Here is a 144,179-nt window from a genome sequence, read left to right as displayed (position 1 = left end):
CTCCAGGATCATGACCTGAGCTGAAGGCAGTCGCTTAACCAACTGAGCCACCCAGGCGCCCCAGTGAATGAGGACTTTTAAAAGCTCCTTGGGTTTTCTGTTGCTTTCAGCTGGAAGCATTCTTACCTGATACACTCACTTCTCCAGGATATCAGGGAAGGCTTTACCAAGGAGCAACATCTGTGCTGGGTCTTCAAGGCTGAGTGCATCAGGTGGAGAAGCAGGATATGAGCAAGAGCAGGGGAGCACAAGAAGGTTTGGCTTCCCCTAGACTGTGGAATGGAGGGGTGGTGGCAAAGGCTATGGTTGAAGTGGAAAGGGACGAGATCCTTGTGGTCTTTCATACCATGTAAGAATTGGGATTTGATTTAGTGGCTGGTGGATGCAGGGTTTTAAGATTAGCTTTGATGTTCCGATCACTTTCTGGTCGTGTGGAGGATGTATTGGTGGAAGAAAGACCAGTTACTGGGACAGTCCAGGTGGGACGTGGTAAAGGCCTGAGTGGAAGCTATGGTGCAGGACTGAAGGAACTATGACTGGGGTGTTCCATTCTTTGCCGTGGCTTATGGTGTACATGGGAAAACCCTTGGGCCGGGCCCAAGACCACTTTTGCCATTGGCTGCATCCCTCTCCAATCCCCTTGGACCTTTGGTTCTCTGGACCTCATGTTCTCTGAGATCCCTTCCAGCCTGATGTTCAGTGTGTCTATTATGGTGGGGCAGGGAAGAAGTTGAGGTATGGCAGGGCCTGGCTCCCAAGTGCGGGGCCCAGGAGAGACACCCACTCTGGTTGAGCTGAGTCCTAGCTCCTCCCTTCAAGGGCAGTAACTCCATGCCTCTAAGATGTGACCTTGGAGGAGAGAAAGTAGGCCTTCAGGTCCCTACCTCCCTGAAGTGGAAGTCTCCCACATCCAGCCTGGATAGAGAGGGATAATTAAAAGGAAAGGAGGAAGGCTAGCTACTTTACCCATTGTGTCAGCCAGGGACTCATCTAATGCCAGTTTACTGAGCAGTTTAGGCAGGAGGGGCAGGAAAGACCTTTGCTGGAAAGTTCCTCATGGGAAATGACAAAGGGGGTGTATACCCATCCATCTTTTGTTTGTCCAACTCATACCTCCTGGGCCTCTTAGACATCGGGGATGCAGAGAGAGGTAAAATGTCCCCCAGACAATAGATGAAGCCAGATTTGTGCACCTGATAGCCATGGGGTGGGCTCTAGCTGGGGTATTTGCAGAGGTCAGAGGAACGCGGAGGTCTGAGCAGTAGACTCTGCCTCGGCAGTTGGAGAAGGCTTCACAGAGAAGGTGACACGTCAGGGATAGCCTTGAGGGATGAATAGGAGTCTACCAAATGGAAAAGGCTAGGAGGAAAAAGCACTGCAGACTAAGGTAAGAGCCAGAAAGAACAAGGTGTGTTCTGAGAATGGTTAGGAGCTCAGAGAGGGTGTATCTGGGATGTGCGGGTCAGTTCTATCCTTCTGCTAACATTCACTGAGAACCCACTGTGTGGAGGAAATGCATATGAGTAAGACACAGAGCCAGCAGCCTAGCAGGGGAAGCGGGTGTTTGGCAGATAACTGAAATATAGTGCCCTCAGTGCAGATAGAAGTCTTCACAAGGCACCTATGGGAACATGAGGCACACAGTGGACGGGAGGTATGTGGCCGGGAATGGATTTGGGGAGAAATGCTGCTTCCTTAGCTGTGTGACCTTGGGCAGAATATTTAAACTCTCTGTACTGCAATTTTCCCATTTTAAAGTCAGGACAATAAAAATACCTACCGCACAGGGCGTTTTAAAGATTAAAAGAGCTTATACACGTGAAGCCCTTTGCCCAATACCTGGAACACAGCAATCACTGCATAAGTTAGCTGTTGTTATTACTGCTGAAGGAGTGGGCATTAGACAGGAGAGGAAGGTGATCTGGGGCAGTGGCCACCCCAGGATTTCTAGAGAGGTAGGGCCTACTAGAGGTAGTAATGCCGTTGGGATGCACTAGGGGACTTCTTCTTAAAGCCACAGTTTCCCCATCTGTTGTCCTTTTGCTCTGTAATATTCGCAGTTGTCTAGCCTACTTTTTTCCCAGGGGAGAAAATGTCAATGGTCCATATCAAAGAATATGCAGATAGAGGGGTGTCTAAAGAACAGCCCTGCTCTTGGTTCTCAGACGGAGGTTCTGGTTCCCAGGCCTTGGCTCTGGGCCTGGAGGCCCTGGCCGGGTCCAGCCCCAAATAGCCAACCCCAGGGCTGGGTGCTGGGCGGAGAGCAAGGCCCCCCTGGCAATGCTCCCTGTTTCTCACCAGCTCAGTAGCTCTCACTCAGTGCTTCTTTGTCTGCTTAGCATCACTGCCCCCCTCCCCACCGCTGCCACCCCAGGCCTGGGGTGCCCCCCACCCAAACCCAAACCCCACTGCCAATGAACTAAACAGCTCTTTTCTTCTTTGCACTTGGTCTAAGTGTGACCTTCCTTCAGGAAGGAGGGAGGTGAGGTAGGGGAAGCAGGGGGGTAAAAGAATGAATTGGAGGGGAGGAGGGGGTAGTAGGATTGGAGGGGCACCCTGCTTCCCCCCGTCCCCCAGCGGTCAGGGAAAGGGGCTCTGTTTCTTGACGCCCCACCTCCTCACTTCCCACCACTGCCATCATCTCGGGAATGCGTTCCCAGCTTATGACCCCGCCCATGTTTGCTATCTTGGCCCACACGCTTCTATCTGTGGCAAGCAGAGGCCTCGCCACCCTGCCAGATGGAAACACCAAGGCTGGGGAATGTGTCTATCTCAGCAGACTAAGGAGCTCCCAGAGAGCAGGAGAGCCTCTGAGAGTGGCTTCCTCTGTTTTCAAAATACAAGCACATTCATTAAAAATTGAAAACTCATAATCTCACATTACACAAAGTTTGAAACTAGAGCATGAAGGAGATTGCCCCCAACCCCTCCACCTTAACACAAGATCTGTTTTTATTTTGTCGGATTTCCACGGCCTAGTAAAGTAGATGCTCAAACATCATTCAAATGTAGACTGGATTAATAAAAGGTAACACAGAGCACTTACTAGGTGCCAGGAATTGCTCGAAGTGCTTCACATTGATAGAGCCATTTAATCCTCACAGGGACATGAGGTGGGCGTGATCATGATCATCCCCCTCTCCATTTAGAAACGTGGTAACTGAAACACAGAGAGGTTCAGTGACCTCCCTAAGGTCACACAGCCGGTAAGTACAGGAGCTGGTTGTTGAACCCTGGCAGTCTGGTGCCAGGGTCTAACGGTGTTGCTCTGTTTTTTCTTATCATCGCCGTTACTGCATATGCAGGTTTATAAAAGCTTTTATTTTTTATTTTTATTCTTTTTTTTTTAAAGATTTTATTTATTTATTTGACAGAGAGAGACACAGCGAGAGTAGGAACATAAGCAGGGGGAGTGGGAGAGGGATAAGCAGGCTTCCTACTGAGCAGGGAGCCCTGAGCGAAGGCAGGCGCTTAACGACTGAGCCATCCAGGTGACCCTATAAAAGCTTTTATTACGGACAGTTTCAAACATAAAGTGGTAGAAAAAATAATATAAGGAATCTCATGTCCCCATCTCTCGGTGTCAATAATTATCTCATGGCCCATCTTGTTTCTTTTTTTTTTTTAAAGATTTTATTTATTTATTTGAGAGAGAGAATGAGAGAGAGAGAGCATGAGAGGAGGGAGGGTCAGAGGGAGAAGCAGACTCCCCGCTGAGCAGGGAGCCCGATGCGGGACTCGATCCCGGGACTCCAGGATCATGACCTGAGCCGAAGGCAGTTGCTTAACCAACTGAGCCACCCAGGCGCCCCCATCTTGTTTCTTGTATCCCCCCAAGTCCATAAGCCCAGATTATTTTGAAACAAATCCAGTCATCACTCATTTCCTCCACATATATTTTAGTATATATCTCCAAAAGAAAAGGAAGACTTTTTATTTAGAAAAATCACCACAAGGCCATATCATGCCTTAAAAATTATTATTCCTTAATATCATCAATATTAAGTATCAGTACTCAAACTTCCCTGATAACTTAATAAAATCTTTTTTTTTTTAAAGTTAGTTTGCTTGAATCAGGATCCAAATATGGCCTTTGGTTGATATATTGCTTAATTTGTTTTACTCTGTCTTTCCCTCTCCTTTTTCCCTTCTAACTTATTTGTTAAGGGATTGGATGTTTGTTCTAGTTTTTTTTCCCTAGATTTTGCTGACTGCATCCCCAGGGAACACTCATGCTATTTTTTCCCCCCTGATCTTTTCATATAACCTAGCAAACGTTTTTCCATACTGCCCCATGGTTTTCCAGATCCACTAACTGTGCCATAACCACACTATGCCATCCAGTGGAAATACTATTTTTCTTTTTTTTTTTTAAGATTTTATTTATTTATTTATTTGACACAGAGAGAGAGAGAGAGACAGAAAGAGAGAGCGCATAAGCAGGGGGAGCGGCAGAGGGAAAGGGAGAAGCAGGCTCCCTGCTGAGCAGGGAACCCAATGCAGGGCTCGATCCCAGGACCCTGGGATCATGACCTGAGCCAAAGGCAGACGCTTAACCGACTGAGCCACCCAGGCACCCCTCCATAGTATTTTTCTTGGGCATTTAGGTTGCTTTCTGTTTTCCACTCTTATAAAAAAACAACAACGCAGGAATGAACATGGGGTATACTTCCTTAGAATATGCTACCAGAAATGTAATCATGCCTCTAAGGTCCGAGTGACTTTTCAGCCTCTTGGCACATATTACCGGTTGTTTGTTCAAGGGGTTGTGCATTCCCCAGCACCACATAAGAGTGCTGTCACTCATTCTGAACAGTACTTAGGCCTATTCATGGCTGAAGGATGTTTGGTAAAGACAGGGTAATTACGAAGGCAGAGAGCTAAAGAAGGAGAAAGATGATGACAGGGACTCAGGCTAAATTAAGCAAAAAGGGATCTACAATTTACCACAGACCTAGAGTGAGTCAGAACTCTGTTCATTCCCACTGTGAAAAAAAAAAACAACAACTCGATAACAGGAGTTATTAATAGGGCATGGCATGTCGGGTAATCTTTCCGTTAGACTATGCATTAGTCAGGCCCTTATTTGAGACGTGGATCCAGTCTCGGTCTTTGAACTTCACAGAGATGTGAAGAAACTGGCAAAGATCCAGAGAGCTCGATCAACTTGAGGGACGATGGAAGAATTCCAGAGAAGAGTCAAAAGAATCAAGCAGGCTCACTTTGGAAAAAATAAGACATCTTTTTTGCCTCAATGCTGGGAGGTTTCTGTAGAAAGGCCAACACTCAGTTGTTTGCTTATGTCTTCAGAAGGCTGACTACAAAAAAGGGGCTCCCACGAAGCAGGAGAAACTTTTGTATAAGGTAGAACTTTTTCAGACTCTGGGGTGATTATTTAAGTCTTGGGTTGAGTGCTCTTTGGCCATTGGCCCTGGAAATATTTGAGAAGCTTCCTGTTCTGTTCTGAGTGGTTCAGATATCCACTTGCTTCCCACTAGGTGCCTCTGGGGGCCCCCCTCCAGCTTTGTGATGACTGTTTCCTGGCAGTCGCTTGGGGAAGGGCAGGTGAGGTCTCAGGGAAGTGCTCCCCAGTTTCCCTGGGCCAGCATTCTCCTTTCTGGCCCCTCACATCCAATTAGGGTGTGCTTACAGCCAGTCAGGCTGGCGTGTCATGACGTCATCTGACCCTGCTCTTCCAGCCCTGCGGTTCAGAGTGGACTTAGAAGCTGGGTGGGGGCAGTGAAAATGACTCAAACAAGGCCTTTTTGGTGACATGGAGAGTGGGACTGACCCAGGAGACCTCAGGGCCATTTAGTTCAACCTCCTACAGAATAGCTTCCTACAACGCAACAGGTGCTTTACCTACATTCTTTTGAATTTGCACAACCTTGGAGACAGGGTTTCATAGATGTGGAATTGGAGATTAAGACAAGTTATTTGCTTGGGGTCACACTGCTGGTGAAGGATTGCCTGTGTTATGCTGGCCTGGCAATAAAATCTGTGCCCTTGACTATGGGGCATGCAGCCGAGAAAATTGTGGCCCAGAGAGGTGGAGCCTCCCACCCAAAGCCACACAGGCTGACCTGGGACTAGAATTCAGGCTCCTAACGATTTATCATGGAGTCTTCCCAAGACACGTGGCCTCTTCTGAAGCCTAATGTGGGGTGGCTGAGGATGTGGGCTGGCAGCCTGGCTCAAGTTAACTGAAGGGTAGCCAGCCTCTGGACAAATGCTGTCCATAGGCTGCATTCTCTGCCCTCCAGACTCTGCTCCTAACCAACGTTGTGAGAAGCCAGCTTCCAGGAGGGCCTGCCGGGGCAAGGGACCCGGCTAGGCTGTTTCTCGTGGAGCCAATATATGGCCAGGGCAGAGCCAGCGAGGTGTATGAAAAAACTCTGACGTGGGGTCAGAATCTCCGGGTTTTGGCCCATGCTGGGACCCAAGCAGGGACCTATGGCAAGTCACTTAAAACTGAATTTCCTGATCTCAAAACCAGGCAAGAGTAAACCGCACTTGAAGCGCGCGGACGCAAAAGCAGGAATTGTTACACGCCAAAGCAGTACCATCTGATGTTAGTTTCGCTTGCTATTGAAACGTCTGGCCTTGCGGCTCCAGCGAGGCCAAGACTGCAGCAGGGGGGAGAAAACTACAACTCCCAGGAGGCACCGGGAGGGCCCGTTCGCGGGCAAAGGAAGAAACTACAACTCCCAGGAGGCACCTGGCGGGCCGGCGCCGGGCAGTGACGTTATGGGGGCTGGCGCGGGGCGCTGATTCGGCCGGAGCTGCCAGCGGGGTGGCTGCCGCCGCGGGTTGTTACAGCTGCTGGAGCAGCAGCGGCCCCGGCCCCCGGGCACCCCTCCTGGGCCCTAGACCGCCGGCCCTGTCCGGTGAGTCCGGGCTAGCGGCTTCGGGGTGGCCGAACCGGGAGCCTCCTCTTGGGGCTAGAGGCGGGGCGGGAAAGAAGGTGGGGTCTGCTGGGCAAGCGCCCCGGGCTGAAGGGGACCTGGGCAGGGTGAGCGGAGGTGGGAGGAGGTGCATCAGTCGAGGGGGTGCATCAGCCGAAGGGATGCCCACAGAGGAAAGTGGCGGGGGCGGGGGGAGACCGAGTCTAGGGTGTCGGGAGGAGTGCTCGGGCCGGGGGAGGGGACGGGGAGAGGCTTGGCTTCGGGGATAAAGGTTTGGCCGCCTCCAGGGCTGGGTGAACGCGTGGAGGTGGGGGTGGGGCTTCGGGCCGGGCCGGGCCGGGCCGGGCTGGGCTGGCCGGGCTCCGAGTGCGAGGTCCCAGGCTGGGGAGCGGAGCGGGAGGCCCCTCTTCGGCTTGAGGTTCCGCGCCGAAAATCCCAACAATAGCGTAGACTCCACCTCCTCGTTCCACTCTCTTCCCCAGCTAGTGGGGGTTCGCCCCGGTACTCGCCGTCTTTCCATTCCCACGGCCCTCGCGAGTCCGGGAGGCAGGGCCCGAGCTGAGAGGTGAGCGACTGTGGCCCTGCGGGTTGGGCGGTGGGCCCGATGAAAATGGCATTGTGGAATGCTGCCAGGGTCTCCCCGTTGGGCTTGGATGTTTTGTGCTCCTCCTCTAGAAGGCAAAAGGTTTGCTGCTTAAAGGGCTGCCCTTACTTGGGGGAAAGAATGGGAAGCGCTCACCTGGCAGATGTCCTGGGGCGCACTGTGGCCCAGGCTTAGGTGCCAGATTGACAGGTTGGGCAGGGATATTTGTGTGCAGAGCCAAGGGGGGGAAGGGAGGGAAGGAGTAGAAAAGAGCTACCAGCAAGAAAGTAGTTAGCAGAACGGAGTTGCTACAGGCTTTGGTTTGAGGCAGGTTATGAAAGCACATCAGGCACTGCCAGGGCAGCCCCCTGCCAGCTAGGGCAACAGAACTTTTCAGCCTCAGCGGCTGTAGACTCACTCTGCCTCTGCCAGGCTCTTCTCCCCATTTCTTCCCTCTGGGCGAGGGGCAATTGGGTTTTTTGTTTAGTTTTGTTTTACTAATGGAAGTGATATGTACCCTTAGTCACACAAACCTCTTAGGAGTGCTTTCTGGCTGCCAGTCGTTTTCTTAGTTTCTTGATTTCTTCTGTCTTTTGGGGGGTCTTCTGGGATTTCTGCTGTCAGGGCAACTAGTGTTCGGTCTTCAGGAAGATGCTTCCGAGGGTACCAGTTAGGTCCTAAGTCTAGGCCCCTCCTAGACTCATTGATCTTCATTGGATGCCCTGTCTCAGCAAGAAAGAAGTGTAGGATGATCTGGGATTCAGCAAAGCCCTTGGTACTGCTAGACAAAATACCAGGGACGGCTACAGGTCTCTGCACTCCTACACCTTTGTTTATCTAGGTTAGGGAGAAATGGGGAGGGACAGCAGTTTCTGGTCAGACTTGGGGAGCTCTGCCTCTCTCCTTAGTAGTAAGTCCTTCAGAGGCCTTACTTCTTAGCCAGCTCCCCACTGCCCCAGGCTTTTGCGTAGTAGTGTCCCAGGAGCCGTGTTAGGGCAACTGAAGCTCCAAGGCCCTGGGAAGGTAAATAACCGAGCCAGTCCTGGTTTTCTAGTTCCTTGGGTTTCTGTTAGGCCCAATTATCCGGCCTAATGGGCTGAGCTGATGGGCCCCAGGAGCATTACTTCTGGGATGCACCCTGGGCCATCTCACGCATGTTTGCATGTTGGGAAGGTGTGTTGTGGGTCACATTTCCCCTGAGGTCTCTTAGCCTAGAGCTCCCTGAGAAGAGGAAATTTGTTCTCATTATTCTGGAAGTAAGGAACCGATCCTTGAGAATCCTGGCTCCCACACAGGCTTGGCTGTGATCCTAGCCAGAGATAGATAGCAGCGGAATCTGAGGGGGGTTGTTGCAGCAGGGTGAGGGAAATGGCCTTCTGTGTACTTTCCGGATACCCCCATCTGGGACCCCTTTCTGCACCCCCAGGAAAGATAGGGTTGTTTCCATGGTGATGACCTAAGATCTTTATCAGGCAGGACCCGCCCTCACCTAGGGAGGTGAGCCAGTACAAAGGCAGTCTGTTCCCACCTCCTGCTGCTTCCAGGGCCCTTGGGGATCTGGGGACAGCCGAGCTCTAGACAAGGGGCTGCTCATTCCCCTCCTTTTGTGGATCCAGAAATGCAACTGGGTTGCATTGTTTCTGGGGCATCAAGGGCAGCCCTCCTGGTTCCTCCTGCTGCAGGACTTCTGCCACCGGAGGTGGGCAATGGAAAGCATGGTGCAGGTGCTGGGGAAAGAGGCTGAGGTGAGGCTGGGCCAGGCAGAGAGGAAAGGGGGCAGGAGACAGGCCGCAGGGGTGGTTTTTGTGTCCTTGGGAGGGGCGTGTTGATGTGGATTTCAGCGACTCGTGGGAGCTGTAGACGTTGGCCGCGTTCTCCATCCTTGCCCCTCCGATGGGGGGGGAAAAGGGCACTGGTGGTTTGGCAGCAGAGTGGGTGGCATCACAAGGGTTAGCCTGAGTGGCTGTCAAAAGGATAAAACATCTTGCCTGGGTTGTTTTGTGTCACCAAGAAAGAGGCCTCCAAGTCTGGGCAGAGGTTGTCCGTAGTCTGTTGTCTTCTCTTTTCTTCCCTCTCTCCCTCTTTCCACTCTGTCAGTTCTCCTGGATCAGGGTTGGGAGAAATCCAGGATTGGAGAATTAGGGGAGAGAGTAGAAGCAATGACCCCTATATATTGCATCTCCTGCTGCCTGTTCTCACGGGCCCCACCCCCTTTTGTTCATTCTAATGGTGCGGGGAGCTCAGAGTTAGGAGATGCCGCCTATCAGGCCCTCAGCAAGATAGTCCAGAGGGATTATGTTGTGTGATTCTGAGGGGACAGGCCTCTTCTCCCCGCCCCTGGACCTTGTGGGAAGAGGACCCTCATGGGAATGTTCTGGAAGATGAGATTGGGGAACAGGCGGTGGTTTCTTTGCTCTGGGCTGGATGCCTCTTGATGACCTCTCCACCCAGGCGGTCCCAGTGCATGGAGGGGCACCATCCGGCAGTGTGGGGCAGTGTGGGGCGGCCCGGTGGTGTTTATCCCAGTTGAGAGCGGTGGGAAATGAATGGAGTTAAGTCCGCACAGCCTTTCTTGGGCCTCCTTGCTTGAGAATCAAAGCCGAACTGCCCGGAGTTCTTGGGGAGAGCAGAGCCTCCCTCCCTGAGGGATTTGGGCGGCGTGAGGGGGCAGGGAAAGTGGTGTGACCTGTCTCACCTGTGCTGCTTGTTTGCAGAGCAGTGGCACGAGAGGGGCGGCAGGATGAATGTGGGCACGGCACACAGTGAGGTGAACCCCAACACGCGGGTGATGAACAGCCGCGGCATCTGGCTGTCCTACGTGCTGGCCATCGGGCTCCTCCATGTCGTGCTGCTCAGCATCCCCTTTGTCAGCGTCCCTGTTGTCTGGACCCTCACCAACCTCATCCACAACATGGTGAGGGTCTGCCTGCTGCCTTCCCAGGCCATGTGGGCTGCTCTTTGGTGGGGCTGAGGAGTCGGAGGAGCCCCCCCCAGACGTGGGCCAGATGTCAGGGTGACGTGCTGACAACATCTGTCACCGGAGCCCGGATGCATCGCTCATCTCTGCCTCCTCCCGACTTCTGGGTTCCAGCCGCGTGCACTCTGAGGATGACGACCTGCAGATTTGTGCACATCTCCAGCACGGGGTGGCTTGGGGACCTGGAGGGAGGGCCACTAGGAGCTGAACTAAGGGCTCCAGAGAGTCCCCAGGACCCAGGCGCCTAGCCTGGCACAGAAATGCCCCTCTCCCGAGGCCAGATCTCCAGCCATCTTCTACTCCAGCCCCTCTGCTCCCTCAGCCCCTGCTTGCTAGCTTGTACTCTGGCAGGCAAGCAGGGGCCATCCGCTCGTGCCCAGCTCTCTGGCACAGGGCAGCTCACATGGGGCCAGAGGGGCATTTCTGCAGCTAAGTTCTCCCCATGCCTTATCCTCATGCCAGGCCTGCCCTCTCACCCTGTGGGTCCCCTCTGTCTCCTGCCAGGCTCCCAGCTGCTCCATCCTGACCTCCAGCCCACAGCCCTCTGCCCCTCAGAGGGCAGCTCCACATAACCCGGAGCCCACTTTTTTGGGGTGGAGGAGCTGAGCTGGAGGGCCTTCTGCTTTTTGTGTCCTCTAACGAAGGCCCCTCCCTCCAGGGCATGTACATCTTCCTGCACACGGTGAAGGGGACACCCTTCGAGACTCCGGACCAGGGCAAGGCGAGGTTGCTAACCCACTGGGAGCAGATGGACTATGGGGTCCAGTTCACAGCGTCTCGGAAGTTCTTAACCATCACACCCATTGTGCTGTGAGTGCCTTCAGTAGAGAAGGACGCCAGCAGGCAGGCCGGGGCCTGGGGAACCCTGGGCCCTGCCAGGCTTAAACCTGCCCCGGCTCTGGCTTTTGGCATGGGCGGAGGAAGGGACTTTGGAGTATCCCCGGGTCCTCTGCTGGGCTCAGGCCTTGTGCCTCCCTGACCCTGTCTTTCACCAAATGGGCCTTTCTGCCTGCCGGTGATGTAAGCGCACAGACCTGGGGTCAAGCAAGGGGACTGGGCTGGGAGGGACCTCTTTAATGGGGTGATCTTGCCACCCTGCTTCTGTTCTGGGGGTCTTTCCCATAACTCCTCAGCTATCAGGGATCTGCCACTCCCCACCCAGGAGTGAGGGAGGAGGGGTCCTCCAAACAGAGTCTTATGCCTCTTCCCAACCTTCCCACCCAGGTACTTCCTCACCAGCTTCTATACCAAGTATGACCAGATCCATTTCATCCTCAACACTGTGTCCTTGATGAGTGTGCTCATCCCCAAGCTGCCCCAGCTCCACGGAGTCCGGATTTTTGGAATCAATAAGTACTGAGGGCACAGCCCCTTCCCCTGTCTGGTTGGCGGGGGGAGGAGTAGAAGACTGTGCTGTGATGCTGAAGACGGAAGGAGCCTCTGGATCCTGCTAGAGATGGGGGTCGAGCCTCTGGGCCCTAGTTCCCCCCCCTCACTTCCCCTGGTAGCCGACTTGAAGTAGCTTGTAGTGGGATTCGGGTGGGCCCCCCCCAGGTCTCTGACCCTTTCTGATTTTTTTGATCTTTTCCTTTTGCCTTTTGGATAGAGACTTCGTGGGGGCAGTCATGGAATGGGCTGGGCTGCCGGCTGAATGCAGACCTGTGAGGTTGGGACAAGAGAAATCCCCTGCTCACTTGCTCATCCTCAGACTGCTAAAGCACTTTAACCCCTGCAAGGGGAGCAGGGGGGACGGTACAGCTTCTGGATGGTTTCACTTTAATTCTTAAGTCTTTAGGGTGACACTCAGTGTGTGCTCATATATATGAAAGCAGGCGCATGACGGTGCCTCATCCCTCTGGGTGGAGAACTGTCCTTTGCAAGTCTCATGCTTTTGGCAGCTCCCCTACCACCCTCCCTGGGTACTGGATTGGAGTGGGGAGGGTGAGGAGAGGGATGGTGGGGCTGGGTGGGGATGGCCTGGTCCCAGAGGTGAGGGGGCTGCGTCCGCTCTCATCTTGGCCCTGGTGGAGGTGGGGAGGGCGGCTGGGGCAGGGGTGGGGATGGAGAACTGAGACATGCAAGAAGGGGCCACACAGCAGCAGAGATCGGTGTGAGGGAGGAGGATGGGGATAGAAGCCAGACCTAACCTCAGGCTTTGGGAAGTGGACAGGATGGGGCAGGCTCAGAGATTTCCCCACAGCCTGGTGGTAATAGGACAGGAGGCTGTGGGGGGTTTAGAGCTCCCGCGTTAGTGTGAGGGGTGGGGAGGGGTGGAAGAGGCCTGTGAGTCATCGGTAGCACTGGTCCAGTTTGACACTGCCTTGTGTGGTGGTGTGAGGGGCGGGGGGAAACTGGGACATGTGATGAGTGGTAGGGCCCTTCTGCATCCTCCGCCTCGTAACCTCCTCATGCAGACTGGAGCTGGTGCAGGGCCTCTTGTGTGGCGTGTACCTGTGGGGCTCTGGGGGCACCCCCAAACGGGGGGCATGGGCCACAGAATGGTCCCCGCCCAGGCAGGGTAGCGGAAGGAGCCAGGAGTGACCTGCGGGCGCTGTCTCCTCACCTGGGGGCGGGAGATGTGGGGCAGGGGCCTGAGTGTGGGCTGGAGAGGGGCTGCTTTCTCCCCTGCCTGATCCGACCAGGGTCTGTGTTACTTTTGAAAAGGTGTGGGTGCCCATGCCCCCCCCTCCCAGGGCCCTGAGGGAGGAGGGGAGGTCATTGGTCCCGTTTCCTGCCTCCTGGTTCCTCTGCTCCCCACCCCATGTATCATAGGGAACTTTCACCTCAAAATCTTTCTAAGCAATGTGTGAATAGGATTTTTACTCCCTTTGTACAGTATTCTGAGAAACGCGAATAAAGGACAATGTGTTTCTGTTTCCCCCGAGTCTGGCTGCTTCCTGGAGGGCCCCCGGGGAGGGGGCAGGAGATTGGGCCACAGCTCCTGCTGAGGCCAGTGTGCGAGCATCGGGACCCTCTGCCTAGATGGCGGCCGGGGCTCTGGGGCTGCGGCTCTTCCTGCTGCCGCCCTCCCGGGCAGAGCCAGTCGGAGGGGCTGGGAGGGAACTGGCGGAGGCAGCTGCAGGCCAGAGGGCAGGGTTCTGCTCTCTGACCTTCTTGCCGGTTCCTCTGTCTGAACTTACACCTCTGGTCTCCTGGGGCTGGCTGCGCCGGGTTGTCATGGCCAGGAAGGGGATCAGTGACTCGTGAATGAAGCCGGAGTCCCGAGGGGTGCCCAGTCCTTCCCTCAGGATGCCTTCCCCGTTCTCACTTCTCTTCCCTCAGTGCTCCCTCCCTGGGAGGACTGCATTTCCTCCTGGCCTTTCTGCCTTCAGGGGAACTGGTGCCTCCTCTCCCTCCCCCCGAGTGTGAGTGGGGGGGTTGGGGAGGGAGGAGGTAAGCCTCCAAGACTTGTTTAGGCTCTCAGGGCCAGGAAAGGAGGGAGCCCTTTAGTGAGGGAACTCCGATCTTTGGGCTTCTGGGCCTTTCATTGTACACTCTCTCTGCAGAACCAGGTGCTAGGTAGAAGGGAGGAGCCGCCCCGGGCAGTCTGGGCCCCTCTCTGGCTCTGGGCCAGCGTCAGTGTCCTTGGAGTGGGTGCCGGGAGGAGCGCGGGGTCTTTGCCCAAGTGCAGCGAGCGAGGCCCACGCAGCGCTGGGCGGAGCGATACGGCCCCCTGGGCCCAGTGCTGAGGGTGGGGGTGCCCTGGGAGCTTCCATGCACTTGCAGGAGTGCAGTCAGGGTGAGGGGCCAGCAACAATGACCTGCGGTCAAATCCTGCTCTGCCACTTAGTGGCCTCGTGGCCTCGCTTCTGTGAGCTTCAGTGTCTTCCTCTGCGCTGGAAGGATAATCCGAGTCGGGGCTGTTGGGAGGGTAAGCACAACACCGGGCACCTGGTAAGTACTTCATACGGGGTGGCCATGTTAGTATGATTCCTGTTGTTACTACGGCAATCGTCTCCTTAAACGTTGCTTCGGAGCGGGGCCCAGAAGACAGGCCGGGCTCACTCGGTGGTTGTCTCTGAGACTGGGGGGTGGGGGCCGGAGGCCTCTGCCTGGAGAAGGACATGGGCGCAGAGCACAGGCGGAGGCATCCCCGGGAGGGCTACGTGGGAGCACGGGAGGGAGGCCGAGTCCTCCCTGCTGGCCAGCCTGTTCCCCTCAGCTGTTGGCGGCTCTCGCCCTCGGTCTCCAGCCCTGCCCACCACAGCGTGGCATTTTGGTAGCTGGTTCCGGCTCGAGCGCCCTCCTCATATCCCTGGCACACCCACAGCCGTCGCCTGCTGGCGCTTGGATCACGCTTGAAGGCCCAGTATGCCTCTTTCTCCACTGTTCTCCGGCCCAAACGCACCTCGAATACGTACCAGGGGAATACATAGATATCCCTCTGTCCTGCGCCGAGTCCAAGAGGCAGGAAGAGTTTCTGACTGCGGGCCTTATCTGCCTCCAGCCCGGCCAGAACGTGGCTTATCTGAACGCCTGAGAGGTGGGGCCCCTAGCCCTACCCAGCTTTCCAGTTCTTTCAGTTCCCTTCCCAGGGCCTCCTGAGACACGGTGGCCGGCATCTGTGCAGGGATCTTACAGAGGGGATTCTCACGGCCGCCATTCCTGGTGAGCAGCTGAGGTGAGTGACCCCTGGGATGGGGCTGTGGGTCCTGGGCATTGCCTTTCTGGGCACCCAGAAGAATTCCCAGGCTGGGAGTGAGTTGAGAGCTGGCCACCATGATGGGTGAGTAGGTGCCTGGGCCAGCCAGAAGGAATTAGGGAAGGTGGCCAGAGGTAGGTAGGATGGGGAGGTGGAGCCCAGAAAGCCTGTGAGGGGAGTCCTGGCCCCAGGAGGAAAGCAGAGGCGCCTGAAGAAAGGGAAACAGACCTCAAGAGGAAGGAGTTGCAGAGGGAAGGAAGGGGAGAGAAAGAGAAGGATTTGGCAGGACACCTGGGTGGCTCAGTCAGTTAAGCATCTGACTCTTGATTTGGGCTCAGGTCATGATCTCGGGGTTGTGAGACTGAACCCTGCATCAGCCTCCACACTCACTGGGGAGTCTGCTTGAGATTCCCTCTCTCCCTCTGCCTCTCTCTCTCTCAAATAAATAAATAAATCTTAAAAAAAAAAAAAAAAAAGAAGGATTTGGAGGTAAGAGCACCTGAAGGGTCCAGTGTGGTGGGGACAAAGAGCTCCTGCTGAGTAGAAACAGGGAAGGACCAGCTGTATGTGTCCGGTTGCACTGGTAATGGGCCTTTGGAGGGTCCCGCGTGGGGAGCTAGAGAGGTACGGGGGCCAATTGTAGACCAGGAGTGGGTGAAGGGGAGAGTGGGTGGGGGAGATGCCCCAGGTGGGCTTTTGGGATTCATTTTATTTTACCCAGAGTAAAGGAACCCTTCAGAGGCTGACCAGTAACTGAAGAGACAGGACCTGGGCTACACAGGGCACCCACCCCCAAGCCACTCTTAAACTCCATCCTTTGTCTCTTGCTTCCTTCTGAGGCCGACTTACCACTATCTCATTGGGAAACGGTTGGTAAGAACACCCATCCCACTGACTTGCAGAATACAGCAAGGGAGGGAAGCCCAGGAGTCAGAGCCAAGGGAAGAAGTAATCATTGGGGTTGGCAATGTGAGGTATGGCACCCCTTCCTGGGTCCTCTGTTCATCAACACTGGTGGGGCTCTAGCTGGAAGATGGTGAGCCTGCCTTCCTACCCCTCAGGCCCCTCTGAGCAAAGGGGCAACTCGGCTGTGGGAGATGGCAGAAAATAGGTCTCGCTCTCCTTTCCATTTGGGGTAATCACTGCTTCATCTTTCCTCCAGAAGTGTTCTCTAAAGGACAGAGGAGAATCTAACATTTGTGATGGTCACCCTCCTTAGTGTGTAGTGACCACCTCACTGTCTAGAAACAGGGAAGGCAAATAATTCCAAGTCCTGATTGTTCTAGAACTTTGGGTCTTCATTGAGCCCAGGCTGCCAAAGGTAGATTTAAAAACCTGAACCAATATCCCCCTCCTCCAAAACTGATATTAGCTTCTTTTTCTCCAGTTGGTCCAGGCACAATGTGGAGCGTATTTGAGGAAATCACAGGAGTTGTGGTCCAAGAGATGGATGCTGGAGGGGATATGATTGCTGTCAGAAGCATCCTTGATGCTGACAGATTTCACTGCTGCTCTCTGGTGAGGGGGAGGAGAAATTTCTGGGGGCACCAGTACCACAGGACAGACCTCACCCTGGAGGACATACTGGAGAGAGGGAAGGGCAAAGGGCTGTTTGATAAGCTGGGTTCTGGGCCCCAAGGTCAGTATGAGGAGTAAGAGATGGCCATGCACATGTTTAAGAAATGCACAAAAGATGTTAACTAACTGGAATTAAATAAAAACTTGAAAAAATGCACAAAAGAAATGCACAAGGGGCGCCTGGGTGGCTTAGTCGTTAAGCGTCTGCCTTTGGCTCAGGTCATGATCCCGGGGTCCTGGGATCGAGCCCCGCATCGGGCTCCCTGCTTAGCAGGGAGTCTGCTTCTCTCTCTCCCACTCCCCCTGCTTGTATTCCCTCTCTCGCTGTCTCTCTATCAAATAAATTAATAAAATCTTAAAAAAAATATGCACAAAAAAATATGCATGGGGAGAAAGGAACTTTCCCCTGTTCCTTTAGTGGAAATTTATTTTTATTGGAAATTATTCCTAAATTGTCTTCCTTTCCCATGTTTTCCCCTTTGTAAATAATTCACTTTTAGGGCACCTGGGTGGCTCAGTTGGTTACGCAACTGCCTTCGGCTCAGGTCATGATCCTGGAGTCCCGGGATCGAGTCCCACATCGGACTCCCTGCTTAGCAGGGAGTCTGCTTCTCCCTCTGACCCTCCCCCGTTTTGTGCTCTCTCTCTCTCATTCTCTCTCTCAAATAAATAAATAAAATCTTAAAAAAAAAAAATTCACTTTTAAATTAGCTGAGGTCTTCTGGTGTGTTTATATGTTTATCATTTAGATGGATAAATAAACAGAGGCAGTTTGCTTAGTGGTTAAGAAGGGACACAGGCCTGGGCGCCTGGGTGGCTCAGTTGGTTAAGCGACTGCCTTTGGCTCAGGTCATGATCCTGGAGTCCTTGGATCGAGTCCCGCATCAGGCTCCCTGCTCAGCAGGGAGTCTGCTTCTCCCTCTGACCCTCCCCCCTCTCATGTGCTCCCTCTCATTCTCTCTCTCTCTCAAATAAATAAATAAAATCTTAAAAAAAAAAAAAAGAAGGGACACAGGCCTTAGAGCCGAGAGCACCTGGTTTCTAAGCCTGGCTCTGCCTTCTACCAGCTGGGTGACCCCTGGACAAGTTGCTTTCTCCCTCTAAGTCTGTTTCCTCATCTGTCAAATTGAGAAGACTTGCAAAAATCAAATGAGACAAATTAGGTAAATCATTTATCACAGTGGCTGTGCAGAAGGAGCATGCAGTCATAGTTCAGCCCCATCCTTCTGCTGCTGGTTGTTACCCCTCCTATTCCCCGGAGATCATGACTGAGTAGGTGACCAGGGCTCCCTAAGGACTTGCAGGATTTATAGAGGAGTCTGTTCCATTCCCCTGCCTCCCAACTCAGTTTTTTTGGATTTCAGAAGCCCCAGGGTAAGTGCTGTTGAACCCTCACTGGGAGACTTACTTCAGTGTCTCACACCTGAGGGTGAGGACTTTTCCGGCTCACACATCTCTGCTACAGCCCCTCTGGATCTCACCAAGAGATGGAAAAGAACCTGAAGAGCACCACTGCACAGTTTCAGAGCACCTGCCATTTGCCAGGTACTGCCGTTACGTCACCAAGAGCAGGGCCCAGATTACTTGGAGGCGGTGGGCCTTTCCACAAGTGGAGTTTCGTTAAGAAAGCGAGGGGCTTCAGGCAAACTTCAAGGTTATCATTTTTCAAAGACTCTGAGTTAATTCTCTGAGAAGCAAATTGCCAAGAGGCAATTTACTAAAAGCTGGTTCTCAAAAAAAAAAAAAACACAAAAAAAACCCAAAAACCAAAAACCAGTTTGCTAAATGACCAGTTCATTGAAAACAGAAAAAAAAAACTTTAAACTAGGATTCGGATGTTTTGCCATGACTCCCCATGGACAGGGGAAAGCGTTAAGTACGCAACAAAAATCAACTAAGTCAGTTAACTTCCTTTAAGGGAAAGTCTTGTCTGTTTGCATAAAAAATTCAGAGGCAGAGGTGAAACCAAACTTAAAAAAAAAAAAATCCTTACAAATGAAAGGTTATTTATTTTTTAACTATATGGTGCTGATGGTATGGTTAAAGTGTGCATAGGTTTGTGTTTTGTTTCGTGTTCCCGTTAACTAAAGTCCACATACTTCACTCTGGTTATCTTGGTTCTTACCTAATATCCTTTTTCTGTTCCAAGATCTCATCCACGATACCACATTACCTTTAGTTATCTTATCTCCTGAGGCTTCTCTTGGCTCTGACAATTCCTCAGGCTTTCCTTATTTTTGATGACCTTGACAGTTTTCGGGAGGACTGGTCAGGGATATTGCAGGATGCTTGTCTACTGGAATTTGCTTGATTTTTTTTTTAAGATTTTATTTATTCATTTGACAGAGAGACACAGCGAGAGAGGGAACGCAAGCAGGGGGAGTGGGAGAGGGAGAAGCAGGCTTCCTGCCGAGCAGGGAGGCTGATGCGGGCCTCGATCCCAGGACCCTGGGACCATGACCTGAGCTGAAGGCAGACGCTTAACGACTGAGCCACCCAGGCACCCCCTTTTTAAAGATTTTTATTTATTTATTTGACAGAGAGACCCAGCAAGAGAGGGAACACAAGCAGGGGGAGTGGGAGAGGGAGAAGCAGGCTTCCCGCCGAGCAGGGAGCCCGATGCGGGGCTCGATCCCAGGACCCTGGGACCATGACCTGAGCCGAAGGCAGACGCTTAACGACTGAGCCACCCAGGTGCCCTTGCTTGATGTTTTTTTCTCACGGCTAAACGGAGGCAATGGGTTTTGGGGAGGGAGACCATAGAGGTAAAGTGCCATTCGCACTGCGTCATAGCAAGGGGATGTGCTATCAACATGACTGATCACTGTTGGTGTTGACCTTGGTCACCTGGCTGACGTGGTGTTTATCTAAAGTCTCTCTCCTGTAAAGTTAGCCTTTCTCCCCCTTCTCCATACTATACTGTTTTTGTGCGTAATGGTTCATTTCTCTTTCCTCTTGGACAAGGTACATGCAGACTGGTACATTGCTCAAGAAACAAATGGGCCCGGATGTTAGAGTCACACACATAGGACTGATTTGAGGCACTGTTTCCAGTTCTGTCACGTTTCCACCAGTTCCAAAATGCATGTTTCTATGGAGATCCAGCCCTGCCCCCCACCCCCCAACCTAGCAGTAGAAGCTCTTCCTCCTCTGTACGTTCGCATCTGGGTGGTTTTAGAGAAAGCGCTAGGCCTGGTAAGCCAGGCCCTTATGGAAGGGCCTCATCCGTCTGGGCAGAGTCCGCACGGATGAGTGACTTTCCAGAATTGCTTGACTTCATACCTGCACAGGTTCGTACAAACGCCAGAGACTAGACTCTGCTTAGTTCCTATTGCCCAACTCCTAATTCTTTAGCTTTACTTTTCCTTGTCTCATTTCAGCCTCTTAAATAGTTAAATACGACTGGCTCACATTTATTGAGCATTTAGTATGTTTGCAAGGCATTTTGCTAGTAAGTGCTTAACTGCATTGTTTTATTTAATTTCCTCAAGTTCAGGAAGTAGGTACTATTAGTATTCTGCTTCTATGGATGAAGAAACAGATTCAAAGAGTGAGAGTGACTTATCCAAGGTCATTTGGTAAGAAGGTGGCAGAAGAGGTTCAAACTCGGGATTGTGTGACCCCGTGATGACTCCTGGTGACCACAGTGTTTCCTGGGAGCCGCAGCTGGAGGTGGCTCAGAAGGGAAGGGGATTGTGGAGGGGAGCCCAGGGTGGGGCTGCTCCAGGGAGGCTTTTCTGGAGAGAGATCTTTTGGGTCAGCCTCAGCATGACCTTTACCCTTCTCTTTCCAGAAAACTCCAAAGGCTGAGTTCCAAGTTCTGGACATGGTAGACTCAAAGGGAATGTTGACAGTGAAATTGCCCAAAGAAATAACAACTGTAGGGGCCTTCCACAGGTCCCACAAGCAGAGAGTCAAGATATTGGAGCCCCGGATACCCCAACAATATCTGGATTCTCTTGAGCACTGGGAGGCTGGAGTTGGGCAGCGTGGGGAGGAAGAAGGGGAGCGCCCATTTGGAGCACCGAGGGCATCTGAGGTGGAGGTGTCCTGGCCGGTGCAGACCCTCACACCCTACTCCCAACCCTCCCTGAGCCCGCTCCTCACTCAAGCCTGCCATCTTCTTCCCCCTTCAGGAAGCCTTCTCATTCTTCCTGCATCAGCCTCCAGGAAACCTTCAGACACCCCCAACTCACTCGCATCCTGCTAGCCTCCAGGGTGATTGATTCCTCCGACTTGGACCAAAACCTGCTGGTTTCAAGAGGCCACTCTCCTTTGTTCTCCTACTGAGTTGCCCAGATCTGTGCTTTGTGCAGGGCACTCCGCCTGTGGCAAGCCATGCCGCCTCCCTCGGTGGAGTACGAACAGCTTGCGACCGGGCGGGACTGGCTTTACTAACCGCTGTGTTTATCCCCAGCACGCAGTAGGTGCTCAGTAAGACAGCCGAAACGAAGTGCAATGAAATCAAAGCACCCTGCACAGTATGTTTCCTGCACAGAAAGTGCCACCACCCCAGCCCCGAGCGCCACAGAGGTTCTGATGGCCCTGGGCATGGTGCTTCCAAGGGACTTACAGGGACATCACCAGGCTTCCCCCTCAGCAGGGACTTTGTTGTTGGTGTGGGTGTTTTCTTTCCCTGCTGAAGTTGTCGGAAACTGTGGAGCAGCTCAAGGGAGGAGACTCAACCTTGCTCCAGGGCTAGCCCTCCTTGAGAGTGGTGAGACTCAACCTTGCTCAGGGCTAGCCCTCCTTGAGTGCGGTGATGCCTTTTGTTTTCCTTTTTTAGTTAAAAAGTGAAAGACTTACACTGAAATTTTACTGGTCCTTTGAACTACCCCTCCCTACCATAGTGTTGCTGGGGAGGGGTCTTTGGAGTTTTTCTAAGGGAGCTCAGTTTTTTTCTAGAATGCCTGTTGTTTCTAGAATGAGGCTCTGTGGTGTGTGTATAAAGAATTGGGGGGAGGTTATTAGGTAGAGGGAGTTTAGCAGAGGCAAGGATGTAGGTCTTCCTTGAGGGTCTTTTGGTTGCGAATTTGGATGACGTTCCATCAAGCTATTTTTATATCCTTATGGAATCAAAGATGTCTTCTGGAGCCCAAGGCTGTGGATAGTGTGGCCAGGTCCCAGGGACCAATGTGAGGAATTGGAGCCCCATCTCAGAGAAGTGGGTGTTATGACCTGCGAAAATGCATGTCTCAGTGCCATGGGAAGGGCCCATGCTTTGGACTCATACAGACTAGGGTTTGAATTCCAACTCTACACTTATTAGCTGTGTGACCCTGGACCATTCACTACCTGTCTCTAGGCCTCAATTTCCTCATGAGAAATGGGTGCAGTTCTGCCTACATCATAGAATTGAGGTGAGGGGGCAGCGAAACGATGTGGGGAGTATCTCATGGTGCTGGCACACTATAATCTTCCAGAGATGCTACTGAGTTCCCTTCCCACTTCCCACTTCCTTGCCCCATGGGTACAGTGAACTATGATGGGGTGCCATCTGCCTTGGTTTTCCAGCCTCAGAGACACTCCATCTCAAATAGGAACTAATTGAAGGAGAGGGAGAAATGTCACTGGTAGGTGGGGCTCCTGGGATCCTGAGCTCTAGTCCCCCCCTCTGCTCCCTCCAGGAAGCTGAGGAGAAGACTCCCCACTTTGTTGCAATCAATCTGGAGAATGAGAGCAGACCTGTATCTGGTGACAGAGATTCTGGAGATGGCAAGGAAGGAAACCCTGAAAAGTGAATGGCTGTGTACGTTGTGGAGCCGGGTGAACGCAAGGTTAGGACCCTGGGGGGCAGGGCCTGCGAGCAAACCAAGCCTTGACCCACCCATGGTAGGTCAGGGGATGCCAGCCCAGACCTCAGGCTCTTCAGCTCTTCTTCCAGACCTCCCTGAGCAATCTCAGCTGCTCCTTGGCCTTCTTAGGCCTTCTCTTCTTGCTCCAAGAAAGTGTGTGTGGCATTGCTAAGTCCCTCCACTGTTACTCTCATGTGATGCCCTGTTTTCATTTGCTTCTCAGCGTTTCTCACGGTTCATAATTACATGGGGATTTTTTGCTTATTGTCTGCCTCCTTTTCTGAGAGATAGGAAGGCAGGAGCCACAGTGCCTGGAATAAAAAGGTCCTCAATAAACATTTATTGAATCAACAGTGGAAACGACATGAGTTTTGGGGTCAGATGTGGGTTCATATTTCAGCTCTGCTACTGTGTACACTGTGAAAGTGGCTTACCTACTGATCTTTTTTTTTTTTAAGATTTTATTTGACAGAGTGAGAGAGAGCACGTGCCTGCGTGCATGAGCACATGAGCAGGGGGAGGGGCAGAGGGAAAGGGAGGAGCAGAGTCCCCACGGAGCAGGGGGCCCAACTACGGGGGAGCCCAGGACCCTGGGATCATGACCTGAGCCAAAGTCAGATGCTCATCCCATTGAGCCACCCAGGTGCCCCTACTGATCTGTTTTGAGTCTCAGTTCTCTCATCTGTAAAACAGGGATTGTTTGGGAGATCTAGCAAGATAACCACGCAAAGCACCTAGGGATTAATCAATATGAGCTCTTTTCTCCTAACACCAAAGGTGAGTGACCAACCTCCTAAAGGGGGTCCTGGGCCATCGAGTAAAGCAGCTCATCTTCCCCAGCCTGGGAAGAATGAGTAAGCAAGGCCTGGTGGGGGCAGGGGAGGTGGGGGGAGGTTCGGCTAGGCTCTGTGTCAGCCTGGAGGGGCCCTGGTGAGCTTGAAGGTAGGGGGAAGTTCCAGGGAAGGGGGAGGGCTCAGGGCTGGGTAGGAGGACTGAGGCTCTTTGCTCAGACACCCAGGATTTGCCCCACCATGACACAAATCCTTCCCTAGCTAGAGGTGTTAATGCCTATCTCTTTCTGAGTTTGTTTGTTTTTATTTTTTGTTTTGGTGAGGGGCAGAGTGTAAGGATTGGGGAGAGACATGAAAGAGGAACTTACAGAGACAGAGAAAGAATTTGTCTTTCTGAGAACTGGTTCTCTCTCTCTCTCTCTCTGGCACTAGTTTAGATAATTTGTTTCTTGCAACACAAAAGCCTTTCCGGAAGGTGAGTGGCTTCTAGGCCTTCTGTTCATCCTTCCAGAATGGGCAAGGATACTGTTTTTTAAAAGAGCATAACAAATGGCCCGGAATTATAGGGTTCTTAGGGTTGAGAATAGAATAGGGTGCACCCGGGGGTGGGAATCGTGGTGTGGGCAGGAAAAAAACTCTTGTTGGCTGGGTAAGTCGAGTTTTTTTTTAAAGATTTTTATTTATTTATTTGAGAGAGAGAGAGAGAAAGAACACGAACAGGGGGAGTAGCAGAGGGAGAGGGAGAAACAGACTCTGTACTGAGCACAGAGCCTGACGTGGAGCTCGATCCCAGGACCTTGAGATCATGACCTGAGCCAAAGGCAGCTGCTTAACCGACTGAGCCACCGAGGCGCCCCAAGGGTAAGTCGAACTCTTAATTGCTGTCTCTACAGGGAAGTCCTTGAGTTTAGAGGATTTCAGAAACATGAAGAAGAAGGAGCAGGACATGGTGAGAGGCCTGTAGGATCTGACTGAGAAGGAACAAAAAGATGTGCTAAGCTGCCTCAGAGGGCAGTTGCCACTCTCTGCTAAAGTGGGACTGGTGCTCATTTCCCCATTTCCTGGCCCTAGGTGTTTGAGGTTCTGATCTCTGGGTCTAGACTCATCTAGAGATGGAGGGTCTAGCGGGTCTTCTCATAAGTAGCCTTTTCAATGCTGCTGGGTTCTTGGTAAAGGCACATACAGAATCCATTCTGGATATCCTGGATGCTTTGATTAGTGAGGAGGGATGTGGCTGTATGCTGGTGTGGAGGAATTGCGGAGCAGAGGGTCTGTGGGGATTCAAATCCTAGGAGGAAGGGGGCATACATTGTCTTTTACATTTTGTGCATGATAGACCTTCACATTTTAGAACGTGGCCATTTTCCCTAGGCCAGGGATTAGGGGATGCCTCCTCTACCTCCTGGCACAGTCTGGCCTCCTGCAGGCTAAGAGGGAAGCAGGCGCCATAGCAAGAGCCCATTTGGAATAATTCATCTATCACTGCCAGGGGCCCTCTGGAACCTCCTTCTGATGCTTGTCCCAGGTCTGATGAGACACTGAAGCCCCGACCCACTGTGTGCTTCTCCTCTCTGCCAGCCACCCTCTTCACCCTCTTTTTTTGCCTCCAGAGCGTCTGAGGAGCAGCACCTTGTGGCTGAGGCCCTAGAGAAGGGGACCCTGCCCCTGTTGAAGGACCAGGTAAGACAGCCTGGGCTGAGGGCCAGGGTCAGAGTAGAAGTGAATGGCCGTGCTCTCAAGGGACTCAGAAGTCCCAGGGTACAGTTCTTCCTACTTCATAGCTCTCTGTCAGCTCGCATCCATTCAGCTGGCCTGTGGCAATTCCCTGGAACACTTGGTTTCCAAGACAACTTGGGGTGGGCTTTTTAGACTCTGTTGCTAGCCTATGGGCGGGGGTGGGGGTGGGGTGGGGGGAGCTGTTAGTCCCAGGATGGCAGTGCCAACACTGATTAGCAGTGCCTGTCACTATGTTGAGAGAGTATAAGGCTTTCCAGGATCTGCAGGAAAAAGTGCCATAATGGATTACTACATCTGCCACCACCTAGGATTAAGAAGTGTGGCCAAGTATTTGCCATTTCTGGTATGTTTCCTTGTTCCTAGCTTTACAGTCTGGTGTGTTTCTTTCCAGGTAGATCTGTCCTGGAGCAGAACTGGAGTGAGCAGCCCCATGATATGGGCTGGGACCCCAACGCACGACTTCTCTGTGCCCTCTATGTTGCTCTCTCCCTCCTGCTGCAGCTGGGTGAGAAGCCGACCTCGGTGCCTTCCTAACTGTATGTTAGCCCTTGAACCATTCTCCCCACAAGCCTCTGGGTGCTCCCCTCTCAGGCCATCCCTGACCCCCAGCGCCCCGCCCCCCATCACCAAAACAGTGTCTTTATAACAAACAGCCAACTGTTTTTCAATACATCACTTCCCCTACATGATAATGTCCAAAAATCAGCCTGGATTGTATGCATGGGCTTCTGACTAAAAGTGGCAGATTGGTCATATTAATTTTCTCTCCCTCTTGAAACCTCACTAAATAAAGTAAAACAATAGAAAAGATGTAAACCCACAATGATAAAGAGAACGGGGCAGCAGATAAGAGATTCTAACACATCTTTGGAAACTAGAAGGTAATTAAAGGCATTCAAGCCGGGAGGTGTGGGCCTGAGGGGAGCGGGGAGTGTGGGAGGAGACTGCTGTTCTCTCATCATGAATGTTTTCTCTTTAATATTTTTTAAGACAAGGTAATTAAAAGTAAAAGAAATATATGCTTGTTGTAAAGTATTTCAAATATTTCTCAAATTCAAAGGTGATCTCCCCTTCTTCCTCTAATATAACCACTGTTAACAATTTGGGGCTACGTTAACAGTCTTCCTGTGAAGCAGTGTCTAAAATGGTAATCTAAACATGAAGCTAGGATGATACAACAAATTTGATTTCTGTCTTTGGTACTCGAGTTGTTTTTTCTTTTAGATTGGTAAAAATATTATATGCAACAGGAATTCTCATAAGTGCTGTTGGGAGTGAACTGCTTTAGAAAATTGTTTGACAGTATCTACTAAATCTAAACACATGCCTATGAGCCAGCCACTCCACTTCCTAGGCACATACCCAAGAGAAAGGAGTGCATGTCTCCACCAAAAGACACGCATATACAAAAACATGAGCATAAGAGCCCCAAGCTGAACACTACTCAAATGTCCAATAACTTTAGGATGGATACATATATTGTGGCATATTTATGCAAGAAAAGAGAACCAATTACTGCTACACATAACAATATGGATGACTTTCACAGACACAGTGATAAGCAGATAAATCCAGACACAAAAGAACATATTTATGTTTGAGTCCTCTGAGAGGCAGGTGCCAAAATAGAATTGGATGTGCAAAAGTCTTAGTAAGGGAAGAGCCTGTGAAGAATAAAGGGCGAGGGAGCAGGAATGGCAAGGCTTCAATGCAGGTCTAAAACCTATGAAAGGAGAGAAGGAGGGAAGGATTGAGTAGGAAGAGTCTCAGACTGTAGGGCACTTCTGAGAGTCTCTTTGCTCAGACCTGAGCAGAGGTGGTCTACTGGAGGAGTCCCCATCAGGCAGGATTGGCCAGGCTCTAATATCCACCCCCATGCTCAGCCTTTGGCTAGAAGCAGCCCAGGAAAGCTTGATCTCAGGAGGGAGATCTACAAGGCAGCAGGTAGAGGCTCTTAGTCAACTGTGCTTCCTGCAGCAGGTTCTCTTAAAGAAAATCCTCCATGACCACCACAATACTGTATGATTCCATTATATGAGGCTCAAGAGCAGGGAAAACTAAGTAATGGTGGTAGAACTCAAAATAGTGGTTATCTTAGTGTTTGAATAGTCTTAACTGAGAAGAGGCATAAGGGAATCTTCTGGGGTTCTGGAAATATATAAAGACTGATTGTGCTAACATTTAAATCAGTATACTTCACTATATTATATATCAATAAAAAAAAAGTTAAAGAAAGTACATAGTGTATAATTCCATGTAAATGAAGTGAAAACCAAGCAAAACTAAATGATAGTGGTAGAAGTCAGAATAGCGGTGGCAGTACTGGCTGGAAGGGCCAGCAGGGAATCTTCTGGGGAATTGGAAATACTTTGTAACTTGATCGGGATAGTGGTTATGTGGATGTTTACATGTATACAAATTTAATAAGCCATACATTTAAGATCTGGGCACTTTAAGTTTGTTTTTAACTTCATGTTACTGTAAGGTTTTTTTTTAACCTCAGTAAAAATTTTAATTTAAAAACATTGCATACAGGGCGCCTGGGTGGCTCAGTTGGTTAAGCGACTGCCTTCGGCTCAGGTCACGATCCTGGAGTCCCGGGATCGAGTCCCGCATCGGGCTCCCTGCTCGGCAGGGAGTCTGCTTCTCCCTCTGACCCTCCTCCCTCTCATGCTCTCTGTCTCTCATTCTCTCTGACTCAAATAAATAAATAAAATCTTAAAAAAAAAAAAAATAAATAAAAATAAAAACATTGCATACATATGAAAACATACTTGAACAAAACAGAAGAATATAAAAAATTAAACAAAAATTTTCTCTCAAGGGGTGCCTGGGTGGCTCAGTCGTTAAGCGTCTGCCTTCGGCTCAGGTCATAATCCCAAGGTCCTGGGATCGAGCCCCGCATCGGGCTCCCTGCTGTGCGGGAAGCCTGCTTCTCCCTCTCCCACTCCCCCTGCTTGTGTTCCCTCTCTCGCTGTGTCTCTCTGTCAAATAAATAAATAAATATTTAAAAAAAAATGTTTCCTCTCAAATCCCTTTACCCTATAACATAGTCCCACTTTCTTTAGATAGTCACTAAACTTTAGTTGTTATTATTTATTTATTTTTAAAGATTTTATTTATTTATTTGACAGAGAGAGACACAGCGAGAGAGGGAACACAAGCAGGGGGAGTGGGAGAGGGAGAAGCAGGCCTCCTGCCGAGCAGGGAGCCTGATGCGGGGCTCAATCCCAGGACCCTGGGATCATGACCTGAGCCGAAGGCAGACGTGTAACGACTGAGCCACCCAGGTGCCCCAGTTCTTGTTGTTATTTAGTTTTAGTTCTTGTTATTATTACAACTAAAAATGATATTCTTATATTTGTTCTTGAGTTATTAATTTTAGATAGTATTTATTAATGTCCCAGTACTAAGGAAGCATATTGTGAAGAACAGACATTGAACAAGAAGTACAAACTAGGAAGAATGTTATTTAAAAAATACAGGGTACTTATGAAAGTGTTTAGTGAAAGATAACAGGGTGGTCCCCTCTTACCTCTGACATTGTCCCCTTCCCTCTTCCTTAAATTCGGATTCCAGCCACACCAAACTATTGGCCTTTTATTTGAACATCTACTTGTACAATGACATGCTTCCCTGCTTATTTATGTATTTATTTATTTATTTATATTGGGGGGGGGATTTTAAGTTATTTATTTATTTATTTAAGTAATCTCTATACCCAATGTGGGGCTTAAACTCATGACCCCGAGATCAAGAGTTGCATGCTCTTCCGACTTAGCCAGCCAGGCGTCCCAACCTTTCCCCACCTTATCCGTCCTTTAGCTACAGTTCAAATATCTCTTCTTCAGTAGTCATCCCAGTTACCCAAAGAATTGGGTTACTTCTTCTGTATGGCCCTTAACACATTAAATACATCTCTACTATGGCACTCATCATATTGTACTGAAATTATTAGTACATATGTCTGTTTCACTGATGTGAAAGTTACTGGAGAACAGGGTTGAAATCTAACTTTTCTTTGCTAGGGCTCTGTAAACAACTGTTTTCTTCAGAAGTACCTTGGAGTTGGTGGAAGATTTGGGAGACAGATCCAGAATTTCATGAGGCTGGCTCAACTTCAGAACTACCAATTGCCACTAGGAAATTTTGTTCTGTCCTCTCAGAGTCTCAACAAGGGACTACTTGTCTAAGGGAGATTACACTGACTCAGAAACTTGAGGTTCTTATTTAATCTACGGATTTCCCTTATCTCACATTCCTGATTCCAATGTGAAATTCAATACATTAACTGCATATGTCTGTAAGGAATTTCCTGTTTCAGCAGCTGAAACTGTGATAGAGATGGCTTTGAAATGGGGGCAGTTGAGATAGTCATTATTTGAGCTTGGAGAGATGTGGGAGATTCCACTTACTCATTCTTCAGAACTCTTAGCTCAAGCAATACCCACTTCTGATAGTTTCTATATCTCTCCAGGCTGAGTTAGGGACTTCTAAACACACTGTGCTTACCCTTTTGGGGAAGGAAACACTTTTGGAGAAATGCTAGTTAAGCTAGCTGGAGGTAGATACGATCCTATGGAGTTGGATGTCTTGGATAAAGGGGAAAACTACTTTGTAGGAAACAGATCAAGGAATTTATTGATTTTGCTCCTAAGATGGAGGAGAGGGACAGTGAAAGGAGAAAGAATGGAGGGAGAGAAGCACAAGCAAGATAGATAGAGGCTGAAACTATGTGAGGTAGTAAAAACTTCTAGATATGAGATAAGTGAAGAACATTCAAGAATGGTGATACCAAACTTGTTTCTGGAGAACAGGGTTTAAATCCAGTAAACTAGATTATTTGCTCTAGCTCTCCCATAGAAAACAGTTTAAAATGCTGGTTAAGATAATTTATTTTTTTAAAGTTTTATTTATTTAAGTAATCTCTACACCCACCATGGGGTTCAAACTCATGACCCTAAGATCAGAGTTGCATGCTCTTCTGCCTGAGCCAGCCAGGTGCCCCTGGATAAGATCATTTAAAACCATTCATAAAAATCATCAAATTGCTGACAAGAAGCTCAAGCCAAAATATAAGGAAAAGGGAGACCCAGGGAGATAAGTGAAGTATCAGAACACTAATGCAATTTTGCCCCACATGAAGGAGACTGAGATTTGCAAATCCAGGCAAGCTGGGGCTTCAGTTTGGCCAGCTTTGTGGATTGATGAATCCAGAAGTCAAGGCCAAGGACCCACTCAGGTGGGGAATCTCATTAAAGGAGATCTTTCCCATATTAAACTGGAATCTCAAAATGCTACATCACTGAGGTAAAAGTGAATCATCAGGAAACCCATACTCTTGCCTCACCTGCAGGGGATAAAGAGAAGACTCTTGGTACTGAGTGAAGAAGAGGTTAAAAAAAGAAAGAAAGAAAAAATTTCTGAAATATTATGGCCATAGACCTGTGTTTTCAGAGAACTCAGCCTGGATTTGCATCATCTGGGTATTTCAGAGAATCTCAAATTGCAAACTTAGTTTGCGAGGGTCCAGGATTGGTTGTCCCTAGATGTCAGTCAGAATTAAACACAAGTCTTTTCTGGAAGAAGTCATCGTCATTTCCACAAATAACTTTTTAAAGAAAATGAGTGGTAAAAAATATCAAAGCATATAAAGAAATGACAAGAATAAGCAGAAACAACAAACAGCAGAAAGAGGATATCATTATTGGAATTATTAGACTAGATTATAAATATATGCTCATTACATTTAAAGAAATTTGAAAATGAGCTTGGTAATACCAATGGCAATAAGAAACTATTAAAAAGTCACCTATCAGGGCACCTGGGTGGCTCAGTTGGTTAAGCGACTGCCTTCGGCTCAGGTCATGATCCTGGAGTCCCGGGATCGAGTCCCGCATCGGGCTCCCTGCTTGGCAGGGAGTCTGCTTCTCCCTCTGACCCTCTTCCCTCTCATGCTCTCTGTCTCTCTTTCTCTCAAATAAATAAATAAATAGGGGCGCCTGGGTGGCTCAGTCGGTTAAGCGGCTGCCTTCGGCTCAGGTCATGATCCTAGGGTCCCCGGGATCGAGCCCCGCATCGGGCTCCCTGTTCGGCGGGGAGCCTGCCTCTCCCTCTCCCTCTGCCTGCCTCTCTGCCTACCTGTTCTCTCTATCTCTCTGTCAAATAAATAAATAAAAATCTAAAAAAAAAATAAATAAATAAATAAATAAATAAATAAATAAAATCTTTAAAAAAAAAAGTCACCTATCATATTTGAAAAGATATATATCTTATAGAAATGAGAAATTTGATCCTACATTAAAAACATAATACGTAAAGAATATATTGGATGTAACTGAGGAGAGAGTGAAATTGAAATCAGAAAATAATACTCAAAATATAGAGAGACAAAAGATGGAAAATATGGAGTGAGGTCAAGAGACATGGAGGATAGCATGATAGGTATTAAATATGTTTATGGGGCGCCTGGGTGGCTCAGTCAGTTAAGCGTCTGCCTTCGGCTCAGGTCATGATCCCAGGGTCCTGGGATTGAGCCCCGCATCGGGCTCCCTGCTCAGCGGAAAACCTGCTTCTCCCTCTCCCACTCCCCCTGCTTGTGTTCCCTCTCTCGCTGTCTCTCTCTCTGTCAAATAAATAAATAAAATCTTAAAAAAATATATGTTTAATTAGAATTCCAGAAGAAGAGGAAAATGAGATTAAGGCAAAGACAATATTTGAAGAGATAATGATTAAGAATTTTGCAGAGCTAATCAAAGATACCAAGCCACAGATTCAAGAAGCTCAATGAATAACAGCAGGATCCATAAAAAGAAATCCACATCTAGACTAATCATAGTAAAATTGCAGAACAGCAGCAAAGATAAAATGTTAAAAACAGCCAGAGAAAAAGATTGCTTACCTTCAAAGGAGTTATAGTTTAACTAAAACGGACTTTAATGGAATTCATTTGATGATGAAATTTTATCTGTGTTGAAATAACTGCCAACCTGAAATTTTATACTTAGCAAAAACTATCTTTTTAGAATGAAGGTAAATAGGGGCGCCTGGGTGGCTCAGTCAGTTAGCGTCTGCCTTCAGCTTGGGTTATGATCCCAGGGTCCTGGGATCGAGCCCTGTGTGGGGCTCCCTGCTCTGCAGGAAGCCTGCTTCTCCCTCTCCCTCTCCCCCTGCTTGTGTTCCCTCTCTCGCTGTGTCTCTCTCTGTCAAATAAATAAATAAAATCTTAAAAAAAAAAAAGAATGAAGGTAAATAAAATTATTTTTAGATAAACAAATTGGGAGAGTTTTCCAACAGTAAGTTCTCACTAAATTCTTGCAAAAGGAAAGAGACCCCAAATGAAAGGTCTGAGAAGTAATTAAGGAGTAAATGAAGGGGCGCCTGGGTGGCTCAGTCGTTAAGCGTCTGCCTTCGGCTCAGGTCATGATCCCAGGGTCCTGGGATCGAGCCCCGCATCGGGCTCCCTGCTCAGCGGGAAGTCTGCTTCTCCCTCTCCCTCTCCCCCTGCTTGTGTTCCCTCTCTTGCTGTGTCTCTCTGTGTCAAATAAATAAATAAAAATCTTAAAAAAAAAAAAAGAAGTAAATGAAGTAATGGAGAAGTAATGAAGAATAATTACAAAAAACCTGGTAAATATATGGTTAAATCCAAATGAACAGTAATTGTGGGGCACGTGGCTGGCTTAGTCAGTGGACCGTGTGACTCTTGATCTCAGGGTCATGAGTTCAAGCCCCATGTGGGGTGTAGAGATTACTTAAAAATAAATGAACAGTCATTGTATATAAAAATAATTTAAAAATATTAATAGTATCTTGTGGGGTTAAATAATAATAACATAATATAATACTATAATGAATTTATTAAAAGTTTCTATTAAAATGATATATTTTATCTGGGAAGAAAGAAAAGATATTGCTTAATTTTGGACTTTGATCATTTAGTATGCATGCTATAACTTTTAAGATAACCATTAACAAAACAGAAACAAACCAGTGGAGGGAAAAAACCTACCAACAAAAATACAAGAAATGAATGAAAGAGAAACCTAGAACAGGTGAAACAAATAAAAAACCCAAAAGAAAATATGGAATGAAATCCAATGTATTAGAAACTACATTACATGTACACGGGCTAAATGAACCAGTAAAAATGCCAATATTGTCAGAATGGATAAATCTTATCTATTTGCTGTTTATGAAACATCTAAAACATAAGGATACAAAACATTAAAAACAAAAGGATAGAAATATATTGGATATGTAAATACTAACCAAAGGGAAATAGGTGTGGCTATATTAATATTAGGCAAAATAAATTTTTTTTTTAAGATTTTATTTATTTATTTGACAGAGAGACACAGTGAAAGAGGGAACACAAGCAGAGGGAGTGGGAGAGGGAGAAGCAGGCTTCCTGAGGAGCAGGGAGCCTGATGCAGGGCTCGATCCCAGGACTGTGGGATCACGACCTGAGCCGAAGGCAGACGCTTAACAACTGAGCCCCTAGGCAAAATAAATTTAAGGCATAAAGTATTATTAGTGGCAAAGAAGGTCACTTCATGATTATAAAAGTTTCAATTTACTAGCAAGATATAACAATTCTGAATTGCTATAAACAATTGCTATTAGCCTTAAAATATAGAAGGCAAACATTGACAGATCAGAAAACAAAACAGTCGGGGCGCCTGGGTGGCTCAGTCGTTACACGTCTGCCTTTGGCTCAGGTTATGATCCCAGGGTCCTGGGATCGAGCCCCACGTCAGGCTCCCTACTCAGTGGGAAGCCTGCTTCTCCCTCTCCTACTCCCCCTGCTTGTGTTCCTGCTTGCTCTCTCTTTCTCTTTCAAATAAATAAATAAACAAATAATCTTTAAAAAAAAAACCCAGTCGGGGTGCCTGGGTGGCTCAGTTGGTTAAGTGACTGCCTTCGGCTCAGGTCATGATCCTGGAGTCCCGGGATCGAGTCCCGCATCGGGCTCCCTGCTCGGCGGGGAGTCTGCTTCTCCCTCTGACCCTCCTCCCTCTCATGCTCTCTGTCTCATTCTCTCTGTCTCAAATAAATAAATAAAATCTTAAAAAAAAAAAAAAAACCCAGTCAAATACACAATCACTCCTTAGTAACTGATAAAATAAGCAGCTAAAAATATCAGTAAGCATATAGATGTTTTGAACAACATGGTTAGCAAACTCAACCTAATGGACATATTTAGAAAGCTGTACTAAACGACGACTGTAGAATATATGCCTGGAATGTTTATAAACATTGTCCATATGTTGAGCCATAAAATAAGTTTCAACATATTTCAAAAAAATGAAATCATATATGGCATCTTCTCTGACCGCAATAAAAACCACATGGAAATCAATAACAAAACATTACTAAATATCACCATATCTTAGGAAAGTAAGGCACACATTTATAAATAACTCATGAGTCAAGGGAGAAATCCTAATGAAAATTAGAATTTTGGGGATATTTAACAACAAGAAAAATATACATATCAAACTTGTGTGATTTAACTATTTTTTAGAGGTAAAAATATGTATCACCTTAATTATTCATGTTAGAAGACCAAAGGAAAAATAAATCAGAGTTAATTATGTCAAGAAGCTAGAAAAAGCCAGCAAAATAAATCCAAACAAATGGAAGGAAAGAAAAAGATCACAAGTTTATAAAATAGGAAACAAATAATAAAGAGTTTCAAGGGCGCCTGGGTGGCTCAGTTGGTAAAGCGACTGCCTTCGGCTCAGGTCATGATCCTGGAGTCCTGGGATCGAGTCCCACATCAGGCTCCCTGCTCAGCGGGGAGTCTGCTTCTCCCTCTGACCCTCCCCTCCTCATGCTCTCTCTCTCTCATTCTCTCTCTCTCTCTAATAAATAAATAAAATCTTAAAAAAAAAGTTTCAGTAAAGACAGTTAACAGATCTTTGAAATGATTAATAAAATGGACATAACTCTGACTAGAGTGATAAAAGGAAAAAAAAGTAGGCACATACATAAAGTGGACAGTCCTATAGACGCTGCAGGCATTAAAAAGATAAGTGAATTAAAAAAAAAAAGATAAGTGAATATTAAGAACAATGTTATACCAATAAATTTGAGATTTTAGATAAAATGGGCACTATACTAGGAAACTATAATTTGCTAAAAGTAAACCAAGAAAAAACAGAAAATATGAAAAATCCTATAACCACAAAGGACATTATATCAACAGTAAAATATCTTCCCACAAAGAAAATTCTAACCCAATGGTTTCTTCAGTAAATTCAATTAAGCATTCAAGAATAAATGGTTCCAATCTATACAAACTCTCCCAGGGAGCAGAAAAAGAGGGAATACTTCCCAACCCATTTATAATGCTAGTAAAATCTAACAAGAACAAAAGAAACTAAAATGCAGGCCGGTTTTACCCACGAACTTATATGCAAAAATAAGAAATTAGCAAACCAAATCAAACAAAAAAAGATAATACGTTAGGACAAGGTTAGATTTATCTAGGATTTCAAGGCTGCTTTAACGTTGAAAAATCAATTTATGTAATTCACCACATTAACAGTTTAAGAAAGAAGGATAACATGATAATCTCAATAGATACAGAAAATGCACTTGATAAAATTCAATTTCCATTCATGATAAAAATTCCTAGAAAACTAGGAATAGAAGAGAATTTCCTTAACCTGATAAACATATTACAAAATATCTGTAAACATCATATTTAATGGTAAAATAAGCTGTCTTTCTGAGATGAGAAACAAGAAAAGGATGCCTGCTCTCACTGTGTATCTATATTGACATTGTATAGAAGGTCTAGCAAGTACAGTAAGTAAAAAAAAAAAAAAACCCACCAATATATAGGGATTAAAAAAAAGAAAATAACATTACTTGAAAGTGATCTAATATGTATATAGAGAGTCCAAAAGAATCTACAAATTATTAAAGTGAAAAATGATTTAGCAATTTGTTAAAATCAGTATACACAAAGCAATCATATTCTTATATATATCAGCAACAAAAAAATGAAATTTGGAAAAATACTCATTGTAATAGCACCCAAAATATGAAATACCTAGGAATCTATCTAACAAAAGGTCTTTTTTTTTTATTTTTTTTTTATTTTTTAAAGATTTTATTTACTTATTTGAGAGAGAGAGAACGAGAGACAGAGAGCACGAGAGGGAAGGGGATCAGAGGGAGAAGCAGACCCCCCGCTGAGCAGGGAGCCCGATGCGGGACTCGATCCCGGGACTCCAGGATCATGACCTGAGCTGAAGGCAGTCGCTTAACCAACTGAGGCACCCAGGCGCCCTAACAAAAGGTCTTAAAGAGTTCTTTTTTTTTTTTTTTAAAGATTTTATTTATTCATAAGAGACAGAGAGAGAGGCAGAGGGAGAAGCAGGCTCCCCGCTGAGCAGGGAGCCCGATGCGGGACTCGATCCCAGGACCCTGGGATCATGACCTGAGCCGAAGGCAGACGCTTAACCATCTGAGCCACCCAGGCACCCCTGGAGTTCTAACACATTAAATTTTAAAATCTTATTGAGAGGGGCACCTGGGTGGCTCAGTTGGTTAAGCGTCTACCTTCGGCTCAGGTCCGGATCTCAGGGTCCTGGAATTGAGCCCCAGGTGGGGCTCCCTGCTCTGTGGGGAGCCTGCTTCTCCCTCTCCCTTTGCTGCTCCCCCTGCTTGTGCTCTCTCCCTCTCTCTGTCTCTCAAATAAATACATAAATAAAATCTTTAAAAAAAATCTTATTGAAAGACCTGAGAAGACTTAGAGATAGTGTGTTGAAGGATTACAAGACACAATACTGTGAAAATGTCAACTCTTCCCAAATTAATTTATGGATACAATGTAATCCCAACAAAACTTCAACAGTTCTGTGTGAGTGTATAACTTAAGCTGGTTCTAAAATTTAATACAGAAGTGGAAAGGGACAAAAAGAGCTATGATACTCTTGAAGAATGAGGTGGAAAAACTTGCTCTACCAGATATCAAGATGGATTATAAAAGCTATAATTTTAGTGTAGCATTAGAGCAGGGATAGAAAAACAGAAGAGACTGCTCAGACATAGATTCTCCTGCATAAATGAACATTTCGTATATGAGAGAAGTATTGCAGATTAGTGGGGAAAGGCTAGACTTTTCAATAAATGGTACCAGGACAATTGGGTAACCACATGGATAAAAAATGAAATTTGAGGGGCACCTGGGTGGCTCAGATGGTTAAGCGTCTGCCTTCAGCTCAGGTCATGATCCCAGGGTCCTGGGATCAAGCCCCGCATCGGGCTCCCTGCTCAGCAGGGAGCCTGCTTCTCCCTCTCCCTCTGCCTCTCTCCCTGCTCATGCTCTCTCTCTCTCTCTCTATCTCTGTGTCTCAAATGAATAAATAAAATCTTTAAAAAAAAAATGAAATTTGATCCCTACCACACAGCATATATAAAAATTAATTCCAGGTGGATTTTAGATCTAAATGTGAAAGGTAAAACTACACTTATATTAACATTAAAAACCTGTGTTCACCAAAAGGTATCATCAAGAGGTGAAAAGATAAACCACAGAGAGGGAGAAGATATTTAAAACATATGTAACTCATAAAGCAAGAGTATCCAGTATCCAGTATAGGGAGCTTGTAAAAATTAAAAAAGACAACAGAAAAATAGACAAAAGTCTTTTACAGAACTTTTTAAAAGAGAAAAATCCTAAAGATAGATAAATAAATAAATAAATAAATAAGAAAATCCTAATGGATATGTTTGGTACTATCTACAATTTCAGGCATCCACTGGGGGTCTTGGAATGTATCCCTCACAGATGAGGGGGGATTATTGTATATCTATATAATGGAATACTATATAGCAATGGATACAAATGAACTAATGCTGTATGAGATTAATCTTGAGAAAAAATCAAGGCATAAGAAAATATATTTGATTCTCTCCACATGTTAAAAAACAGAGAGGATCCAAAGTGATAGCATAGTATCTGTTTATCTAAACTCCACCTCGCATTTCTAGCAGTCTTCATAAACAACACTGACACTCTGGAACTACACTTTGGCACCAGGCATATTTCTGCAACCTCAGGGGCTTTTAGACCTACACAATTCATTATTGTGCCATAGCTGTCTGTAGCTTCCTAACAGCTACAATTTGTTCTTTCTTGGCTACTGAATTTTCAGTTCTGAGGAATGGGTTACTGGTGAAATAATAAGCCTGCTATGGTAAGAAAATAATTTAGGAGCAATGTCCACAATAGTCAAACTGTGGAAAGAGCCAAGATGTCCATCGACAGATGAATGGATAAAGAAGATGTGGTGTATATATATACAATGGAATATTATGCAGCCATCAAAAGGAATGAGATCTTGCCATTTGCAACGACGTGGATGGAACTGGAGGGTATTATGTTGAGTGAAATAAGTCAAACAGAGAAAGACATGTATCATATGATCTCACTGATATGAGGAATTCTTAATTGTAGGAAACAAACTGAGGGTTGCTGGAGTGGGGGGTGGGGTGACTGGGTGATAGACACTGGGGAGGGTATGTGCTCTGGTAAGCGCTGTGAATTGTGCAAGACTGTTGAATCTCAGATCTGTACCTCTGAAACAAATAATGCAATATATGTTAAGAAAAAAAAAAGAAGAAGAAGGTAGCGGGAGGGGAAGAATGAAGCGGGGGAAATCGGAGGGGTAGACGAACCATGAGAGATGATGGACTCTGAAAAACAAACAGGGTTCTAGAGGGGAGGGGGGTGGGAGGATGGGTTAGCCTGGTGGTGGGTATTGAGGAGGGCACATTCTGCATGGAGCACTGGGTGTTATGCACAAACAATGAATCATGGAACACTTCATCTAAAACTAATGATGTAATGTATGGGGATTAACATAAGAATAAAAAAAAAAGAAAAGAATTTAGGAATCCACCCTTTGGTGGTAAAAGAAAAGAAAGAAAATAATTATTATGAATCATCCTTTTTGGAGCAGGGATATGATCAGGGAGAGGTGCATGGGAAAGGGATGGGTTTCTAGGATGCTAGATGTATTTTTTCACTTGGGTGCTAGGTAGTTCAGATGTTTATTTGATAATTATTTGTTAAGCTATGCTTTTGTGTGTAATGCATATTTCTGTATGCACATTACAATTCACAATAAAAGTGGTGGAAAAAAGAAAGAATGGTGATGTTTACTGTTCTACTTGAAGCTTTCTGTGTGTGTTGTGGCAGTGTAAACCCTTCCTCCATCTGCCTTCTGAAATCTTCCCTAAAGTCTACCACTGAAATAGTCAAGGGACAGAGGGTCCTAAGCTACCATCTAGGTTACAATAGCACTTAATCAAACAGTACTGTACTAATCTGTCTCAGACACGAGTCTGTGCCCTCCCTGGTGACAGAGACAGAGACTATTGAGCGTGGTAGTGAATGAAAGATTATTGACTGATGTATACACATTATGGAGAAAGCCATGGATTCCTAGCTGTATAGACTTGTTTCTTTATCTATCACAGGTCCCACAATCTAATACAGAACTTTGAAATTGTTGGTGTTTATGGTTTACTAAGTTTTCTTATAAATTATATGACTACATAAAGTTACACTGTAAGGTTGAAACTGGGATTAGTTTCCCCACAGCTGAGATGAGAAAATGGTCTTTGCCAAAGATGTACTAGAAACTGAGGGAGTCAGGACTAGAATCAGAAAGCCAGGGTCTTTCCACTGTAGGATGCAGATTCTTCCTCACTTGTTTTCTGTCATTCAGGACAGACATGCCTTGGAAGATGCTTTAAAGACCATTGAATATTAGACTCAAACAGAGCTTGGTCAGAAGGAAAGAAGAGAGAGGCACATGCACACATCTCTACCCTCGATTTAGTCATCCTCTGCATTTTAATGTGTTTGACTTTCTTCTATGTGACCTACTTTTCAGAAAACTTCCACAGAAATGAGGGAGGGTCCAGGAGCTTTTTCAGCCAAAAGCTGTGTGATCTATGTCTGCAAGAAACAGACTTCAAGCTCCTTTGGACTGAGGTGTACTTCCTCTACCCTCTAAGTTGTTATGCAACATCTTCTAATCAGTGGTTGGTGGTTAAAACCACTTTTTCTCCTTTTTGCTTCCTGTTTCCTTATCTCTTTTGTTTTCCAAACACCTTCATTGTTCTCTATTTGTTTCTGGATTTGGACACCAGATATCAATGTGTTACCCTGGGAGGATCCAAAGTGATAGCAGGGTATCTGTTTATCCAAACTCCACCTCACATTTCTAGCAGTCTTCATAAACAACACTGACACTCTGGAACTACACTTTGGCACCAGGCATATTTCTGCAACCTCAGGGGCTTTTAGACCTACACAATTCATTATTGTGCCATAGCTGTCTGAGGTTATATTACTTCCTAACAGCTACAATTTGTTCTTTCTTGGCTACTGAATTTTCAGTTCTGAGGAATGGGTTACTGGTGAAATAAGCCTGCTACAGTAAGAAAACAATTCATTCTCAGCCACTGACACCTGCACAAAGCTGGCAATCTTGTGTTTTTATCCATGATTGTAACTTAAAAATTCTTTTTCTTGAGATCAGGTCTTGTTTCTGCCTGTAAAACTATTTCTACGCATAGAGCTAAAGGTAACCATACTAATCTGTCAGTTTATCTACATTCTTCCTTCCGAGGGACTAAAGAAGCTTACAAAACCGAAGGAGGAAGGCAAGAAGGGCCCTGAGAAACATTTATCACATGCATGGACTGTGGGGTAAGGAAAGCTTGCCAAGGATGAACACAGTTAAGATGCAAATATGGCAACAATCTAAAGTGTAAAAGGACACTGGAGGATGAAAAACAAAATGTAAAAGGAGAAAATAGTTTCCTGGCTCAGGAAAAAAGAAATTCACAAACTCAAGAGCAGTGCCTACATTCTGTGGGATTATCTAAAAGAGCTGGGGAAGGGGCACCTGGGTGGCTCAGTCATTGAGCATCTGCCTTCGGCTCGGGTCATGATCCCGGGGTCCTGGGATCGAGCCCCACATCGGGCTCCTGGCTCAGCGGGGAGCCTGCTTCTCCCTCTCCCTCTGCCTCTCTCCCTGCTCATGCTCTCTCTCTCTGTATCTGTGTCTCAAATAAAATCTTAAAAAAAAATCTTTAAAAAAATTTTTTTAAATGTGAATAATGAATATGTAGCTACTATGACAAACATGAGGACTATTGAACAACTACATCAAAAACATTTAGAATAGTACCTGGCACACAGTGCTATGTAGTGCTATGTATGTGCTATGTATGTGTCAGCTCTTCTTTGAGAGCACATGCAGCTTTTCCCCCTTCAGTTCCCTGGGCACCTATCTCTCTAGGATGGTTCTGGTGGTAGTTCTACCTTCAAGAAGGAGACATTCAATTCTTTTTTTTTTTTCTTTTAAAGATGTATTTATTTCTTTGAGAGAGAGAGCACAAGGGGGGGGGGGGGGGGGGGGGGGCAGAGGGAGAGAGAATCTCAAGCAGACTCCCCGCTGAGGGTGCAGTCTAACACAGGTCTCGATGTCATGACCCTGAGATCATGACTTGAGCCAAAATTAAGAGTCAGAGGACGCTTAACTGACTGAGCCATCCAGGCGCCCCGAGACATTTAATTCTTAAGGGGACAGAAGTTTCCCTTTAGAATTCAATCATTAAAATGTTCACATTCTGTTTCTCTCTTTTATAAAATTCTGTTTCAAAATGAGACAGACTATTATAAATAAAAAAGAATAATGCATTAGTCTATCTCAGGGCAACATTATATTCATTAACCTGTGTGACTAATTCTTTTTACACTGACAGAGTAAAACTGTCCAAACAACAGAGATTCATCCTTACTGGAAAAGACACAAATTCTGGGTGTGGATTTGCCTTCTGTGCTCAGAATGCTTCTTCTGCCAGCACCAGTGGACTCACAGGGTGCCTTATCTACCATCATGACATACCACACGGCATTGTGTCTGATCAAGTAATTTACTTCAAAGCAAAGGAAGTGAAGCAATGGGCTCATAACCATGGATTTAAATGGTCTTACCACATACCCCATCACCCAGAAGCAACTGGTGTAACTTAAAGGTAAAATGGCTTACCAAAATCTTAGTTACAGTGTCAGTTGAGAGATAATACCCTGAAACAAAGGGGTTCTGTATATGCTTTGAATCAGAGACCAATATATATAGTGCTATCTCCTTCATAGACAGAATAGTCCAGAAATCAGAGGTGCAAGTAGGAGAGGACCCTCTCGAAATTATACCTAGCAATCCACTTGCAGAATTTTTTTACTTTCTATCCTGGCAACTTTAAGCTCTACCAGTTTGGAGATCATTGTCCTCAAGTGGGGGAATGCTTCTACCCGGAAACACAACAATGGTTCTTTCCTGAATTGGAAGATGAGACTGCCGCCTGGACATTTAAGCTCCATATGCAATGGAATCCAACAGGCCAGAAAAAAGGGAGGCGGTGTGTTAACTTACTGACTGGAACAATGATCCTGATTACCAAGGGAGAACTGAGTTGCTACAAGATGGCAGCAAGAAGGACTGTTTCTGGAACCCAGTAGATTTTCTGAGATGTTTCTTAGTTCTTCCTTGCCCAATAATAAAGGCTAATGGAAAACTACATAGCAACAACAATAATAAAAAAGGGCAGAACATGATGACCCATACCCTTTGGGAATGAAGGTTTTGGTCATTCCACCAGATAAAGAACCTGGAGCAACTGAAGTTCTCTGGCTGAGGCCAAGAAAAAGACGGCATGAGTAGTTGAAGAAGGAAGTCACAGATACCATTTACAACCTCATGACCAATTACAGAAACAAAGTGCTTTGCATATTCTCTCTTTGATTGTTATATTTATGGTTATTTTAATTCACTACCCTTTTTTCTTCTGATTTTTAGTTCATATTCAAGTTGTTGGAAGTGAATTTTACAATTTAGTCCTTAGGAAACAGAATGGGACTGTGAATGAATCTGAGGAATAATTAATATAGTCAGCAATAGAAACAATGACTATTGGAACTATGTGTTGCTATACACTTTTAGGAAATGGTGAATACTTGTATGATGGATAGCTGTATCTTCTTAGGTAGAAATATAAAAGTTCTTTGTCAATGTACAAATGTTCAAAGGTATGTAGAAAGGTGTATATGGAAGCTGAATAGTCAAAGGGTCGTACTGTGTCAGTTATTAATTTGTTGCCTCTCAGCTCCAAATATATTTTTATCTGTTTTGTGAAAATGGATCTGGGTCTTGTAAATGTTTTCCTTTACCAGCTGGCACAGCATTAAATTTATCAGAGACGATGCTGAAGAGACACTAGAGGAGGAAAAGAATTTTCTTTCTGGCTCTAGATTGTTGCCTTGGCAGGCTCCTGAGACATTTCCAGTGTTCATATCCCACAGTACACAGTGGCCAGCAGCTTTGGCAAAAACCTCTCCTCCTTGTGTGGTTTTGTAGTTGAGTGAGAAATTACCCCATGAAAAACTTTCCTTGGCACCCTAAAAGGTGGATCTCTGGAAAGTTAGAGTGATAAAAACTCTCAGCAAACTAGGAATAGAGTAGAACTCCCTCAACTTCATAAAGAACATCTATTAAAAAAACTATAGCTAAAGAGTGGATTCCAGCATCAGTGACTTCTGCCATTCAGCGACCCATGGTTGTGCCCTCTTCAATAAGGCCTGGATGTCTCCTCTGGGAGATGGTGGCTCCTTCCTGGACACACTATCTCAGTCCTAGTGGCAGTAGCTGCTCTTTACATCTGCTATTCCTATATTCTTTAGGGTTCTCTTCATAACCTACTAGCCAATTCCTTGCTATTCTAATCCTGTTACAGTTAATACTTCTTTGTATTAAGCTTTTCCTGCTCAAATTACTTTGTGTTTTCTGTCTCCTAAGAGGATCCTGACTGACTCACTTACCTACAATGTTAATATTAATACTAAATAACCCTATTATTAAAACCAGATAATGATATTACAAGAAAGAAAAACTGCAGACCAATATGTCTCATGAATATAAAAGCAAGAATCCTCAACAGACGATTAGCAAATCAAATCCAACAGTGTATAAAAATAATTATACACCATGACCAAAAGGGATTTATTCTAAATGTGCTAGGATTATTCCACATTTGAAAATCAATTAATGCAATCCATCTCATCAACAGGTTAAAGAAGAAAAATCATATGATCACATCAATAAATGCAGAAAAAGCATTTGGCAAAATCCAATACCCGTTCATGATAAAAACTCTCAGCAAACTAGGAATAGAGTAGAACTCCCTCAACTTCATAAAGAACATCTATTAAAAAAACTATAGCTCACATCATACTTACTGGTGAGAAACTGGATGCTTTCTCTCTAAGATCCAGAACAAGATAAGGATGTCCTCTCTTACCACTTCTATTCAATATCATACTGGAAGTTCCAGTTAATGTAGTAAGACAAGACAAGAAAGTGAAAAATATACAGACTGGGAAGGAAGAAACAATACTGTCTTTGTTTGTAGATAACATGATTGTTTATGTAGAAAATCCCAAAGAATCAGGGCACCTGGGTATGGCAGTCTGTTGAGTGTCTGACTCTTGGTTTCCACTGCAGGCGGTTTCCACTCTAGCTGTAATCTTGGGGTCATGGGATGGAGCCCAGAATCAGGCTCCATGCTCAGGGCAGAGTCTGCTTAGGATTCTCTCTCCCTCTCCCTCTGCCCTTCCCCCATGCACACATGTATGCACATGCCCATGCACGCCTTTTCTCTCTCTCTCACAAATAAATAAATCTTTTTTAAAAAAAAGAAAATCCCAAAGAAATCAACAAAAAAACATCTTGGAATTAATAAGCAATTACAGTAAGATCACAGGATATGAGGTTAATATACAAAAGCCAATTGCCTTCCTAAATACCAGCAATGAACATCTGGAATTTGAAATTTAAAAAATACAATGTAATTTATATTTGCATCAAAAACTTTAAATATTTAGATATAAATCTAAGAAAATATGTACAGGATCTATGCAAGGAGAACTACAAAACTCTGATTAAATAAATCAAAGAAAATCTAAATAAACAGAGAGCTATTCCATGTTCCTGGATAGGAAGACTTGATATATTTAAGATGTCAATTTTCCCCAATGCAACCTATAAATTTAATGCAATTCCAACCAAACTCCCAGCAAGTTATTTGGTGGTTATCAACAAACTGATTCTAAAGTTTATATGGAAAGCCAAAGATCCAGAATAACACAATACTAAAGAAGAACAAAGTCAGAGGACTGATACTAACCAAATTTAAGATTTACTATACAGCAGGGCGCCTGGGTGGCTCAGTTGGTTAAGCGACAGCCTTTGGCTCAGGTCATGATCCTGGAGTCCCGGGATCGAGTCCCGCATCGGGCTCCCTGCTCAGCAGGGAGTCTGCTTCTCCCTCTGACCCTCCCCCTCTCATGCTCTCTCTCTCTCTCTCTCTCATTCTCGCTCTCAAATAAATAAATAAAATCTTTAAAAAAAAAAAAAGATTTACTATACAGCAATCAAGACACCATGGTATTAATGAAAGGATAGACAAATTGATAAATGGAGCAGAATAGAGAACCCAGACATAGACTCACACAAATATAGTCAACTGATCATTGACAAAGGGGCAAAGGCAATTCAATGGAGGAAAGACAGTCTTTTCAACAAATGATGTTGGAACTGTACATCCATATGTAAAAAAAATGAATCTAGACACACAACTTATACTCCACAAAAAACTAATTAATGTTAGACTTAAATGTAAAACATGAAACTATATAACTTCTAGAATATAACAGGAGAAAATCTAGATGACTGTGGGTTTGGTGAAGAGGTATGACGCCAAATGCATGATCCGTGAAAAAAAAAAAACTGGTAAGTTGGACTTTACTAAAATTAGAAACTTCTGCTTGATGAAAGACACTGTTAAAAGAGTGAAGAGAAAGAATGGGAGAAAATATTTGTAAAACATGTATCTGAGAAGGAATTTGTAGCTAAAATATACAAAGAACTCTTAGAATTCAGCAATAGGAGAATAAACAATCCAATAAAAAAATGAACAAAGATCTGGACACCTAACCAAAGAAGATATACAAATAAACATATGGAAGATGCTCTGCATCAGATGTCATTAGAGAATTTCAAATTAAAACAACAATGAAATTCTACTATATACCTATTAGAATGGCAAAATCCAAAAAACTGAAAATACCAAACGCTGGTAAGGATGAGAAGCAACAAGAACATATTCATTGGGCGCCTGGGTGGCTCAGTTGGTTAAGCGACTGCCTTCGGCTCAGGTCATGATCCTGGAGTCCCGGGATCCAGTCCCGCATCGGGCTCCCTGCTCGGCGGGGAGTCTGCTTCTCCCTCTGACCCTCCCCCCTCTCATGTACTTGCTCTCTCTCATTCTCTCTCTCTCAAATAAATAAATAAAATCTTAAAAAAAAAAAAAAGAACATATTCATTGCTGGTGAGAACGCAAAATGGTAAACCAATTTGGGAATTTCTTACAAAACTGAACATAATCTTACCATACAATCCAACAATCATGCTCCTAGATATTTATGCAATTGAGTTGAAAACTTAAGTCCACACAAAAACCTGCACACAAATGTTTACAGCAGCTTTATTCATAATCACCAAAAACTGGAAGCAACCAAGATGTCCTTCATACATCCATACAATGGGATATTATTCAGCAATAAAAAATGATCAAGTCACAAAAAGACATGGAGGAACCTTAAATGTATATTGCTAAGTGAAAGAAGCCAGCCTGAAAAGTCTACGTACTGTATAATTCCAAGTACATGATATTTTGGCAAAGGCAAAACCAGAGAGACATTAAAAAAATCAGTGGTGTCAAGGGTTCTGGAGCAAGAGGGAGAGATGAATAAGTAAAGCACAAGGGATTTTTAGGGTGGTGCCACTATTCTGTATGAAACTGTAATGGTAAACACAAGGCATTATGCATTTGTCAAAACCCATACAACTGTATAACACAAAGAATTAACCTTAATGTAAACTATGAACTATAGTTAATAATAGTATCAACTTTGGTTCATTACTTGTAACAAATGTATCACACTGATGCAATAGGTTAATAGGGGAAATTGGGGAGGGGTGAGGGTATACGAAACTCTATGTAATATCTGCTCAATTATTCTATAAATCTAACACTACACTTTTTTTTTTTAAGATTTTATTTATTTATTTGAGAGAGAGAGAATGAGAGAGAGAGCACATGAGAGGGGGAAGGGTCAGAGGGAGAAGCAGACTCCCCGCCGAGCAGGGAGCCTGATGCGGGACTCGATCCAGGGACTCCGGGATCATGACCTGAGCCGAAGGCAGTCGCTCAACCAACTGAGCCACCCAGGCGCCCTAACACTACACTTTTAAAACTAATTATTTAAAACACAAACTAAAAGCAAAGGGACCAAAAGAAACAACTTTTTTGGTTCTAATTACAAAGGTAATATATATGCCTTATATCATATCAGAGTGATTTCAAACAAATTAATATACGGAAAGTATAAAGTTTTTATTATATTATACTTTGCTACTCTTCTTGACCTTAATATAGGCTTAGGTACAGAACAACAGATTCAGTTTGTAAACAGCAAAACATATTTCATTGAAAATCATCCACTAATACATTTTCCTTTGTCCACTGGAGATACTAGATTCCTTCTTAGAAATGCCATGTCAACTATCATTTAAGGTTTCTAAAATGTATGTTTTCCAATGTTTTGGTCTTATTGGTCTTATTTAATGGATCTCTGATGCTCCGGGATGTGAACAAACTATCTTATGTTCCCCACCTCCACAAGCAAGTAACAATACTTTCACCTCTAGTCTTCATAATATGATTTTTGTTTGAAGTTTATGTGCAAGATTTAGCTCCATAAATACGGACGGAAATGCAGCTCTGACAAGTAACATCAACATCAGGACTAAAAGTCCCAGGACTACAAACCACTGCAAAGGAAAAATATGGAGTAGATTACTATCATGTCAGTGAGAAGTATTTTATACCAGTAATATAAATCTTGCCTTCAGTATCACACTGTTTCTATACCCTGTTATACTGAGTAATGTTCAGCCAATTAAGTTGTGGAAGACTATTTATGAGTTTGAAACATTGTAATTTGATGATCTTAAAGGTAGGAGAAAGTTAGAATCCTATTTTTTCCTTTAATATCAGCATTTTACAGTATCTTCTTCAGTGCCCCATTTATGAGTTCCTATTTCTAGGAAAAAGCAATTCTGTTGTCTAGATAGGACCATTCTGTTGTTTTCCTTTGTAGCATAGCAGCTTAACTCAGAATACTATAGAAATGTTTTATAAAACAGAAGAGTGCATTAGGAAGAATTAATACACATGAGGATGATTATATTTAGAAATTTGGGCTTTGAATTTTTACTTCCCTTTAACTAAATATAACTTATTGTGAAAGAATCACTATATTCAATTATCCTAAGGGAATTATTAATCTATTCTTCTGACTATATAACCTAAATATTTAGATATTTATATTTTATAATTACCGCAACAGCTAGCGCAATTACTGTGTAGACCTTCATTTTTTCCAAAGCCTGGACGACAGCTATCCATACGTATTACTTGAAAACTGTGGTCCACAAAATGCATAGCTGGTATAGTTTTATTAAAGTCATGGTAGTAAATATATGCTTGGCTCCGGAAAAATTCTTCTATCCGATTTCTTGCCTAAGATTTTAAAATACCAGAAAGAAGTACAATAACTAAATTGTGAACCAAATTTATCCTCCTATAGCAGAGGCAATGAAATATAGTATAAGCATGTCATGCTTTATCCAACAGATGAATTCCTGAAAAGTTGTGTGTTAATACTAAAATTAGTCTAGCCTTGACCTTATCAATTATTGTCAATTCATATGTACAATAGTTAAGAAAAATTAAATTGAGGTTTAAATTATTTGCAGCATGTCTATTTCATGTATGGATAACTGAGAGTTCATTATTTCTAATTCCAAAGAGCCAAGCAAAATGGAAACTAAAACTGTTCTCTAATCAGCATTACAAACCAATGATGTAAATTTTATTTTTTGAACACAGAGTTTAATAATAACTAATATTAACTGAGTGCTTTCCATAAGCCATGCACAATATTAAGGGTATGGGCTCAGGAACTAGATCAGGAGAGTAAAGGGAGTTTTTAGACTATGACCTTAGCCTCTGAGAATGGCAGAGGGGAAAGCAACAATTATGACCAGCAGAGATACAATTTTGGAAGAACTACTGGTTTAACCTAGGATTACATGATTGTGGGGCTGTTCTTCAAGCCGCTACTTAGTTACCATCTGGGAAACAAAAACCAGGGACCCATCCTTCCATCATAGAAAAAATACATACTATTAACCTGGGGAGCTATATATTATTCTAGATGTATTATTCCAAAACATCTTGATATAGCCGACTCTCACCATCTCTGCTTAAAAAACTGAAACCAAATATCAATAATACTTTACATTTTTTAAAATAGTAATTTAAATCTACTTGCTTAGAATGTCTATTATTAATATTCACAACACAGAGAAATCGATTTTTGAAGAAACATTTAAATTAATAAGATGAAGTATTTACAAAAATTTTTACATAGCTTATATTAACTATTCAAATACTTTCCCCTATACTGAAATTCTCACCTGGAGGATATTATGATTAGTGATATCTTCACAGTCAGCAGAATCATTGCATGCACCTTTCCACCCTGGTGCAAAAGGATTAACTGGAGAGGAAAAAAATGGTATCTTCACAAAAGGATTCTAAAAAGTTCCAACCATTCCAATAAAGCTTTGAATGCTGAATTCAGTATGTATGCATGCATGTGTTTAATCTATCTAATCCTAGTAATAGAGTAAAGTGCACAATTTGAATAATTTATACATTATGATTTCACTCCATCTGGGGGCTAATCAAAGTAACTACAATGAATGGAAATCAATTTGGTTTGGTTCCTCTCTTTTAATAGGTTCTTTTCAAAAACACAATTTAAGTTTTTGGGAATTTATAAATTAAATATTAGCTGGATAGTATTTATAAAATGATACTGACTTCTAAAAGATAAGCAACAATACTGGGGTGCTTGGTTGGCTCAGTCGGCAGAGCATGCAACTCTTGACATCAAGGTTGTGAATTCAAGCCCCACATTGAGCGTGGAGCCTACTTAAAAAAATAAGTAAAAAAATAAAAGATAAGCAACAATATATCATTGTTTAAAGTAAATAATTAATATATTAATTTTTAAAACCTTAACCAGGCTAGCACCAACAATATACTTTAGTGCTTAACAAATATTTAAGGCTTACTATTTTGTAAGATATCTCACATTAAAGAAATGTTAATTTTTTTTTCTTTACCTTGAAAGGCTATAAATAGCTCATGCATGAGGCCATGTTTGGGAATTTTAACAAAATGGCATTTATATGATGGTTCTACGACATGGCATGATAAATCAGAGATTAAATTATCCAAGATTTTCTTCAGCACTCTAAAAAGCAGGTCATTGTATCTTCCTTCACAAGACGTTGTGGTAAAACGTACAGCCATCTGATATGAATAATCAGGTTCCCGATAGGCTTTAAAAAATGATGAGAATAAAAACAATTGTGCTTACCATTGTGTTACTAAACAATTTGCAAATAACATGTAATATTAAATCTCATTAATCTTGCAAATCAGCATAGAAATTTATCTAATCAAATGTTTTATCAGTTTGTCCTCAAAAAATATACAAAACTAATAACTTTAATGAAAAATGGTTGTTTTCATCTGATATATTATCTACTCAGTACAAGAGAAGAAATGGCTGGATATATAGATAAGTTAAAAGTATAAAAAAAAATAAGATGGGGGAATGTCTTAATTTGCAGAAAGTGTCATTGCTGCCAGCACTAGTCCAGTGAAAAGGTTCACCAATTTGCTTTTATAGAATTAAACATCAGTTCTAAATGACCTGGCAAAATTGTGGTAAAGTAGATTGTACAGATGGTGGAAGTGGGAGGCTGAAAGAGGATTATTTAGGACACACTATCTAGATATCAATTTAAGAGTTTGCACGGTCAAATACGCCAAAATACTCCATAAGTCATAATGATTATATATAACAGACTCATTTTCACTAAATGAAGAGACCATACATTTAATTCTTAACCAAACTAAATGTATAAGTTAAAATGTGCCCATATTCTTACCAAAGATCATAAAGTCATATCTCTGCTTTACATATCTCTGCTTTACTATAATATATATATTATATATATATATTTTAAAGATCTTATTCATTTATTTGCCAGAGAGAGCACAAGCTGGGGGAGCAGCAGGCAGAGGGAGAAGCAGACTCCCCGCTGAGCAGGGAGCCCAATGCGGGGCTCAATCCCAGAACCCTGGAATCATGACCTGAGGCAAAGGCAGATGCTTAACCAACTGAGCCACCCAGGCGTCCCCAAAATATATTTTAAAAGTGTACTTATCTTATGTGGTTTTCCATAGAGTAATGACAGAATTAAGATTTTTTTTAATTCTTGAAGTTAAATAGTCCATTAATTTTTTAAGTTTTGTATTTATTTATAACCCCAAGTCTACTAAATAATGTTTGAATTGTTATATGTTAAATATGTTATATGTTAAATAACCAAGTATTTACTATTTCTGTTTAGGAAATAATCAAATAAATATAACTAAAACAGGAAAGCTGATGATGGAAGATTTTCTGGAGGCTTTTTCTGGACTTTACACATGTACTCTTTCTTATAAGACTGTCAGAGCGGAAACTCAAGAAGAAACGATAGTAAAGCAGAGATATGACTTTATGATCTTTGGTAAGAATATGGGCACATTTTAACTTATACATTTAGTTTGGATATATATTATATATATATTTTTTGGTTTTCTTTAACTCATTTCTTGGCCTCTAATTTCAATTGGTTTATGCTGATAATCTAGTAAATGAGATTACACTGCTCTGCAGTACTACACAATTTCCTCACATAAGACAGAAATTAATAATGCTAATATTCCAATACACTCTTCTAACAACATGAAAAATTACACATTAGATACTTCATCTCCAATACAGATGCTACAAAGATAAATTTTGTTTTTGCTTTGTTTTGTTTTTTAAAGATTTTATTTATTTGACAGAGAGAGACACAGCGAGAGAGGGAACACAAGCAGGGGGAGTGGGAGAGGGAGAAGCAGGCTTCCCGCTGAGCAGGGAGCCCGATGTGGGGCTCGATCCCAGGACCCTGGGACCATGACCTGAGCTGAAGGCAGACGTTTAATGACTAAGCCACCCAGGCGCCCCTGTTTTTTTTTTTAAGATTTTATTTATTTATTTGACAGAGAGAGGGAGAGAGCACAAGCAGGGGGAGAGGGAGAGGGAGAAGCAAGCTCCCTGACTCAGGACCCTGGGATCATGACCTGAGCAGAAGGCAGACACTTAACTGACTGAGCCACCCAGGTGCCCCAAATCTTAGGTTTTATAAAAACTTTTGAACTAATATCGCTCTGGGAAGGATACAAAAATTACTGCTTCAGTTTTTTTCATAAATAGAAAATAAGGCACAGACCTAGATATAACACTATTTGCTGTATCTAAGTATGGAGCAGGTGAAACCACAGTTAAAATTAAATTTCAATTTGTTCATCCCAATAAGTGACAGTGCTTTTCTTTAAAAAAAAAAAAGTCCCTATCATTTAAGAAGATAACTAAGATCAAATAAATTACCTGTTAATGGCTTTTCATTAGGCCCAATCCATAAGTAGGTGGGGTCCACTGTTTCTTTTTTAGCACGTTTAAAATCCATACAGGCAAGGATTGGGCTACTGTGATGTAATTTTACATATATTTTCACTGACAAAATAAAATAATATAAAGCAAAATTAAATTAAGAAATACACTTCCTTCTTTTGTCCCAAAGACACACTGAGTAGTTCTTTTTGGATTTCAGTATTTTAAAAATCAGCATATCATTGTAACACTTAGAATGCTAATATAAATTTCTTCTTATAAGTTTTTAAAACTCTAGACTGATAGTTTTTTCTGTGACATTATAGTTTTGTTTATAAAAATGTACGTTATATATTTAGTTCATTTTAATGTACAGATTCAGAACTCACTTGAATCTCAATTCTTTGAAGGGTTAAGGGAATTGATTTAAAGATCAGAAAAGGATTTGAAATTGGTTGCAAAACTATTCTCAAGATAATCATTGTCATCCCTAAGAGGAACTTGATATTTAACTATAAATGTCCTCTTTTGGGAACAATAATTAAGCTTATGCGGGGGCATACTAGAAAGATTTTCTGCAGTTACCTATTCTGTGTTTCGGATCTGGTAGAGGCAGCAATACTCTACTTAGAACCAACGCAGTCCCACAAGATATTAATTTTAAAGTCTACTGAATGCCAGGCCCTAAACCTACAAAGAAGACACTGTCCCACAATTTGGGGAGTGGGAAAAAGGGGAAGGGCTCCAACATGGAGAGATCCCAAACATGACAAATGCTGTGAACTGGCCCCAAATTATCTAAAGCTAGCCGCGTGACCATCTTTCCTTGGGCAGTGTGGGAAAGTGTCAGCACAGTGATAAACGACTTTTGAGCTGAGCCTTAAAGGATGTGTAGGAGCTCTGAACAGAGGGACCTGCAGCCCTGGAAATCACTCTGAGTGGGCCTCGCACATTGAAAAGCAGCAGAGACACCTGGAAGTGAGGTGGCATCAGAGAAAGATCTGGACTGAATCCTAGCTCTTTATGAGCTGTGGCTTTAGGCCAGGTGATACACTAAGGCGTCGCTGTAAGGATGAAATGACGCGAGTGCCAAGCACCAGGTGGACGTTCAGTGAACTCTCTCTCCCTTTCCCTTCGCTGGAAGAACATTAAGCGGGGCCACTGCACACCCGGCTCTTCTGATAAGACTCTGCGGGCGAAGAGGTCCTTAGTACCTGGGTGTCCGGGCTTGCCATAAATGAGGCCTTTCCCGGTACGTTCAGAAGAACGCTGCCATCCAACTGTGGAAGAAAGAAACCATTAACTTTTTAGGTAGAAGAGGAGCGGGGGCTCAGAGTGGGGCAGGGCTAGGCGAAGAGGAGAGGGCAGGACTGGGAAGGGGGGCGAGGCGGGTGGGCGGGGGAGGGGCAGGCGGCAGGAGCCCCACCTCCAGTGAGGTGCCAGAGCACCGCGGAGAGTAGGACCCACGCTCGCATCACGGCTCAGGGACTAGCGTCGCGGGAGGCATCGAGGGGCCGGCTCCTTCCTACCTCAGCCCAGGCCCAGCGCCTCCCCATCTCTCCTCCACAGAGCGGAGCAAACCGCCGGGGTCACCCCCCTACCGGTCCGTCGCTACAGCTGGAGCGGACGCACAGGAGAGCGCGTGCGCGCTCTGGGGCCTCGCGCGCGGGGGCGGGGCGGGCGCGTGCTGGGCCAGAGCACAGGAGGCGAGCGCCCCGCCCCCTCGCGCGCACGCGCCCGCCCTCGTGCGAGGGCCTCGCGCCTGGCGCCATTTTCCCGCCCTCTCTGTGACTTAGTTCTCTGAGTAGACCCCCTCCCTACCCCCGAGAGAAGGAGAGAATAATGTTAAAGAAGCCAAGCCTTCGCGTTTCGGTTTTTTCCTTTTCTGGAGGCTGAAGAGATTCACGAGAGGAATACTGTGGATCCCAAATAGGACGATGGGGTAAGGCGACTAAGGATGCAATTACATTAGGACCGGAGGGAGGGAGACGCGTGTGAGAATTTCCTCCTTACAGGAAGCAAAGAGCCTGTGGGAATATCGGTGCCTTGCTTCTCATGAATTCTGCCTGAAGTTGTGTGCAGGATCTTTTCCAAACTCTTCCACCCAATTTTTACCTAACTGCATTTTATACCCCCCAAACGAAGAAGCTGAAGATCAACCACTCGTGTGCCAACAAGGCTTCTCCAGCCCTTCCCACGCTAGAGGAACATTTAACCTTTAATTTCCACATCAAGTATCAGACGGCGGCGTTGGGAGGCCCCCATTCAAATTTATCTAGGGTCCTGAAGTAACCTTGCTTTTGAAAATGGGCCCAATAGAAAGGCAAGATCCCCCAAGTCTTCTTTTCCTATGGGGACGGATGACAGATGAGTAAAGATCACAGAGCTCAGAAAGAGAACATGCCCGCGTCTTTCATGGTTCCTTCTTGGCGACCAGCTTGGTGGCCTGTTTGTTGTCTATTTCTTAGCAGCGGGACATCCTCGGGGTTGGTTTTGAGTAGGCTGGTGGGTAAAGAGACCAAGGTTCAGACAGGGTGCAGAATGATTATTTTAGGTGAGATCAAGAGTTTTCAGTTTTATTTCCTTTGAGCCAAGTCAGTACTAGGACTATCTCAGATGGTCCAGGAGCAACCTTTGTCAGTGATTTCATTTTTAGTCACTGTTAATTATACCTACATAGCTTAAGCCATAAGATGTGATTCGGTGAGTCAGATCCACCCATGTCAGTTACTGTGTCTAGATTCATGGTTTAGTCTCAACTGTTCCCTTCCTTCTTGAGGTGGTGATAATGAAGACAAATTTAGGCATTATCTTTAATTCCCTAGCGGTTTGATACTCCAGTTTTAGTCAAAGTACAATATAAACCCACAGTGTTTTATTAGTTTCCCAGTTATTAGAAGTAATCGATCCTTATAAATCCTGTGTGATAAACTTTGAATACTGTGAGAAGAGACTTAACCAAATGAGTAGTAGTTGTTTGTTGAAAGTAACCCTCCATTCTTTTAAAATAAACTTTTAATTTTAGAACAGCTTTAGATCTACAGAAAATTTGTGAGTATAGTACAGAGTTCTTGTGTACTCCCACCTAGTTTTTCCCACTAATGACGTCTTACATTAGTATAGTACATTTCTCACAATTAATGAACCAGTGTTGATACATTACTATTAAGTAAGGCATATACTTTATTTAGATTTCTTAGTTTTTACTTAATGTCCTTTTTCTGCTCCAGAATCCCATCCAGACTCCCACACTACATTAAGTCATCATGTCTCCTTAGGTTCTTCTTGGCTGTGACTTTCTCAGACATTTCTTGTTTTGATTATCTTCACAGTTAATGACAATTTTGATTACATTACCTGACCTTAACTGGTTAGGTACTTTGCAGAATGCCTCTCTATTGGAATTTGTCTGATGTTTTCTCATTATTCTACTAAGGTTATAGATTTTTGGGTAGAAGACTATAGAGATAAAGTGCCATTCCCATAACATCATATTAAGGGTACATACTATCAACACGTTTTATCACTGTTGATGTTACCTTGATCACCTAGCTAAGGTAGTGTTTGTCAGATTTCTCTACTTGAAAATTACTCTTTTCCCTCCCTTACATACTGTACTCTTTGGAAGGAAGTCACTATGTGAAGCCCGCACTAAGGAGTGGGGATTATGCTCCACCTCCTTGAGGGTGGAGTAGCTACATAATTTATTTCATCCACCTACTTTTTATCTGTTCTCCTAAGTACCATTCTCTGGAGTTTGAAATACTCCATTTTGAACTAATTATTTACAGAGTAGTAACACGTTCCACTGCTAAGTATAATAACAGTGTTTACATCCTTTTAACAACCAAATAACTATTCATCCTTAAACCATCCCTGTGAAATTTTACAGTTCCTCTTCTGCTACTTTTGATGTGCTATTTTTGCTTTTAGAAACTAACAAACAACAAATTTCCCCTTTCAATACTATAATTAGACCTGGTGTTTAGAGTATTTCTCCAAAATTGATATTATCCTGTAGAACTCCAACCCATACAATCTACAGAGATACTACCATGGTGTCATGATCTTAAAACAAAGCCAATGCAAGTTATTTACTCATTAAAAAATATCACCCACCACACATAAATGTGTATGTATATAGATACATACACATATGTTGGCCTTCTATACCAAGGCATATTTAAAATAAACTAAAATTCATAAATTACAACATGGACACTTTAACTTGTAAGTGTGGGTTTCTTCTGATATGGTTTGCTGAAGCACAACCCCCCAAACTTAAGTCTGAATTATATTTTTATACAGTAACAATACAATTTTCTAACAAGGGTGGAAGTGACCTTTTTGAGCATCATTCACATGTTGTCCAATTCAACACAATGGATATCTTTATAAGGATTCACCAGAACAATGTCCCTTAGACTTCAATGTAAAGAAAAATTCTGCTTTTGAAAACTTGTTATACGGGCACTTCCCCTTTCCTTTTCCTATAGTCAAATTTGTGCTTTACCTCTATAAAGCAGGAAGATGTTAGGGAAAGATGTTGGCTGGTATGTTTCTGTGCAGTAACATCTTTGAATTAATTTTACTATCTTATCACACCCTCCCCTTAGCTCTATTTTCTTTACTTACTTTTCTGATATATGTATGTATATGTATTTTTGTAAGCTGTCTCAGATCCTACTTGGAAGAAGGCAGAGTAGTAGAAAATAAACACATAAATAAAGTGCACAGTATTTTGTGAGTGGTGGCAAGCAGTTCCCAGAAGGGAAAACAAAAGTGAGAGAATTTTTGCTTCCCGAAATGAAAAAGTTGAGTTGATAAAAGTGCCCAAATCCTTTTGAACTGTCTTAGAATTTTCTGAAAACTTGGACCAAAAATTATCATGTGAAAAGAAAAACAGAGAAGAAAAACATAATACTTCGAATGGAGTGAGTTCTCTTTGACGGTATTCATGGCTATCATCCCCGAGTCTAGACCAAAAGTTCCAGATCTTTTAAATTTAAGACAAACCTCTTTGAACTTAAACTTCTAAGAAAACAATCCAGATCGTCCCTCCCCCCCATATATTACTCTCCCATCCATTATCCTTCTCCGAATGGACACTTTGGGACAATTTACTGATGCGCCATTTCCATCCTATCTGGTTCTCGGGTTTGACATTCAAAAGGGGGCTGGAGGTGCGGAACCTCGGGAGCTCCGCGGCGAGCGTGCTTTAAAGCCGCCGCCAGCCAGCGCCGCTGTAACCCCGCGCACCGGCGGGTCGCCGGCTCCTGCCCCCTTCAGTCTGCGCCGACGCGGCGGCCGGATCCCGGGGACTCCCCGCGCCGGGAATCTCCCGCCAGCTGCGCACTGCGTCCCGGCGACGGCAGGAGCACGTGGAGCGGCCGGGTAGCCAGAGCGCAACTCCAGCCCAGCCCGGCGGCGAGATGGAAGGTGAGCCTCCAGCCCGCTTCTTTTCTAAGGGGTCCTTGAAAAGCTCGACCGGTGCACGCAGCAGAGAGAGTTCCTTCTGAATCTCGGTTTTGCTTCTATTGATTTCTTTTGTCAAAAGTAAATATGAGGCATTTCAGAAGGCAAAGCGTGTCGGTTCTCAAACATCTCTCATACTGCTTCCCCCCCCCCCAGCCCCCACCTAACTTTGGAAAGTGATAACTTCTTCTCAATTTTATGTCTTAGGGGTTGTCAGACATGAGGGGTCAACTCTAAGTCTGCAGAGGAAGAGTACTTATGGGGCGTCCCTGAAATGGCAGCAAACCTGGGTTGGAATCACTGAGCCTTTTGGATGCTTTTTTCGTCCATGGCCTCAGTGTCCATTGGAATTCTGCTAATCTGAGTGACTTCTTTAGAATGAAACGTGACAGTTTTTTTTTTTTTCTTTTTCTTATAAGAGCAAATGCTATCATATGGGAAAGGTAAATTTTTAAGTGGTTGGCACTGGTGGTTCCCTTGGAACTCTATCTTCTAATGATCCTTCTTTACCCAAAGCAAAAATCAGGCTCAATTAAAAAATTTCATTTGAATTAATTTTGAAAGTCGTGAAACTCCTCGCTTCTCAAAAAATTTCCAGTATATACTTACTTGGGATAACTAAAATTTCACACTACTATTGTAAACTTATTAGTGGTCTTTTCAACAAGTGTTTTTAAAACCTTGAAAATGGCAGATGCTTTTCAAGTTGGGGAAGGTGGTGATATTTCGAAGATCAGAATTTGTGAGAAACATATTCTTTCTCTTAATAAATGAGATACTGACACCTAATAAAAATGTTAATTTGATAAATATTATGAATAGCATGGATTTTTTCATAATAATCGAAGGATCTTCTGTTGCCAATGAACCTTGATCTTTGGCAACTCTAAGTCTAGAGTATATGAATTTATTTAAATTTGATTAAATACTTTGGGACAGAAGATACAGGTGGTAGAGCTTCCCCCCCCCCCACAATCTAATTGAATGCAATATTGTGGTCCTGAATCCTCAGTTTGTACATGGCTATGCCTACAATTTTTCTAACTGCCGTGGCCCATATAAATTTTTTTTTTCTCGTAGAATGCCAAACAAGTCAATGAACAGTATGTGTTTAGTATGGATATGGAAACCTAAATGGCCATTATGAATAATGCTTCAGGTGTTTTCTCTTATGAAAAACTATGCTGTTAAATTTTAAATTATTGGGGTTTTAAAACTAGCTCTAAAAATTGACATTGTGAATATTTAAAAATGGTTTATGAAGTGTAATTGTTAACAGGTAAAGGTCTGGTTGGCCAAGAACAGGAAAAAAATTAGGTCACTGTACATTATGAAAAAATAATTTTAAAAATTCTCATGCTTTAATTATTACAGATGAGTTGCTGAATTTATTTTTGTGAAGTTTAAATCAATATCCAACACTATTTTTTCTCAATCATTTCAGTTCTCCAGACTAACATACAGAATAGTGTAAATCCGTGGAAACTAGAGTGTTTCCCTGTAATGTTAATACTCCTGAATTCATTTAATGTGAAATAAAGAAATTATTAGCTAAATAGCATAATTTGGGATAGTAATGCCCCTAACAAGGACTTTTAGATAAGCCTGAATAAAAACTGTCTAAATAAGAAAGGAATGAAAACTTGTATAGAATTTGAGTTAGAACGTACAAACTATAAATGGAAAGAGATGGAATATAGAATATAGGCAGTGATCAGTTGTGAGTTTAGATGTCTAGATTAAATTCATAGGTCTATAGAGATGGATGGTATATAGTATGCTTAATGTAAAAACTTCAACACTTAAATTAAAAAAATACAATTTAAAAAAGATTAATGATGTGAATTTGGCTATTCTAACATCAGGTCCTTGAGGACGGAGTAGTTGATGTAGTAAAATATCTAGTTCATTATAGCCACCTGAGATTGACTAACTGGCCCATGTGTTTGATATTTAAAATATTTTTAAAATTATCTTGACATTTTGGCCTTAATAATATAGAGATTTGAACTACTGTGTATACCTCTCATTTCTTGGCAGTATGAGAAAGCAGAATACTTTATGGAATACCTTTATTTTCTGCCTAATTGTGGTCAAATGAACATACTACAGTTTATTGTGAAATGTGAGCATTTCACATTCTATGTGACATTCTATGTGTGAAGTTGTAGGATGAAATAAGCTTTTGAAATTGAAATTTTGTCATGTAAAGATGAAGAGTTAATATATATAAATCAGGAGCTATAACTTTTTTCTTTTCTCACAATCTGTAATCCTAAATATTTTCTATCCAAGGACTCTTGATGTTGCTACATTTTATTTGTGTTGTAATAACAATAGTTCTTCTATCTGTTACGGTTAGGAAATGAGGTGGTTCACAAATACGAATTTCATAGGTATTGACGTGTTTCTCTTATTTAATATAGAACCTTTCTATTTAAACAGTATTGGATAGAGATCTTCCTAAGTGTATTTATTACACAACCCCCTGTCTTATAAGCAAGGTACACAAGAGATCATTTTATCTTGTGACCCTGGGTTACTATTCTAACCATCAGGTGATGTATTATTATTCTATAATATATTCTCATAGGGGTTTTGAACTGTGCAGAGTTGAATGCCTCCACACTAGATATTCCAGGGTTATTTGTCTCCTTCTTGATGTCAGCTTCTGCTTCTTACCACATGGCTTTTGTGGAAGCCATTTTTCATTTCTAAGTCCCTTTCTATGCTCTGGATGGTTGAGTTTTACAGAGATATAGTCTCCAAATGGTGGAGTTTACTAGCCCTCCATAATGAGCATATGAAGGATGAAATGGTAAAGTTCAAAGGAACAAAAGCTACAGAAAGGCCACAGGATCTTGATAGAACATAATTTTAGAAAATTCCTGTTTGTGCTTCCTATGATCCAATACGGGATTTCACACTTCCACGTCTTCACTGAAGTCTTCAGCCCATTCTTTACTTGGTTATGCCTACTTATCCTTCAAGAGTCTGCTCAGGCATCATCACCCTGAAGGCTCTGCAGATGCCCTCCTTTTGATGACCTTCTCTGATGCCTTCTGGTGGTCACCCTACTGGTCCCTCACCTTCCTCCACCTAAGCTAAGTGACTTTCCTTTCTGTGCATACTTCTGCCAATTGTATTGAAATTATTTATTGATTTAAATATTTATTCCCCGCACTGGTCTTTAAGCTTCTAGAGGGCAGAGAATATGTCTTATTTTTGTGTGCTCAGTACCAGGAATAGTTCTTGGTTCATAAAAGACCTTCAGAGTTTGTTGCCTTCAATTAAGAAAATAATGCTGAAGGGATGCCTGGGTGGCTCAGTCAGTTGGGCATCTGCCTTTGGCTCGGGTCGTGATCCCGGAGTCCTGGGATCAAGTCCCGCATTGGGCTCCTTGCTTGGCAGAGAGTCTGCTTCTCCCTCTGCTTCTGCTGCTCCCCCTGCTTGTGCTCTCTCTCTCTCTCTGACAAATAAATAAATAAAATCTTTTTAAAAAAATAGTGCTGAAAAGCAATTTTTGTTATGTTTATTATGACTTTTTATTTAATTTTCATGAGTAGGAGATTGGTGCTAGCAATTCTTTGATAGGACTCAGAAAATTTTAAAAGTACTTAATTAAACAGTATAACAGAAAAAGAAAGCCAAGAAAACAAAAATGTTACTGGGTATTTTTGGCTAAACTATCCCTAAAGTCAAATCTTATCTATTAACTTTATATTGGTAGATTTCAGGATCACATGTTAGTCCATTAAAATATGGATCAAATATGAGCAGAAATTTGCTTTCTCAATCAGTAATAGATGATACCATAAAATTAGCATACAACTTTCCAGTGATACTTTTATAATACATTATTGTAAACTTGTCAGTATATTAACTGTATATATTCACTTATTTAGGACTAAAAGATTATTCATAGATCTTTTATCAGACATCCAGTGTTAATTGGCTCCTGACTCAAGCTGTAGTTCTAGACTATGTATGAGAAGAACTGAGAGATTAATACAGAAACCTGCCTGTAGTAGGTGCTCAGTAAATGACTTTTTGTGCTAAGGATTCATTTATTATTTTGAAAAGAGATCCTAAACATCACAAGGACATAGAGATCACTCTGTTATCTAGCCTTTTAAAAATACAATTTTTTAGGGGCGCCTGGGTGGCTCAGTTGGTTAAGCGACTGCCTTCGGCTCAGGTCATGATCCTGGAGTCCCTGGATCGAGTCCCGCATCGGGCTCCCTGCTCGGCAGGGAGTCTGCTTCTCCCTCTGACCCTCCCCCCTCTCATGTGCTTGCTCTCTCTCATTCTCTCTCTCTCAAATAAATAAATAAAATCTTAAAAAAAAAAAATAAAATAAAATAAAAAAATAAAAATACAATTTTTTAAAAACCATAAGGATGACTCTAAGGTCTTTTCAATCACTAAAAAAAAGATGAAATAATGAAACAATAATTGTATTTATATTATATGTAGATTATTTTTTATATGATCTATATATAATTATGTTATTATTACTATATAATTATCAAAATACTTTAATCCCATGATTTTGAATGAGATTATTTTTCAGCATTAATTGAAATCTGCTTTCTGCATCCAAAACTAAAGTTCTTAAGGTCCAAAGTGGTGTAGAGTAAATCAAAATAAAATGAAGTTGATACCGTATTATAGTTCCACTTAGGAGAGGTAAAAAAAAGTAGGTGTTTAATAATGGATATGAAACAGAATAAAATCTATTTATGGAACAATACTCTTTACTCACTGTCAAAAATTCAAAATCAGTTTACCTCCTAACTTTTTATATCAATAGAATTGGCAACATATCACAAATTGTATTTATTAATGTATGTTCTTAGAGCTGAAATTTTTGGCACATCAAATTATTTGTAGGTTTATACAGGAAACTTTTTTAAAATAAAAGAAACTGAAAATATTTCAATAGCATCACTGATGAAACAATATAAAGCTATATTTTCTACTTGTAACTCTTCATTATCTAAAGATTACTTAACTAGATTTATTGCTTATTTTGGTTGTTAATATACGTGTAGCTCCTTCTAGACTGTCAGGTCCCAAAGTGTAGGCATCTTTTTATCATCAGCCCATTCCTCAGCACATAGTACGGCTACAGTCATATTAATTGAATTAATTAATGAATGAGTTGCCTGTGTGTTTGGTCATTTGATTATTTGTTCAGCTTTTAGGGTAAAGAGAGTAAGGAAAATAGTGACATTGAAACTAGTTAATTTTGCTGGCTAGTTTGTCAAAGGTGTTAGTAAAGGTTTGGTAGAAGAGTTTGGAATGTTTGCTAAATCCAGCAATATGAATACTACCATATTTTTCTAATCCAATATTGGCTCTGCTCTGGGCAAAGTAATATAGTGCCTTCTAACTTTTGGATTTGTTTAAAATTTTTGCTACATTCTTTATTTCAGTGAAGCACTGCACTTTCCACAATAAACCATTTCTTTATAACAAATGTTTTGATTCTTAAAGTTGACAACATATTTCACTTAATTTGAGTTCTCTATCACAGCACCATCAGTTCACTTGCAAAGTGGTATCTATTTGAAAGACTATTAACTTATCAGAATATTTGGCACATCAGAATAGTTTCCTATAATAATAGTCATATAGAGTCTGTGGATATGAAAAAAATATCATGCTCACAAACCTATAAATACTTTATAGATATGGAGTTACATCATAGTTGATACATAAAAGCTCCGGCCTGAAAACTGAAAGTTACTAATTTTTATATTTAACAATTAATCATTTTTGCTATCATCTGCCTTCATCTCTGTAATTAGGAAATCACTCACTAATACTCATTAATAGTTGATATTATGCTTGCATACGATGTAGACAGTACCACAGATGTGCATCAGAGGCTAACTTGATTTAAATTTCATTTGACTTTCATGAATATCATTTACCAAATTTTAATGCATTGAAGATTATCATTTTGTAAATTTATACTCTGACCTCAAAATAAAACTTTTTTTTACCAACTCTGTGAAATTCTTTGAAATATTAACATTTTGTAAATGTGACGAGGAAGATTGTGGTTCTGCACTCGTATTTTTTTTTCCTGTGCATAATTGCTCATGTAAAATTATTTAAGTAAGAACATCATTAACTCTCCTATTCCCTCTATTTAACTAAGTGCCCATAAAGGCTCAGGCTAACGTGTTTGGAACATTCTTTTACCACAGTGTAGTAACTAACTGCTCAATAATAAGAATATGAGCATGGTACATCATGATTATATATTATAATTTTTTTTAAAGATTTTATTTATTTATTTGACAGAGACACAGTGAGAGAGGGAACACAAGCAGGGGGAGTGGGAGAGGGGGAAGCAAGCCTCCTGCCAAGCAGGGAGCCCGATGTGGGGCTCGATCCCAGGACCCTGGGATCATGACCTGAGCCCAAGGCAGACGCTTAACGACTGAGCCACCCAGGCACCCTTATATATTATAAATTTTTAAAATACTTATTGTAAGGTTGGGTTACTTCTTGCTGATTTTTATGTTCAGAATTAAATAATGTAAAGATTTGTTAGATATTTTTAGTGATTCAACTTTGAAACAAAGATTACTTACCATCTTTCAAATTTCAGGGAATAGTTTAAAAACTATTCTGAAATAATAAGGTGAAACACTTGCAAGTGGTAACAGTTTTTATATATATGCATCTTCATTTCTTTTCATATGGACAAAACACAGAAATAATGTATTTATTTGAAGCTGATAAAAAGCTGCAAGTTTCATCTATATCTATAGATTTTTAGTTTTTGTTTATTAAAACAGCTTTATTGTTCTCATTGTTTGACCTTTCAGTAATTATTATATATTGGAACTTACTATATTGTATACTACTGAGATACCTCTTTATCTGTTTTATGTGTGGTAATCTATGTAAGATTTCATTTGAAAAATGAAGTGCCTCTTCAAAAAAAAGTTTAAAAACTACTGGGATAGAAACAGACACTTTTTAACTAAGTAGTCTCTGGGTGCCACTGTTTAAGACTCAGCAAGTTCTGTAGGAATTATGACTGTTAGAAATTAAACCCCTGTCCCTTTGGCTCTACAACTTCCTTTGCTAAGACTAAGCTTCCTAACTTTATTTTGGTATCATAGATGTTATGCTGTACCATTCAAACCTTGAGAAATAGCTGGCCCTACAAGAAATAGTTGTCTAAAGCAGTTGTGTGCCAGTGGATTCAGGTGAGAGAGATTATTTATAACTGGTGTAAGCCACTGATACCCTACCTCTCTTGGTTTGAGAATCATTTCAGTCAGACAAAAGACTTTATGGACCATCCTGATCAACAGACTTCTGCTTGCCACCATAAAAACAAAATCCCCCAGAATTAATGGATAAAAGAATTAGGATGAGTCACCATTTTAACATTTTTCATGCATTCTAGAAATAAGATTATGAGCTTGTTTGGTAAACAATACTGCAGTATAAGATAGGTCATTGGCATTTATGACTGTAACCTGCTTTTTTGACTCTGAGTGGCCTGAAGGAATACAAGAATACATGGAAATTTGTAAATGTAATGGCTTTTGTAAAGATTTAAATAGGATAATGTATATAGAAGTCCTACCTCAAATTTGAATTAGTAAGGACTGAGAAACCAGAGTACACAAGTATATAGCTTCTATGTTAGCCTAGCCAATAGCATCCGTGCACATCTTAAAGAAATCTGGAGTTTCTCAGAGGACTCCACAGTTTTCCATTGCAAACATCGATGACCTAATGTGGCCCTATTTGTCCCAAACCTAAGCAAACCTAGGGAATTTTTACAGGTAACCTAACTTAGGGATGGAGACATACTCGGTATAATGGGACAAATAAGGATTTAAAAAGTTGATAGTAAGAATTAATGTAATGCTTATAGATCTTGTGGCTAGTGACACTGATATTACATGATGACTCCTTGAGGTATTCCATGGTCTGCCTCACAATTCAACAAGAATTTGGATGAGATACACAAAAAAAGACAAAAATTTGTTTTTATCAACAGAATACCCTTTTATAAAAAAATCTTATGTGGGACAGATGCAAGTGTGATGTTCCAGTTGGGAGGAGGGTGAGAGTAACAGACTACTGCTCGGCTTACCTAGCTGTTGGCCCTTTCCTTCTCCTGACACAGAGTGGTACCTATGGCAGCCCTCTGGAACCCTGGAGTTCCATAGAACACATTTTCAAAACTATGGATTCAGACTGTTACATGTTTTTTTTCTACTGGTAACCCTGTATATAGACTTACTTCCTTCAATCCATTTTGAGGATTGCTGCCAGAATGATCTTCCTAAAATATCAAGTTACTCCCCTACTGAAAAACCATTTTAAGAGTTTCTTAGTAGGGGGCGCCCGGGTGGCTCAGTCATTAAGCATCTGCCTTCAGCTCAGGTCATAATCTCAGGGTCCTGGGATCGAGCCCCGTGTCGGGCTCCCTGCTCAGTGGGAGGACTGCTTCTCCCTCTCCCACTCCCCCTGCTTGTGTTCCCTCTCTCTCTGTGTCTATCTGTCAAATAAATAAATTTTTTTAAAAATCTTAAAAAAAAAAAAAAGTTTCTTAGTAGGGCATTTAAGAAAATCCACAATGTAGCTTCAATATACCTTGCCAGTGGTGTCCTCTGGCCTTTAATGTTATTCTGGACTGCTTAGTGTTCCCTGAACATGCATTACTTCTCCTAACTCCCCATTTTTCTAATGCTGTTCAAACCCAACAAGTCCAAAAATGAACTCATCTCTCCAACTCAAACCAACTTCTCCTGACTTCCCAACACTGTTAATAGCACCACAATCCCATTGAAATCCTTATTCATTCATTATGTTCTGTCGCAAATGCCATCCCTTTTAGGAAGCCATCCTTCATTCCAGGTTGGAGTTTTTCCCTTTTTCTGACACTCAGTAACATTTTATATCTAATGACTGCCAGAACCTAACTTCATTTTATGGAAAAATATTAAGTATTTTTGCATGGTTTCAATACAGTCTAAATTGTCTAAGAATGCAATTACTATATAAGTGAAGAGAAGATGATTCTTTGTTATGTTCAGAGCCAAGTCTCTTTTGCCATTATTGATTCAATCTGTATCCTTCTGTATTTTTAGGTCTTGCATTCATGGTGATTCTACAAATATGTCTGACTACCTTATTATGTTTTCTAAAATAATTGTGCTGGTATACTTACCTATTGATATACAGATTATTATCATTTTTCACCTTTGTATGACAGTTGTGGCTTTATTAAAAGCTTACAGGGGGCCTAGGTGACACAGTCGGATGAGCCTCCGACTCTTGGCTTCAGCTCAGGTGATCATCTCAGGATCCAGGAATCAAGCCCCTCATGGGATTTGCACTCAGGGCAGAATCTGCTTGGGATTCTCTCTCCTTCTCCCTCTGCCCTTCCCACTCATGCTTTCTCCCCCTGCAAATAAATAAATAAATCTTTAAAAAAAGAAAAAATCTTACATGTATGGGTAGGTTATATTTAATTCATGATAATAAAAGAAGTATTATAAAATATTTTTTTAAAAAGGGGCACTTCTTTCCAGATCATTGGCTGTGTGGATCAGGGTGGCCTGAGCTGGGGGTCCTGTGCTGAGATGCTTCAAAGCCTTGTTAAAAATGTTGGGGTCCCCATGAAACCTTACTATACCTAAGTTTACCAGGGGATTTGGGTAGGAATGGGCTTGATGGGCTTCATCATTTATAAGATCAGGAGTGCTGATAAAAGAAGTAAAGCTTTAAAAGCTTCAAGTCTTGCACATGCTCATGGTCATCGTTAACCAGCTTTACTTGGAATACACATCAGATGGCATATCATTCTAGCTATAAATCTCAGAAGCTCTGTTAGATGGGAATATGGAATATCGCTGTACACTTGCAGATGTGTTTTTTCCTTTGTGGTGTGAATAAATATAACCATGAGGTGCAAAAAATAAAATAAAAAATAAAAGGGGGACACTTGGCCTTGGTAAGGTTGAAGACTGCTCTGAGTTTACTATACTGCAAGAGAATAGCCACAGCCTAAATAAGATATATGTATGAAAATCACCTTGCATAGTACTAGACACAAAGTTGAGGTCCAGCAAATTTTTATTTTAGTTCATAAATCATTTACAAGGATCCTTTAGACCCTTGCTAATTTAAATATAGTCTGTGGACCAGCAGCATCAGCAACATCTAGCAATTGTTACAAATGCAGAATTTTAGGCCAGACGTGCTGAATTAGAATCTGCATTTTAACAAGGTTCCTAGGGAATTCTTGTGCACATTAAAGTCTTACAAGCATTGCCCACAGTTTGAAAAGTATCAATGCAGCTTATCATCAGTCTCATGGCATACGTTGGATTAGTAGTGGTGGATCATCTTTATATATGTGTTTAGAATATGATTTTTATTTAAATGCTGATTTTAAAAGATAGTTGAATAACAAAAAGTTTTATAACATTCATTTTTGACTTGTTTTGTAATACATTTATAACACAACCTAATCCAAAAATCAGAAATCTTCATTCATTATTCATATAAAAAATATTTATTGAATGCCTATTATGTACACAAAATATTGGCAATACAATGGCAAACAAGATAGACAATGCTTTTGCTGCCATTGAATTTATAGTTGGATAAGAAAGACAATAAATAAGTAACAAATGAAATAATTAAAATTATGTAAGTGTTATGAAGGAAATAAAAAGAGTGCTAATATGGAGATTAATGGTCAGGGACATGGTTGGTGAACCTCTCCTCTTAAATACGGGGTTTGGTTAGAGATAGAAATTTGGTCATCTTCAGCACATAGATGATATTTAATGCCATGAGAATGGATGGGATCAGCTAAAGAGAGAATGTATCGTAAGAAGGGGGCTCAGGATTGAGTCCTGAGAAACATCTAATTTATGTGTGTCAGGTGGAGAAGGAAGAGCCAGCAAAAGAGAAAGAGCAGCCAGCAAGATAGAAGGAAAACCAGCGGAGTGTGGTATAATGGAATTCAAGAGAAGGGAGTGTTTCATGAAGGAGTAGGTGGTCAGCTATGTTGAATGTTGCTGAAAAATCAAGTAAAGTGAGGGAAAAAATTGCAAGTTGGTTTTAGCAACATAAAACTTACTAGTGACCTTAACAAAAGTGGTTTCTGTGGAGTGGTGGGGATGGATACCAAATTAAAGTGGTTAAAGGAGGGGTGGGAATAGAGGAAGTAAAAATGTGGATACAGACCATTTTCCCCAAAAGTTTAGCTAGGAAAGAAGAGAAATAAGTGGGGTTGTTGCTGGAGAGAAATGTGGATCAAGAGATTTCATTTGTTTTGTTTTCCAAAGACGAATGACACTTAAACTATCTGTAGTCTTAGTTTATTAAAAAAAAAAAAAAAAAGTGTGCCTGGGTGGCTCAGTCGTTAAGCATCTGCCTTCGGCTCAGGTCATGATCTGGGGATTCTGGGATCGAGTCCCACATTGGGGGACCTGAGCTGAAGACAGATGCTTAATGACTGAGCTACCCAGGCGCCCCATTATATGCATGTCTTTTGATGGACATATACATTCATTTCTCTTGGATATAGATCTAGGGCTAGCATTTCTGGACCACAGGTTAGGTGTATATTTAGCTTTGATACATACTGCCAGATAGTTTCCAAAGTGGTTGGACCAGTTTACCATCCTGCTAGCAATATTGGAGAGTTCCAATTGTTCCACACCTTGCCAACACTTGTTACTGTCAGTCAATCTTTTTAATTTTAGCCATTCTCGTGGGTGTGTAGTGGTATTTCATTGTGGTTTGGATTTGCATTTTCCTCATGAATAATGATTTTGAACACCTTTTCATATGTTTATTGGCCATTTGGATTTATCCTCTTTCCTGAAGTTCTGTGAGTCTTCTGTACGTTTTTTTAAGTTGGGTTGTTTGTAGTTTTTCTTACTGATTTTGCAGGCATTTAAAAAATATTTTAAAAACATGTACTTTGTCAGATGTGTATTGCAATTTTTTTCTCCCAGTCTGTAACTTGCTTGTTTTCTTAATCTATTTGACAAGTAGAATTCTTAACTGTAATTAAGACAAATATATCAAATTTTTTTTCTTTTGGAATTGAGTGCCTCTTATGTCCTGTTTAAGAAATCTTTGCCTACTTGAAGACCATAAAAATATTCTCCTCTAGAAATTTGATTGTTTTAACTTTCACATTTAGGTTTATTACCCACTTCAAAATAATGATTGTTTTTGACCCCAGTTATTTTATAACAGAAACTAGATATTTTGCAGTTATAAAATGAAAGTCTTACTTGAAATATGTTGGATTCAATCATTTTAGCACATTTTTTTTAAGTAGCAATGACATGAAATGCCCATTCTTCCTTTTTTCTCTACATGCTTGTTTGGTGGCATGTGATATCCATGGTAAAATAAAAATGTATTTATTTTTCTACAATTTTAGAGTAATTGACCTTTCAAAGAAAATAACACTAGATGTTGCATTTGTTATTTTAGACCTGTGTCCAACAATCTATAATTTCCTCATTAGACATTTAATCTAGGGGAAAATAGGGTATTTTATTTAAAAAGAATAAGGTAGGAAAGACTGGAATGGTGATGTGGGCTCTATTTGATCTTGTGTCCCTAAAGAAGTAATCTTGCTATTTCTTGACTTTTACTTTAGCCCAAGGTAGAAAGGAAGGAAGTATTTCATGGTTAGAGGAATTACTCTCATGTCATATCTTCCTTTCTCCTCAGTCATAGTCAACTGAAGGGTTTGAAATAACTGATCTACTTCTAAAATTTATAATCTATATAGGAGAGCAACTTTAAAACATTGTTTAAATTCTTTGAAACAAAGGTGCAATTCAAGACATGAATCCTGCTTCTCTTCTTAATGTGACTCTGACATTGTACCTTTAGACAATTATGTGACTTTGTATTTTTTGTCTTTCTTTGTGTCTTGAATTTTGTGTGTATAATCGGGAGAATAATAAATGCCCCTGCACCTGTTTATCTTGCAGAAATACTGTGAGATAATATGAAATTTCATTTGCAGTACTGGACTAAGTGCTTGATGTCACATTTTTGGAGAGCCACAAGCAAACAAAACCAAGTTCATAAGAAAGCTCTCACGCCATTATTATGGACTGAGTGGTAGCATCTGAATGATAACTTATCCTGTATGTTTCCAGAGAGCTAAACTAGGACCTGAAATGGACATTTCAGGAAATTTGAGTTCAGCTATATTTAAGGAGGAACTTTTTTAACCATTAGAGTTTTTCTGAAACGGAAAGGAATAACATTCTGTATTACTGGAAGTGTCTTTTTTTTTTTTTTTAAAGATTTTATTTATTTGAGACAGAATGAGAGAGAGCACATGAGAGGGGGGAGGGTCAGAGGGAGAAGCAGGCTCCCTGCCGAGCAGGGAGCCCGATGCGGGACTCGATCCAGGGACTCCAGGATCATGACCTGAGCCGAAGGCAGTCGCTTAACCAACTGAGCCACCCAGGCACCCTACTGGAAGTGTCTAAGCAGAGGCTGTGCCACCCAAATACGGGATATTGGAGGAAATTCAGGGGAAGGAGAGGTAAGATAGCCAGTCCAATTCTGATATTCTAATTTCATTGGTTATAGAGGTCATTTTTCATTATACGTTATACTATTATACTATACATTATATTATTCTTGTGGTGGTAAGATTCCAGGAATGATTTTAAGTGGTACTATTAAGAGAACTGGTGAAAGACCTTTCAGAAATAGTGTCTCATACCCCTGTTGCGTTGCCACATTTACAGTACTGACTGTTATTGTTGCAAATGAACACATTTTTGTAGTCAGTGACTCAATTTCCAGAGGTTTTAGTAAGAAAGTAAAAAAAGTGAACATTTTATGTAAGAGAAAATATGTTTTAAAAAAGAGGCATGGGGATAGGGGAGTCAATTTACCGTTATGAAGATAAAAAGGAGTGTCAACACTGAGAGACAGCTTTCTGGCAGCTGTCAGGCACCAGTGTTGTTGGCAGCTAGCAAACTCAGCACAGGATTTTTTCTAAGGTTTAACATTTGGCTCTTCTTTAGCACCTACACTTTCTACCGGGAAAACAGACCAGTGAATAGAAACCTGATTTCTGAAACTAAGAACAGAATTTTATTAGCTGGTATTCTTAATTGAATGATAATGATACTATAGTATTAAAATAAAGGCAAGTTTACAACCATTTGAGTTAAAAATATGATTATAAATTTTGTTGCTAATGTAAATATTTGGTTTTGTTCATAGATAATTTATATTAGAGCTAAGGGTAAAAACCTTCACCCGCGAACTTTGATGAATTCTCAATTAACCAGACTGCTGCCATTTCCAAGTTTAAATTTTATTTGTAATCTACCCCCTTTCATTTAGCAGTGCATAAAATGCTGAAATCTCTGAGAATAATCTCGGTATCTTAACAAAAAATTCTAATGAGTGAAATTGTTTTAAAAGGCATCTTTGTCAATGAAAAGAGAATCTGAAGGAATAAAAATAAATTTGAAATTGTCATCTCTCAGTAAACCTACGATGAAGGCTGGTTTTCAATACTGGTAGAAAACAATTTGGAATTGCTAAGAAAGCTTTGAAATTCTAGAGTCCTTGAAAAGCTACAGAAGAAATAACCTTTAATTTTTCCAGTCCAATACATTTGTCAGCTATCTCAGTAATAGAATAATTATACCTTTTATAAGATTTGTTATTTAAGACATAAGATGTCAGTGGAAAACACATAATTTAATTAAAACATATCAGGAGATTAGTTATTTAGTTGTGGGAAGGGCAAGAGGGCAAATGATAGGAAAAGAGTGTTTGCTAGGGTTTTCTGCTAGATTATAATTTTGGCTTTTAAATGAGATAAGAAAAATAGTTTTATTTAATGATAGCAAAAAATCCTAATGGTAATATGATGCTAAGTATATATTTGTACACATATATATAAGTATATTTTTAAAAATACTGTATCTGGGGGCTTGGCATCAGGTGGTGCTTTGCTTTTGTTTTGTTTTGTTTTTACCCTCCAAAAAGTCACATTAATGTTTCAAACAGTATGAAAGGTGCTGTCTCAGTGCTTTATATCTTTGATTACTGCATTACTGGAAACCACAACTTTTTCCTGAAATTCCAATTACAGGAATTTTGGAAATATTGGTAGAAGATGGTCATAGTTTTTTCCTGGTATAGTATCTTTAAATTTTGCTTGATATTTAATTTTTATATGTGGTTTGATTTACTTTTTTCCTGATCCAGAGTTTTAATGTTTGTTTTAAAGAAATAGCTTTGCAGTGGTATCCCAAGCAATAGCAGGATATTCTAAAATCTAGAGCAGTGCCATTCAGTAGAACTTTCTGTGATGATCGAAATGTTCTTATCTGTGCTGTCCAATATAGTAACCAGTAGCCACATGTTCTGTTAAGTACTTGAAATGTGGCAGGTGTGACTGAGAAACTAAATTTTTTATTTTAATTAATTTACATTTAAAGTTAAATCACCACACGTGGCTGGGTGGCTACTGTATTGGACAATATAGAATTAGTGTTAATAACAGATCTAGAGTAGGGCTTCTGTAAAGGACCAGATAGTGACTGTTTTAGGCTTTTTGAGTCATATAGTCTCTGACAAAACTGTTTGACTCTGCCATTGGAGTACAGAAGCAGCTATAGACAGCACATAAATGAAGCAGTTTGCCTCTGTTCCAACAAAACTATATTTTTGTACACTGAAATTTGAATTTCATAATTTTCAAGTGGCACGAAACAGTATTCTAATTTTTTTTATCCATTTAAAAATGTAAAAACCAGCAGAGGGAGAGGAGGAAAAAACATAAAAATCCATTCTTATTGCACATGCCATACAGAAACAGGTGGTAAGTTGTAGTTTGCAGAACCTTAATCTGGAGTGTCCATAAAGATCGATGATAGAGATATAAAAATTCATGTGATCATTCAATAAATATTTATTGAGTGTCCATCGTGAGTAAGTACTATTTTGGGACCTGAAGATATCGCAAAATAGCAATAAAAAATACAGACAAGGGGTGCCTGGGTGGCTCAGTCAGTTAAGTGTCCAACTCCTGGTTTCAGCTCAGGTAATTTTCTCAGGGTTGTGAGATTGAGCCCCACTTTGGTCTCTGTGCTGGGCATGGAGCCTGCTTGGGATTCTCTCTCTCCCTCTCCTTCTGCCCTTCCCCTCCCAAATATATGTGTATATATGCCAAGTAGTGACAATGAAGAGATTTTATGAAGACAAATACAGGAGGGTAAGAGAAAAGAACATGACAATGGAGGATGACATTTAATTTTTTAAATTTTTTGTTAAGTTTTTAATTTTAATTCCCCTAGAGTTAACATACAGTGTTATATTAGTTTCAGGTGTACAATATAGTGATTCAATAATTCTATACATTACTCATTGCTCATCATGATAAGAGTACTCTTTAATCCCCATCACCTGTTTCACCTGCCCCCCCCCGCCCCAATAGAGGATGATGTTTTATATAGAGTAGTTAGGTAAAGCTTGTTTGGTAAGGTGACTTTTGAGCACACACCTGAATGAAGAGAGGAAGTAGGGCCCCATGGTGATCTGGGGAAAGAGCATTCTGGTCAAAAGGAAAGGTAAATGCAAAGATCTTGAGGCGAGAGTATGATTTACCTATTCAAGTAACAGAAGAGATGTAGAAAATAGAGGAGATTTATACTTAAACAAGATTAATCCACTTTGGAATTCTTCCATCATTAGCACCAGTTATGTGTAAACATCAGTACAGGAAACTATATTTATTCCAAAAGCAATATAGGGACCCTTCATTCTTAACTTTTTAGAACATTCTTTTGGAAAATATTTTAAGCTATGTTGATGGCCAACATATTAAAAAGACCCAGTAGACCCCATCAAATGGAACATTTCTGAGGGTTTTTTTTGACTGGAGTTAAAGAAATTACAAAATGATCCATTAAAAACTGAAAAGTTTTTGCTGTACTTAGAAATTTTTTTTTAAGATTTTATTTATTTATCTGAGAGAGAGAGAATGAGAGAGAGAACATGAGAGGAGAGAGGGTGAGAGGCAAAAGCAGATTCCCTGCTGAGCAGGGAGCCCGATGCGGGACTCAATCCTGGAACTCCAGGATCATGACCTGAGCCGAAGGCAGTTGCTTAACCAACTGAGCCACCCAGGTGCCTCATGTACTTAGAAATATTTAACAGGTTTCTCGTCTTCAGTTGGAAATTCCTTCACTATCCACTACCAAGTTTTATGTTTTTATGAGGACCTTTAAGTTTAGGTGGAAAAAATGTACTTCAATCTCTTTTGTCCTTGTGTTTTATTAAATATTTTTTTAGTACCTAAGGAGAACATCCATATAGCCTGATTATAGATGGTTTTAATGTCTCCTGTAAGTTCTGAATACTAAGGTAGTCAGAATCTCCTTTTTCTCTTAGAAACTGTACTAAGTTGTTTCTGGTGTTATTTACAGCACACAAAGGCTGCTTGAAAAAATATTGAGAGCTATTTAAATGTCATTGTCAGAGAATTTAAAAGGTTCAGGGGGCTGGGACCTTTTTTCCTTTAGGTCACCAAATCAAAAGCCATCTTGCTCTGTAGTAACTAAAAGATATTTTCACATGAAGGTTGTTTATGTGAAACCTTTGAGCTAGTTTTCTTTCTTTTTTTTCCTGTTAAGAATCCCTTTAGTGTGCAGTTAAAAGTTTCACATTTGGTTTTTTTTTTTTTAGCTTCTTTCAAACACTATCAAACTTACAGAAAAGTTGTAATACAGTACAAAAACTATTTTTTCAGAAATTTGAGACTAAGTTGCTGACATGATGCCCTATCACCCTTGAAAACTGTAATGTACTAAAGTGTACTTCGCCTACGTAATGTAAAACAACATCCAAATCAGCAAATAAACACTGATGATACATTACTACCATTTAATCTGCAGACCCCATTCATATTTCTCCAGTTGTTTCTACAGTGTTATTTACTGCAGGAGGAGTCAGCTCAGAATCACTCATTGTATTTAGTTGTCAAGTCTCTTCACTCTCCTTCAGTCTGGAACAATTTCTTAGTTCCTCAGTCTTTCATGATCTTGACAATTTGGGAGATTACAAAGCCAGTTATTGTGTCAAGTATCCCTCAATTAGAGTTCATTTTCTCATGGTTAGATTCATGTTATGTGTATTTGGCGGCAATATCACAGAAGTGATGCTGTATTCTTTTTATTATCAGATGGCACATAATTTTCATTTGTCCCATTATTGATGATGATCACTATGTTTAGTTACAGTGGTGTCTACCAAGTTCTTCACTATGTAGTTGCTCTTTTCATCTTTGTAATAATAAATAATTTGGGAGAAGCACTTTGAAACTATAAAACTGTTCCATTCATCATCTGACTTTCAGTTTACTTACTTATTAATGTCAATATGGACTCATGAATTTCCCTGTCTCAGATTTGGCCAGTGGAAACCCCTTCAAGATGATTTCTATATCCTTTAACATATCCTCTTCATTTTGTTAGCACCTCCTTGCTTTGTGATGCAACAAAATGTTCCAGACCCATCTTATACTTTTCCCTGCCCCAACCCTGGAATCAGCCATTTCTCCAAGGAGCCTGGTTCCCTTAAGTGGAGAATGATATTTAGAAGTTACTATCTGGATGTCAGAAGTTGTAGTGTCACTGCTCCCGGGTGCTCTTAGTGGACAGGGCTAGGGACTATATGTATGTATATCCATACATACACATATACACACATTTACATCTGTATTTTATATCTGTTATATAGAGTAGAAGTCACGGGTTCATGCCAGTACCTTCATTTCCAATATACTACCACAGGGTTTTTGTTTTGGTTTTGGTTTGGTTTTTTTGTATTTGTAGCTCCCTTCTCTGACAGAGAAAAATCTGGCTCTTATCCTTGTTATATTTACTTATTTGATCAAGCCTCTTTATATAATCAATCATCCATTGCCACTATCATCCCTTCCTCAGCACAGATACTTTTCTTGCCTCATTTGGGTTCTGACATCCTGTACAAAAGCTACTGTGCTATGTGGACATTCTTTTCAACTGCTCAGGCTCTGACACCTCCATGCAAGGCTGTCCCTAATATGTAGATGCCCTCTTCACTCCACTCAAGTTCTGATACTTTACACTGGAGCACCCCTGTGTATGGAAGCTCTCCCCACTGTCCCCATGTGGGTGCCTTGCTTACCCCACTTAGACTCTGAAAACCCACACCAGACCACCTCTATGCATAGATGTCCTATTCACCATGCTGAGGCTCTGTCTCATGCTAAGCTGTCCCTTATCTTGGATACCCTCTTTATTTCTCTTGGACTCCAGCCTTCCAAGTCAGGCAATTCTCCTGCCTGAATGCTCTCTAGCCTACTCAGGCTCTGATTTCCCATTTGTCTGCCTTCCATATAGAATCCCTACTTAACCTCATTCAGACTGCCCACCCCATATGTCATACTCTTCAGGCTAGTTGGTCTCCAGCAGGCTTCCTTGGGCTCCCTCCCTTCCTTGCATTGATATTGCTCTCCCCCATCTTAGGTTTTGACAACCCATACCAGGCTGCTCCTTTGTTTATTTAAAAAATATGTGTATTTTCCCTGCCTATATGCTTTGCTGCTGTCATCTAATGGATAATATGTTAAAATTTTAAAATTAAAATAGAATGTAAGTACAGTGACTATATTTTTCAAAACAAAAATTGAAATATGACCAGATAGGGGTACCTTGGGTGGCTCAGTCATTGGGCATCTGCCTTCGGCTCAGGTCATTGCCCTGGGGTCCTGGGATTGGGCCCCGCATCAGGCTCCCTGCTCGGCGGAGGACCTGCTTCTCCCTCTCCCACTCCCCCTGCTTGTGTTCCCTCTCTCACTGTGTCTCTCTCTGTCAAATAAATAAATAAAAACTTTTAAAAAAATAAAATAAAATATGACCAGATAATAGTATTGAATATTTGAAATTAGTACTGTCCTGAACAGCTTTGGGTATATGATCATCATTAAAAGAAAGAACAAAGAAGATTTTCTAGCAAGGGAGGAGTACCTCCTATTGAACCAGTCTTCCAACAGATAACAATGATAGAATCTGGATAAAATATGAAAAAATCTATTACATGAAGGCATTGGAAAATGTCAGAACCAACCTGTTTTTATGTTTGTTTTGACTCAAGGGTAGGCACCAATTTTAGCCTACACTAGCTTAAAAAGCCATAGCAACTGCAGCAGGCTGGGAAGTAAGGAGGGAAATCTTGGCATGAAAAAGGCAGAGAGGGCTTTTTTATCTATAAATTCTCTGGCTGCTCCAGATCTCTAGCTGATCATTGAAACACATATATATGGGGTTACACTCTGAGCAGCCCATCTGAGGCTAAAATATTGAACAGAGATTTATGCCTCTGCAAGAGATCAGCTTGTCCCAGTTTCCCGGGGACTATGAAAGTTCTCTGATCTGGAAAAATCCTCAATCCCAGGCATGCTGGGACATTTGGTTACTCTAGTTGCTGCTCACTACAGTGAGACAGAATTCGAGTTTGAGTCTAGGCAAGTTAACTGCATGCTTTGAAATGTAAAATAAAGAAAAACTCCTATGCTCTTCAGAGGAACATAACAAAATCCAGAAATTCTGTAGCATATCATTTATAATGTCCAGGGTACAATCCAAAATCATTAAGTCATATGAAGAAGCAGGAAAATGTGACCCATACTCAAGATAAAAGGAAGTCAATGGTTAACTGACCCTAAGATGACATAGATATTGGAACTGGAATAAAAGATCTTAAACAGGGGCACCTGGGTGGCTCAGTTGGTTAAGCGACTGCCTTCGGCTCAGGTCATGATCCTGGAGTCCCGGGATCGAGTCCCGCATCGGGCTCCCTGCTCGGCAGGGAGTCTGCTTCTCCCTCTGACCCTCCTCCCTCTCATGCTCTCTGTATCTCATTCTCTCTGTCTCAAATAAATAAATAAAATCTTAAAAAAAAAAAGATCTTAAACAGTTATGTTAATTATACTCAAAGATGTAAAGGAAAGTATGCTTGTAATGAATTAACAAATAGGAAATCTTGGCAAGGAAACTATGACAAAAACAAAATGGAAATTCTAGAACTAAAAATTGTAATATCTGAAATAGAAAACTCACTAGACAAACTTAACAACAAATTAAGATGACAGAAGAAAGATTAAATGCACTTGAAGGTATATCAGTGAAAGTATTCAATCCGAACAACACAGAGGAAAAAAAAAACCGTTGGGGTGGGGGGAGAACAGAGCCTTAGGGAGTTGTGGGAAAATATTACAATGTCTAACATACATGCAGTTGAAGTCCTAGAAGGGAAGGAGCAAGAGGATGGAGGAGAAAAAGTATTTGAAGAAATAATGGCTGAAAATTTCTCAAGTTTAGTGAAAAACATAATTTTACAAAAGTTCAGTGATTCCAAGTGAGGTAAATTCAAATAAAATCACACCTAGGTGTATCATAGTCAAGCTGCTGAAAACCAAAAGTAAAGAGAAAATCTAGAAAGCATTCAGAGAAAAAGAATACATTATATATAGGAAAACAATAATACAAATACCACTGACTTTTCATCAGAAACAGTAGAGCCTAGGAGGTAGTAGAATGCCATGAAGTGCTGGAAGAAAACTGTCAACCCAGAATTCTGTATCAAGTAAAAATATCCTTTAAAATTGAAGGCAAAATTAAATAAAAATCTTTAAAAAAAAAAAAAAGCAGGAGGGATGCCTGGGTGGCTCAGTCAGTTGAGCATCCAACTCTTCATATTGGCTCAGGTCATGATCTCATGGGCCTGAGATCAAGCCCCACATCGGGCTCCACACTCAGTGTGGAGTCTGCTTGTCCCTCTCCCTCCCCCTTTGTCCCTCCCTCCACTTGTTCACCTGCTGTCTCTCTCTCTGTGTCTGAAATAAATAAATATCTTTAAAATTGAAGGCAAGGGGTGCCTGGGTGGCTCAGTCGTTAAGCGTCTGCCTTCGGCTCAGGTCATGATCCCAGGGTCCTGGGATCAAGCCCCGCATCGGGCTCCCTGCTCGCCGGGAAGCCTGCTTCTCCCTCTCCCACTCCCCCTGCTTGTGTTCCCTCTCTCGCTGTCTCTCTCTGTCAAATAAATAAATAAAATCTTTAAAAAAATAAAATAAATAAAATAAAATAAAATTGAAGGCAAAAAAAAAATTTACAAATAAATGAAAACTAAGAAAAATTGTCACTCACATAATTCCACTACTAGAAATGCTAAAGAAGCTCTTTTGACTGAAGAAACATGATACCAGATGGGAACTCAAGTCATCAGGAAAAAATGAAAATACTAGAAATGTTAAGTACAAAGTACTAATTTTTTCCTCTTAATCTCTTTAAAATACTGTGTAAAATATTACTGTGTAGATAATTCCTTTTATTCCCCTTCAGGTACTTTTTAGGGAGGATAGAGGGAGGAAAGAACAGTCCTGCTCTGAAGAGGAAATCTGCTAAAGCTTCCAAAATGGTATCCTTATTAAATTTAGAATGCTCCAAATCTGAAAAAAATTTACTCTAAGTAGCTAATATTTATAATCCTTTTCTTTTCAGATATAAAACCAAATGTGGAACTGAAAAGCACTCAGGAACAGTCTGTGCCCACAGGTAACATCAGGTCTTTCTAGAAATATACCTTTACTGAAATTACCAAAGGAAGAAGAATATTCTGATCACAGTAAAAATGCTATAGAAATGTATTGGAAAAAATGTGGTTGTCTCTTTCTGATACAAAAATAACTCATCCATTTAGATTACATAAATTCTTTGGCATCATCAGGCCAAATCACACCCCATCTAATGTTGATCGCTATTTTTTTCCTTAAATTTTTTTTTTAACTGACTGTTTTAAATACAGTTTTTGTTGAACGGTATAGTAGCTTATGTTTTATCAACTTGTGCTTTTCACTATAGATAGTGGTCAGCAAACTTTATTGTGTAAAGAGCAAGGTAGTACATTTTTAGACTTTGTGGGCTATATATGGTCTCTGTTGCTATTCCTTTTTAAACAACCTTTTAAAAATGTAAAAACCATTCCTACTTCCTGGGCCCATACAAAAATAAGCCATGGCTAGATTTGGCTCTCAGGCCATTGTCTGCTGACTCCTGCTCTACAATAAACTATGAACATTTAAAATCTATTTCTTAAAAATAACTTCTGTTTTTTCTGGATTGATTAACTCACTTTGGATCAAAATTTATGCTATATTACAAAATTTATCACTTAAATACCTTTTTGTTATTGTCAATTATAACCTAATATTTTAATTGAATCTGTACCTCATGTTGGTTGTTCAGGTGTGCACTTTATCTTAGTCATTTTGAGCTTGAGAAAAGTGAGCTACTATTTAGAACAATGTCTAGTTCATAGAGTATATGTTACAATATGCAGAAATGAGAAACTTAACGTGTTTATAAATCAAAACATGAGTCCATGATAACCATATTTTTAGCACCTCTTCATCATGGATTTTATGAAATATGTTTCCATTTTACTACTGCATTCCAGCAAAAGTCCTGCTCCATGTGTTCAGTCATGGGTGCAGCTGAAAGGAATGTCACTGCAGAGTTTCTAGTCACTTCTCCTACTTCACCTAGCTTAAATGCCACAGGATTCAGTATCTTTGACTATTTGTTGTATGTAGTAGCTACTCAGTAAATGTTTTATTGAATATTAGGAAGGACATTAGGAGTTTGATAGAAAGTGAATATGTTTTTAGTTTATTTCTTTTGTTAACATCTTTTTAAGCTACCATGCTTGAACATGAAATAATGCCAGCTACATTATTCCTTTTCTTTTAATGTCTAATATTATCAGTATTTATATAATATACAAAAGTATATTTCTTTTTTTTTTTTTAAAGATTTTATTTATTTATTTGACAGAGAGTGAGACAGCAAGAGAGGGAACACAAGCAGGGGGAGTGGGAGAGGGAGAAGCAGGCTTTCCGCAGAGCAGGGAGCCCGATACGGGGCTTGATCCCAGGACCCTGGGATCACGACCCAAGCTGAAGGCAGACGCTTAACGACTGAGCCACCCAGGCGCCCCCAAAAGTATATTTCTGTTAAACTTGATTTTTAACAACTTTGCTGTTTGTTTAAGCATGCTTTTATTATGTCTGCTCCCTTTCACTTATGAACTCCTGTAATACTTTGTATTTCCCTTACTCTCTTGTCTGAGTCTACATTATAGTTATGATCTTGTCTTATCTACATCTACAGATTATAAGCTCCTTAAAGACAGGAATTATGACTTACTCATATCTGTAGCCTTGTCAGCATTTAGTTGTTCAAAGAAATAAAGGAACTCAAGGGCCAATATGTCTTCCACAGAATCACATTTATAATGTGAACAGAAAAGGAAAATAAGATTTGATATACAGTTGCTTATGGGTTTTCTCTCAGGAAAACATGTTTCCCAAATTGGGTTATGCCAGGGTTGTTGAGCTCAGTATTTCTCATCACTACATAATGCTTCTTGTTCATAAATAGCAATAACATCCTACTGAATATTGTGAGACATACCAAAGGAGAGAGAATTTCTGTCAGGAAAGAATGTGAATGCATTTTAACTCAGGTGCACCCTGGCATATTTCTGAACCTCAAGAGTCTTCACATATATTCCACTGGGGGTATATATGAAAGGGATACTGTCTGTCATTAAGAGATTATGCTGAAATGGGAGTCTACTTAATAAAAATTATTACATTTTTATATGTAAAAATTTTTATATTATAAAAATCCTTTAAAGTTGGCCTGCATAGTTAAAATTCTTTTATCTCCTAGAAGGTCCAGTGATTTTGAATGACTACGATTTAACCAAACCACATGAAACAGAAAATGTGGACAGTGCAGAAGGCCCAACCAATGAAGATGAAGATCTAGGAGGTGAGTCATTGTGTATAGACTAAAAATCGTTATAGATATGGTTGAAGCTTAATATGGAGAAGAAATCAGGATCTCTCCAAGGAAAACTTGGATTTGTGGGTTGAGTTGGGAGTAATTAAGTTTTCTTCATTTTACAAATATTAATATTTAGGGGCTCCTGGGTGGCTCAGTCAGTTAAGCATCTGCCTTCAGCTCAGGTCATGATTGCAGAGTCCTGGGTTGGAGCCCCGCATCGGGCTCCCTACTCAGCAGGGAGTCTGTTTCTCCCTCTCCCGCTCCCCCTGCTTGTGCTCTCTCACCCACTCTCTCTCTCTCAAATAAATAAAATCTTTTAAAAAAACATTAATAATTTGCTGAAGGATATCTGCAAACTTTGAGAATTTAAGGTGCTTATTCAGTGTTCAAGTTATACCAACTTCATTTTTAAAATGTTTATTTGACTCTTTTCCATTATCAAAATAATAAGTGTTCATTATGGAAAGTTTGGGGTATTTCCCAACACCAATAACCAATTCTCCAGTTCTTCAGACAGTAACTGGGCATCCAACAATTCAATTCAATTCTCATACTAACTCCTGGAGTTAGCACAGAACCCACAGGTTAAGGACTCAGTCCCATGAGGCTGCCCTCACTTTAGACACCAGTTGAAACTACCAGGTCTCCACATTACCTGCACTTCTGTCCAGCTTGGCTACCATGCAGGGTTTTTCACAACCACTCCCCTCAGTTTTAATAAGGTGCTAGAATGACTCACAGAATCTAGGAAAGAACTTCACTTACTGTTACTAGTTTATTATAAAGGATACAACTCAAGAACAGTCAAATGGAAGAGATGCATAGGGCAAGGTATGGAGTGGGAGGGGCTGGAGCTTCCATGCCCTCTCATGCACACCATCCTCCCATCATCTTGATGTGTTCACCAACCCAGAAACTCTCTGAAACTCATTGTTCAAGAATTTTTATAGAGCTCAGTCTTCAGGTGCACACCTCACCCCCCCATCATTTTGTCTTTCTGGTGACCATCCCATCCTGAGGTTATCTAGGGGTCTTACCCTAAGTCACCTCATTAGCATAAACTCAGGTGTGATTGAAAGGAGATTGTTATAATTAACAAAAGATACTTCTATCACTCAGGAAATCCCAAGGGCTTTGGGAACTCTTGTGCCAGGAACCTGGGACAAAGACCAAATATATTTTTGTGTTTTACCATAAGCTACCCACTGCTCTTTGACCACAAATCTCTTATAGCAAAAGGATCATAAAAGTCAAGATACTGATAGGGTGCCTGGGTGGCTCAGTCGGTTAAGCGTCTGACTCTTGATTTCTGCTCAGGTCATTATATCAGGGTTATGATCTCAAGGTCATGAGATTGAGCCCCTGTTGAGCCCTGTGTCTGGCTCCGCGTTCAGTGCAGTCTGCTTGAGATTCTCTCTCTCCCTCTTCCTTGGCCCCTCCTCCCGCTTGTGGGCTTTAGATAGATAGATAGATAGATAGATAGATAGATAGATAAGATAGATAGATAGATAAAATCTTTAAAAAAGAAATAAAGTCAAGATATTGGCACATTACTACATTACATTGGCACATCAGTCATTAATAATTATTCCAGTCCATCATGATATCATATGAAAATGTCTCCCAGGGTGAGGCCACTCAGATTTGCAGACTTCCATTTGATTCTGTCAGGTTCCAAAAACAGGAGTGGTCTCAGCAATATATGGCTTCACCTTTTCAGCATCTGGTATAATTGAGCTGAGAGACAATATTTATTATTCTCTTGCTCTGAGCCTCTCTTCAGATTTTAATATAATACTGGATTTCCTTCATTATATAACCCATTGATTCATTTCTTTACCCTCAGCTACTATTCCTTCTTCTCTTCATTTCTACCTGAACCTTTCCACTTTTGGAAGGAAAATTAGGTTTAACAGCTGTGCTGGTCTAGATTGCAGGCAGCAGTCCTAGTCTAGCAAGTGCCTCCCCCTCAATCCACTCCTATCCCTATAGGGTGGAGTTACTTAGCAGGCTCTTTTTACCACTAGCAGTAGAGCTGCATTCACTGTTAATCTCAGTTTGGGCAAATGGAGTGAAGGCACAACCTGCCCTATCAGGCCTTTAGGAATTCTGACATAAAGGTTTAAAACTATAGTTATGGTTTCTGGCCTAGGAGTCGTTCTGTTTCCGGCACTTGTTGCAGCCCTAGTCCCATGACTACTGCATCAAGTAGGAAAGAGAAAGTTGAGGTGATAAAAAAAAAAGTCGAAGGAAAGAAAAAAAAAGTATGGTCATCAAACCAGTGTCCTCTCCCCTTGGGAAGAATTATAGTCATACCAATACTTTCCCCCCATGGAAAAAATTGCATAGTCACACTAGTGTCCTCCCCCAACCCTCTTCCCCAGATTCACCAGAAAAACAGGAATCTATCAATGGGGACACTCCCTTAGCCCTGCTCATGTTGAGTGTGAGCACACATTCTTAAAGACATGTACACCAGCCCTTCATGCCTACAAATTCCCCTGTTTTAAGCAACCAATGTTTCAGTTACCTATTCCAATTCTCTATTAAACTATTCTGAGGACAATATCTCTCTGTGCATCATTTGACATTATAGGCTGTAAAGTGTATTTCTTGTCCGGAAGAAATGTGATTTGGTGATCCAAATTGGTGCAATATCTTCCGATCCATTTTTTTTTTTTTTTTTAGTACTCCGACCATTTGCATCTACCACCAGGTAAGCAATGCATAGTTCAGAGTCAATGTCTATTCTGTCAAAACCCGTTTGTAGCCCTCCCACCCCAGCTACTGGCATTGGTTAAGTATAATTTACTTGACAGCTATGTGGGGGGGGCCTTTCCTCCTAGGAATCTTCCCCATAGCCATAGGCAACCTCTGTCTCTCTTGTTGGCAGATAGAACAGTTCTTGTTGGCCTCAGAGAGTGCAAAAGGAATTTTGAGCCCCAGAGAGTGCAAAAGGAATATGTCCAGATTCAGCCCTCTGTATTGCTGTGGTCCCCAAATGTCTATTCCTTTCATGGACCCAGGTAGCCACTTCAAATAAGTACACTGTGATATCAGCTTGGTTCCACTGACCTTCCAAAGCTGGAAGGGGATTCTTCTGATGGGCATTGACATGTCCTACTTTAATGTATGCCTCAAATTTCTATAGTGATTTCTGTATGGTCATGCTTTCAATGGGCATCCCTTTAAAAGACCAGTTTTCCTTCTGCCTATCCCTATGGCCAGGCCACTGGCCATCACACATGACTCAGGTAAAACCCAAAATGTAGATAGAGGCTTTTGTCATTGTTCCATTCTTCCATCATTGCTAGGAATACAGCATGGAATTCATCCACTGAGGTGATTTGTTTTTACATCTTCAATCAGAGGGGCCCCCTGTTCTGTGTTTTCTTAGATTCTCTATTTGTCTCTTTGGCATTCATTCATCACAGGACCAATTTTATTAACTGTATTGTCTTATTTTCTGTATTTTGGATGCTTTGATATTTGGGGCCCTTACAGACCTGGGAAAAGACTGCTTTTCCCTGGGATAGCCAATTCTTATAGATAGCAGAGGGGTTAGCCAGGGTCATGCTTTTCGTATACAAACCAACAAGTCCAGAGCCTGTACCTCCCAGCTATCTCCTTACCTAATTCTTATATACCAAGCTAATATTTCCCCTGCCCAAAATCATCCCACAGCCAAGTATATCAGATAACTAGAGACCATTCTATGTCCCAAAGTCTGCCAGGATTATTCAAAGCAGCCAGTCCTAAACTGTTTACTCTGACTGCTTTGCCTTTTCTCAGAAACTCCAGTAAAAACTCTGGCCAAGGATTTCCTTCACTGCTCTTTTCTGCCTCCTGACCTACACTGGTGCTTTCCCCTGTGGCCCTCTGTGGCATGTGGCAATACCCATCTATGGGTCCTGTGAATACGAAATAAACTTCTTCCTTCCAATCTTTGTTCTCATCTCCTCCTGTGGCTTTAATAACTTCACCATACCATATTCAATATGCATATTCTTAGAACACCCCCTTAAACCACAGCATTTATCATGACCTGGGTAACAGGCATATTTAATGAATGACTATCTCTGTTACCATAAAGCCAGTCCCATATGGCTTACATACAAAGTATATCAGGTGTTTCATCTGGATGTTCCATTGGCATTTATAGAGGGAGTCGGATAGTCCTCTTCTCAGAGTAAACAGATTCTAACAGTGGCTTTTATCTAGTCCACCAGGCTACTGTGTGTCTGGATCACAGACAGCCATCTGATTATTCCATAGCGTGCTGTGGGTTGGGTATCAACCCAAACATGCTCTTCTTCTCTATAGAATTCAAAACTAAATACACTTGCCCTAAATTAGTCACTCTTACTGTCCATTTTAGTAATGGTTCTTCAGGAAGCTGATGATACTGATTCACAAAATGAGACAGCCCCTTCACACTATATCCCCTGGTTTCAGCAGTTTCTTGGTTTTGCCCTTCAACTATGTGAACTATCTTTTTGGTGACCAGAGGTCTTAGATGTACTCTCTATCATTCCCTCAAAATTTTACCTTTTGGGGCAGCTTTGAGCTTAATATCTGAAGCTTAAAGTGACCAAAGTCTGAGCTTGGTCCAACATCAAGGTTTGAGCTAACACTCTCTTTTCATTTCATGTTAGTTAGTTCAGATAACAGTAACCAATTTCACTTTTTCCTGTTAGTTGGCATTTCCTTATGCATCCAGTGAACCAGCTCCATAGGAGGTGGATCCATCTCTGAAAACCCTTGGTAATTTTACCTCTAGTCGCTGATCAACACAGCTGCTTTTCCATAACATGGGTGACCATGTGGCCAGGAATCAGAGGAATCAATTCCTTGCTCTTTCTTCTTTTCTCTTCCCAAACCACATGTTTCCATGAGCCCAGATTGTTCTAGCAAATCCCACTCCTGACACCAATTCTGGGATTTATTTTCTAACACCAACAACAATTTCTCCAGACACCCACTGGGCAAACAAAAATTCAATTCAATTCTCATACTAACTCCTGGAGTTAGCACAGAGCCCACAGGTTAAGGGCTCAGTCCCACAAGACTGCCCTCACTTTATTTTGTTTTTTAAATTTTATTTATTTGAGAGAGAGAGAGAAAGCACAAGCGGGAAGGGGAGGGTAGAGGGAGAGGGTCAAACAGTCTCCCCACTGAGCAGGGAGCCCAACGCAGGCTCGATCCCCAGACCCCGGGATCATGACCTGAGCCAAAGGCAGATGCTCAACCAAGCCACCCAGGCACCCCAGACTGCCCTCATTTTAGACACCAGTTGAAGCTACCAGGTCTCCACATTACCAGCACTTCGGTCCTGCTTGGCTACATATGCAGGGTTTTACACGACCACCCCCTTCAGGTTTGATAAGTTGCTAGAATGACTCACAGAATCTAAGAAAGCATTTTACTTACTATTACTAGTTTAATATAAAGGATACAACTCCATGGAAGCTCCATGCCCTCTCTGGGCACACCACTCTCCCATAATCTTGATGTGTTCACCAGTCCAGAAACTCTCTGAATCTCATTGTTCAAGAGTTTTCTTTTTTTTTTAAAGATTTTATTTATTTATTTGAGAGAGAGAATGAGATAGAGAGCATGAGAGGGGGGAGGGTCAGAGAGAGAGGCAGACTCCCTGCTGAGCAGGGAGCCCGACGTGGGACTCGATCCTGGGACTCCAGGATCATGACCTGAGCCGAAGGCAGTCGCTTAACCAACTGAGCCACCCAGGCGCCCGTTCAAGAGTTTTCATAGAGCTCAATCTCCAGTCCCCATTCCCTTTACCAGAGGTTGGTGGTTGGGGCTGAAATCCTTAACCCTTAATCACTTGGTCTTCCTGGTGACCATCCCATCCTGAGGTTATCTAGGGGCCCCACGCTAAGTTCATTAGCATAAACTCAGGTGCGATTGAATAGAGCTAGTTATGAATAACAAAAGACACTCCTGGGCGCCTGAGTGGCTCAGTCATTAAGCGTCTGCCTTCGGCTCAGTTCATGATCCCAGGGTCCTGGGATTGAGCCCCCACATTGGGCTCCCTGCTCAGCAGGAGGCCTGCCTCTTCCTCTCCCACTCCGCCTGCTTGTGTTCCCTCTCTCGCTGTGTCTCTCTGTCAAATAAATAAATAAAATCTTAAAAAAAAAAAAAAAGACACTCTTATCCCTCAGGAAATTCCAAGGGTTTTAGGAACTGTCAGGAACAGGGGACAAAGACTAAGTATGTTTTTATATTTTACCATCTTTTGGAAAGTTCATAGAAAGAAAAACAAAGACTCACCTCTCTCCCTACCACCTGAAGATAGCCTGTGTCAGCACTATGGAATACTTTTAGGCTTTTTTGTGAATTATGAGCACTATATTTATATTAACATTGCACACATTTTATGCTAATATTTATGTTGATAAATCTGATCACTGTTACTTTATGAATGTCATGCAGATCTCATCTTAGATGTCATTTCTTCAGAGAGATTTTCCCTGACAACCCAGTCACTATTTTAACGCATTCCCTATTTTAATTCTCTGCATCGCATTTACCATGGATAATTTTGGAGTTTTATTTATTTCTTTATTGTCTTTCTCTCTCTACCTGTTATGAGCCAGGATCTTGGGCTGTCTTTTTTACTGCTAGGTATTTGCAGCACCTAGAACAGTACTTAGCCCATAGTAGGGTATACAATAAGATTTGTTAAATAAGGGACTAAATGAAAGCATTAGGCTGATTATATGGGGGCATCTATGTGTTTCTAAAAGGAAGAAAATAATAAAAAAAAGATAATCACTTCTCAAGATCTTCTTCTTTTGTCTTAGATTCTTAAGGGACCAAGAAATAGAGTTCTATGTCTAAACCTTCTGAGATTCAAATCACAGCTTCAACTAACATTCCAGCTCTGCCTAGCTATACATTCATTTGTACTAGTTCTTAACCACAGAGACAAAAAATGTTGCCTGGCACAGGATGTGGTCATTTGTGCTGAGGAAAGGCATACAGTGTTCTACCAGCTTCATGCAACTCTTGAAGATGGTATCCATGGAGTCACACTCAGAATGAGGCGAATGATAACTGTGCCTTTGGCTTGCATTTTTCTGAGTTAGGGTTTCTGAGTTTTGATAGGTGATGCGATTAAGTTTATGTTTGGACCTTTGGTCTGGAAGTTTATAATTATGTTAGAATTCACTCTGGATTGAGAAGTAGCCTATGAGTTTTATGTTTTCAGGTGGTCAGAATAAAACACAACAGATTAAATACTTGATCATTCCAATGTTAGTATACCTGTTGCTGAAGTGAGCACCAGATTAAATCCTTGAATATATTGGGACGCCTGGGTGGCTCAGTCGGTTGAGCGTCTGCCTTTGGCCTGGGTCATGATCCCAGGGTGCTGGGATCAAGTCCTGCATTGGGTTCCCTGCTCAGTGGGGAATCTGCTTCACCCTCTCCTTCTGCCTCTGCCCCGCAACCCCCGCAGCTTGTGCACTCTCTCTTTCTCAAATCAATAAGTAAAATCTTTAAAAATAAATAAATACTCAAATATAAACAAAACAAAACAAAAAAACCCCAAACAATTCCATTCAACAACAGTAATTTAAAACAAATATTATAAAAACCCATAAGGTACAGCACTTCCATAGGAATCCATACAGTAGATTCCAGGCCTCTGCATTTTGATCCTGTTCCAGGAGTGCATCCAAGGAGAAAAAGGAGAGAGATTCAGTCTCTGTGGTCCACTCACTTTGGATCATCTTTGACTGTTACAGCTTCCAGTGTCATTTCTATCTCCTTACCTCCAATTCCATGTCAGTGGATGAATGGGGTATCAGTGTATTTTTCTCAGTTGTTAGGGATCTAGGAGTGTCATAACATTTCTTGGTAGAGACTAGAAGATATAATCAGTCATTCAAAATAATTTGGGAAAGATAAAAGAAATGGCTCTTTCCTCTAAGCTGATTTAAAAAGAAATGAGGGACACCTGTGTGGCTCAGTTGGTTAAGCATCTGACTCTTGATTTCCACTCAGGTCATGATCTCAGGGTTGTGAGATCAGGCCCTGAGTTCGGCTCCAAAGCCGTGCTCAGTGGGGAGTCTGCCTGAGATTCTTTCCCTCTCCCTCTTCCCCTCCCCCCACTTACACTCTCTCTCTCTCTCTCTCTCTCAAATAAATAAATCTTTACAAAAAATAAAAAGAAATGAACAGGCTCACTTCAGCATTAAAAGATTAACCCTTTATTTCATGATTAAGCTCCAAACTGATTACTGTACTGTTAATGTTGACACTTAATTGGGGTCATTTACCTTTGGAAAAGGTTAACAGGGCTCTACTTTTTAAAAACATAAAATATGATCAATGGATACAAATTATACATGCTAAATTGTAAAATAATAGAATTGAAAAGTAGCATTGCCTGAAAGAAGATATGTCTGTTGCATAATAAGGTACTTCTGTCATATTCAGCGTAGGGAAACATTAAGACTAATTAGGATTATACTTTTAAAGATAATTAGAATTAGGGTGCCTGGGTGGCTCAGTTGGTTAAGTGTCTGCCTTTGGCTCGGGTCATGATTTCCAGATCTTGGGATCGGGCCCCTCATCAGGCTTCCTACTTAGCAGGGAGTCTGCTTCTCTCTCTCTCTGTCTCTCTCCCTCTCCCTCCCTCCCTCTGCGCCTCCCCACTGCTCATTCTTTCTCTCAAATAAATAAAAATCTTTTTAAAAAGATAATAAGAATTATACTTTTAAAGGAAATTTAGCTAGAATGTAAAAATGATTATAAACAACTTTAAAAGCATGCTTTAGAGGATCTTATTCTATTTAAGTTTAATGGAAGCATTTTTTTTTTTTAAAGTTCTCTGAAAAGTTTTAGAAACTAAGGTCTGTCCTGGAATGTTTTAAATTCAGAATAATTGTAATCATGTCTGATTTATATGTTAAAGAAAGTGAAATGTCATATGTATCTTAGAAAATTATTTATAGAAGATTGGAAATGCTCGCTTTATGTTTCTCTTATGGAATGAAAAACTAAATTTTTTAGGGGGAAAAAGTGTTTACCCAACTAGAATTATTGTGTGAGAAACAAAAAATATTTGGAAAAAAAAAATTTTAAAAGATACTAACATTTAACATAAATTCACTTGTTTCCTACCCTCCAGATATTTTGTTCATTTTTTTAGAGTTTTTGTTGTTGTTTTAAGTAATCTCCAGGCCCAATGTTGGGCTCGAACTCACAACCCAGAGATAATTTTTTTTTTTAACTATATATTCCTATGAGCCTAGTGCAGGAGTTGGAAATTTTTTTCTGTAAAGGGCCGGAGAGTAAATATCTTGGGCTTTGTGACCAAATGATCTCTGTTGCAACATCTCAAGTCTGCTATTGTAGGGTAAAGCAGCATAGAAGATATATAAATGAATGTACATGGTCATATACCAGTAACTTTATGTACAAAAACAGGCAGTGAGTCAGATTTGGCCTCTAGATCATAGTTTGCTGACTCCTGGCCTGATGTATACATTTATTGTGTGATGAGTTAAGAATGTTTTTGCTCCTTGAAAGAACAGTGATCATGTAAATATTTCAAAAGGACATCAATGGGGAGTCTAACACTATTATTTTTTAAATAGAAAAATATATATCATTAACAGCTTTGTTTATCTCACACATAAGTCATATAGTTCTGTACATAAATTAATTGGTCACAAATAAAATGATACATGGATTAAATGTTGATTTAGTTGGTTCCTCCTTTCTTCTTGAAAATTTAAATCTAATAGACTAAGGAACTGGAGATATTTACATCAATTCAAGTTTATTTCCTCCATGAGGCCTCCTTGTACTATCCCAGCTCCCTCAAGTGTAGTCTTAGGGCTGAGTTTTTGGAGTGTGTTTAATTAGTACTTGTTTAAGCACCTAATTATACTATGTTTGGAATTGTTTGTGCATGACAAACTTTCACCCCATTACATTATAAGCTTTTTGAAAAAAAGAGCCCTAGTAGCCTACATTTATATCTTTGTAAAAATACCTACCTATAAAGTGATATAATCCAAGTGGATTGAAAAACACAAGAAATGAAGAAGTTCAGAGTTCTTTTTCAAGCCTGGTCATTGATTCCTATGAACTATTATTATTTCTCTTCTCAGTGGTGACCAACTGTAACCCTTGTCAGACTAATCTTGAACAGTAGGAAATAACCAGGGACCTCCAAGACTTATTTTTGTTTAGCATTTGATGAGTGCAGGGATACCATAGGCACTTCACTGAATACAAAGGACATTGGGACCTTCCTGTTGGACCTAAAATGTCATTGAGATACCATAAGGTCAAAAGCAGAAGTTAAAGAAATATTTATGACATATTGTAAGAAAGAATATCCCTATTGCTTGTTTGGGCCCCATGTTCCCCAAGGAACACAATAAAATAAAAGCCTCTAGACACCAGGGCTAGAGGTCAGAAGTCTCAAATCAGGGTGTCAGCATGACCATCCTCCCTCTAAGGGCTCTTGGAGGATCCTCCCTTGCTTCTGTCTAGCTTCTACTGGCTTCCAGCCACCCTTGGTGTTCTTGGCTTGTGGCAGTGTGACTCCAGCCTCTGCTTCCTTCACACGGCCTTTACCCCATGTATATATCTCTGTATGTCTTCTCCTTTTCTTATACAGACAGCAGTCATTGGATTAAGGGCCCACCCTAATCCAGTGTGATCTCATTTTAACTAATAATATCTACAAAAGTCATTCTGAAGTTCCTGGCAAACATGAATTTTGGGGAGACACTTCAACAGACTATACTCTTTCCCTCTCTAATCTTTACAACTATCAAATATGCCTGAAATAAAATAGATGAAATGGATTGCTTTTTAATTATTTATACAGTGGTGATTGATTATTCAGTATTTAATTACGTCTGTAAGAGTTAGGATTGTGCCTGATTCCATGAGAAAAGTTGAATTTGATTATTTTTTGATAAGCCTTAAATTTTTTCTATTGTGATACCTTAGATCAAAGATAAAAATTTTAATTAGAAAGTCGGCCGAAAAAAAAATTCTTCCCACCTCAGGAGGTACAGCTCCTGTCTTCAGTAGCTTTCCATGTCAGAGTCTCAGTCTATTAAGAGGTATACAACATTTTTGTGCTCATGAGAAATACAAACTGCTTTGATGCTTCTGAAAGGGGGGGAAAAAACCCAAGCCACATTTGTGGTTTATGGATGCTAATTACTGCTACATTTAGATGTGTGAAGGAGGGGTCTATGGCTGGAGCGAGCTGGGAGAGACCAAGTCAGCCTCGCCTAGGCGCTCACTGAGGTTCCAGTGGTACTGCTCAGCACACGCAAATATATGCTTCAAAAGGAAGTGCCGTGTTTTATCAAAATATTACATCTCTCAAGCCCAGATCAAGACCTGTCGCTCATGGGATGCAGGGGTTATCTTACAAAATCAGCAGTGCTTTGCTGCAGAAGTTCACTCACAGGGGATTTCTGTAAATGCTCACAATGGGCAGAGGCTTTACCGTTTCTACTGTGTCAAACGGGTACATTCTGTTGGTGACAGAATACCTCTCCTTGAATCTTTTTAACAAAAAACATTTCTGGATTTTTTTTTTTTTTTTTTTTTACAAAGCTGTGTAGCACAGTGAACTACAAGGAACTTAATAGGAAAATATTTGGCATCTGCGAAAGAGGAATGGACAGCTGACAGAAAAATGGATCTGCTCACTGTCCTTAGTGGGTCCTCGAAGACTCTTTCCCCCTGTTTTTTTAACTGTGGAGCAATAGTGCTTGCACCTCCTTGGAGTAGAAACAAGAATGAGTGTGAAATAAAATGTAAATTCCAGTCCAGTTGGTTAGCTGTGTGCATGAAACACCCATGTGTGCCTGCTAATTCTCAAAGCATCTGATTTTGCCTAGCAAGTTCAGCTGCTCAAACTAAGTTTGGCACCAGGCATGGCGACCTGGGCCATCGTGTACCCTGGTGCAGTTTGGTAACCACATGAAAGCACCCTGCTGAGGAATAAGTGAGGAATCCCAGTGGTGTGCCAAAGTCAGCTCATAATCGCTTATTAAACTTTCAGGAATTTTGTCAGCCAGCTGATTCCATGCTGGTGGCTTGAATTGGGCCATGGTATTTATATCACTGACATCAGCAAATGTTACAAATAAGCCCTTCCCCCACTCTGAGTTGGTTTTTTAAGCACTTACCAGCACACCACTGGACTGAGGACTGAATGAAATCCTGTTCTGGCTCACTAGGTCATCATTTTTCATAATTTGTCAGAAGGGCCCTTTTTCTTTTTCTTTCTTTTGTAATTTGCATGAAGGAATATAGTGTTGGAGATGAGAAGAGTACATGAGACCTTTCCACAACATGGTAGGTAGGATCCACAAATTTTATCTTTAAAATATGAGCATCACATTATTGTAAAGTAAATGAAATAATAGGAGTTTTTTGGTAGATACTGTTACTAAAAAGCACAAAGCAACAACAGTTGAGATACAATTGACCACACATTAAGCTTAAAATATCCCAAGTAATCATGAGTCAGTTACTTCCTTCTGAATCCCATAACATAAGAATTTTAACTTGCTCCTGTAAGTGAAGGGAGGAGTGGACAGCTGGAGGCCATCGCCAATCCTGTTATATCCAATTTTATACATACTGCATTGTGGCAGGGTCTTACTGTACTTTACTGTCTCCCAAAGAGTTGACAACATGGCAAGGGCAGAGTCTTTTTCAGTGTTATTCTTCTTTTATGCCAGAATTTGGGGTATATAGTCAATACTCAGTATTTATCCATTTTTCTTTCTGCCTTTCCATCCAGCCATCCATTTATCCATTCATCCCCTGCATTGTTCCAAGTGCTCACTAAATAACTGTCAGTTAAGTAAAGTAAGGAAGAGCATGTGAATACATTTTGGCAATGGGTCTCTCTTAGCTGTCAAACTGGGATATAGGAAGACTTTGCAAGGATTACACAGGTGTGGATAATTTTAAGAGAATCAATTTCCAGGGTTTCAACTTCAGTATGTTCTCTTTCCTAAATCTGATATGCCCTATAAGACTGCTATAGTTAAGGTTCTTCTTCTGTCTCCCCTTTCACAGGGGTCCTTCTCCACTTTATAAAAGAAAGACACATCACTCACCCATCCCAAATCTTACTCTTTGCCCTAAGGTGTAAATACTTCCAAGATGCCATGCATCCCCCTCCATCCATCTCATTAAAAGATACATTCCCTGGGGCACCTGGGTGGCTCAGTCATTAAGCGTCTACCTTCAGCTCAGGTCATTATCCCAGGGTCCTGGGATGGAGCCCTGCATCAGGCTCCCTGCTCAGCAGGAAGTCTGCTTCTCCCTCTCCCATTCTCCCTGCTTGTGTTCCTTCTCTTGCTTTGTCTCTCTCTGTCAGATAAATAAATAAAATCTTTAAAAAAAAGATACATTCCCAACAAATTTTACTTTTTATATTTAATAATTATTGATCAAGATTTATAACATACCTATATGGTTTTAATCAATTGTATGCTAATAATTATAATAATTCAGTCCGGAAGAAATTTTTTTACCCCTAGCACTTCATGGTAACAGAAATATTTTTATTTATACATATATATATATTGTCGTTACTGTAGAGACATATGATAGGATGAGCAATAAAAATTCAAGCATAAAAGAACAGTACATACGGGGGCCCCTGGGTGGTCCAGTCAGTTAAGCATCCAACTCTTGATTTCGGCTCAGGTCATGGTCTCAGGGTTTTGAGATGTAGTCCCATGTAGGGATCAGTGTTCTGTGGGGAGTCTGCTTGAGATTCTCTCCCTCTCCCTCCCCACAATTGCATTCACACATGTGCGTGTGTGCGTGCGCGCTCGCGCGCTCTCTCTCTCTCTCTCTCTCTCATAAATAAATAAATCTTTAAAGAACAGTACCTAAGGATGAAGTGCTATGGGGAAAGTGAAATGGAAATAGAAGTTCAAGGAGAAAATTTCTGATTTTTTTTTAAAAGCTTATTTATGTATTTTTAAATTTATAATGGAGTAAATCAAATCACTAATATTTATATTCCATTGGATACATTTGGAAGGGTGCACTAACAGTTTAAATCATTATTATTTACAATAAACAAAATGTGTATTTGTTAAGAAAATATTTAAATTATGATGAAAAATTGTAGATGTCAACTTAATTTCCACTTAATGTCTGCTGTGTATAGGGGAGAAACATAACTTTTCAAAATTCTTTTTTAGGGTACTTGAGCAAATAATTTGAAAGCCAACTCCTATCATATAAAGTGTAGACAGTGTAGCACAGAGGAGCCTTCAATTTAAGCCTCAGGCTATTTAAACGCCTAATACAAAGATTCTCAACCTGAAATCACAAGGTTTGGGAAACCTCTCAAAACTATGTGAAACTTGTTTATGGGCATGTGTGCATTTTTTCTGGGCCAAGGGTACAGTTCTCACAGAAGTCTATAACTTGAAAGATTAAAAAGCTCTGACAGGGATGCCTGGGTGGCTCAGTCGGTTAAGCATCTGCCTTCAGCTCAGGTCATGATCCCAGGGTCCTGGGATCAAGTCCCACATCAGGCTCCTTGCTCAGCGGGGAGCTTGCTTCTCCCTGTGCCTGCCACTCCCCCTGCTTGTGCTTGCTCTCTCTGACAAATAAGTAAATAAAATCTTTAAAATAATAAATAAATAAATAAATGAAAAGCTCTGACCAAAGTATATAAGGTCTTATGGCTTCTTGACTTTGCTGTTTTTAATAGTTACATATGTAATGGTCTGTAGAATGGCTTCCAACATGAACAATTTTGGGTCAGCTCTGTATGTATGTAAAATAACATATACTAATTATAAAAAAATCATGAAATAGGCATAATCCTCCTTTCTTCACTGACCTGAAACCTATCGTAAGGCAATCTTAATTTTATTTCTGACTGATTCAAAGGCCTTTTTCTTAATTTTGATGAAGAAATTTACAGATTCTTTGTCCATAGAAAAATGGCAGATGGAAATTTTGAAAATAGCTTTTAAAGAACAGATAGAAATCATTTACCCCTGACAATTCTATTATTTGGCATCTAATTTAGCACCTAAAGCTCAGCAGTCTAGTAATAGGTTGATGTAATATTCAGGCTTAGAATTAGGAAGATTACATTTGGAGGTGACTGACAGCACAGTAGTTTGAAACCTTTGGATTTTAAAGTGTCACACACAACAGATGAGTGAAGATGTCAGAGCCAAGCCTAAAGGAGGAGCCTGGTAATCCAGCCCTTGGTGTATAACCTTCAAACACCAATAAACAAGATTATCTGGATTTAACATGTGACCTTTCTCATTCTGACTGGTTAGGTCCAGATGTTTTCTCATTCAGCTGTCTGGTTGAAATCTGCTTTTTAACTGACTGCAATTGGATCTAGATTTGAGGTTGTAGAAGTGACAGTCTTGAAAACTCTATTCTGCAGGGGGTGATGCTGTCTAAACAGTAACATATGGAGACCGATGGTTTAATAATTAAAAATAATTTGTGACCTTACCCTTAATAGATTTGTTAATTATGTCAACTGAATAAGTAAAAATGGGATCGCGGTAGATATTTCACTATATTAGTCAGTCTGGTGGCATTAAAAACATTGACAAGATTTGTTAGAACCAGGCTTTCTTGCACCTGCGTCTACAGAAGCAGAAATCCCAGTTATGCCCTTGTTACCCTTAAGGAAGTTCATAGCAGCCCTAGAGAAAATAGGAAAGGCTCTTTGTTAGCTTCTCTTAAGTCAGTCTAAGCTTATGGCCATACTTCTCATTCATCAAAATTTGGACACAGTTTACTATACCTTTAGTACCTCTCTTCAGCTTGGAGCCCAGGACAATTTCTGGCATTTTGTTATGAACTGTTCCTTATAATCATCTTGATTTTCTGGGTCCAGTCCTTCAGGTTGTACTAGTTCTGTCTCTGAGACTATATAAAAAGGATACTTATTTTCTTCTTTTCTCATGGGAGAACTAAACTCGTATCACTGAGTAAACCCTCACAGAGCTTCCCCGTGTGATTTTATACTACTGCTGACTTGTAGGTCAGGAATAGTGTTCATTAATTAATTAATAATCATAGCCTAGTAAGGCACACTAAATTATAACAGGATAGAAAGTGATACATGAGAACATAAAAAGACATAAAACACAAAATATGACAAAGAAATAATATAATTAGAAAATGTGAATCTTTACAGATTTTAGCACAACTTAGGAAAATAGCAAAATCAGTAGTTACTTAGGTATTCTCTGAAGTTGATAATAAAACAATATCAGCCTGAATTTGAAAATGAAATAACTAAGTGTGAGAAATGTCCTGTGAGGCCAACTGTTACAGCAGATTTAGTATTCTTCCCTACTGCCAAGTAACAGATGAACCTTGTGTTTTTTAACACAACACTTATTAATTTCTGTGAAAAGGACATGACATTAGTTACACAGGAACAAAAGGAGTTAAAGCTACTCTCATGAGGATTTGTCATATTGGATTAATCGTAGGTCAAAAGCTACACTTGTCACAATGCTTTTTTTTTTTTAAGATTTTATTTATTTATTTGACAGAGAGACACAGCGAGAGAGGGAACACAAGTGGGGGAATGGGAGAGGGAGAAGCAGGCTTCCCACGGAGCAGGGAGCCTGATGTGGGGCTCGATCCCAGGACCCTGGGATCATGACCTGAGCCGAAGGCAGACGCTTAACGACTAAGCCACCCAGGCACCCCAACAATGTTTCTTGTAATAGTTGGTAAATGAGTAGCTAAACTCCACACTCGTAAGACAGAGTCAGTATCAGTGTAGCTAAATATCAGTTGTTGGGTTTGTTTTTTTAATCCTTATAGAGTTTTTTTTTTCCCTAACAGCTTTAATTCACATACCTTAAGTCAATGATTTTTTGTAAATTTACAGAATTGTGCAACTAGCACCATGTTTTGGAACATTTCTATCATCCTAAAAAAATCCCTGGTACCTGTTTGCAGTGAATCCCCATTCTCACTCCCAGCCCCAGGCAACCACTAATTTGATTTCTGTCTCTATATATTTACCATTTCTGGACATCTTATATAAAAGGAATAATATAATATGTAGTCTTTTGCTTCTGGCTTCTTTCACTTAGCATAACATATTTCTTTTTTTAACTTTGTCCATATTGTTGCATGTTTCAGTACTTTGTTTCTCTTTATTTCTGAATAATATTCTCCTGTATTGATAAAATACATTTTGTTTATTAATTCACCAGTTGGTAGACCTTCTAGCTGTTTCCTTTTTTTTTTTTTTTTGGTTATGATCCTGCTATGAATATTTGTGTATAAGTCTTTGTGTGGACATAAGTTTTCATTTCTTTTGAGTAGATACGTAGGAGTCAAACTGCTGGGTTATATGGTAAATTTATGTTTAATTTTATTAAAAAAATCTGTATTCGTTATTGATTGCTATGTAACAAACCTTAGCAGCTTAAAACAACACAAATTTATTATCTCAGGAATACAGGCACAACTTGTTTGGGTCATCTGCTTCTTATGAAGCCGCAATCAAGGTATTGACTCAGACTGTGGTCTCATCTGAAGGTTTGACTAGGGAAGGATCAAATTCCAAACTCACTTGTGTCATTGTCAGTTCCTTGAAGATTCTTGGACTAGGCCTCATTTCCTCACTGTAGGTTGGCCAAGACAGCCTTCAGTTCTTTGCCATGTGGGCTCCCTAGCTTACTTTGTCAGAAAAACACATGAGAAACGCCAGGGAAAGAGTGAGAACAAGATGGAAGTCATAATCTAACAACAGGAGTGATTTCCCATCACTTTTGCCATGTTCTTTTTTTTTTTTAAGATTTATTTATTTATTTATTTGACACAGAGAGAAAGTAAGCACAAGCAGGGACAGCAGCAGGCAGAGGCTGAGGGAGAAGCAGATTCCCCACTGAGCAGGGAACCCCATACAAGGCTTGATCCCAGGACTCTGGGATCATGACCTGAGCCAAAGGCAGACGCTTAACTGACAGAGCCACCCAGGTGCCCCGCCATGTTCTTTTAATGAGAAGCAAATCACCCAGGTCCAACCCACATTCAAGGGGCAGAGATTGTACAAGGATGTGAATACTAGGAGTCAGGGATTGTTGGGAACTGTTTCAGAAGGCCATCCATTACACAGCCAAATTATTTTTCCAAATGGCTAAAGTGTTTTACACCCCCACCAGCAGCAGATTACAGTTCCATTTTCTCCACATCTTTACCAACTCTCATTGTTGTCTGCCTTTTTGATGATAGCCATTCCAGTGGGTGTGAAGTGGCATTTCATTGTGGTTTTAATTTGCATTTCTCTAATTACTAATGATGTTGAACATCATTTCATTTGCCGATTGCTCATTTGTATAACTTCTATGGTGAAATGTCAGTTCAAATATTTTTCATGTTTTTAATTGGATTATTTGACTTACTATTGAATTATAAGATGTTTTCATTTATGAATCGTTTTTTTTTTTAAGATTTTATTTATTTGAGAGAGAGAATGAGATAGAGAGAGAGAGCATGAGATGGGGGAGGGTCAGAGGGAGAAGCAGACTCCCTGCTGAGCAGGGAGCCCGATGCGGGACTCGATCCTGGGACTCCAGGATCATGACCTGAGCCGAAGGCAGTCGCTTAACCAACTGAGCCACCCAGGCACCCTGAATCATGCTTTTAGTATCATATCTAAGAAATCTTTGCCTAATTCAACGTCACAAAGATACTATGTGTCAGCTACTACGCTAGGCCTTTCTATACATTATTTTGCCTAATGTAATTACAGTAACAACCCTGTTAGGTGTAGATAATATCATCATTGCACAAGTGAGAAAATTCACAGAAATCAAGTGACTTGCTGAGATCATACAGATAGAGTACAACTTGAACCTAGATGTCATCTTATTCCAAAGTCTGTGCTCTTTCGTCAGAACTTAAAAAAGACATTCAAATCCATTTTCAGTGGGCAAAATAAGAGTGTACCATATTGTCTTTTCCTTATAATTATCAGTACCCATTCTGGTGCTATTTGAATACTGTTAGTAGAAACCTCTCTATTCATGATCATTGGAAGTTGTGTTTTGAAACAGAAAAAAACTAATACTACAGTTTACTGGCTAGATTCCATCCTAGTTATATTCTGCCAGACAGTATTCCCTCCATTGTTTCTAGTGGAGCAAGAATGCATCTTTCCTTGCAGCCTTGAATTATGTTACTGGGCAGCTGTTAAGCAGTTGTTATACTTTACCCCCAGGGACAAGCATGTTCCAGTGACAAGATAGCTTATTCCCTTATGTGCTTTTAGTGTTATACATTTACCTAGGACAAGTCAGTGCTGAGTTCTTCCATGTTTCTTAGCCAGAGAGAAGAGAATGGAGGAAGCAGAGAGGAAGAAAAGTCCAAATATTATGTAGCAGATAGTAAATTTTCTATTATTTTGTATGTATTCTGTTTTAATCGATTTCATGTTAAAAAGAGCAAGAATCTTCCAATTATTGATCCTTATGTTAATTTTCCTCCCTTTCAAGAATCCTTTATGCCCTTTGGGTCTGGTTGGTATATCTCAAGTTAGAAATACAATTTGTGGGCGCTGGTGGCTCAGTCATTAAGCGTCTGCCTTCGGCTCAGGTCATGATCCCAGGGTCCTGGGATCGAGTCCCACATCGGGCTCCCTGTTCAGCAGGAAGCCTGCTTCTCCCTCTCCCACTCCCCCTGCTTGTGTTCCTGTTCTCGCTCTCTCTCTGTCAAATAAATAAATAAAATCTTAAAAAAAAAAAAAAAGAAATACAGTTTGTTGTTGCTGTGGCCTAATATGCTAGCCTTAGGCAAAATTACAATCTGTGCAATTTTTTAAAAACATCTCCAACCTTAATTTTGTATTTGAAGCAAAGAACAGGATAATCATTCACTCCTTCCTTCCTTCTTGCCCTCTTTCCTGCCTTCATTCTGTTCATTTGGTAAGCAGTTGCTAAGCTGTGTGCCTAGCCCAGTGCTACATGTTAAGGGTGCGAGTGGAATAATATAAAAGCAGCCACTAGGTAGAGGGGAAAACAGGGACTATTACAGAAAGAGCAGATTTGGAAGGGAAGTCAAAGGGAGAGAAATAATGAGCTAGGTTGCAACTTGTTGAGTGTGAAACAAGTATAAGAAATCTAAGAAGTGACTGGAAATATCTATTGGGCTGAGCAGGGAGGACTAGACTGGAAATACAGATGTGGGAGTCATCAGCCACAGAAGGTTGGATCAGGAAAATATGTAAAGTGAGAAAACAAAAGGTTGAAGAAACAGACCCAAGGAGACCATTGACACCTAGGAGACAGAAAGAGGAGTAGACAGAGGAAAAAAATAAGTAAGGTAGGAATAGAGTCAGGCAGGAATAGAACTCAGGGAATAGGTTCAAGAAGCAGGGACTGGTCATCTTATTCCAAAGGATGGCATCCTGTTCCAAAGTGGGGGGACAGGGGAGATAAAAGGCTGACCACCGTGGGCAAAGAAGTAAACTAGAGGACTGGTTATCACTATGGGGCTTGGGTCTTTTTCTAATGTATCAGGGGGAGAAATCCTGCATACTACATGTCAACTTCACAATGTTGTAGACAAGTTAGGGAGTGGTACAGCAAAGTGGCTTATTCCTTCTTCCCTGCCTGGCCTTTTTCTTCTTAAATTGGTTCAGGCTGCCCAAAGAGTTCATTTATTCATTCATTAATTCATTCGATGTGTATAGTAAGTCGGCACTCTGAAAGGTTCTGGGGACACTAATATTATCAAAACCTGGCCCCTGCCTTGAAGATACTCCTAATCTATATGGGAAATAAACATGTTAATTGTCATATAGCACAACACATACTATGCATACCAGGAACTTATGTTGTGGATACGGAAGCATTTTCATTCCTTCCCTTCCCTTTGATCCCAAGTTTGGTGTTGTGCCAATCAGAATGTTTTTAGCCAATTTAACTGTGTTTGGATGATAATTTTTTAATTTTTCTAGGTAGCATATTTTAATGTGCTTTAAATTTTTTGATTGAACTCTGTCAAAAAATAGAGTATTCTATACAAAGGAATTATAAAAGTAAGATTTTTCTTCTGGATTTATAAATGAAATGCCTACCACGCAAATACTTTAATCTACCTCTAGTAAGTTTGGGCAGCATCTAAAACCTCATCCCCTTTAGATGTATTTTCATTCATTATTTTTTAACAGATAGCTGTTATTTCTCAGAAATATAAATATAAAATAATATAATATATAGGTTACATGATCAGTAGGAAAAGTTTATAGTTATAATGGACAGAAATGAAAAAGTCACTATAGGGGTGCCTGGGTGGCTCAGTTGTTGAGCGTCTGCCTTCAGCTCAGGTCATGATCCCAGGGTGCTGGGATCGAGCCCCGCATTGGGTTCCCTGCTCAGCGGGAAGCCTGCTTCTCCCTCTGCCACTCCCTCTGCTTGTGTTCCTTCTCTCACTGTGTCTCTCTCTGTCAAAGAAATAAATAAAAAATCTTAAAAAAAAAAAAAGTCACTATATTTGTATACTGCTTTATAGTTAGGAGGAACTTCCACACATGTTCTTCAATCCTCACAACTATAGATGAAGAATTCACCTGACCCCATGATATCTGAAGAGTAAAGTTAGCCCAGCTGAGCAGCTGGAGCGTCACGTACTGCTGATGTGTAGTATATTCCTGTCATTGAAAGTAATAAATCTCTTGTTCTAATGGGAAAGCAAAGCATTACACTGAAATTATTAAACAAAATTATTTTTATTATTATGGTAATGAATGAGCTGTTTGATAGATAATAAGACAAGGATTAACATCATTAGTAAAATGGAGGGTGGTTCCTTTGCAAATGAAACTTTCTTCATGTTTTCATGCTAATGTTCTTGAATTTGAAGTGACATGATTTAGTAAATACCAGTCTAGATTTTTTTAAGGGCAACTTTGAATGTCTGATGAGACTATGTTTTAATGAAAACTTTAACCAAACCAAATATTATCCAAACTGCTTATCTCTTATTTCACTGCTAATGAGATACTAATATTTCATCTCTTAGTGGTCTGATTCACCCTTTCCAGTTTTTTCCCTAATTTTTAAATAGGTGTTTTAAAAATTAATAGATGCCTGTCATTTTAGATTTTAAAAGAAGAGAAACATGACAACACAATGGGTCCTATAAATCAATGCCCAGAAGTTTTGCTTTTGTTGAAGCTTTATAATTTTACTGGCTAGCAAATACTAGAACTTTGTATTCTTTAGTTGGCAAAATATCATTGGTTTTCCTCCCTCCTCACTTTACAAATAAAAATGTAAATTAGAAAATGAAAATGACCCATGATTTCAGTGTTCTTGTTCCTAATACAAAGAGGCCATTGTGGGAAAGGAGTAGAGATATTAATTTTATAAGGAAGACTGTTTTAGTTGATCTATTTCTGCGGTATTGGATGATAGCAACAAATTCTGTAGACTAAATACCTACCATACATATATCTCCCATTTTGCTCTTTAGTGCTTCAAGCTTCTAAATCCTATTAACAGCTGTCAAAACCTGGTAAACTATTTAGATGCTTTCACAATTTGTTTAATTGGATAGTTAGAAAATGGCATGCTAGAAAAGCCCACCCACCCCCCCCCCCCTTTCTTTTAGCCTGGCTGAACATCTGTAGCATTAGGGCCTCATTATCTCTGAATTGGCATAGCAAATCAGTGGCATCATTAAAATGCCACATTAAGATGATTAAGCTTCTTTGTTATCCAGTTGACTTTTGCATGTGCTAAGGATTTCATGGTTATGACCCCTAATCCTTGTAAAACACTTAAACAACATCACCCTTTTGTGTCTTCCCTGTCTAACAGCCTCTATCCTGTTTTGCCCCCTCTCACAGTATCTCTGGCAAACTTAAGGCTATTACTCCAAACTTTGTCCTTCTTTGAGTTGGATTCTGAGAGTTCATAATTAAAAGTGGAAATTCAGAACCCCCTTTTTGCACTGGGAAATTCCTACTAACATGCTATCCAAGACACCCAAGTTGCCTGTTCCATTTGCCATCTTTGATAGGTTCTTCTCTCCAACTGAGCATTTTATGTGCCTGTAAAAACAAACTGAGGCACAGTTGGCTGAGACTGCTATTGCCCCTGAAGGATTTAGATGTTGGATCCTTTCCAAGACCCATTGTTTTTGCAATGTCTCAGGTGAAACCAAAAATGTCTACTCTGGAGTGCAAGCCTTTCATGTGATAACCATCACCCCAGGAAATGAAACCATGTGCATCAGCCCCAGTGAGCCAAGCCTTTGTTCTCTTCAGCCTACAAAATTCTCTCTGGGGGGTGTGTGTGTGTTAGTGTATGTCATCTTCCTAAGAGGCCTCCAGAACATAGACAAAGATGGGAGCAATTGTACCCCAGAGTAGCTCCTTTAGGAAGAAGTTCGGTTTAATCTAATTTTCTATGGGTTAGATTCAATTTAGACATCTTTTTTCCCCCTCTGGGAATGTTTAGCAATTACCTTTATCAGCAATTTGTGGTTTGGTATGTTCTTTTCTCCACAAGTTCACTTATAAAAAATCTACTCAGGAAGCCTTTACCATTTTTTAGTATGACATATATCATACATAAAAAAGGCAAATATAATTACATGTATAGTTTAAAGAATAACAACAAAACAAACATCCATGGGCCCACCACCTGGCTTAAGAAATAAAATATTGCTAGTGCCTGTGAAGATTCTTGATAGTATTTTAAGTGGCAATTTAAGTTGTGTGTCTAAGAAACGTGACACATATTATAGGAAACTGGAATTTACAAAACTAAAATGGGAGATCATTCACATTACAAAAGTTTTCTTCACTTCATAAAAACTTTAAGGTATTATGGGGCAGTTCCTCAATATATTCAAGTATTTCTTGCCAGATCTTTAAAATTGTTGGCCTTTTTTTTTTTTTAAAGATTTTATTTATTTATTTGAGAGAGAGAGACATAGCAAGAGAGAGAACACAAGCAGGGGGTGTGGGAGAGGGAGAAGCAGGCTTCCCATGGAATAGGGAGCCTGATGTGGAACTCGATGTGGAGCTCGGTCCCAGGACACTGGGATCATGAACTGAGCCAAAGGCAGATGCTTAATGACAGACACCCAGGCGCCCAAGATTTTTGGCCTTTATTAACAGTTCAAATGTTGCCAGTCACTGACAACTGAAAATCAAAGAAAAATGAAGAGAAACATCTCTGAATGTATAATGTAAATCAGTGGAACAATATTATCTGTTTTACATGTAACATTTTATGAACACATCAACTACATTAAGGTGAATCTGTAGAGGTTAATGATATCATGCTAAATATAAAGTTGAGTGAGGTAGGTTTATGAGAAAGCACAGAAATGAGAATTTTTTTCTACGTTAGGATATCGAGGAAGACTGCATGGAAGAAATGGCATTTAAATAGCATCTGGAAGTTTGAATAGAATGTTGATGTTGGGGAAGGGCATTTTGGGTGTTAGAACTTTAAGGTGCATAGGAATCCTTGAGGATCTTGTTAAAATGCAAATTCTGATCGAGTAGGTCTGGGGTGAGACTTGAGAGTGTGTTTCTAACAAGCTTCCAGGGGATGCTGGAACTGCTGATCCAAGGACCCCATTTTGAGTAGCAAGGTTCTAGTCTAGAGAAAAGGTTGATTGAGGAAGAATGAGATGATTGGGCGGGCTCAGGGCAGGTACTGGACAGGCCCTAGAAGGCTTTGCTAAGGAGTTTGGAAATTTGTTCTATAAGCAAAATGAAATTATTGAAAGTTTCTGAAAAAGAGTTTTAGTGCTACAGAATGATTAATCTGGAAATAAAGTGTAGTATAAAATAGAGGTTGCATACACTGTGGGCCAGTTAGGAGGCTAATGCAGTGATATATTTATGTACTAAGTATCTACTGTGTATGTACTTTATACAGAGCACTGTGTCAAACTGTAGAGTGGCGGTTCTTTTTTCTCCCCCCATCCCACCCCCTTGGAATGGCAGTTCTTTTTTTTTTTTTTTAAGATTTTATTTATTTATTTGAGAGAGAGAGAATGAGAGACAGAGAGCACGAGAGGGAGGAGGGTCAGAGGGAGAAGCAGACCCCCAGCTGAGCAGGGAGCCCGATGCGGGACTCGATCCCGGGACTCCAGGATCATGACCTGAGCCGAAGGCAGTCGCTTAACCGACTGAGCCACCCAGGCGGCCTGGAGTGGCAGTTCTTAAACTCCATTGTGTATAAGATTTACCTACAAAGCGTAATTTTAATGCATATTTCCAGTCTCCACACCCAAATTAGTAGGTCTATGATAAGACCCCCAACATTTCTATCTTAAAACCACAAGACCTCTGGTCTCTACAGATACAGGTCAAGTAGTGTCACGGGGGATACTGAGTTAAAAAAAAAACAAACCTGTGTAGCTTCTGACCTCAGATAGCTTACATGACCATATGGGAGATGAGGTGAATTTATAAGTAACTCAGAGAAAGAAGGAACAGATTATTTTGCACCTGGAGGGATGGTGGGGGTTGGGGGGAGGAGATGACATACTAGCTTTGGCTTTAAAGAATCTGTAGGTTTTGGACCGACCTGTGGCAACATTGGGGAAAGACCTTGTAGGCAGTGGAAATAATAAAAGCAAGAATACTTAGAAGTTGTTTAGTTTGGTTAAAGTTATATGAGTATTCAAAATCAGTATTACAAAGACAGGTTGGGGCCAGATACTGAAAGGCCTTTTGAATTCCTTCTTCCTGAGTTTGGACTTTATTTTATTGACAGTGGAGATATTGAAGAATTTTGACAGGGTAATGATATGACCAGAGCTATAGTTGAGGAAGAACAGTGTGGTGGTAATGTATAGGATGAACTGGGAAGGAGAGAGAAAGGAGGCAGGGAGAACAATGTGGAGGGTTATCAGAGCCTGAGATTCAGGGTACTGGGAATGCAAAGTAGTGAGGAAGAGAAACGGATTGGAGAGAGGATATAAAAATAGAACCAATGCTGGGCGCCTGGGTGGCTCAGTTGGTTAAGCAACTGCCTTCGGCTCAGGTCATGATCCTGGAGTCCCGGGATCGAGTCCCATATGGGGCTCCCTGCTCAGCAGGGGGTCTGCTTCTCCCTCTGACCCTCTTCCCTCTCGTGCTCTCTGTCTCTCATTCTCTCTGTCTCAAATAAATAAATAAAATCTTTTAAAAAAAATAGAACCAATGGGTTATTAAATATGGGGCAAAAACAAGAGGAAGGAAAGATGCTTGTAAGGAGTCTAGCCTGAGTAATTGGGAAGATACTTTAGGAGGCCTTTGGGAATAGAGGCCTGAAGAAGGGAAGAGAGATTACACCTGGATATATATGTGTATATACATATATACATATATATATATATATATATATATGTATATACACACACACACGCGCGCGCGCACACACATTTGGGAATTAATCATATAAAATGCTAGTTGAACCTAAGAGTAGATGAAATTGCCACAGGGGATGGGATGTCAAGGGAAGGAAAAAGAGCATTATGGGTAGTGTTTAGGAGGCAGATGGAGGAAAAAGAGCTAGAAAGAAGCAATGAGAGAGGTAAGGAAAGAAGTTACAGTTTCACTGAACAAATAGGAGTATAGAAGAAAAAGGATTGGTGGTCAGTAGTGTCAAGGGCTACAGAGAAGTTGGGGAGAATAGCAAACAAAAGGCCATTGGATTTAGGAATCAGGAGATGATTGATGATCTTTAGGGGAGTAGATTCAGTGAATTATGGAAGTGGGAGCCCAATTAGAGGGAATTTTACATCAGTTTTGAGGATATAGAGGCAGAAACCATAGCTTACTTTTGTAGTAAATCTGTCTAGAAAGGAGTGTTGAGACAGGATGAGTTTAGGTATGATGGGATGAGAGGCTAAACCAAACTGCAATAGGAAATAGAAAAGAGGAATTGGCATCCAGAGATCCTGAGGACATAGAATCTGTAGGTCTTGAAAACTGATTTGATGTGGAGATTGAATAGGAAAAGGATTCCATTTTTAAGACTTGGAACTGGAAGAATGCCATTTAGAAATATAATGAAGTCATAAATTGGAAACAAGCTTGGGTTCAAAGATGACAAGTTTGATTTTAGACATACTTTTAATATTTTTAAGGGATACTAAGTAGTAGAACGCTCCCCTTTCTTCTGCTCCAATAAATCTTCCTCCCAAGAGAAGGAGACAAGCGTCTTTGCTGGTCTTTTTGGTGGACTGTGTTTGGAAGCTGGGTGCTAAACTCTCAGAAATCCCATTCGTATCTCAGGTACTAATGTATTCTAATATTCAATTCTATGTATCTTTGCATGGTAAAGCATGATGAATTGTTGATCCCCAGTAACCATTCAGAGAGGCCATTCAGTTCTTTCATCTAAAAGTAGTAAGATTCCAAAGACAAACCAACAACTGTCCAAAGAACTCTTGGTCCATTAAGTCCAAGGGACTTTTCCTAATATCCTATCCATGTGTCTCTTATGCCTTCCCTTAGGGCTCTGTGTCTCAAATACCATTTTTCTTGTTCTACAGCTAAATCCTAAGGGACAAAAGCCAAGCTTTTCTCTTGAGCCAGGTTGATGTAGTATTTGAGTTCGAGGTCAAGCCCATTAAAGCCCAAATCCTGAGGGAAGGAGCAACTCTCTTTTGTCCTGTGTTTTCAGAAAGACCTAACACATTCATCTTCCTAGTTTTTAATTGTCACTGTCCATGGAATGGCCCGAGTCTGTTCATATTAACATTTTATAACCAAAATGAAAAGGATCTTTTTTTCTGCTGGACCCTATCTGCTGTTTTTGGTTCTCAGTAGCTGAAGTTTTCCGTTGAGGTTCTTTTAAACGCCTACATGCAAACTGAAGAGCACTCAAGCTTTGGTGGGATATCACCCACAGCTGGAGTGATGGGAGGAGGGTACAAGCCTCAGGTGCATCCTTCTCTTAAAAAATTTTTTAAAAAACAAAACCTCTTAAGCAAACAAATTCTATCTGAAAGCAGGTGAGACCTATCCAGAGAAAGAAGGGAATGAACCTCTTTCCATGTAGGAAATGGATATGGATTCATATGTGACCCAGATGCATTAAATGGGCAAATTTGAAACATGTTGGACTGATCCTCCAGCCCTACATCTCTTCTAATCAAAGATTGAAACGCTATGAACCATGAACCGTGATGAGAAGCAGAGGAACAGTGTTGCAGCAATGGCTCCTCGGTTGGTGGTTAGGGCCTGTCTTGCTCTATTAAGCAAACACAGTTAATATAGATAAAAGGTAACCTTGATAGAAGTGAAAATTGAAACTTGAGTTGAAGGTAGCAAGCCAGGCACAGCTGCAGTTGTACTTCCTCCTATGTGGCAACAGGAGCTGCGCTTACTGGTGTTTTTTTTGGAAGGGATGCAGTTTTTTAAAATATCTTTTCTTCAGAGTGTTTTGGGTTTTAATGTCTACACCATTGATGGGAGAGTGGAATATATTAGTAAGAAGCCACCTAGACTGTCTACAGCTAGTGTGTGAGGTCAGATCCAAGATCAGCATTCTAATCACACATTTGCTATTAACAGGCTATGTAGCCTTGGACAAATCACCGAAAAGATCTCTGGTGCCAGATTTTCTTATCTGAAAAACCAAAAGGTTGGATTAGAGGATCCCTTTCAGCCCTAAAATTCCACTGATTTATGATTCCTCACGAGAAAGCATAACTTCCAATTTCTTTTTTTTTCTTTTTTTTTCTTAAAGATTTTATTTATTTATTTGAGACAAAATGAGAGAGAGAGAGAGCTCATGAGAGGGGGGAGGGTCAGAGGGAGAAGCAGGCTCCCTGCTGAGCAGGGAGCCCGAGGCGGGACTCGATCCAGGGACTCCAGGATCATGACCTGAGCCGAAGGCAGTCGCTTAACCAACTGAGCCACCCAGGCGCCCCAATAACTTCCAATTTCTAAGAACAAATGTTGGCAAAGTAAGCATTTATGCAGCTTATTTTATATATGAAAAATCCCTTGCAAAAATTTATTATGATTTTATCAGGTGAATATTTAAGTGTCATTAGTGTCACTACATAAATTTACCTTCTTCAGTTCTTATGTTCTTCAGCTTAAGAGTGTTGCAACTCTTTTCAAAATAGTACCTGGTCAACCAACTCACTTGGGCCAGTCCCTCCTCTCCTGTCCAGTCCTACAGTTTTAGGATCTTGAGTTTCACCCTCCCTAACATGGGTATAGGTGTGCTTCCCCTTGCTTAGGTTGAGCTCCATTTACCTGTGTCAATGAAAGTGACTCCTTAGAAGATTATGTTAAAGAATTACTTCTCCTTTTATCTTTCTCAACAGTATTTCACTAATACAGCTAGCTTCCTCTATATACAATATTGTCTCATTATCAGTTCCAAGAGAAACAGAGAGATAAGAGTCATTTTAGCAGTGCATATACATGGAAGGGGAAGAGGCAAAGCATGGCTTAAAATCCGAAAAACCATATTAACTATTCAACTCTCACTCTTAGTGGCTTAAATTGAATGCATTTGAAGGATTAAAACAGTATTTTCTTCTTGAAACCAAAGAGCTCCACCACCTTGCCTTTTAACTGCAGCCACCAGAAAAGGTACTAAATCTGAGAACCTTTCTTCTCCCCCAGTATTGGAGAAGAGTTGCTCAAAATGTTTTTTTTCATGGTCTCTTTGAGCCATCATGGCTAAATCCGTTCTCTCTCATTTTCTGGGTGGTCTAAAACTGTTATCTGTGTGTGTGTGTGTGTGTGTGTTTTCTCCACTGATGGTGGTTCTGAATTCAAATAATGAGTGCTCATCCTAACGGTGTTTTCTTGTTTTGTAGATGTACAATATTATGTTAGCTTCCTTTGGTATTTGTTAGTTGTAGATCTCTCTCTTTGAGCTGCTTTGATAACTCCAAATACAATCATTGTTCATTTCTTGCATTTTCTACCCTGCAGATGATTCGATGAATGTGAAAGATGAATACAGTGAAAGGGATGAAAATATTTTAAAGCCAGAGCCCATGGGAAATGCGGAAGAGCCTGAAATTCCATACAGCTATTCAAGAGAATATAATGAATATGAAAACATTAAGTTGGAAAGACATGTCTCGTATGATAGTAACAGGCCAACCAGTGGCAAGATGAACTGCGATGTGTGTGGATTATCCTGCATTAGCTTCAATGTCTTAATGGTTCATAAGCGGAGCCATACTGGTAAATAATTTCCTTTATCCATTCTTCTGAAAACTGTCCTAATGCAGCCATGTGAGAAATGAAATGGTGAAATTTGGGACAACTTTTGACTACTTTCATTGATTTTTGCTGTAATTCTGATGTATCTCTCCCTCTCTGCATTTTCATTTACCCAGTGATTTTTATTCCTGCTTTACTATGCTTTTGGCAAACACTGCAAGTGCCATGAATAAAAATACTGTAGTAAGCACGGTGTTCTAGGTCAGCCAAATATTTTTCTTCAGTTAATAAGTAGAAGTTGAATTGTGCGATATGCTTCTTTAGCATCATTTGTCCATTTTTGCATAACTTTTTAAAAAGCAGACCTCCTTTTTATATTGGGTTCAAATTTGATAGATGAAAGGATATAGTTTTTATTACCAGTTTAAAATTTTTATCTTCGGACAATAAACAGCCAGTCTATAGAAATGCATACAAACACAACAGTCCCAATGAGCTCAATAGATTCCATCTGACATCTAATATGAAAACTCTAAAAAAAGAAGCATTTCTGGCCCTCCATACCTTATTAGAATTTGAGTCTGTGATTCTTTTTTCTCAGATTGAGATTATATTCAAAAAGAATGCTAAGTAATGTTACAAACTTACATCTGGAAAGCACTCCCAGAGCTATTCTTGTTTTTTTGGGGTGGTGGGGGGTTGTTATTTCTTTTCTTTTTTCTTTTTTTGCTCTGATCCAAGACGATAACTAAAATGGCCTTGCTAGATGAATGCTTTTTCTCTTCTACAGCAAAGATTCCAGAAGTAAGTCGTACACTTGCCTTGAAATATAGCTCCCAGCTGATCCCAATATGATATGAACAGATACTATCTAAAAGATGAGCTTTTGCCATAGGCGTCTAATCTGTGCATATGCTTTGCCACTTGCTGGGTGATCAGAAGTCTCCTTTTTGTCCTTTTTAAAGGTGAACGCCCATTCCAGTGTAATCAGTGTGGGGCATCTTTTACTCAGAAAGGTAACCTCCTCCGCCACATTAAACTGCACACAGGGGAAAAACCTTTTAAGTGTCACCTCTGCAACTATGCATGCCAGAGAAGAGACGCACTCACAGGTCACCTTAGGACACATTCTGGTAAGTGAGAGCAATGAGCCTTCCATATCTAGTAAATGTGTGTTCCATGGTGCCCATTGAGGAAACTAGAAAGAGTTAAGTATGGAGGTTTTAATCCGTCATTCCTGTTCTGAAGGGTTACAACAGCAGAGACCTCTAGGGCTAATTACACTTCCATTAAGGCATTAATTGCTCTCCGTCTGGCTCAATGGGGATGATCATCTCCTTACCATCCTTGCTGCCCTAGAGAACAAGACAGTCAGACAGGAAAAGCCTGCTCTATAAAAATGCCTTTTAAATTTTTGTGAAAAAATTATAGTCATCAGTATTTTCTTATGGTAAGCTTTATTAAGAGATTATTTTCCTAAAAAGCACGCGGACACATTTTTCATTCAGAAGTCTGGACAAGCAAATGATGTACAGTCTGTAAGTTATGTAAAAATGTAAACGGAGTATAAATCATTGTCACAGGGTTCCCTTTGGCCATTCTGTGCTAAAAATTTTTAAATTGAGATATAATTGACAATAGAACATTGTATTGGTTTTAGGTGCACATGGGCTAAATTTCTTAAACCTGACTTTCTTCTTGATCAGCCTATTTATTTTTAATCTCTAGAAGATGAACAGCAAAAGAATTCATTAAAAAAAAACTATGTTCATCTTGATGTTTTTACTATTTTAACTAAGCAAGATAATAAAACTTTTTTTAACATTTAGAATTCCCCTCCTAGAAAAATAAAACTGAGTTTATTTTCAAATTTGCGACCTCTTGTTCTTGATGTTATCTGACAAACTTTTTAATTGAAGGGAAAAAAAAGGTTTGTTTTTATGTCAATCCACATACTGCTTTGACTAAAACCCAGCTCCAAACCCACAACTGGTCACAATTCAGAGACTAAGGATTAAACAAGTCAGCCCCAGCAAAACCCACCATGAGAGATCATAAGTGGTACAAGAAAGGTTTCTTTTACAGTTCATTGTTCAAAGTAATGAATTAAGGATGAGTTTGGTCCAAAAAATTAGAATAGTTCTCTTCTGTTGCTTTTTTCAAATAAGATCCAAACATAGTGGTCACTTTTTAGATAGATTCTAGAGGACCCCAATTTATGCAGAAAACTTAACATTTTTAGCCCTAGCAAACCTGCATTTATTTTAATTTGGGATTCCAGAAGGATCTTTTAGTACTTTAAGTCCCAAAACTCTGTTTTAAACAGGAGCAACAGGATTAGAAAATAAAAATCTCAGTTCCTAAAACTCTGACATACTCATAGGGTACATTTTATCAACAAATCAGAAAGGCCAGCCCTGCACACAGAGTTGAAGTTATTATAATTAGCTCAGTTTTTATTGATTTAGCCCAGACTTCACTATAGCCACTTGGAAAGGATAAGCTAAATTTATCCAACTATGTCAGTGCTCTGAAAAGTCCATCAGTTTCTGGCTGAATGTCTAACTCCCAGCATTCTTTACTTACAATGAGATGGATGTCACAAACTAAGGGAGCTCTCTCTACTTCATTTTTAAGCCACACTAACCTCCTTGAGGAAAAAAACAGCCCTATATTTTTTCCTAAAGAAACAATATTGAATCTGGAGCCAAAACACTGTGCTCAATGATAATCATTAAATCCAAATCCTTTCATATGTGAAAGGAGGCTATCCTTTTGAAGAAAATGCTAACGTAACAATCAGTCGAAGACTATCACCTTATTTCAGTTTACTAAATTTAAAAATAATATAGCTGCAAAAGTATCCAAATACCCTGGCTTCTCTCAGCAGACTCATTCCTAAAGGACAGTTTGCACAGAGCCCTAAGACACCATTTGTTCTGTAATCCCTGAGGGTCACTGAGTGCCCCCTTGTGCTCTCCTTATAGTTGAGAAACCCTATAAATGTGAGTTTTGTGGAAGGAGTTACAAGCAGAGAAGTTCCCTCGAGGAGCACAAGGAGCGCTGCCGTACATTTCTCCAGAGCACGGACCTGGGTGAGACTGGTGAGTTCACGCAACACTCATTCTACGTACATGTAGCGAGCATCTACTTTTCTAGGTGGTGGGAGACAGTAGTGTAAAAAAAAAAAAAAATCTGCCCTCGCAGTTTATATTTTAATGGGGAAAGACAGACCATAAGCAAAGTAAATATGTAACATATACAGTATATTAGAAGGTAGTAAGTACTATTAAGCAAAATGAAGCAGGTCCTGGGGGCAGAAAGTGAGTCAGGGAGGTGACATTTTAACAGATTTAAAGGGCTGAGGAGAAAGCCCTGCAGAGAACTAGGAAATAGCAAGTGCAAAGGTCCTGGGACTTGAGTTTGAAGAAGTATAAATAGCCCTGTGTGGCTCGAGCAGAGTGGGTAAGGGAACATGAGGCTGGAAAGGAAATGAGAAACCAGATCTTATCAAGCCTTGTTGGCCATTATAAAGGCTGGTTTTTACTCTGAGTGAAATTAAAGATCTTCAAAGGGTTTTGAGCTGAGAGGTGACATGATTGGACTTCTCATTTTAAAAGAATCACTCTACTTGCTGTAGAGAAGAGATTTTATTTGCAGCAAGATTGGGAATTGGATAGTCTAGTTAGAAAGCCATTGCAGTAGTTCAAGTGGGAGAAAATTGTGTCTTGGGTAGTGGTAGAGGTGGTGAGAAATGTTCTAATTCTCTATACATTTTATTTTTTTAAAAGATTTTATTTATTTATTTGACAGAGAGACACAGCGAGAGAGGGAACACAAGCAGGGGGAGTGGGAGAGGGAGAAGCAGGCTTCCCACAGAGCAGGGAGCCCGATGCGGGGCTCGATCCCAGGACCCTGGGATCATGACCTGAGCCGAAGGCAGACACTTAACAACTGAGCCACCCAGTCGCCCCTCTATACATTTTAAAGGTAGAGCCAACAGAATTTCCTAACAGATTGATGTGGGATGTGATGAAGGATGCAGTTGCTATTCCCTGAAAGAGCAATTGAGAATAGAGCAGGTTGAGGGGTGGCTGAGGGCAGAGTCAGTTAAAACTACAAGGATTTTCGGAGTGCCTGGGTGGCTCAGTTGTTTAAGTGTCTGCCTTTGGCTCAGGTCATAATCTCAGGGTCCTGAGATGGAGCCCCGCATCTGGCTCTCTGCTCAGCGGGGAGCGGGGAGTCTCCTTCTCCCTGACCCTCCCCCTGCTCGTGCTCTCTCTCTCTCTCTCTCTCTCTCTCGCATAAATAAATAAATATCTTTTAAAAAAAACTACAAGGATTTTCTTTGCCCAAAGCCCTCAAATCATATACTTGTCTACTCATATGATTTATTGTGATGCTTATCTTTGGCTTCAGGAATTTCATATTTTATTCAGTGTTTTGAATTATTTACCTAGGGGCAATTGGTTGAAACACTAGATGCTTTTCCATATATCAATTGTGGTTTTATTTCTTTCTCATTCTTCAGTTGAAACAGCATGAAACTTCTTTGTGTCACATCTTTGCAGTTGTCCTTTGTCCCATCCAGTTGACCATCATTCTGGTTCTGCAGCTTGGGTTGTCTGACGTTTTTATTTGGTTAATTGAACCAGTTGCATATTCAGAGTATCAAATCCTCAGGGCATTTGGTGTTTGCCAGCAATAGGTGCAGTTGAATGGTTTGAACATTCTAAAGCAGAAAGATTACAAAAATATGAAAGAAATAATGTGAAACTCAGGAAAAATGGAGTGGAAATCATTAGTAGCTTAGCTGTACCTATTTTGAATGAGAGGAAATTTTGTTTTAGATAAAGCCTATTTTATGGTGTTAGGAGCTGGCCAACTGAATTCCGTTGGTTTGCACTGCTTCTGCTTTTTATCCTGATGGCATCTTTGGTTTTATCAAGGAGTTGGATTTCCTCCTTATTTCTAAAGAGAAATGTTTGCAACAGATAGAGCTCTTACTGTGAGACATTCCCAGGTTATGAAAATCTATTATATTCCAAATAGCATTATTAATATTTAAAGCTAGAAGGTTAAAGAGAGCATCTAATCCTACCACCTCATTTTGGAGGTGAGGAAATTGAAACTCGTAAAAAATTCAGTGACTTGCTTAAAAAGCACTGGAACTTTTGTTGTCTTCATGATTAGCTATATTTCTTTTATTTTCAAAAATTCACTCACTGCGGGGCACCTGGGTGGCTCAGTCGTTAAGCGTCTGCTTTCAGCTCAGGTCATGCTCCCAGGGTCCTGGGATCAAGCCCCGCCTCGGGCTCCCTGCTCGGCGGGAAGCCTGCTTCTCTCTCTCCCACTCCCCCTGCTTGTGTTCCCTCTCTCTTTATGTTTCTCTCTGTCAAATAAATAAATAAAATATTTTTTTAAAAAATTCGCTCACTGCAGTATAATTCACTAACCATAAAATTTACCTTTTAAAGTGTACAGTTCAGTTTTTAATATATCCATAAAGTTATACAACCATCACCACTAATTCTATAACATTTTCATCACCCTCAAAAGAAACCTTGTACCCATTAGCAGTCATTCCCCATTCCCTCTCTCTTCAGCCCCTGGGCAGCCACTGATCTGCACTCTGTGTCTGTGGATTTGCCTATTCTGAACATTTCACATAAAGAGAATCATACAATATGTGGCCTTTTATGTTTGGCTTCTTTCACTTAGCATATTTTCAGGGTTCATCCATGTTGTAGCATGTATGAGCACTTCATTCCTCTTTATGGCCAAATAATATTCCATTATATGGATTTACTACATTTAAAACAAATCTGTTCATCAGTTAATAGACATTTGGGTTTTTTCCACTTTGGGAAAATATGGCTTGATTAGCTATTTTTTAAGGTTATATATTATCTGGTTAGTGAAAGAAATATAGTAGCACACATACTAGTAAACACATACATGCGTATATGTGGGTCTTGATTCTCTTGGAAGTAGGGGAAAAATAATACACTATCCTCTATGAGTAGTAAGTTCAAAATTATTTATTTTAAAGTAAGGTTACCACCTTATTTCCCATCCCCATAACCTTTTTTTAGGAATTTCAAATTAGGAAAATAGCAAAGAAATATTTTAGCTATCTTCAGTGGTTTAAGGTGATTCAGGAAATGCTGAAATACAGAGGTTGAGTTAATTTGCATTTCATAGGGTGGTTTGATGGATGTGTGCAACATATTTTAAGTCTCAGCAAAAAAATAAAGGGTTAACTAAGTCAGCAAGTTTTGATTTTTTTTGTTGGTGTTTAAAACAAATATTTTGTAATGGTGGTTTCGTGTTATAAAATGTATAAAGTCACAGTTGAATCAAGTATAAAAAACTGCATGTCAGTCAATATATTCCTCTTTTGTATTTCAAATAGTTCCCATGATTTTTCCTGAAATCCAAAATGTAAAGAATGTGGTTTTTTTAGTTTATTATTTTTTTAGAACCTCTACACCCAACGTGAGGCTCCAACCCATGACCCCGAGACCAAGAGTCACGGGCTCTTCTGAGTGAGCCAGCCAGGTGCCCCCAAAATGTAAAGAATGTTTAATTCACACAAGTCAATCCTTTAATTACTGCCACTGCTCCCTATATGGTTTTCATTTCTGTTTCCTTCTTATAATTAGGAGTCCCAGTCTGGATATCATGTTCCATTCTGAACTTAACCAACATAGTATCACCAGTGGTACATCTTATCTCTTCATCCCTAGCTTTTAAAGAGATGACACTCCATTGCTACTGTGGATGTGGCACTTTATTCATCAAGTGCTTATTGTAAATTGAAGTGCAGCCTAGTATAAGACCCAAGCTTTGAGTAAGCAGGTCTTTATGGAAGCAAAACAGAAAAAAAGGCCTTGGACTGAACACCAGTCTACAAAATAACACCATGTTGGGTAACAGGACTTCTGGCCTTACTAATCATTTTTATTTTATTCAGATAGCATTTGTTGGATTCTCTATGTGCCAGAGCTGTGACAGAGCTGTTCATAAAAATGAGTGAAAGTTTAGCCCCTACCCTTGGAGAACTCACAATCCAACAAGGCAATGGGCACTTGATCTGTCAATAAACTACAGAGGTCTAATAGAGGTACATGGGATATTGCTACATCATCAAGATACTCCAGTTCTGCCGTCTTAATGGAGTATATATATGAAAAGAAGAATAAATAAAGAAGAGCACAGATTTTGTTTTCTCATTAGCTTGATCCTTATTCCAGAAAGGGACTAACATCTGGCATAGAAATTCATTTAGCCTCATTTCACACAAATTATGAGTCCTTGGAGTGGGATGTTTTTTTGTATGACAATGAGTTCTAGCAATAACAAGATTTTTAAAGTAATTGAATAATTGTATTTATTTATGAATCTTTGAGTCACAACCTTTTTTCTTCACGCTCATTGTTTCAGCTGAGCCAATACAAGCATGAGGATTTTCGAATAAACTTACATTTTTTGCCAAGTAGCAGACCAACCAAAAAGTTATTAAAAGTTGGTTTTCCCAACTGATTTTTCTTTTTTAAAAAGTGATACCATCTTACAGGTAGTATTTATTCTACTTGCTCAAAAAGGCAACAGTTTTATGTAACTTTTTTGTTAGAACCTGCCTCAGTCTTTGATAGCAGTCTTTTGTTAGACAATAACACCCCTTTGTTCCACTGTCCATTAGCTACCGACTGACCACACCAGAGAAGAGACAGGAAGCAATGCCTCCTGTTGAGCTCCATTTAACACTTCAAGATCAAATGAAAGATTCTGAACAAACACAAAAACACAACCAATTACATGGTTAAATCTGCAGTCACTTTGAGATAGGAATTGCATCATGGAAATAGTTAACTGAAAACCAGACAATTAAGACTTGTGTGGAGATGAAAGATAGAAACCTGTTCTGTAATTATGACTTCATATTAGTTTTATTATTTATATCTTCAATGTATCTTTAAAATCATTTTGCTAATGAAAATTGGTACGCCCACTATGTAGTAGGCAAGTGACGTGAAGGGGAATTGATCCAGAATTACAGCCCTCCTCCTAGGCTCACTTACGAACCAAGTGTGTAAATTGCTCTTTGCCACTATCCCGTATTCCCCACACCCACCCCTTGCAACATTAAAACTGCCAAACACCACCCAGGAACGGATTTCCTATTTCATCATTTAAACCCATTATCTTGTCCCCTTACTATCTTGCCAAACTGGTTTCCCTCCACTTACATTTTTGAGACATGATGTGGCAAGATAACAAGTCTAGACTATATAAATAGACAGTTGGGTCTTCAAGTTGAAGCAGAGGACCGAAAGGCAGTGGTCCTCTTTGTTTGCTTTTCAGAGTACCGCCTAAACTTGTAATCCCAAGAGACCCTCTAACGCCAGAGCATTTCCTTGTGTTTTAAAGCGTGCCCATGTAATGGTATTACACAGCAAGCTGTCCAACCACTGCAAGGCAGAAGACCAGCAGTTTGGGGAAAAAAAGAGTACAGCACATTCTGTTGAAGCTGGAGCCTTTGCCTAACTTGCCAATTAGAAAACGGTTAACTTGGTAAAGATGAACCTAATCTCTACAGTGTGTTTATATGTCTAATGACAGATGGGATCTTGGAGTTGATATTTTGAGTGAACAAGCCAGGGACAGGGGTGGGGGTGGGGGGAAGCCCTCTCAATTTGCCTCGGAGGATTTTGTTGGCTCTAACCAGAGTTGTGGAGATGGGAAAGTCTCCACCCATGCCCCCAATTATCTGTCCATCCAAACACTTCAGAATGTTATCTTTTTAAATGTCAGGCATTTGGCCACTGTTTTACAGAGTAAGATTTATCTAGAAATGACTGTCAAGACGAGCTTGGTGAGTAACCAGGGATAAAAGGTGATGTTATCTCGGAAAGTTGCCATTTAGTGACATGCCCTCAATATGTTATTTAGGTCATGTATCCCCGCTCTAGCATCCTCCTGAATGTAGAGGATATTGAGTATGTGTCCTCAGAAAGCTGCTAGTGGTAATTGATAGTGACTTGGTAAAATGTAGACAGTGACTGCGGAGAGCTGAACAGGAAAAGTAGGCTGGTGACATAATGCTTGGGGTGAGTCCTGGGGCTGAAGGGACAGATCTCTGGGGGATGATTGACCCATTAGAGGAGTGACTGAAGACACCAATATGAATAGTGGTAAAATGGGGATGGACTTAAAAATTCCCACAGGACTGTTTTTCATTCTCATTTCCCTGTAAATCTTTCTGATAATAATACAGGGTTGAGGGGGAGGGACTGGGGGTGGGCGGGGGTTACCTGGATTTAATCCTCTCAAAATTGCTCAAACCAGAATGACTGTTCCCAGTCAAAGCACCACTTAACTGCCTCTCAGATGATTCTAAGAAAAAGCCTCCTTGTAACAGCCTCAGGAACTGATTTCAAATCCCAGGCCTTTGTCTTTCATCTCTCTGCTCTTGGGGCTCTGGGTAGTGCCACATCTGGTGGTGGTTTGTGTGAAAGGAAATAATATATATAATAGTTTCCTGTTTGGTCATTTAAACCTATCCCTGTGCTGGACAGAGTTTGACCCACTTCACTCAATAGCGAAGTGTCCTGTCGCCAAAGTGCCCATTATTTGCAACAGCCGGCCAGCCAAAGTGATAGGGCTTTACCGCCAGCCCCAAAGCTGCCCAGGCCCCCTATTCTGACCTTTATTGTTCTCGTTTACACAAATAGTATTGTTAATAACTGAAACTGGAGGCTGGGACTTATTTCTTTGGAGCATATAATTAAGTTTGACAAGAAACTCCCAAGTCTAGTAAATATGGTCATCGTCCTCTTAATCCTTTTTGGAGCCAGATTTCATTTTATTCCCGAATTTTAAAAACCTTGAGCTTTATAATTTACTGTACAATGACTGGCAACACAAACAAAAACATGCTAATAATAAAATGAAACATATTTAATATTTTGAATTCCCTTTTTCTAATTTGGCTCTAGTTTTCTTGCGCTGACAGTTTTCTTACTTGACAGTTTTGCCCTGGAGATGTTAGAAATGTATGGATACATCATTTTAGTTTGGACTTGCTGAAATGTTTATGATAAAACAGAGAGAAATGTTTGTAGTAACACAATATGAATGTGTAGGACAGGAGTGAGCAAACTGTGACCCTTGGGCCAAATGTAGCCAGCAGACTGTGTAAAGAGGTTTTTACATTTTTAAAGGGTAGTGGGTTGGGGGAAAAACCAAAGAATATGGAACAGAAGACTATATGTGTCCCACAAAGTTTAAAATATTTACTATCTGGCCCTTAACAGAAAAGTTTGCTGATCTGTAGCTTGGGCTAGCATCATGTGCTCAAGTTTAAAGCCTTATATTTAGATAAGCAGCTGGTATCTCTTTGAACTTTAGGCTTGGGACTCTTATTGACTACTGCCTGCTGTACCAGGGTAAATTATACTCTATTTATTCTAGTGTACTATTTAGTTGACTAGATGTTAGTACTATTTATATATTCTAATGATTTCCAATTCTGGCTGCATTTTAAAATCATCTGGAGAGCTTTAAAAATACTGTTGCCTAGATGCCTACACCAGAGATCCTGATTTCAGGATCTGAAGGAGAACCTGGGCATAGGTGTTTCTTACATTCTCTGCAGAGAGATTGATTCTAATGTTCAGGCAGGTCTGAGAACCACAGGCCTAAACCACTTAAAGGTCTATTTGTGGATTAACAACTAGACCATATTGTTAGGCAGTTTTTATTCACATTGTTCATTAGAAATATAATAAAGATGCATTATACAAATTGCTCTTTAATTTCAAGACAGAAGTGTTGCTCAGGGAAATTTTAGCTGAGACAATTTTGAAATGTGAGGAGCATATGAAACAGATAATGCAGAGCCCAGAGAAACAGAATTTAAAAGATAGGAACTGAAAGGAACATGCTGGAAAAAAAGAAAAGAAAAGAAAAAAACCACTCAGAATTTCAATACACAAATCACTGAGTAGATTTCTTGCTGTCTGGGTAAGTGTATCTATTTTCAAAAGTGCTATTAACATAAACAGAGCAGTAAATCTGGGGCACCATACTTTTTTTTTTTTAAGTTGTTAAGAAGAATTATATCAGTCTGCAGGTGTCACACACAGTTACTCAGAATCAGAAAGAAGGCTGATCGGGGGTTAGAAGATCTCCATCTATCTATCTTTTTGCAACCAACCACGTCCAGGCTGTTTATTTAATACTTCCTCTTGCTAATGAAGATACTGGTTGGGGATGGGTCGGGCTTTCCCATCTCAGCAAAAGACTGCAAGATTTGAACGTGCCCTGCTGCTGGCTTCGCTGACCACAGCAGGTACCCCAAGCGAGAATCTGAGCAGTAATAACAGGTAACAACAGAGTGTGCATCAGACCTCTAACACTTTCCCTTCCAGTTTATTTCCTTTTCCTTTTTTTTTTATTTCCTTTTTCTCCATCATTTACCACTGTGTTCTTTTCCCTCTTCTTTTTACATTTTTCCAAACCAGCAAGTGCGGAGGCAAGACACATCAAAGCAGAGATGGGAAGTGAAAGAGCTCTCGTTCTGGACAGATTAGCAAGCAATGTGGCAAAACGAAAAAGCTCAATGCCTCAGAAATTCATTGGTAAGATTACGACCCTTTTCCTGCTGTTGTTAGTAGATAGTTTAAATGAGATAACATAGAATGCTTATATATTACACAGGCCCTTAATTTCTGTTAAAATAAGGTAATTGGTTTTCCATTGTACACTTTTATTCTTTGTGCTTCATTTTGATAACTAAGGCAAATAGAATAAAATATTTTAAGTGAATAATCCTAACTCCTGAAGATGGGAGTATTTGATATCCAATTTCCTAAATGGAGTTGGTGTTAAAAATGCTGTTCCTTCCTCTTTATTCTGAATGACATATGTTGCATGAGAGAGTTTATGCAATTGACACCAGTAAGATGTTTGAGATAGCATTTTTGTAACCTTTTGTAATTATATTTTACAAGTTGGTTCCGTAATCATGCCCCAACTTTTTTCATGCTCTAAAACTTATTGCCATACTTTCTTGAATTTAATTGAGGATTGGCTTTGAGAGAAAGTTGGGGAAACATAGATTTAAATAACAAAGCTGGATTCAATCATTTGTCTTACTGGAGTTAATTTTTATGCTACTGGTTTTCACGTTGTCAAACAATGCAACAGAATGAGATGGCTAAGAAAGAATCCTATTCTTTAAAGTGTTGGGGCTGCTGAACGACAGAGATGTTTTGTCCAACTCTCCCAGATGTTTACATAAATGTGACCATGATATTTAAAATAGATTTGTATTTGTGAAGGGAGCAGCTGAATTGAATGTATTAGTTTTGCTATAAATTGAAATTTGGTGATATTGAACAAAAATAGTTATCACACGAAAATAGACCTCCCTCAACACCAGTAGAATATTAGAAACCTATCAATCTGTTTTTCCAAAGCTCCTTGGTGCTATTGATGTCTTATTACAGTCCGTTTGTGCTTAATTCTTTTCAATAGCTTTTACAGATATTAAGTACCTGCCTGGTTTTTAAATCTGGTTAAATTTTATTCTGGTCTAGATAATTTTTATACAGGCAGATATTTTATGTGAATTATAGAGGCATATTGAAAGAACTCATATATTTCAAAATTACCTAGGTTGGTCTTTATGCTTATTTAAGTGCTTATGCCTTATTTATTTTATTTTGTTTAGCTGGAAAATTTTTGTATCCTTTTAATCACTTAAAGAATTGTGTCAGACTGGGGTGCCTGTGTGGCTCAGTCGTTAAGTGTCTGCCTTCGGCTCAGGTCATGATCCCAGGGTCCTGGGATAGAGCCCCACATCAGGCTCCCTGCTTAGCTGGGAGTCTGTCTCTCCCTCTCCCCACTCCCCTTGCTTGTGTTCCCTCTCTCGCTGTGTCTCTCTCTGTCAAATAAATAAAATCTTTAAAAAAAAAAAAAAGAAGAATTGTGTCAGACTAAATAAAGTTGGTGCATTTCAGTTTAGAGAGACACACCCCTCCCACCCCCCACCCATTACCATCTTCCCTCTCCTTCCTGAGAAGTGTCAGGGGGCACGTAGTGACCTCCATGTGGGGCTTAGGAGCAATGGATCAAGTGGATCAATTGTGATTCCAAGACATGATCTTAAGACATTGCTCATATATCAGTTGATTTTCACTTCTGTGAAGAGGTTCTGACTGGAGTCAGAACAAAGGAAAGTAGAGGTTTTTATTCTATGAGTGTAATTTACTTTGTAATTAGATTTGGGGAAAGTTAGGACTCTAGAAATGGCTGTACTTGATGTGGAGAGGGACATGGGGAGAAATGGGCAAGAAAAAAAATGTAAAGTGACTCAATTTCAATCCAATTATGATAAAGGCCCTTTGGTCTAAGAGAAATAACATATGAGAGAAGATGCTTGGTCCTTGTAGCTGTCCTACACCTATAGTTGTTTTTTTGTTTTTTTTTTTAATTTATCCATTTATTTGACAGAGAGAGAGGGAGAGGGAGATGTGGGGCCCCATCCCAGGACCCTGAGATCATGACCTGAGCCAAAGGCAGATGGTTAACCGACTGAGCCACCCAGGTGCCGCTGTCCTAACCTATAGTTGAACTAAAACCCTACTTAATATAATAAAAGTTGCTTTGGTATTTTCATGGGTTTAAAAAAATACATTTCCTATGTCCAAGTCCATGCCATTCTGCTTGTTGCATCAGGGATCTGTTCCATTTGTTACCCTTGTAACCAAAGGATTTTTACTCCTTCATTTCCGGACTCAGGAGAGATGCTTATAGGTGCTGAGTTCTCTTATCTTCTGAACCATCATGTTCTCTCTATTTGGAATCAGGAAACCCAGTAGAGTTAGCTCTTGATTTAAGCTGAGGTAGCAACTTCAGGGCTTCAGGGCCCTGAATAACTGGGGGAAATTTTGTTTGGTAAATTGTGGTATAGCGCAGTAGGAAGAACACTGGATTTGAAGCCGAATGACCCAGGTTCCGATTCTAGCTCAGTCATTTCTTAACCGTGTGTGTTTAGACAAATCACATAACCTTTCTGGGCCTCTGTTTACTCATCTGTGAAATGAGGAGACTGAATTGGTGATGAGGTGATCGGGAAGGTCCCTCCCAGCTCTATCATTCTACAAGTCTGCAAGATGAATTAGCAAAGGCTGCAATTATGAATACTATTTTGTGTTTGTAAGCCTATATGTGTAGATTCAGGTAACTGTTTTCTCAAGGTTATACAGACAAGGTGTTTATGTTATGAACCATGTCATATATTTTAGTTGTTTTTTTTTTTAAGAAGGTGTGGTTAAATCTGAGAATCTATAAAACAGCTGCATTAAGCCCAACATTCATCTATTTTACTGAAGGCATTACTACTTGTTCATTTGCTCTTTCACCCATCCATTCATTCCCGTCAGGAAATGGGGACAGCACTCCTGTCATATCCATGATGTTCTTGTTCCTGAACCCTGTTCTAATCTTCTAGCATTAGCTTATATCCTGAACCCTCCTTTAAGAGATCGTTTTCAAATAAAGGAAACCCCTTGAGTCATTTAATGGAATCAACCTTTCTGATAGAAAACAGTAATATTGGGGAGAGAAAAGGAACACTTTGACACTGCAGTGTATGGGATGAAGTGCTGCAAAACATACGGGGCTAATGTTTTCCCTCCTCTTCTCTTCTGTCTCCTATATTTCCTCTCCACGGTGCCGTTTTCTGAAAAGATTCAGCTGCCAGGGAAATGGCAAAGGGTAAAGTGTGAAGGAAGAATGAGTCACTCCCTTTAATCCTTGCTGACAAGTTGCACAGCACTCAGACCAACCTTGGCTTCCCTGACCTCTTGAACTATGAGGGTAAAGGTGAAATTACACCATCAGGTCAGCCTGTTACTTTCCCAGCAGGCTAAAGAGAATTACCAGTAGGTATCATTTTTCACAAATTAGAAATGAACTGAGGAAGAGGGACAGATTGGGTTAAGTCTAAGTGCATTTAGAAACGCAAAAACTTGCCTCTATTGAAGAGTAAAAGTAAAATTAAATTGCTTCCGTAGAAGAAAAATAAAATCATTTCTTTCCTAATTCTCCAAGAAATTTTGTTTCATTCTCTGTATTTAAGACATAAATTGACATGCAGTCATTAGAAATCAGCGTCTTTACATCATCAAAATAATTCTTCATTTCTCTTTTCGAAGGACACAATGGCTCACTTCTATTTTTTATTTATTTTTTTAAATTTTGTTTATTTATTTGACAGAGAGAGAGAGACAGCGAGAGAGGGAACACAAGCAGGGGAGTGGGAGAGGGAGAAGCAGGCTTCCCACTGAGCAGGGAGCCCTGGGATCACGAACTGAGCTGAAGGCAGACGCTTAATGATTGAGCCACCCAGGCACCCTAGGATACCTCACTTTTAGCACCTAACCCTTTTAAGAGTTCTCCTTTCTCTGCATCTTATTCTCCTGTTATAAACTTGTTTGACTAGACTTCTAACTAGGCCATCTTCAAATACTTGGCTCAAAATAGAGGCCAGATTTCTATCCTGGAGGGAGGAGGAAAATGACTACATTTCTGCATATTTCTTTTTGATTTTCATTCCTTCTCCAAAAACAGATGTGTTATTCTGACCGAAGTGGTTACCATAGCATCTCCTTATTATTTTTAATTTTATGTATTATTTTATTAAAGGAAGTTTTCATGTTGAAAACAACATGAAAAAAGGTCTCACTCACCCGCGGTAAACATGTTAGTGAGGTTTTGACACTTCAACAAACACCATCGATTCTCCCTGTGAAGTAACTAATGAGAAATCGTCTGCTTTGGTTAACAGAGCGACAGGAAGCAGTTTGAATACCCGTTTCTAACAGCAAAAAGTATCTTCTCCCACCCCTTCCCAAGGAGCTGAACTCTATAATCCTATAAGTATTACAGAATCATAGCATTTTAAGAGCTTGACGGGGTATCAGGAACACCCAGCAAAGTTCATTCCCCAGGGAAGGAGGGAGGATTGGAGAGATGGAGAGATGCAGCTAGTGGGTGACGGAGCAGAGCCAGGACCGAGGCCTATAATGTGCTGCAGTCCAGGGCCTTCCTACCCTGGGAGGTCACCCAAAGCATAGTGTGTCATGTGTGCTATACCGGGGCTCTGGACATGGAGGAGTATAGTCAGTGAAAGCTGGTGGAAGAAAAAGCCCCTGAAGAAGGACAGTCATTCCCCACCCAGGGTGTGTTTTCTTGAGAAAAGAAGTCTTCCCCTGGTGACTCCGTCAGGACCGATGACATCCAAATAACAAGTCTTCTGCAGCAACAAAAAATGGTCCCCAGCTCAGTTTTCCTCACCCCCCACCCCACGGCTCTCTCTGTGTTTGCTCCCCTTCTTGCCTATTCTGTGGCTCCCTTCTACTTTCCTCCTCCTGGAAGAAATGTTAGTCACTTTAGTCTCATTTAGCTTGAGATCAGAGCCATTACCTCACAGATATTCCATCTACTCTCCTTGCCTGGCCCCCCACTCCTTTTTTTGGGCATGTGTTTGCAGGAAGAGTAAGTGATAATAGACATGGGATATGGTATGAAGGTAGCCAGCAAGTACATTTCAGTGACTTGAAGAAACTTAAAAAGAAAACCTGAATATTTCCCATCACCCCTCATGATGCCTGTAATAGTGGAAATGTGTTATATTTCTAAAGTTCAAATCATTCCCATCCCCTTCAAAAAAACCTTTCAATGGCTTCCCATTGGAATAAAATCTGAACTATCCAGGTGTTCTGAGTCTTGCACAATCTGTCTCCAAGTTACCTTTTCTAATTTTATCATTTCAGCCAACTAATCTTTTAATTCAGCCGCAGTGAACTACTCCCACTTCTATGTGTACTTTCCCTCTTGTATATAATGGTTCTGTCCATGCTGTCTGGAATGCCCTCCTTCACATCTGCCCTTAAAAGTACACGTGGTTGGGATGCCTGTTAGGCATCCAACTCTTGGTTTCAGCTTGGGTGGTGATCTTGGGTCGTGGGATCCAGCCCTGCATGGGGCTCCATGCTCAGTGAGGAGTCTGCTTGGGACTCTCTCTCCTTCTCCCTCTGCCCCTCCTCCCTGCTCTTTTTCTCTCTCTCTAAAACAAATGAATAAACCTTTATTTTTTTATTTTTTAAAAGATTTTATTTATTTATTTTAAGAGAGAGAGCAGGGGGAGGGGCAGAGGGAGAGGGAGGAGCAGGCTCCCTGCTCTGAGCAGGGAGCCCGACATGGGGCTCGATCCCAGGACCCTGAGATCATGACCTGAGCCAAAAGCAGACCCTTAACCAACTGAGTCACCCAGGCGCCCCAATAAATAAATCTTTTTTAAAAAAATGTACGCATGGTCTACATTCTCATAGTCTCCTGAGTTCTCTCTCTGCTCTGTTCTCCCCCTGTACTTAAGGTGAGTTTAATAGACAGTTTTTTGTGATATACAGAACTGTCTCCACCACCATCACTGCCACCACCTCAGATTACAAGGAGACTTTAAAAAATAAGTTAATATTTGTCCCACATTACGTGGCATATTTGAGAAGCTGTCCGTATTTTTCTCTCTTCACTTTCTTGACTACTCTGTACTTTGTTCTACCACATGGTATTAGGGGTAACAATTTGTAATGAAATTACAAATGCAGTGTAATGCAGTGTAATGCTGTGTAGTGTAAATGCTGCATCTCCTATTGGATTGCAATTATGTTTGTACTCCTCAGGGCACCTAACATGGTGTGAGGCTAATAATAATAATAATAAAGATCTACCATTTATAGAGTGCTTACATATGCCAGGCACTCTGTTAAGAACTTACAAACACCACAACAACTCCATGCATCATAGATACTTCTTGAGGCACGGTGCTAGTCCATTTGGAACAAAGCACAGTTGCTTGTCCACTGCTTATGGGGACCACGCCAGCAGAGAATCTGAAATCACTGCCAGTGGTGGGATTGTGCAGCCATGGACAAGGTAGCAGCCAGGAGACAGCAATTAAAGCTCAAACACAGGGGCGCCTGGGTGGCTCAGTCAGTTAAGCATCTGACTCTTGATTTTAGCTCAAGTCATGATCTCAGAGTTGTGAGATGGAGCCCCACGTCAGGCTCCACACTGGGCGTGGAGCGTGCTTAAGATCTTCTCTCTCCCTCTCCTTGTGCCCCTCTCCCTTCCCTCTCCAAAAAAATAAAATAAAAAATAAAATCTTGAAAAAAATGCTCAGACACAGGCAGATATATATGGGCCCTTAGACTGCATCCTAGTTCTCCATTAACTAAGTGACCTTGGCAAGTTAACCGGTTTGTAGGTTAGGTTCTTATCGGACTAAGAGAGGCTAATTCATCTTAGGCAAATGAGAGAATATGCAAAAAGTACCTAGGACAGCACTGGATATATAGTAAAGGCTCAGTAAATAGTAGCTATTCTTTTTTTTTTTTTAATTTATTTATTTGAGAGAGAGAGAATGAGAGAGAGCACATGAGAGGGGGGAGGGTCAGAGGGAGAAGCAGACTCCCTGCCGAGCAGGGAGCCCGATGCGGGACTCGATCCAGGGACTCCAGGATCATGACCTGAGCCGAAGGCAGTCGCCCAACCAACTGAGCCACCCAGGCGCCCTAAAGAGTAGCTATTCTTGTTCGTGTTATATATAAGGCACAGTGCTAGGTAATGTGAAGTATAAAAACCAGAGGTAAAGAGATCAGGGTGGTGGATCTTGTCGCTCGGCCCCAAAGGCAGAGGTCTGAATCCATGTGCTCAGTTAAGGTCCCTTTTAGCTCTAGGCGGTGATTCTGTCCTTTCAGGTTGGCACTTGGAAGCCAACAACCATACACCCTCGGCATATTGCAGCAACTCGGGTCAGCCAGTTGCTCAGTTTAGAGTTACCAAAGCCTAGATAGTAGGGATTGAGCCCTTTAAAAAAAAAAAGCACAGGTAAGGAATGGTCCTGGTTCCTAAACTCAGGACTTGCTGTTGCCAGTTGTACTTTCATCAGAAGGAAGCCTCTAATTCAGCCTGAAGCTGCTATCATTAATCATTCAAAGGTGTGGTATGATTCTGACTACAAGCTGGACTAGAGGCTCCGTGCAGGTTTGGGAGAAGTTACACTCTTGTGGTTTGACTAACCTTTTTTATGAGTGTGTTACTAAAGAAACGTGAGCTCTTGGCTTTTCAATTACTGTAGCTTACCCCTTCTGGGTTTCATACACATTGAGTCATCATGTCTACAGGTGACTGATAATCATCTGCACTACTGAAGTTACCGTAACTCAGAGATGAGGGGATCTGATGATTGCAGGTTGCGTGCACGTGAAGATCTGAGGCTCTCCTGTCTTCACAGTGAACAATGGTCTGCCTTAACCACAGAACTCAGTCACATATTTCCACTCATCCAGGGCTGTATTTTCCTCTTACTGTTTTGCCTCTTACAACTTTAGCACTCAGCTGTCTTCTGACATGTGCTGCAGGTGGTAGAGACTGTGAAACTGTAGGCCTAGTTCAGTAAAGCAAACTCTTGGGAGAAAGGATAAAAGCAGAGTTTGTGATGTGCCTGCCCCACCCCGGAAACCTTCTGGAACCTCTGTTAGATGAAAAGATAAAAAGATTCTCAGGGACCCCTGGTATTTGAAGAGTGGAGTATAGCCAGCCACACTGGAAAATCATCAATGACCTCGAAAAGGCCAAGAAACCAAAGTTCATCATTTCTATGTCACTTTCAGGGGAATGAATATTTGTGACCTTAGCTGGCTTTCATGTTCTCAGCCTCACTCTTTCAAACAGCTATCAAAGATATATCCAATCTGGAAGTTGAAAATAAGAACCACTGATGACTTTGGCAAAGGTCTACTTTTCTGTTGCTTTTTACTGAGTTGCCAAGGCAGGGTGTTTTTCTTTGCAGATTTTTTCTCTCAGGTGTTTGTCTAGAAACTGTCAGATTGGCCTTAAGGTAGTGTGGATGCAGGACAAATCCATCTTATTCAATTAGATCTTCTAGCTGGTCGTTCTGGCTTCAATTCCTCACTGTTCTGGTCTTACACTTTGCTGTTCCATTAATATTCTGAAAATTACATTTTGACACAAGCCTCCCTTGCTCAAGGGCATGAAGCGGTTTGCTCTTCATTCAAATCTAAATCTTATGGTTGGTCATTCAGAATGCCATCTTTTGGTTCTACCGCGTGTTAACTTTTTTCAATAGCTCCCCAGATCTGGGATGCAAAATGCCAGGAAACCCACAGGGCAAGAAAATTATTTCGTTTTTTAGTTCTCTCTCAATCTTCCTGATTATACCAAGGAAAAAGACTTAGACTTAATTTGGATGTTAGTTTTCTTCCACATTAATCTCACACTTGGTAATCTCTGTTTGTTTTTGTTTTTTTTAAGATTTTATTTATTTATTTGACAGAGAGAGACACAGCGAGAGAGGGAACATAAGCAGGGGGAGTGGGGGAGGGAGAAGCAGGCCTCCTGTCGAGCAGGGAGCCCAATGTGGGGCTCGATTCCAGGACCCCGGGACCATGACCTGAGCCGAAGGCAGACGCTTAACGACTGAGCCACCCAGGCACCCCAGTAATCTCTGTTTTTAACAAAGAGAGGGGATCTTATGTCCAGGTAGTCACAGTATCTGATCAAAACTTAAATAAATCGTTCTGTTTCCTTGTCTTTATTTTTCATAGTTACCTTCTATTTGTGGTGAGTCTAGCTTTCTGTTTATGTTAGTGATAGAAAGTTTACTTAAGAAGCAAATTCATGGGCGCCTGGGTGGCTCAATTGGTTAAACATCTGCCTTCAGCTCAGGTCATGATCTCAGGGTCCTGGGATCAAGTCCAGCATCAGGCTCCCTGCTCAGTGGGAAGTCTGCTTCTCCCTCTGCCGCTCCCCCACCCCCCACCCCCACTCATGTGCTCACACATGCTCTCTCCCCCAAAAAAAAAAAAAAAAACTTAAAAAAAAAAAAAAAAAAGCAAATTCATTTTAGCAAAAAAAAAAAGAAAATGTGAACTGATTCCAACAAAACAAAACACCCTAACATTTACCAGGTGCTTTCTATGTACCAGGCATTGTTCCAAGCACTTCCCAGTGACCCTGGGAGGTAGATACAGTTATTATCCCATTACACATGAGGACACAGAGTCACAGACATGTCAAATAACTTGCCTAAGGTCACGCAACGAGTAACTGATGAGCCAGCGTCAGAGCCAGGCCATCTGATCCAAGAACTCATGCACTCAACCACCACACTACCCTGAGGTGTCAGTATTGCAGAATGTGAAGGAATAAGTGAAGGTTGAAAATTCTGTATTTCCTACTCCCTGATACAGCTACAGCCAGACTCTCTTACTCTTCCCTGCTCCTGTCCCGCGTAGTCCCACTTCTCTGCCTTCAGTCATGCTCCTCCCTCAATTAGGATGTCTTGTCGACCTCTCTGAAAATCTAAGTTGTACCAGTACATCAAGACCCTTCTCAAAATCTGTTTTCTACGAATGCTTTCCCTGCCCCAGGTACTCCTGAATTTTTTGCATTTCCTTAACACTTAAATATACAGGGGCGCCTGGGTGGCTCAGATGGTTGGGCGTCTGCCTTCGGCTCAGGTCACGATCCCAGGGTCCTGGGATCGAACCCCATGACAGGCTCCCTGCTGAGGGTGGAGCCTGCTTCTCCCTCTTCCTCTGCCTGCCGCTTCCCCGTGCTTGTGCTCTCTCTCTCTCTCTCTGTCATAAAATCTAAAGAACAAAAACAAACAAAAAAACACCTAAATATACAGTTTGCACCAAACTGCCTTACCTTTGCCTTATAATTCTTTTTACAGAAGACATGTTACTCCCCTGCTTAAGTGCCTCAAATGTGGCATTTAGAATAAAATCAGGGTCTCTCCTGGGTGGCTCAGTTGGTTGGGGTTTCCAACTCTTAATTTCAGCTCAGGTCATGATCCCAGGGTCATGAGATGAGCCCCTTGTCAGTCTCCGCACTCAGCGAGGAGTCTGCTTGAGATTCTTTCTCTCCCTCTGCCCCTCTCCCCGCTTTCATGCACACATGCTCTCCCTCTCTCAAAATAAATAAAATCTTTAAAAATAAAATAAAATCAAAGGCCTCCACAGAGCAGGGCAGCCCTTTCACAACTTCTAACATTTATTTTTTTCCAATTCCACGGGTACAGGTCTCGTTTCTCTCCCACTAGGTTGGAGACACCTCAAGAACAGGAACCAGTTCTTCCAATTCTTTTGTTTTCTTGTGTTCTTTCATTATCGGACCCTTTACTGTATGGCAGTGACAGGTTTTAGAACCATAACATGCCTAGGGAGTGTTACAGAAGAGAGGATATGGTTCAGCAAATCTCTCCAGAATCTAGTGTCTACAGAATGAAAAATCATCAGCGATACCTTAGCCTCACTTTCAGTACTTGACACATCCTCCCTGCTTTCTCTTCCTTCTACCAGCCACTCACCACCAAGCACATCTGCTATCACTGCAGACCCTGCTCCTGCCTTCCCTGTGGCCAGAGAGCCTCTGTTTTCTAACACACAACACCCACACGCCCCAAAGGTGGCTAAACTCTGTTTTCAGAATTTCTCAGCAGTTTGACATGAGCAGTAGGAGAGGGTGACCACAAGTAAATTTTTCAGTTAAATGCGGGATGGGTCCTAATGATCACATGTGTATCAATGATGCAATTTTTTCAAGCAAAAGAATAATATACTTTATGAAAGGGACAAAGACCATGATCTTTCAAGAAAGCTTTTCTAAGACTTTCTACATTTGCAGTTCTTTTACTTAAATCTCAGTCTGGTGACAATGTGTTTGAGGAGTGGTAAGTTGGAGGTTTGGGGGCTATTTTTTCTGCCTCTGTAGCTGTTTAAAAAGTTGCAGAGGCCAGTTGCTGAGAGTCCCCACTTCTTGCAGCACTTCCGTCCCCCGAGCTCCCTTGTATTACAAGCAGAGAATAACAAGCAAAATAACAGTTTGGGAATTGATTGGGTGTTGAGAGTCCATGGACAGTCGAAGTGTAGAGGTGGCCATGCTCCTGCACAGTGGTAGCTTCCTGGCTCCCTGCGAACCCTGCCCTGGGGTCCTCTCGCTTCTTTTTCTCTCCTTTTCTCCAGCACTCCCCTCTGACGTGAGCAGTGGAAACAGCTCACGTTGTAGCCTCAACTCATTGATGTCTCTGACTCTCCCTTTTGCCTGCTGGCTAAATTTATTTTGACTGTCCAAATGTGTGCTGTCAGCCACTGTCCCTTGAGACTGTCCCCAGCACCAAATGGAATCATCCTGCCTGGGCTGGGTGTTCTTAAGCAGGCCGCATGTCTTTCCTCCCTTTTCAAGGACTCTGGATAATCATTTTATAAACTCTGCCTTTGTGTTCTTCCTCTTGTAATTGTTTCTTTCACTTGTTCTAGGTGAGAAGCGCCACTGCTTTGACATCAACTATAATCCCAGCTATATGTACGAGAAAGAGAGTGAGATAATACAGACCCGGATGATGGACCAAGCCATCAATAATGCCATCAGCTATCTTGGTGCCGAAGCCCTGCGCCCCTTGGTCCAGACCCCACCTGCTCCCACCTCAGAGATGGTTCCAGTTATCAGCAGCATGTATCCCATAGCCCTCACCCGTGCTGAGATGCCGAATGGTGCCGCCCAGGACCTAGAAAAGAAGAATATCCACCTGCCAGAGAAGAGCCTGCCTTCTGAAAGAGGCCTCTCCCCCAACAATAGTGGCCATGACTCCACGGACACTGATAGCAACCATGAAGAACGCCAGAATCACATCTACCAGCAAAATCACATGGTCCCCCCTAGGGCCCGCAATGGGATGCCACTTCTGAAGGAGGTCCCCCGCTCTTATGAACTCCTCAAGCCCCCACCCATCTGTCCAAGAGACTCCATCAAAGTGATCAACAAAGAAGGGGAGGTGATGGATGTGTATCGGTGTGACCACTGTCGAGTCCTCTTCCTGGATTATGTGATGTTCACTATTCACATGGGTTGCCACGGCTTTCGTGACCCTTTTGAGTGTAACATGTGTGGGTATCGAAGCCATGATCGGTATGAGTTCTCGTCTCACATAGCCAGAGGGGAGCACAGAGCCACGCTGAAGTGAACATCTGGTCCCAGAGATGATTGACGTCTGAGCATTCGACATCATTTGTAAAAACCAACACCCCACCTAACAAGTTATTCTCCGAACAAACTCAGTTCCAAACTCCTCTCCATACCATTTTTAGTGTCCAAAGGGTCATGTTCACATGGGCAACAGGGAAACGCTGTCTTCATTCAGAAATTGTTTGCAGATATATCATGTTATCATTTTTGTGAAACATTTGTTTTCTCATCAGGGACTTGAATTTTTATGATATTTAAAAGCCAGTGAAGTCTTTGGTCATTATCTTTTGCAGCAATGGAACAAGCGGTCCTTGGGGTTTGTTGCCAGTCAAAAGAGTCCCCCAGTTGTGCTGCATGAGACATTCTTTCTGAGATACATCCATGGAAAAGCCTTTTGGTCATACGCCAGTTCCACAAAGAAGAAGAGCTCACCAGCTAACCTCTCTGGGAAGCCACACCCTTCTGCACTTAACACAGGCTGGAAGTCTAGGATATAATCTCCTCATCCCAAATTAGAGTCTAATAGGAAGGAAAAGAACAGCCATAAAATAAGTATCTGTTATCAGTTACTGAAGACTCCAGTCTCCAAGCATCAGACCCATTTCTTACAACACAATGAAAAAAAAAAAAAATCAAGTCATTTGATGATACTTCTGCTTCTACCCTTTTACCCTCCTGTATCAATTAAAAAGCTGCTTTGGGTTAAACCAATCATCATAGGAGGAATTCTATACCAGAAGAACTAATGGTTTTAAACATAGGCCATAATTGAAACTCCACAAAGTTGTCCGCTATGGCGTCTATGTCCTGTGATCAAGAGTGGCAGAACTGGACTCTGAGGGGTAGATGGTTTAACGCCGGGAGGAGGCGGGGAGAGCTACTTGAAAGTTCTTGGTCTCCTTCATGGAGCATTAGTATACAGGCCTAAAGCAAACTTGCCAATGATTTTTTTTTGACAGAAAACAGCCAAACAATCCAAAAAAGCGTGAACTATTCTCCCCCTCCCCACAGGCGCTTCCTGAAGAAGTTAAGGAGGGGCGCACCTCTGCTGACAGGTTCTCCGTGATCAAGCCGGGTGGATTTTTCTCCCCATTTTAAGTGGAGCTACTGTAGGCCAGGAAGATTCCCGAAAGTCAGATCTTGGTCCTGCAGATGTATTGGGCAGCTTTGTAGTTAATTATGAGAGACATGCTATCAAGGAAAAGCGCAGGGATAATTGTAAAATTAGTACTGCAATAGGGGGTCCCAAAATCTGTTTGTGAATTCCATATTGGCTGCTAATTAGCTATATGACTTTGGGCGAATCAGTAAACTCTTAAAACTGAGTTTCTTCAACCATAAAATAAGAGTTGGGCTTAGACACTCTCTAAGGTCCCTTCCAGCTTTAAATTTATGTGATACGCTGTAACCCCAGTTATCTTTTAAGCCTTTTAATGTATGGGTATTAAGCAGGAGAATATGTATATGAATACCTGTTTCACATTTCTTTGGTGTGAAAATGGTAGTGTTAAGTTTTTCCTTTAACCACTGAGTCGTGAATGTGAAGAGGATGGTGGGGAGGAACAAAAAAACAGGAAGGTATTTTGATCTTGCCCCAAAGTGTACACACAAAGTGGCACCTGCAGCTGCTTTTGCCAAAGCCTTTTTTTTCCCCCCCTTTTTAAGAACTGGTGTTAGCGAAAATAAATTCTGCTTCCAGGGACAAATTCGTGGAGCCTATTTACAAATTAAGAGTAGTTTTGTGCACATTTCTACCAGAGTCAAGAATCCCCAATTCCTGTTAGATTCACATTTTATGTATCTGCCTTGGTATTTCGAAAGGGCTTAGGCATTAGACTCAAACTCAACTAATTTATGTGCTGCCAGTAATTAAAATGTTCCACCTCAGACTGCACAAATGGCTTATCCTTCTTTGTAGCATGGCGTCTGTCTCAGGAAAAAAGATTTTGTGAAATTCCATGGTAACAGTCCCAACATGTTTGAGATTTCGGCTAAAAGACTAGATGTATTTCAGTGCAGAGTCTTCAGCATTTCGCTGTATTTCCGTAATCCTAGACTCCAAGCTACACCAGGTTACTGACACCCACTGTGGCAGAGGACCTGCTTATTATACTCTTGAAATGCCACACATCTTGTTGACTTTCAGGGGACAAAAGAAAGAATCTGGAAGCGAGAATTAGTTGGAGAGAAAGCAGGGGAAAGCAAGCATTTCCAACAGATTCGTGGGAAAGTCTTTCTGAAGAAGCCAACTTTTGCACCTTAAGATAGTGAAAGAGGCCCATCCCGCTGACCTGGGGACTTTTTTGAAGACATGACCTTCATTTTCCCTGTGACTAACAGATTTTCTGAATGATTTCCATTCTTCTGAGGTCAGTTTTCTAAGTGGGATGACCACTCACAAATGCTACTTTCACTGTAGCGTTCTGGGCCTAGATTGGGGCACACCAAGTCCAGAGGAAATTTATATGTGCAAACTCCACATTTGTAAATTGTAAAGTTGAACCAGGTAGTATGTAGTGGTTGCCACCACACTGGTAAACATTTCCTTCTGTAGGCACCCCTTATACCAATAAATGCCCCTTCCCCTTGCTGGGGGTAAGGGGAGAGGGTGAAGGAGAATCTTGGCACAATCGCCAAGAGAGAGGGGCAGAGTCAGAATTCACATCCGACCGTGTTGGACAGTGAGGTCCTGCAGCAGCTTCAGACAGCACATTTCCTTTCTCAGAGTCCCTCTGCCATGCGCCTTGTAGGTCTGATCTGTCCGTCATTTCCCACCACACACCCAGGAGGCCACAATCCGGGGGAACAACCAACCGCACGAAAAGTTCCCTTGCAGCCAAGGTGACAGAATTGGGGTAAGGGGGAAAGGGAAGAGAACTGGCTCTCCAGATGTTCCTCATCACCCCACTTGAATTGTTGCACAGGTATTTCCTTACTGGCAGAGAAATAAACAGAAGTGTCTCCCCTATTACCCTCCACCACCACCACCAGGGGAAGAAAAGATATTGATAAATCCACCAGCCTTTAGATTCCTTAAGTCATTCTCCCTAAAAGATACTTGCCTTGACACAGATAAGCTAACTAATCTTATGCCTTACTACCCATTCTGAGCTGTTCCTGACTCAGCTTGTGACTTTGTCAGTGACAACATTTCTCACCTTTTAAATGCAGCGCTTAACATTTTGCTAGGCCCATACTCACAGTGGCCCAGATATAAAGTGACCTCAGATTTCTTTTGCAAAGAAAAAAAGCACAAAATTTTGCTTAGTTGAAGCACTGTGTTATGAACAAATCTCACACCAACATAAGGTTTTTCCAAGTAGTCTCTGTATCACTGTTCTTATTCTCCTCCTCTGCTTTTTCCCCTCTGCTAAATGTGAGGTTTAGCATGTTTTAAAGGAAAAAGCAGTACTGCTGATACATATCCCAGCACAGGCAGTAAGACCGTAATGGAAATGTTAAATGCTTAGAGTCCTAACTTTAAAGTGTACCCCACAGAGAACTGGTCCGTTGGTCTCTAGTGGAGATTTGGAAACTCGAGGCCACTCAAGATTTGAATCCTCAGAGATAGCCAAGCTCTTTCACAAAGACTTGGAATTGAGATTTATGAGCTCAAGAAAAGAAAGTGGAGTGAGGAAAATCTTGTCCTAGAAAATACCATCAGGCTATGCAGAAGAAGATAATAAGAGATACACAATGATACGTCTTCTCTTTTAAAGAATTGGGAGCTCTTTTTACCCTCAGTATAGATCAGAGAATCTCTCTCTTTAGGCAGAATTCAGAAAAACAGAATGGATTTGGGACTTAAGTGCCTGTAAAGAAGACAATTTTGGCCTGAAACCAAAGGCTAGATCCGGGCCACCCTAGGAAAAGGATTCTGTTCTCTAAAGCGAAAGGACTGAATTGTTCTGCAAATGAGGACCGTGGACTCAGAAGAGCCTGCAAGAGAAGTGTAGGCTTTCGACTTGCGTGAGCTCAGAACCTAAGACTGTAGCTCCATTTACCCAAGCTGTAGATAGCGTGTACCCCACCATGCCGTCAACATGATAAACAGGTCTTTGCACTTTGAAAAAGTTGAATGCAAGTTTCCTCTGAATATTACAAGACTGGACTGTCATATGCATTGATGTTGACTGAGCTGTCATTTGAAAATGGAATGTTAATGTCTTGATTAAAAAATGTAAGGACATAGTATCTACCTCCCGAGGATGTTATGAGGTTTTATGTAATTTTGTCTATGGGATGATGTTACTTGGGGGGGCGGGGTGGATGGTTACAAATTTTCCACTCTATGTATTGTATGTGGATTTAAAGACATGGAGATATTCAAAGGCCATAATAGGACCATGATTCAGTAATTCAGTAGCCAGTGGAGGCCTCTGATCTCTAGCACACAGTTTCCTTCATGTTATTTTAATGTGTGAAAGTAAAGAATATGCTGACAATTAGAACCAATATAAGTGAACCTCATGCTAAAGACACTTCATGGCATTGCAGCCAGGGAAGTAGGAATGGCTTTGCTCCCTCCCTGTCTCATGAGCTCTCGATTATTAACTCCCTGAGTAACTTAGAGTCTCCTCAAATGGTCCATTTGTCTCTTGACCATCTGCTGTCCATCTCCCTGTTGACTCTACTCTAGAAAGCCTGGAGAGCATCCCATAATGTCACCCACCTCTTCGCAAGCCTGTGGGGCCTAGCTTCTGAAGTTGCTTTGCTTCTTCCTCTCCTAAAAAGACTGAGAACAAACATTTTAAAATATTAGGAAAATGGGGCAGCCTTAAAAATTATCCCATTGCCAGTGACTCGTTTATACCAGGACTCTTCCAGGTTAGCAGACAAAACCCCTTTTGGATGGGTCTGCTTCTGTGGGTTCACAGAAACCAAATTACTGTGGGTTGCAAAGAATTAGCAGGTCATTTGAAAAGCAGACATCCCTTCACCCAGACTGTGGTTTTGCATGCTCAGGTTCTCAGTCTATGAGCTTTGGTGAGGGATCATTTTGGCTACTGGAAAAACCATGGGTTATTTTTAATTTCTGGTTGCCAAAGCCACCACATGTGTGGTCTGTGGATGACCCTTGTCTGCAGAATGACAGGGGAAGAAGGGAACCTGGTTTGGGGGTTCACAGGGGCTCAGGGTGACCTTCCCCCCAGGCGGAAGGGAGGGAGCCCTTGCCGAGTGGTTTTGACACGGCCTGTGCTCATAGCATTCTCATCTGGGTTTCTCAGAAATGCCCTCCCTGCCCAGCAGTGACCTTCCCTCTGAACTCCTATTGAGTTTTACCCAGAGTCCAACCATTTGGAGCACTTAAGGTGTAAAGACTTTGTAAAGACTGTTTAAAGAAAGTCAGCTTCTGAAATGTAGCAATGCTAACCTTGCCAGAACCATAATGAGTATATTGTCACATCAAAAAAAAAAAAAAAAAAAAAAAATCCTGCTAATAATTTTCAAGGTTTCTTTATCATGTTTGATTTTTACACTGAAAAATAAAAAAAAAAAATACTGGTGTGTTTAAAATTAGTCATTGTGCATGCCTATCATTTGTAGTTGTCAGAAAATGGAAGGGTTTAATTCTGCCTCTAGGACTGTTTTCTTAATTTAGCCCCTCTGGCTGCTTCTTAAAGTCCAAGTACCAAGGTAAATGAAATTATCACCGAAATAAGGCATCTGTTCTGATGCCTTGCTGAGCCTGCCATTGGCATCCTGTTGCTGGCTCCCATACCCCTAGAGTAGGGTTCTGGTTCCACTGGCCCTTAGTTCACTAAGGGGCCCCGAGGAAGCTGGGGACTGGATTTGGCAGGATCAATACTGCAGTGTCTCCCAGTTCCAAAGCATAGCTTTGCCCTTGCTCCCAGCAGGGGTTCTTCCTAGAAGATAGGCAAGTCCTGGCTTTTTCACCTCTGGGGTCTCAGAAACATCCAAGTTTCTTGGGAATTTGGGAAATTCAAGTGCAGTCGCTAAACTCAGGCACACTTACCTTTTTTCTTTTTTACTTTTTTTTTTAAGATTTTAAGTAATCTCTACACCCAATATGGGGCTCAGACTTACAACCCCAAGATCAAGAGTCACATGCTCTACTGACTGAGCTAGCCAGGTGCCCCAGCTGTATTTAAATATAGTCTTAAGAGGGGGGCCTGGGTGGCTCAGTCATTAAGTGTCTGCCTTCGGCTCAGGTCATGATCCCAGGGTCCTGGGATCGAACCCCGCATCGGGTTCCTTGCTCGGCAGGGAGGCCTGCTTCTCCCTCTCCCACTCCCCCTGCTTGTGTTCCCTCTCTCGCTGTGTCTCTCTCTGTCAAATAAATAAAATATTGAAGAAAAGAAAGAAAGAAAGGAAAGAAAAAGAAAAAAAGAAAGAAAAGAAAGAAAGAAAAAGAAAAGAAAGAAAGAAAGTCTTAAGATACTTGGAGGCCCAAACCTGAGGTGCTGAGGAGAAAGTCCTAGGAGAATGGCATAGAGATTATTCAGCTTTCTCCCTGTCCTGGTATCTTCTGTTCTCTCTTAGAACATGACAGTAAAGAGTCTAGGAGGTGATCTGGCTTTCCGCTCAGCAGCATCTCCTCCCTGCAGCGCCAGACTGGAGGCCCTCCAGCAGGTTTTGCCGTCTCAGCACTGAGGGCAGGGAG

The 144,179-nt window shown here is 41.3% G+C and overlaps 4 protein-coding genes across 7 annotated transcripts; 3 read left to right on the top strand and 1 right to left on the bottom strand.

Moving 5' to 3' along the window:
* The first annotated feature begins 6,760 nt into the window (after positions 1 to 6,760).
* Positions 6,761 to 13,341, top strand: ORMDL3 (ORMDL sphingolipid biosynthesis regulator 3). Of its 4 annotated transcripts, XM_021704092.2 has the most exons (5): positions 6,807 to 6,887; positions 7,388 to 7,470; positions 10,203 to 10,402; positions 11,124 to 11,275; positions 11,690 to 13,341. In XM_021704092.2, the coding sequence occupies exons 3-5, from the start codon at positions 10,229 to 10,231 to the stop codon at positions 11,823 to 11,825; spliced, it is 462 nt and encodes a 153-aa protein (XP_021559767.1). In that variant the 5' UTR covers positions 6,807 to 6,887; positions 7,388 to 7,470; positions 10,203 to 10,228; the 3' UTR covers positions 11,826 to 13,341. The 4 variants fall into 4 exon arrangements, with proteins under 4 accessions (XP_021559770.1, XP_021559767.1, XP_021559769.1 ...); XM_021704095.2 differs by lacking the exon at positions 7,388 to 7,470 and having other exon boundaries at positions 6,761 to 6,887; XM_021704094.2 differs by lacking the exons at positions 6,807 to 6,887; positions 7,388 to 7,470 and adding an exon at positions 6,991 to 7,012 and having other exon boundaries at positions 10,208 to 10,402.
* Positions 13,342 to 16,508: 3,167 nt separating this feature from the next.
* Positions 16,509 to 25,542, top strand: GSDMB (gasdermin B). Its single transcript, XM_021704370.1, is given in 8 exon segments — positions 16,509 to 16,750; positions 20,487 to 20,658; positions 22,317 to 22,462; positions 23,721 to 23,746; positions 24,165 to 24,327; positions 24,374 to 24,489; positions 24,884 to 24,959; positions 25,404 to 25,542. Coding segments are annotated over 8 exon segments (1,080 nt in total).
* A 21,552-nt stretch (positions 25,543 to 47,094) lies between these two features.
* Positions 47,095 to 54,261, bottom strand: ZPBP2 (zona pellucida binding protein 2). The gene is given in 9 exon segments (XM_044921832.1): positions 47,095 to 47,099; positions 47,862 to 47,990; positions 48,561 to 48,741; positions 49,701 to 49,783; positions 50,415 to 50,633; positions 51,249 to 51,293; positions 52,784 to 52,909; positions 54,001 to 54,066; positions 54,213 to 54,261. Coding segments are annotated over 9 exon segments (903 nt in total).
* Positions 54,262 to 57,329: 3,068 nt separating this feature from the next.
* IKZF3 (IKAROS family zinc finger 3) lies at positions 57,330 to 137,552 on the top strand. The gene is made up of 9 exons (XM_021704372.1): positions 57,330 to 57,339; positions 58,076 to 58,225; positions 80,875 to 80,928; positions 83,107 to 83,208; positions 113,192 to 113,449; positions 114,394 to 114,561; positions 116,416 to 116,532; positions 124,957 to 125,073; positions 136,849 to 137,552. The coding sequence occupies exons 1-9, from the start codon at positions 57,330 to 57,332 to the stop codon at positions 137,550 to 137,552; spliced, it is 1,680 nt and encodes a 559-aa protein (XP_021560047.1).
* Positions 137,553 to 144,179: the final 6,627 nt, after the last annotated feature.

The sequence above is a fragment of the Neomonachus schauinslandi genome, chromosome 15 (genome assembly GCF_002201575.2).
Source record: "Neomonachus schauinslandi chromosome 15, ASM220157v2, whole genome shotgun sequence".
Classification (NCBI taxonomy): domain Eukaryota; kingdom Metazoa; phylum Chordata; class Mammalia; order Carnivora; family Phocidae; genus Neomonachus; species Neomonachus schauinslandi.
The sequence above is the reverse complement of the archived record's forward strand: the minus strand, read 5'-3'. Positions and strand labels throughout refer to the sequence as shown.

Coding starts and splice junctions, on each gene's coding strand:
- ORMDL3 (XM_021704095.2), top strand. CDS start 10,229: ATGAATGTGGGCACGGCACACAGTGAGGTGAACCCCAACACGCGGGTG. Junction 10,403..11,123: donor CCAACCTCATCCACAACATG/GTGAGGGTCTGC, acceptor CCCTCCCTCCAG/GGCATGTACATCTTCCTGCA. Junction 11,276..11,689: donor ACCATCACACCCATTGTGCT/GTGAGTGCCTTC, acceptor CTTCCCACCCAG/GTACTTCCTCACCAGCTTCT.
- IKZF3 (XM_021704372.1), top strand. Junction 58,226..80,874: donor GCCCGGCGGCGAGATGGAAG/GTGAGCCTCCAG, acceptor TTTTCTTTTCAG/ATATAAAACCAAATGTGGAA. Junction 83,209..113,191: donor TGAAGATGAAGATCTAGGAG/GTGAGTCATTGT, acceptor TCTACCCTGCAG/ATGATTCGATGAATGTGAAA.